The sequence below is a fragment of the Engystomops pustulosus genome, chromosome 9, assembly GCF_040894005.1.
Source record: "Engystomops pustulosus chromosome 9, aEngPut4.maternal, whole genome shotgun sequence".
NCBI classification, from domain to species: domain Eukaryota; kingdom Metazoa; phylum Chordata; class Amphibia; order Anura; family Leptodactylidae; genus Engystomops; species Engystomops pustulosus.
The window spans coordinates 31,800,976-31,943,259 of record NC_092419.1 but is presented as its reverse complement, the minus strand read 5'-3'; the positions used below and the strand labels follow the sequence as shown (position 1 = coordinate 31,943,259).

Sequence of the window (142,284 nt, the reverse complement as noted above, 5' to 3'; positions counted from 1 at the left end):
TAACTAGGAAGGCAGGGGAAATAAAAAAAACTGATTTTACAACTTAAATGGCCCATGAAAGAAAATTCGCAAATTTCAATCCCCTAGTGATATTTGCACAATAAAGATAATTTTGAACCCCTTACTTTACAATTTTGATGATCAGTGTAAGATTCTACAGTGTGGGCAGGGACTCTCTAAGCAGACACTTCATTATCAGGGTACAGGTTTATATACACTTTCATTTACCTTCTGTACATTGTACTAGTATCTGACACAAAGAAAGAGAGATGAGACAGATCAGAGATGAAATAATGAGATCAATGAGATGCATATTACACACAATTACATTCTCAGCTCTGCTACATCTCAGCCACATACTGTGCTTCCCTCCCCCACCCCTGGGTAAAGACCTTATCTGCCTGTAGCTTGCCTCCTCAAGTGCTGCTGCTGTTTGCCAACAGGAAGTCTGTGTGAGTGTGAACTCGTCCTGGAATGCAAGGGTGGGGGTTAGAGGCAGAGAGGAGCTCAGTGCAGAGTCAGACAGGAGAACAATATGTCCTCCCAGACCCTAAAGTCAGAAGATTAACAGCTGAAACCGGGCGCAACTCAAATTGTGTACACCAGGACTGATAGAGAGAGGTTGGAATTATATCTGCGAAATGCTGTATATTTGCTAATAACAATGAATTAGAGAATGTGTTATTCTGTTATCCTGAGTATATTTAGGAATCTTGTCCTCATGGGAATACCTCTTTAAGATCTATAAATTGATTTGCTTACCCTGTGAAGTCCCATTGAGTTTCCCACATCTTTCTGCCATATGAACAGGATGTACTGTTCTCTTACCATTTCCAGTCGAAAATAAGGTAAAACATATGTTGGACATTTTTGGATCATAGAAATCCCAGCAAGATGCCCAATCAGCGGTTACACTATTATTCTAATGATTTGTATAATTCATCCTGCCAGCAGGGTGAGAGAACATTTTATTAGGAGAGAGAAAAAGTTCATCTCTCATATATGCAACAATCTGTTCTCAGCGATGTCATGTGATTACTCAACAGCTCGATGCCAAACTTTAGACAAGAGTGCTGAAAACGAAAAATATGCGCCTGGGAGAAATCACACAACAGATTATCAGAAATTCACAATCATTACATAGAGATAGAACATGATCTTTGTGTCTAATATTTCTCAATGGGGTTATTTGGAATCATATATTTTTGGTAAATGGAAGAAGAACCCATTGTGACTTTTCTTCTCCGCTCTTGTCCAGCGTGACACCTTCCATTACTGCCAGTTGGCATACATTGGGTGGCATCAGTGATGTTAGTATCACACACCTCAGCAGTGTCATAGAGCAGTGCGTGCCCAATGTCAATGCAGTGTCACCTCTATGGACACCAAGAGTGATGGAGGGTGCCGTGGTGGAGAGCCAGAGCAGGTCCTCCACCAGTAATTAAAGGTGTTGGCCACTCTTTTACATAAATTCACTATGTGCTTTATTGCCTTAATAATAATCCCTGAATGTTCAACAATTAATTCATCACCCCTAATGCTTCCTTTAGTGCTGTCTGTAAACTCTCTGTGGATCTTTGTTTACTTGTGCACTGATAAATAGGAGGTACCTGCTGCAGGAGATTATGACTCATTCTTTTGCCCACTCCCCAATCCCTGTGTCAGTGAGACGGACTGTGAGAGAAAGAGGCACAGCGGGTGACGCCATTAGGACTGACAAAAGGAGTGAGAAACAGGAAGTTGTGTATATATGCAGAGGGCAGCATGGTGAGAACAGGGAAAGGCTGAGGCTCTCACAGGAGGCAAAAACACAGGTACATATTAATGCAGAGATATGTCTAATGGAAGAGTGGCCAACCCCTTTAAGTATGACTTCTTACATGCCATGATATTAGCCATATATGTCGTAGTATAAGGATAACCTTAATTGAGTGATCACAATTTTCCTTTACTATAAATGCATATCAGCCAACCATTGCCAATCCTGAGATTGTCCTTAATTTTTCAAAATGGCAAATGTAGCCATTACCAGTAGAGATGAGCGGACCCAAACTGAAAGTTTGAGTTCAGGGTTCGGGTGCGTCCTGCATGACCCGGACATATTGCTGGATAGGCGGCTGTGGAGCCAATCTTGCAAATTGGGACCCTAGCTACTAGCCATGGCTGTGATTGGTCAGGGGTGTTATCTACTAACATTTACTCACATACTTAAAATACATATGTACATTTGGAGTAACACAGCTATACTATGATTTAGAGGCAGTCCCCGGGTTACGTACAAGATAGATCCTATAGGTTTGTTCTTAAGTTGAATTTGTATGTAAGTTGGGATGTTTTCCCCACTTGGGGTTATTTTTGTTTGCACTGTCTTGTTTTCTAAAAAATTGTAAAAACGAATAAAGATGAAAAAAAAAAGTTTAACTGCCAACGTCACAGGGATAGATGATCCTCGTGCTTTGCTCAGCTTTGCAGGGAAACACTTGTAATCTGTCAATCCCAGGTGTTACCAGGAGGGGTGAGCATTCGGGTTCATCCAAACGTGACCTGAACAGTTTTGCTCATCCCTACTGATAATGTACCCACTGATTGGTCTTTCAGGGGACAAATCAAAAGTTCTCTTAATTGAAGTCTTCCAAAAACTAAAGTTTCGATTTTGTCTGCCTGAATTCAAGTAGGATTATTATTACAGGATTTGTTGACATATGGTCCCTACCTAAAGAGGACCATTCACCACCTTCACCAAGCCCAATTTTTTACATCCTATAACAGATCCCACTGCAATGGTGCAGTCAGAATAGTTTTTTTCTGGACCGATAATTCCTTGAGGAACCAGCACCCAATGGGGCTCATCTACTAAGGGTCCGAATCGCGCACTTTCCGATTTCCCTTGAATTGCCCCGGGATTTTGGCGCACGCGATTGGATTTTGGCGCATCAACGCCGTCTTTCACGCAACAGAAATCAAGGGGGCTTGGCCTTCGGACAACCCGACGGATTCGGAAAAAACGCGGAATTTAAAAAATAATTTGTGTCGCAAGATCAGCACTTACATGCACCGGGAAGAAGAAGGTGAACCTCGGCGCAGCAGCAACACCTGGTGGACATCGGGCACACGGACCTTAGTGAATCCCGGCAGAACCCGAATCCTCGTCGTAGAATGTGCCGCTGGATCGCGACTGGACCGGATAAGTAAATGTGCCTCAATATGTTAATTCATCTCTTTATCGTAAGTTGGGTGGTCCTAGGCTGGAGAAGACTCACTAAGCCAATTTTGAGATTTTTTGAAGCCACATTTTGGCTGATTGCAATCATCCTTTATTTTTGCTATTATTGATTTTCAACAATAAAAAAATAGGAAATGTATGTTATATATTTTTATATTATACACTTTTAATATTACATTTATACAATTCTTCTTGCATAATGTCTATTGCTATGTACTCTTAGTAGGACATGGAACAAAAATTTTAAAAATTACTGGGTTAAAACTTTAAGAATGGAGGAAGGTCAGAACTTCTAATGGTCCAGGGGCTATAACTTTACCTCTGATGACCAGTACTGGTTGAGATAAGGACATTGTTTACTAGGTTCGTCTTATATTAGTAAGTTCATAATCCTATTAGGTCTCCAGTACTTTCCTTCCTTCGTGGGAACAAGAACCGGCTAAAAAAAAAAAATACTGCAATATGAGATTTAATTAAAACCATGTTTAACTACATGACAAAATGTGTTCTGCGGGAAAATTTGTTGCCTGTGTATTTGTACAAGCTGTGCCGAAATATGTTATGCGGGGGGCATTACCCAGGCTCCCAAATAATATTTCACATGAAAACATAACTAAACAAGGAGACAGAACATATCACATAATATCAAGGGACATTTACTGCAGTGTTGTACTTCTCATTGTTCAACATTATTCATCTGAAAGTTTTTAGATTTCTAATAACAACAAGTTGGGGGGTTTATTGCTGAAATATGTCTTTTAATACCACCCACTCTTGACTCACAAGGTCCATGTCACCCTCTTGATGGTGTAAGGATCAGACTACATACACTAAGATAAAATGGGTGACATCTATGCAAAATTGGAGAAGGATAGCAATAGGGTAAATGCCCTTTAGGTCACTTTTTGTAAAGGTCGGTACAGTAGACTTGATCTAGGACATAGTGACCAAGGTGGAGATCCATAACTGAAGCAGGGACCTTAGAGTAAGCAGACTCTTCAGTGGACTGTTGCCCTTATTTCCGTGACCTTAGTTGACCATTATCCAACATTACATCAAATCCAAGCTGATATATAGTCAACTATACACGGTATAAATACCTATCTCTTCACAGATCATGTTGACCCATTTTGATCTTCTCAGACGTGTCTTTTTCTGAAAATCTGGTCCAATATCAGAAGATAACCTTATGCCATCCATACAATTCTAATGGAGTCAAAGTTCCAGTTACAGGAAACTCTGAACATTGTCAAATGGGTCTTGGTTTTCTATGGGGATATCTTATAATTCACCCTTATCTTCACACATCTTTTGTCCAGTTTACCATTAATAAGAACATAGTAATCAATGCAAATACTCAAAAGCATATAAAGAACAAGATCAGTCCATTCATCTCCGGACTCTCAAGTCTCAACTCAACTGTACAAAAGACTTACAAAGAAGGTCAAGTGTCCTAAACATAGTGGAATTGTTACAACATGTGAATGGACAGTTAATTCTGGAGCAGAACCTATGGAGGTCTCCAGACATGTTTCATCCTCATCCATGTCATCCTGGATGCAAACCATTCCATTGTGGGTGAAGACCTCTGAGGTGGTCCTGTAGGACATTGCAAAGACACAGTGCAAGCCTTGGATTGATCCTTCATAGGTCACCATCCAGTTGGCAATCCAAGCCATGTGACAGTCACAGCTCCATGGGTTATAAGATAGAAAGACACCTTTCAGTTTGGGCATACGGGAGAACAAATAAGTAGGGAGAGAGGACAAGTTGTTCTTATTCAGCTGGAGGAGCTGAAGCTGCTTTAGTCCTGAAAATGCGTTGTGAGATATGAGACTTATATGATTGTTGTTAAGATGTAATTTTTTTAGTTGAGAAAGTCCATTAAAGGAGCAGTTAATTTGATCAATCTTGTTAGCTTGGAGGTACATAATCCTTAGCTGCTCTAATCCTCCAAAAAGCCGATTAGGCAAATGGGATATTGAGTTATGTCCTAAATTTAGCACACTCAGTTTGTTCAGTTGGTTGAAAGCTTCATCATGAATGGCCCAAATCCGGTTTCTTCGTAGATTAAGATCTTCCAAGGCATGTTGATATTTAAAGGAATTTTTTCCTATTGCTGCAATGTTATTATTTTCCAGAGATAACCTGGTCACGTTGTGGAGTTTCCTCAATGCCTGTGGGACGTATTGCATCTTATTGGAGCTTAAGTCAAGAATTTCCAAAGACGACACATGTGAGAACACAAGAGGGTGGATGTCAAAGATGTTACAATGAGACAAATCCAAAGACATAAGAGTTACCAGGCCACGGAAGGTGTGGGCATGGAGGTAGGTCAACCTTGGATTCCGACTAAGATTTAATTCCTTCAGGTGGCCAAGAGCGATAAAAGCCCCAGGATAGAGGAACGTCAGGTTGTTCTTGTTCAGCAACAGGATTTGAAGGGCAGGCACTGAACGGAAAGTGTTGTACGGAAGGATCCGAATGACGTTCCCTGCCAGGTTGAGGAGCATGGAGGAAGCAGGTAGATCTGGAGGTAGATTTTTAATCCCGATTTTATAGCAAAAGACTTCATCATCAGTAGAACACTGGCAGACATTGGGGCAGGTAATGTTGCTTACATCATCGCTTGCTTTGGCCAAATTCCCGTAGAGGATGATAGAAATGATAGACATTCTAGAATAGATCATGGTAAAGACCACTGCATTGTAGGCTGGCAGCATGGTTGGCATTTGATATGTGATGTTTGTCATTGGGATGAATGGGGTTGGACCCCCACAAAACCACAGGTGACCAATCAAGTTCTTAGGTCCTCATAAGCTGATTACATGTCACAATGAGCCCACTAAAGATGTGTCATTCCAGTGCCAAGTGATGGTGACAATTAACCATTAAAGGGATGAAAATTGATCTGGATGTAGGAACATACTACAATGATGTACATTTTTAGAATAGTATGGAGACTCAATAGCCCCTCTTTATAGTCTATAGCTTGTTGGAATTAAAAGGGTTGTCCACTTTCAGCAAATAATTGATATGGTTTCTGTAATGAAAAGTTATGAAATTGTCCAATATATTTTCTATATCAATTCCCCACGGTTTTCTAGATCTCTGCTTGTTTTTATAATTTAGAATGCTTCTATATTTACTTCCAGTGGATAGCAATCTGTCCATGGTCATGTGATGTCACACAGGTGCACAAGCTGTTATCATCACACATCTCTGATTACTCCCTGTGATAATAAAGGCTTGTGCACCTGTGTGACATCACATGACCATGGACAGATTTCTATCCACTGGAAGTAAGCATAAAAATTTCTATAGCAGGACAGCAAGCAGAGATCTACAAAACCATGAGGAATTGATACAGAAAATATATTGGAAAATACTTACACAAGCCATATCAATTATTTGCTGAAAGTGGACAACCCCTTTAAGTTTATAAATTATCAATCACTGGAAATGTAATGAGGCCCTTGGAGGAAGAGGTCACAGCCCTGGGTGGTGTTATCCGCTTTGCAGTTGGAGGGCGAGAACCTATGCAGTGGATCAGTGGAAGTAAGAAAATTTACTCAGGAATGGAGCCTTCTAGTCGAGAATTATGTTGTATCCAGAGGGGTCCACGTTCTTAGTAACATGTTTCCTGTGATTCTTACTTAAGAGTAGGTGCTATGGGGCGGCCCGCAGCATAAGGGGGCACGGCATCCAGGGTATTGACTGTGTATTAGGTGTGAATATGCTGTATATGTGTGTGATGTGTATATACTGTATTTGGAATTGTATGTACGGTATGTGTGTGTATGTGCTGTTTGTGCGTGTGTATATGTGATGTCTATATGCTCCATATGTGTGTGCATATGTTGTGTATATGCTTTATGTCTGTGTATATGATGCATGGATGTATATGTGTATATACTGTGTGTTATTGTAACTCATGTGTGAGTAAACAAATATGTATATTTTTTAACCCCTTAATGACCGCCCTATCGGGTTTTTACGGCGGTCATTAAGGGTACTTCTTCTGATGCGACGCCTTTCTACAGCGGCGCATCAGAAGAAGTTTTCGGGACACCGGGTCTCGCTGGTGCCGGTGTCGGGCTGTGATATCACAGCCCAGACCCGGCACTAACACCCGGGATCGGAAAAACTCCGATCCCGGGTGTTTAACCCCTTGCACGCCGCGGTCAAGCATGACCGCGGCGTGCAAGTGTGTCCCCCGTGGATCGGACCCCCCCGGTGTGCTTACCGGGGGATCCGATCCCTCCTGCCGCTGCCCCGGGTTCCGACGAGTGACCCGGGGCTGTCGGCTCCTCTTCTCACCGGGTCCTGCCTTCCTGGCAGGACCCGGCTGTAAGTAACTGAGCATGCGCAGCATGCTCAGTTACTTTCACTATACACTGCAATACAAGTGTATTGCAGTGTAAAGGCTTGAATAAGTGATCGGATGATCGATTATTCAAGCCAAGAAGTAGAAAATGTAAAAAAGTAAAAAAAAAAAAAATTAAATCTTTTTATAATATAATTAAATAAATAAATAAATAAAATAAAAGTCCCATAATCTCCCCAGTAATACATAAAATGCAAATAAAGTATATAAAACACAAAACACGTACATATTTGGTATCACCGCGTCCGTATTAATCTGTACAATAAATCTAAATCAATATTGAACCCGCTCGGTGAACTACGTAAAAAAAAAACTCGAAAAACTTCCCATAATATACAATTTTTCATCAAACACCATCACAAAAAATGTTCTAAAAAGTGATCAAAAAAAGTTACGGTACCTAATATGATACGACTGAAAAGAACAACTGTTTTCGCAAAAAATAAGCCCTCAACCAGATCTGACAACAGAAAAATACAGAAGTTATGGCCCTAAAAAGTTGTCAATAGTAAAAACAATGCGATTTTCTCCAATATTGGTTTTGCTCAGGAAAATTGAGCAAAATAAGAAAAACTATATAAATGAGATATCACCGCAATCGTAGTGAACCAGAGAATAAAGATAAAATATTATTTTTACGTTACGGTGAGCGGGGGGGGGGGAATGCTCACAATCCAAAATAAAAATTGATGATTTTGTTTGTGTCCCCCTTGAAATAGTTAATAAAATCTCATGAATAAGCTTTAGACTCCCAAAATAAATTATTTATACATTGTATCTCATCCCATAAAAAATAAGCCCTCATATGATCGCATTACCAAAAAAAATAAAAATTTATAGGTCGTACAGTGTGACAATACAAATCTGCTGTGGACGGCGCCTCCATTCATTCTATGCTCGGCCGTGCGCCCGTACAGCAGTTTACCACCACATATGGGGTATCAGTACACTCGGGAGGAATTGGGCATCAAGCGTTGCAGTGCGTTTCATCATTTAATTTATTCTGAAAATGTCAGTTTTGGCCTAAATGAATGTATTTCCAAAAAAATTCCATAGTTTCTAAATCGCAGGTCCATATTTTTTAACCCATGTGAAACACTTAAAGGGTTAATGGACTTAATAGAAGTTGAGGGGTGAAGTTTCTATAGTGGGGTAATTTATGAGGTTTTACTATTATTTAGGCCTCTCAAAGTCACTTGGAAGCCGAGTTCTCCCTCAAAATGTGAGTTATGGCAATTTTCATGAAAATAAGAAAAATCGCACCTAAAGTTCTGCGCCTCATAACATCCTAGAAAAATGAGAGGACGCATAAATTATCATCCCAACATAAAGCAGATATTCTGTAAATGTTAATTATCAAACTTTTTGGGTAGTTTTACTTCCTGTCTGGAAACCAGAACATTTCAAACTTGGAAAATGAAGAATTTTTACAAACTTTTGCCAAATTTTCACTTTTTTTCAGAACGAAACGCAAAACTTATCACTTAAATTTTATAACTAACATGAAGTACAATGTGTCACGAGAAAACATTCTTAAAATCACCAGGATATGTTAAAGCGTTCCGAAGTTATAACCAATTATCGTGAGACATGTCAGATTTGAAAAATCGAGTCTGGTCATTGAGCTGAAAACTAGTGTCGGTGATAAGAGGTTAAGGGGCAAGGGGGGCCCCATTCTGAAGTCTGCTATGGGGCCCAGTCTCTTCTAGCTACGTCCCTGCTCTAGACGTCAGATATTGTTCACTTTAGTTGTCCATCTAGCAAGCGTAGGAGGGTCATGAGACACAGCTGTGGGATTTATGATCTGGCTGCTGCTAGTAATAGTGCTGTTAGTTTGGGTTTGTTAGGAACTTGGTCTGGCTAGTAGCACCATGTCTGATAATGACAATGATATAGCTGTGGATGTTGCAGCTCCAATGGTGTCGTCTTCTAGTTTCCAATATGTAGCTATTAGTGGGCATGACCACCAGATGTGGGTATGTGTACCTACCTGTGTTTGACATCTCAAACACAGGTTTGAATGGGTAAGATCGTGGGGCTCATTTACTTAACCGGTCCTGTTGCGATCCCGCGGCGCGTTGTCCGACGTGGATTCGGGTCTGCCGGGACTAACGTGTGCGCCCGATATCCTGCAGGTGTCGCTGCTGCGCCGAGGTCCGCCAGAGTTCACCTTCTACGTCCCGGTGCATGTAAGTGCTTCATCTTGCGATACATTTCATTTCTTTAAATTCTGCGTTTTTTCCGAATCCGTCGGTTGTCCGAAGGCCACACCCCCCGATTTCTGTTGTGTGAAAGCCGGCGCGATTGCGGCAAAATCAGATCGCTGCCGTGGAGGAACTCTGGTGTTCTATACCAGCGTCTGAGACGCTTATAGTAGATTTCCTGTAATCATACACAGATGGAGAACCCGAGCCATGTCTTCCAAATGCTTTTTTGTCTCAGAATCCGATAAAGTTATGTCTATTTCCCTTTCCCAATTATCTAAGAAGGGTGGGTAGTCCGAGGTCTTTACGTTGGGTGGACACCTTCACAACAGTTCATCTCGACCGTCATATATTATGAATAGAATCCCACATGTGCAGTGTAGACTGCCACCTAAGGCAAGACAATACAGAATGAAATGTGATTATTGAGGAACGTTGTCTGCAAATCTCTACAAGCAAAGCCATTGTCAGCGAGTCTCACACAGGCCACTAATAGCAATGGCTGCTCCAGACGCTGAGTAAATAATAGGGCGGTGATAAAGGATCAGGGGCTGTAATAAAGCCGCAGATTGATGTCTAATGACCCAGTTTATTCATTCCCATAAAACTGGAGCGGAGCCGCTGACAAGTTGGAGCACGGCTTTATTGTTATTGATGCCTTGCACTTCTGATACTGAGTTTTAGGCGTAGTTTGGCTACACCCCTGTCCTCTTCTTGTGATTGTGAAACAGGTTTATAGCTGAACTGTTCAACTCTCTGCGCTGCTCGACGAGCCAAGACGGCCGCAGACACCCTGAGGAGAGACATGTGCTCAAGAATATACCGAAAAACAGGATCTCCAAATAATAGGACATAGTGCCCTGAGTGTCCTCACGTGTGGGCCCGCTACTATAACGTCTCATAATTGGGGTTTATTGTACAGATGAAGTAGCTGTGTGTCAGTCTTCACTGCATTTCTGGCATTCTATTCATGTGCAGAGAGCCCTACAATGGAGCTTTCCTTTATAGTAACTAGTGTAAGAACGGACTGTTGTTACTGTTACAGATATACAACAAACATGTTACTCATAAAAGAGCGGAGGAGCAACAAAATACAGAGACCAAAGAGACACAGTGCTCGAAGTCCAGCTACAATCCTGGAATATAAAAGCATAATTCACATTCCTGCTGCTACTGACCACACAAAGCCAGGGGAGTAATTTGAGGGTGTGGTCGCAACCGGGCCCAAGAGGTTTAGGGGGCCCTTATGGTGTCACTTTCCCATATGAGAAGACTAGTACTATAAACCATACATTATAGTCGGGGGCCTGGCACAGACTTGGCACTGGGGCCCATCAGCTTTAAGTTACGCCACTGCACAAAGCTATGGTTACACATCTCCAGGACCAACATCTAACCCTGTCTGCAGCTTTTTTAATGGTCAAAACTGCAGGTAGACTCAGTGTAAGGCCAGGACTACCCTGCTACTTTTTGTTGCCCTACTGAATAACTTTAACCGTACCACCCAAATTTTGTGTTGAATAAAGAGGGACAACAAGTGTGCCACACTTTGCGTGGCGCAAAATATTTTCCCCCGCAAGCCCCACCCATTGACATACCCCCAAGTAGTGTTCCCACAGAATACCCAGCTTAATGGACCCTAAACTGCTCCCCCTTTCAATGTGGCTCCCTCCCTACCACCCCTCTCAATGTGCCCCTTTCTCTGCACTCCCTCTCATTGTGCCACCCCCTCTTTGTAGCCCCTTCTCAGCACCCCGTCTCATTGCTCCCACCCATACTTTATGATGCCCTTTCCCTGCTATGCATTACCCCTCTTTTTATGGACCTCACTTACTCACCTTCACTTTGTGGTTCCCCTCTCTGCTCCCTGTGAACGGTGGCCCTCCTAACATTGTGGCCCCCTTCTCTGCAATTGGCTGCTGCCAATGTACGGGGTGTTTCTCAGTGATGTCACAGTCCTAATATACATCACCAGCGTCCTCCCTCCTGCTGAGCAATGTATACGAGGAGGCAATGAAAGCCTATGGGGAGCGGGTGTACTGCGTTCCAGATACGCTAAGCAGAAGGGATCCTACCGGGGGTCTCACACAGTGACATCACTGAGGAAACACCCCATATATATCAGCAGCAGCCTATCACCAGCTGCTACCATTGTGCACTCTTTCCCTCACATTCAGGGGGAGGAAGGATCCCCGGGCGACGTATCCCACTGTATAAGCATATGTCTGAGCCATACGTTGTAAAGACACATTGGAATCCCCAAAAACATAACATGAAACCAGACTTTGTTTCTGCAGAGCTGTAATGGGTCAGATAAAACCCAGCAGCTCTGCTTAAACCCTTCACACCTGGGAATCACGTAATCGCCAGGTCAATATGGCCCTTTTGCCGCCTCTACCCGCGAGCCCTCTCCATGCACCCGGACTCGGCGCGCGCCGTACTAGTAAATAAAGTTTGGATCCATAGATGAACTAGTAGAGAGTTCTGGGAAATCATCTTTTTGCAGCACATTTTTTTGAAGCTGCAGAAGTTATTGGTGCACCGATGTCAAAACTGCAAGGGATTGGTGAGCGGGCCAAACCTATATATTTTATTCACTCAAACCATTTCACTTCCATGACCACCTGACTGAAACTTCAGTCAGGTGACCAATGATGTTCTGATACATATAGAGGGGGAGGTAGTTCCTTGTTGAAGGGTTCTCTCATATGGACTATGCATTAAATTCACAGGATATGTAATAAAAAGATGATAGATGTGGTTCCCGACGCTGGGCTGAACCAAAAGTGTACCATGCATGAGAAGCAACTCTCTATTGATGAGACTTTATAGAAGTGTTCCCATAGAGTGGAATGGAGAGTGGTCACACATGAGCAGTGCACTTGCCATTCGACCAAGGTGTGGGAGGAGGGGTCAGCAAATATTATACATTCAGATAAGGGAGATGAGAGGGGCAACACTAGGAGGATGAGATGATAGGGGCCACAATATGAGGAGGAAATGAGAGGCCACAATATGAGGAGTTGAGAGTGGTCACAATATGGGGAGGAAAGGAGAGGGACCACAATATGAGGAGGAGATGAGAGGGTCCACAATATGAGGGGGAGGCAAGAGGCCATAATATGAGAGAGTTGAGAGAAGCCACAATATGAGGAGGAGATAAGAGGGGCCACAATATGAGGAGGAGATGAGAGGGGCCACAATATGAGGAGGAGATAAGAGGGGCCACAATATGATCCTCCAAATTCATGTATTTTAAAACACCATTCAATTGTATCTTGTACACATGGTCTTAGGCTGCATTTACATTATGTGTTTGCATTGCTTTTTTAAAACATGTTGCAAACACATCGGGAAAAGGCACCTCAATATATATTTGTGTTTTTTACTATGATTAATACTGATGTGTTTGGGGATGAGTAATGCATTTTTTGTGCCTTTCAGACGCAATGAAAACACATTCTGTAAACACAGGATACAGGAAATATTTCCATGCAGCAGTTGGTGGGACCCCAGAATCTATTTCACTGGTGGGCCCTAGACCCCCCAGTCCGAACCTGAAAATAAGCATTGCTTATGGTCAGAGATACATGATGAGACTACTACAGCCGATCACTGTCTTGACTGATGTAAAGTATAAGATCTCTAAAGCCGCAGCCGCATTTCCGGTGGGTTTTCCGACGTTTTTGAGGATCGTGCCGCTGGGACGTGTATTTAGAAGGGGATTGTGCCGCACATGATCAGATTTTGGCGCATTGGCACCGGCTTTCATGCGACAGAAATCGGGGGGTGGGCCGTTGGACGATTCGGACTGAGTGCGGGATTTAACTTTAAAATTGTGTCGCAAGATCAAGCACTTAGATGCACCGGGAAGAAGAAGGTGAACTCCGTCGGACCTGAGCGGGCAAGCAAAAGATGCAGGAAATCGGGTGCACAATCTTTGTGAATCGTGCCGGAGTGCATGATCATCGAACAACGCACAGCGGGGATCCGGACAGGACCGGGTAAGTAAATGTGCCCCAATGAGTGACTGCAGCTCTCACACCTGATATACAGGTACATCACCTAAGCAGCCAACATAACTAAGATCAGCAGGGAGGTCCAGAGTGCTGGTGCTGGAGCTGTAGGGGATAAGGGAGTAAGTAATCCTGCTTTTATTCTCAGATTTTATCCACCCTCTTTCCTTCCTTACAGGTAAAATACCTTGGTTGTGACCCAACTGATGGTAGGATGGGACTGTCTACAAAAGTTCTGCCGTCCTTCGCAAGAACTGAGATCCGAACCCTGAGTGACCAGAACAGTATTACAATGAGCGGTGTGAACTCCACTACACCTTCATAGATAGAAGAATTGTGAATGACCTGTCTGTATATTCTATACATAACCTGTTTGTAAACTGATAACAATTTATTTAATACATTTATTTATTTAATTATTTATTTGCTACAATCTCAATAAATGGCTCGTGTATCATTTCTTACATCAGTCCTGCTCTCTTGTGTGTTTTTATCAGCGAGTATCTACCCTTTTTCCCCGAAAATAAGACAGTGTCTTATATTAATTTTTGCTCCTAAAGATGCGCTAGGTCTTATTTTCAGGGGATGTTTTATTTTTCCATGAACAAGAATTTACATTTATTGTTGAACAATCAACTTTTCTAACATCCTTATAACTCTCCCTATTCTCTGTATAGTGGACGGCCCCAGGAACTGCAGCTGAACCTATTAAGGTTCATATGATGTTGATTGCAGTTTCTGGGGCCGGCCACTACACAGTGCATAGCGCTGTTCTTCTGGATTCATTCTTTGGTGTTCCTGGTAAGGAGCTTCCAGACACGGCACATAATTGTGGGAACGGATACTAAAGACTTATCCTATGAATAGTTCATCAATAGTAAGAACTTGGAAAACCCCTTAAAATTTTTGAAATTCAGCACAAAATATCCCTACAATATTAAGCTATTGTAATACCACTAAGAATGGTGTCCAACGTGTTCAATGCTCAACCCACTGCAGGTCTCTACATCCTGAAGTAATATCAGTACTCTGGATTTTTATCATCTGCAGCCAATCACAGCTGGGTTTTTCTTGTTAAAAAATATTTTATGACATTCGACTCTTTACATGGTCCAATGTTACAGTCTATTTTAGATTCATGTTTTTCCGACAGTTTAATGGCACAAACAAGTGTTGAGTTTGCGTAAAACAAAATTGGGAAATTATTCTCCTTTTCAATGTACAGAATTTCTAATATTTGTCAGGAAATTAGCAAAGATTGGACCCTATTGCCATACCTCCCAACTTTTAGGCTAGAGAAACCGCGCCCATTGTCCCATCCCTTGCCCCATCCCTAAACATATTATAATTAGAGATGAGCGAACATGCTCGTCCGAGCTTGATGCTCGGTCGAGCATTAGGGTACTCGAAACTGCTCGTTACTCGGACGAATACTTCGCCCGCTCGAGAAAATGGCAGCTCCCGCCGTTTTGCTTTTTGGCGGCCAGAAACAGAGCCAATCACAAGCCAGGAGACTCTGCACTCCACCCAGCATGACGTGGTACCCTTACACGTCGATAGCAGTGGTTGGCTGGCCAGATCAGGTGACCCTGGGATAGACTAGCCGCTGGCCGCGCTGCTCGGATCATTCTGTCTCTGGATGCCGCTAGGGAGAGAGCTGCTGCTGCTCAGGGAAAGCGTTAGGGTGTTCTATTAGCTTACTGTTAGGCAGGAGTGATTCTCAAAGAACCCAACAGCCCTTCTTAGGGCTACAATAACGTTCTACTTTTTTTATTTTAATTTGCATATTTTACCATTTTGTGAGGAATTAGCAGGGGGACTTGCTACCGTTGTGTTTAGCTCTTAGTGGCACACATATCCATAGCAAAGACCGAAGTGGGAAAATTCAGTAGGGGTTGGATTTCTATTAGGCAATAACTCAGTGTCATCTCATCTGGCATAGTACTGTGCTTCCTTTGATACTTGGCTAGAAAATAGCCATAGGAGAATACAAACAGCTTCTTGAAGCCTACAGTAGCGTTCTATATATTTGATTTCTGGTTGATCTGCTGGTGGCTGTAGTTTCTGCAGTGCATGTACTTGCCAATTCTGAGCAATTTGTAGTGAGACTTGCGACCGCTGTGTTCTGCGCTTAGTGGCGCACATATCCATAGCAAAGGCTGAAGTGGCAAAATTCAGTAGGGGTTGGATTTCTATTAAGCAATAACTCAGTGTCATCTCATCTGGCATAGTACTGTGCTTCCTTTGATACTTGGCTAGAAAATAGCCATAGGAGAATACAAACAGCTTCTTGAAGCCTACAGTAGCGTTCTATATATTTGATTTCTGGTTGATCTGCTGGTGGCTGTAGTTTCTGCAGTGCATGTACTTGCCAATTCTGAGCAATTTGTAGTGAGACTTGCGACCGCTGTGTTCTGCGCTTAGTGGCGCACATATCCATAGCAAAGGCTGAAGTGGCAAAATTCAGTAGGGGTTGGATTTCTATTAGGCAATAACTCAGTGTCATCTCATCTGGCATAGTACTGTGCTTCCTTTGATACTTGGCTAGAAAATAGCCATAGGAGAATACAAACAGCTTCTTGAAGCCTACAGTAGCGTTCTATATATTTGATTTCTGGTTGATCTGCTGGTGGCTGTAGTTTCTGCAGTGCATGTACTTGCCAATTCTGAGCAATTTGTAGTGAGACTTGCGACCGCTGTGTTCTGCGCTTAGTGGCGCACATATCCATAGCAAAGGCTGAAGTGGCAAAATTCAGTAGGGGTTGGATTTCTATTAGGCAATAACTCAGTGTCATCTCATCTGGCATAGTACTGTGCTTCCTTTGATACTTGGCTAGAAAATAGCCATAGGAGAATACAAACAGCTTCTTGATCTTGAAGCCTACAGTAGCGTTCTATATATTTGATTTCTGGTTGATCTGCTGGTGGCTGTAGTTTCTGCAGTGCATGTACTTGCCAATTCTGAGCAATTTGTAGTGGGACTTGCGACCGCTGTGTTCTGCGCTTAGTGGCGCACATATCCATAGCAAAGGCCGAAGTGGCAAAATTCAGTAGGGGTTGGATTTCTATTAGGCAATAACTCAGTGTCATCTCATCCGGCATAGTACTGTGCTTCCTTTGATACTTGGCTAGAAAATAGCCATAGGAGAATACAAACAGCTTCTTGATCTTGAAGCCTACAGTAGCGTTCTATATATTTGATTTCTGGTTGATCTGCTGGTGGCTGTAGTTTCTGCAGTGCATGTACTTGCCAATTCTGAGCAATTTGTAGTGAGACTTGCGACCGCTGTGTTCTGCGCTTAGTGGCGCACATATCCATAGCAAAGGCTGAAGTGGCAAAATTCAGTAGGGGTTGGATTTCTATTAGGCAATAACTCAGTGTCATCTCATCCGGCATAGTACTGTGCTTCCTTTGATACTTGGCTAGAAAATAGCCATAGGAGAATACAAACAGCTTCTTGATCTTGAAGCCTACAGTAGCGTTCTATATATTTGATTTCTGGTTGATCTGCTGGTGGCTGTAGTTTCTGCAGTGCATGTACTTGCCAATTCTGAGCAATTTGTAGTGGGACTTGCGACCGCTGTGTTCTGCGCTTAGTGGCGCACATATCCATAGCAAAGGCCGAAGTGGCAAAATTCAGTAGGGGTTGGATTTCTATTAGGCAATAACTCAGTGTCATCTCATCTGGCATAGTACTGTGCTTCCTTTGATACTTGGCTAGAAAATAGCCATAGCAATAGGATAGCATTGTTTGGTTTTAAAAACTCAAAAAAAAACAAAAAACACAAAAAAAAAAAAAAAAACACAAAAAAAACCAAAAAAAAAGTAAAAAAAAAAATAAAGTTATAACTCTCATTTTAAAAATGTTTAACCCGAGGGCTAGGGGTAGAGGACGAGGGCGGGGACGTGGGCGTCCAACTACTGCAGGGGTCAGAGGCCGTGGTCCTGGGCGGGGTGAGACACCACCTGCTGATGAGGGAGCAGGGGAACGCCGCAGAGCTACACTCCCTAGGTTCATGTCTGAAGTTACTGGGACTCGTGGTAGAGCACTGTTGAGGCCAGAACAGTGCGAACAGGTGATGTCGTGGATTGCTGACAATGCTTCGAGCAATTTGTCCACCACCAGTCAGTCTTCCACGCAGTCCACCCATGTCACCGAAATCGCCACTCCTCCAGCTCCTGCACCTCAGCCTCCTCCCCCCCAGTCTGCCCCCTCCCAGGAAAATTTGGCATTTGAACCGGCATACTCTGAGGAACTGTTTTCTGGACCCTTCCCACAGTCACAAACCACTTGTCCGGTTGCTGCTGAGCAATTTTCCGATGCCCAGGTTTTCCACCAGTCACAGTCTGTGGGTGATGATGACCTTCTTGACGTAGTGGAAGTGTGTAAAGAGGTGTCCGACGATGAGGAGACACGGTTGTCAGACAGTGGGGAAGTTGTTGTCAGGGCAGGAAGTCCGAGGGGGGAGCAGACTGAGGGATCGGAGGATGATGAGGTGACAGACCCAAGCTGGGTTGAGAGGCCGGGTGAACACAGTGCTTCTGAGACGGAGGAGAGTCCTCGACCTGAACAGGTTGGAAGAGGCAGTGGTGGGGCCAGACGGAGAGGCAGGGCCAGAGCTGGTGCATCAGCGCCACTGTCAACTAGTGAAGCTCCCGTGGTGAGGGCTCTTGCGGCGAGGGCTAGATCTTCAGAAGTGTGGAGGTTCTTTAAGGAAACACCGGATGACCGACGGACTGTGGTGTGCAACATTTGCCAAACCAGGCTCAGCAGGGGTTCCACCACTACTAGCTTAACTACCACCAGTATGCGCAGGCATATGAATGCTAAGCACCCCACTCAGTGGCAACAAGCCCGTTCACCTCCGGCCGTGCACACCACTGCTCCTTCCCCTGTGTCAGCTGCTAGTCAGCCCCCTGCCCAGGACCCTGCCACAAAAACCCCATCGTCGCCTCCACGATCCTCCACAGCATCCACCAGCGTTCAGCTCTCCATACCCCAGACGCTGGAGCGGAAACGCAAATATAGTGCAACCCACCCGCACGCCCAAGCCCTTAATGTGCACATCTCCAGATTGCTTAGCCTGGAGATGCTGCCCTATAGGCTAGTAGAGACCGAGGCCTTTCGCAACCTCATGGCGGCGGCCGCCCCTCGGTATTCGGTCCCCAGCCGCCACTACTTTTCCCGATGTGCCGTCCCAGCCCTGCACCAGCACGTGTCAGACAACATCATCCGTGCCCTGACCAACGCCGTTTCTGACAAGGTCCACCTGACCACGGACACGTGGACGAGTGCTGCCGGGCAGGGCCACTATATATCGCTGACGGCACATTGGGTTAACTTGGTGGAGGCTGGGACCGAGTCTGACCCTGGGGCTGCTCATATACTGCCGACGCCGAGGATTGCGGGGCCTACCTCGGTCCAGGTGTTTCAGGCCTACTATGCCTCCTCCTCCTCCCACCCCTCCTCCACCTCCTCCTCCGAACTACCATCCGTGGGCACGGCGCCATCAGTCGGTAGCTCTAGGCACAGCAGCAGTGCCGTCGCTAAGCGACAGCAGGCGGTGCTCAAACTGCTGAGCCTAGGCGACAAAAGGCACACCGCCCAAGAGCTATTACAGGGCATCACGGCGCAGACTGATCTGTGGCTGGCACCGCTGAACCTCAAGCCGGGAATGGTTGTGTGTGACAACGGCCGTAACCTGGTGGCGGCTCTGCAACTCGGCAGACTGACACATGTGCCATGCCTGGCCCATGTGTTAAATCTGATAGTGCAGCGTTTCCTCAAGACATACCCCAATCTGTCTGATTTGCTCACGAAGGTGCGCCGCATCTGTGCGCATTTCAGGAAGTCCAGCACAGATGCTGCCACTCTCAGGGCAGCGCAGCGCCGCCTCCAACTGCCCGCTCACCGACTGTTGTGCGACGTGCCCACGAGGTGGAATTCAACACTGACCATGTTATCCAGAGTTTACCAGCAGCGCAGAGCGATTGTAGACTGCCAGATGTCAACTTCCACCAGAACTGGTAGTCAGGTCAGTCAGCTTCCTCAAGTCTACAATGAGGAGTGGACGTGGATGTCTGATATCTGTCAGGTGCTGAGTAACTTTGAGGAGTCAACACAGATGGTCAGTGGCGATGCCGCCATCATCAGCCTCACCATCCCGCTGCTTGGCCTGTTGAAAAACTCTCTGGTCAGCATGAAGTCGGAAGCTTTGCGCTCGTCACAAGAGACGGGGGAAGAATATTCCCTTGTTGATAGCCAAAGCACCCTGAGGTCTGTTTCTCAGCGCATATCGGAGGAGGTGGAGGTGGAGGAGGATGAGGAGGAAGAGGAGGAGAATGTTGGCGAGACACAAGAGGGGACCATTGTTGAGTCCTTCACTGTTCAGCGTGTATGGGCAGAAGAAGAGGAGTTGGAGGAGTTGGAGGAGGAGGAAATGGACAGTCAGGCCAGTGAGGGGAGTGAATTCTTACGCGTTGGTACTCTGGCGCATATGGCAGATTTCATGCTAGGCTGCCTATCCCGTGACCCTCGCGTTCAAAGAATTTATTCCAGCACCGATTACTGGGTGTTCACTCTCCTGGACCCACGGTACAAGCAAAATCTTCCCACTCTCATCCCTGGAGAGGAAAGGAGTGTGAGAATGCATGAATACCAGCAGGCCCTGGTGCACAAGCTGAAACAGTATTTCCCTTCTGACAGCGCTAGCGGCAGAGTGCGTAGTTCTGCGGGACAAGTAGCGAGGGAGAGTAGGCGAGCAGGCAGCTTGTCCAGCACTGGCAAGGGTACGCTTTACAAGGCTTTTGCCAGCTTTATGTCACCCCAGCAAGACACTGTCACCTGTCCCCAGTCTCGGCAGAGTAGGGCTGATCTTTACAGAAAGATGGTGAGGGAGTACGTAGCTGACCATACCATCGTCCTAAATGATCACACAGCTCCCTACAACTACTGGGTTTCAAAGCTGGACATGTGGCACGAACTGGCGCTGTACGCCTTGGAGGTTCTTGCCTGCCCTGCCGCTAGCGTCTTGTCCGAGCGGGTTTTCAGTGCAGCTGGTGGCATCATCACCGATAAGCGTACACGCCTGTCGACTGACAGCGCTGACAGGCTGACGCTTATTAAAATGAATAAAGGCTGGATTTCTCAGAATTTCCAATCTCCACCAGGTGAAGGAAGCTCAACCTGAATAATTGATCCACTCCTCCTCCTCCTCCTCATTTTCCTCCTTCTCCTCCTCTTTGTACAGTAAAGCAGAGGAAAATGGCTATTTTTTGACAGGGCCCACTGGCTCTTGCTATAGTACTTCATGCATTTAATTTTTCTGGAGGGCCACCTACCCGGTCCTCTGTTTGAAACAATTTTTGTGAGTGCCACATACAGGCACTCAATCTATTCCATTTTTCTGGAGGGCCACCTACCCGGTCCTCTGTTTTAAAAAATTTTTGGGACTGCCACATACAGGCACTCAATCTATTCCATTTTACTGCAGGGCCACCTACCTGCTCCTCTGGTTTGAACAATTTTTGGGACTGCCACATACAGGCACTCAATCTATTCCATTTTACTGCAGGGCCACCTACCTGCTCCTCTGGTTTGAACAATTTTTGGGACTGCCACATACAGGCACTCAATCTATTCCATTTTACTGCAGGGCCACCTACCTGCTCCTCTGGTTTGAACAATTTTTGGGACTGCCACATACAGGCACTCAATCTATTCCATTTTACTGCAGGGCCACCTACCTGCTCCTCTGGTTTGAACAATTTTTGGGACTGCCACATACAGGCACTCAATCTATTCCATTTTACTGGAGGGCCACCTACCTGCTCCTCTGGTTTGAAACATTTTTGGGACTGCCACATACAGGCACTCAATCTATTCCATTTTACTGCAGGGCCACCTACCTGCTCCTCTGGTTTGAACAATTTTTGGGACTGCCACATACAGGCACTCAATCTATTCCATTTTACTGCAGGGCCACCTACCTGCTCCTCTGGTTTGAACAATTTTTGGGACTGCCACATACAGGCACTCAATCTATTCCATTTTACTGCAGGGCCACCTACCTGCTCCTCTGGTTTGAACAATTTTTGGGACTGCCACATACAGGCACTCAATCTATTCCATTTTACTGCAGGGCCACCTACCTGCTCCTCTGGTTTGAACAATTTTTGGGACTGCCACATACAGGCACTCAATCTATTCCATTTTACTGCAGGGCCACCTACCTGCTCCTCTGGTTTGAACAATTTTTGGGACTGCCACATACAGGCACTCAATCTATTCCATTTTACTGGAGGGCCACCTACCTGCTCCTCTGGTTTGAAACATTTTTGGGACTGCCACATACAGGCACTCAATCTATCCCATTTTACTGGAGGGCCACCTACCTGCTCCTCTGGTTTGAAAAATGTTTGGGACTGCCACATACAGGCACTATCCAAATTAAATTGTCTCCATAGCAGCCTCCACACGTTGTCTCCATTGCTACCTCCAAAAGTCGTCCATATAGCTGCCTCCATACATCGTCCCTTTATCAAACGAGGTGTGTCAGGCAGAAATTTGGGTTGTTTTCATGGATTCCACATCAAAGTTGTTAACTTTGTCGCCACCCTGCTGTGTAATCCCCAAAATATACTGGCAAACTTTTACCATTTAGGGATATTATTTCAGCGCTTCTTGCGCATCTGTTTACATTCCCCTCACCCGGCATATCCTAAACTTATAAGAACGCTACTACACTTGATCTTATACAAAAGGTTCTTAGAAGTGCTGTTTGGGGAGTAGCCTAGAGACAGGGGCTTGGATTGGCGAAAGCTCGCCTGGCAGCGGAACGCCAGCTCCATGCGCATCATGCGCTTCTTGCGCATCTGTTTACATTCCCCTCACCCGCCATATCCCAAACTTATAAGAACGCTACTACACTTAACTTGGTGCAGGCTGGGACCGAGTCTGACCCTGGGGCTGGTCATATACTGCCGACGCAGAGAATTGCGGGGCCTACCTCGGTCCAGGTCTCAAAGGCCTACTATACCTCCTCCCACCCCTCCTCCACCTCCTCCTCCTCCGAATTACCATCCGTGGGCATGGCGCCATCAGTCGGTAGCTCTAGGCACAGCAGCAGTGCCGTCGCTAAGCGACAGCAGGCGGTGCTGAAACTGCTGAGCCTAGGCGATAAAAGGCACACCGCCCAAGAGCTATTACAGGGCATTCCACATCAAAGTTGTTAACTTTGTCGCCACCCTGCTGTGTAATCCCCAAAATATACTGGCAAACTTTTACCATTTAGGGATATTATTTCAGCGCTTCTTGCGCATCTGTTTACATTCCCCTCACCCGGCATATCCTAAACTTATAAGAACGCTACTACACTTGATCTTATACAAAAGGTTCTTAGAAGTGCTGTTTGGGGAGTAGCCTAGAGACAGGGGCTTGGATTGGCGAAAGCTCGCCTGGCAGCGGAGCGCCAGCTCCATGCCAAGATCCAACTAACATAGTTTTAACTGCAGCACCTTTAATCTACTACTAGTTCACTGCCTCCATACATGGTCCCCTTATCAAACGAGCTGTGTCAGGCAGAATTTTGGGTTGTTTTCATGGCTTCCATGTTAACTTTGTCGCCACCCTGCTGTGTAATCCACAAAATATACTGGCAAACTTTTATCATGTACCGATATTATTTGAGCGCTTCTTGCTCACCTCCTTTGGTTCCTCTCTGCCACCCATTGGTTTGAAGCCTGAGTCCATTTAGGGTATGTCGCCATGCCACTCTCTAGCCTGCCGCTGCTGCCGCTGCCTCTGCATGAAGTCCCCTATAGTGTCAGGGTCAATTATTGGATGTTTTAGATGCTATCTAGCTTCATTCTGTCACTCTGTCATGGCCATGCTGTTGCCCATAATTTTGGCATAATGGTGCGATTATGCAGCCTCAGAGGCATCCATGCATGCTGCCCCTGCTGTTTCCTGTCCATTTCCGTGGTGTTTCCATCCTTTTCTGAGGTTCCCAGGTGTTTGGCCAAGCTTCCCTGTGCAGAGCCTTGGTCCCCTTGAAAAATGCTCGAGTCTCCCATTGACTTCAATGGGGTTCGTTATTCGAGACGAGCACTCGAGCATCGGGAAAAGTTCGTCTCGAATAACGAGTACCCGAGCATTTTAGTGTTCGCTCATCTCTAATTATAATATCATCCTTAAAGGCCCCCACCTAGAATAATGCCCCTTCCTGTGGTCAACTCCCCTATGGATCCATATAATACCCCCTAATGAAGCTCAGCATTATATAATACCCCCTCTTTATCCTCCCTTTACATTTGTTCCCCACTTTAATTTATCTCCTCTTCACACATATATATATATAAAACTATCTGTACTCCTCATTACTCCTCTATTACTCCCCTTCAGATTGTGATCCCCTGCCCTCCATCACCCTCATATTGTGGCTACCTGTCCTCCATCCCCTTTATATTGTGGCTTCTCTCCTCTGAATATTGTTTCTGCTCTTCTCCTCCCTCCTCTAATTATTGTGGCTCCTGTCCTCCATCCTTACTTATTTGGTGGCCCCTCCAGGTTAATAAACTAAAAGAAACCTTTCTGTTGTTCCCCCGCAGTTATGCTTCCTCCTTTTCCCGGGCTCCGAAATGACAAGGAGTAGTAGGCAGGGCCCCGCCGCCTATTCCTTATCATTTCGGAGCCCCGGGGAGAGTAGGAAGAGGGACTGCGGGGAATGATGGAAAGGTAAGTAAAGTGTTTTGCTTTAAACAAAGTGGAGGCAGCAGGAGCTGTTCTGGCCTCCTGGTCCCGGCTCTGCACCTCTATTATTTTGAGGTGGAGACCAGGATGCGGGACCATAAATGGAGGGGTAGCACACATGTGTGACCAGCTGCTTCATTCTTGTAACAGGGGTACAACATACCCCTTTAAAGAATGGTGAAAAATTGGTCTTCTCCAATCTAATATCCACCATCTTTATATTGGACAGAATAGTTTGATACGTTCTTCATAGACCCAACATTGTGATAACATTGTATAACTTCCATCTATCACTGACCACATTTATACGGTGAGGTTCTTAGCGCACAGTTATAGAAATTGTGCGAGCCCATCTGCCACGTCACGGCGACCTCATTCAGATGGGTCCCTACACTAAGACTTTACCTGTATAATAAATGCTGCCCCTCCCCCTATAGAACAAGATCTTAGGAAAATCACTGTAACAACATGTATATAATACAGTTCTCTCCTGACCTATAAGTAAAGTGTTAGTGTAGGGACTAGAGATGAGCGAACATGCTCGTCCGAGCTTGATGCTCGGTCGAGCATTAGGGTACTCGAAACTGCTCGTTGCTCGGACGAATACTTCGCCCGCTCGAGAAAATGGCAGCTCCCGCCGTTTTGCTTTTTGGCGGCCAGAAACAGAGCCAATCACAAGCCAGGAGACTCTGCACTCCACCCAGCATGACGTGGTACCCTTACACGTCGATAGCAGTGGTTGGCTGGCCAGATCAGGTGACCCTGGGATAGACTAGCAGCTGCCCGCGCTGCTCGGATCATTCTGTCTCTGGATGCCGCTAGGGAGAGAGCTGCTGCTGGTCAGGGAAAGCGTTAGGGTGTTCTATTAGCTTACTGTTAGGCAGGAGTGATTCTCAAAGAACCCAACAGCCCTTCTTAGGGCTACAATAACGTTCTACTTTTTTTATTTTAATTTGCATCTAGTACCATTTTGTGAGGAATTAGCAGGGGGACTTGCTACCGTTGTGTTTAGCTCTTAGTGGCACACATATCCATAGCAAAGACCGAAGTGGGAAAATTTAGTAGGGGTTGGATTTCAATTAGGCACTAACTCAGTGTCATCTCATCTGGCATAGTAGTGTGCTTTGATACTTGGCTAGAAAATAGCCATAGGAGAATACAAAGAGCTTACTTACGCATACAGTAGCGTTCTATATATTTGATTTCTGGTTGATCTGCTGGTGGCTGTACTTTCTGCAGTGCATGTACTAGCCAATTCTGAGCAATTTGTAGTGAGACTTGCGACCGCTGTGTTCTGCGCTTAGTGAAGCACATATCCATAGCAAAGACCGAAGTGGGAAAATTTAGTAGGGGTTGGATTTCAATTAGGCACTAACTCAGTGTCATCTCATCTGGCATAGTAGTGTGCTTTGATACTTGGCTAGAAAATAGCCATAGGAGAATACAAAGAGCTTACTTACGCATACAGTAGCGTTCTATATATTTGATTTCTGGTTGATCTGCTGGTGGCTGTACTTTCTGCAGTGCATGTACTAGCCAATTCTGAGCAATTTGTAGTGAGACTTGCGACCGCTGTGTTCTGCGCTTAGTGACGCACATATCCATAGCAAAGACCGAAGTGGGAAAATTTAGTAGGGGTTGGATTTCAATTAGGCACTAACTCAGTGTCATCTCATCTGGCATAGTAGTGTGCTTTGATACTTGGCTAGAAAATAGCCATAGGAGAATACAAAGAGCTTACTTACGCATACAGTAGCGTTCTATATATTTGATTTCTGGTTGATCTGCTGGTGGCTGTACTTTCTGCAGTGCATGTACTAGCCAATTCTGAGCAATTTGTAGTGAGACTTGCGACCGCTGTGTTCTGCGCTTAGTGACGCACATATCCATAGCAAAGACCGAAGTGGGAAAATTTAGTAGGGGTTGGATTTCAATTAGGCACTAACTCAGTGTCATCTCATCTGGCATAGTAGTGTGCTTTGATACTTGGCTAGAAAATAGCCATAGGAGAATACAAAGAGCTTACTTACGCATACAGTAGCGTTCTATATATTTGATTTCTGGTTGATCTGCTGGTGGCTGTACTTTCTGCAGTGCATGTACTAGCCAATTCTGAGCAATTTGTAGTGAGACTTGCGACCGCTGTGTTCTGCGCTTAGTGACGCACATATCCATAGCAAAGACCGAAGTGGGAAAATTTAGTAGGGGTTGGATTTCAATTAGGCACTAACTCAGTGTCATCTCATCTGGCATAGTAGTGTGCTTTGATACTTGGCTAGAAAATAGCCATAGGAGAATACAAAGAGCTTACTTACACATACAGTAGCGTTCTATATATTTGATTTCTGGTTGATCTGCTGGTGGCTGTACTTTCTGCAGTGCATGTACTAGCCAATTCTGAGCAATTTGTAGTGAGACTTGCGACCGCTGTGTTCTGCGCTTAGTGACGCACATATCCATAGCAAAGACCGAAGTGGGAAAATTTAGTAGGGGTTGGATTTCAATTAGGCACTAACTCAGTGTCATCTCATCTGGCATAGTAGTGTGCTTTGATACTTGGCTAGAAAATAGCCATAGGAGAATACAAAGAGCTTACTTACGCATACAGTAGCGTTCTATATATTTGATTTCTGGTTGATCTGCTGGTGGCTGTACTTTCTGCAGTGCATGTACTAGCCAATTCTGAGCAATTTGTAGTGAGACTTGCGACCGCTGTGTTCTGCGCTTAGTGACGCACATATCCATAGCAAAGACCGAAGTGGGAAAATTTAGTAGGGGTTGGATTTCAATTAGGCACTAACTCAGTGTCATCTCATCTGGCATAGTAGTGTGCTTTGATACTTGGCTAGAAAATAGCCATAGCAATAGGATAGCATTGTTTGGTTTTAAAAACTCAAAAAAAAACAAAAAACACAAAAAAAAAAAAAAAAACACAAAAAAAAAAAAAAAAAAGTAAAAAAAAAAATAAAGTTATAACTCTCATTTTAAAAATGTTTAACCCGAGGGCTAGGGGTAGAGGACGAGGGCGGGGACGTGGGCGTCCAACTACTGCAGGGGTCAGAGGCCGTGGTCCTGGGCGGGGTGAGACACCACCTGCTGATGAGGGAGCAGGGGAACGCCGCAGAGCTACACTCCCTAGGTTCATGTCTGAAGTTACTGGGACTCGTGGTAGAGCACTGTTGAGGCCAGAACAGTGCGAACAGGTGATGTCGTGGATTGCTGACAATGCTTCGAGCAATTTGTCCACCACCAGTCAGTCTTCCACGCAGTCCACCCATGTCACCGAAATCGCCACTCCTCCAGCTCCTGCACCTCAGCCTCCTCCCCCACAGTCTGCCCCCTCCCAGGAAAATTTGGCATTTGAACCGGCATACTCTGAGGAACTGTTTTCTGGACCCTTCCCACAGTCACAAACCACTTGTCCGGTTGCTGCTGAGCAATTTTCCGATGCCCAGGTTTTCCAACAGTCACAGTCTGTGGGTGATGATGACCTTCTTGACGTAGTGGAAGTGTGTAAAGAGGTGTCCGACGATGAGGAGACACGGTTGTCAGACAGTGGGGAAGTTGTTGTCAGGGCAGGAAGTCCGAGGGGGGAGCAGACTGAGGGATCGGAGGATGATGAGGTGACAGACCCAAGCTGGGTTGAGAGGCCGGGTGAACACAGTGCTTCTGAGACGGAGGAGAGTCCTCGACCAGAACAGGTTGGAAGAGGCAGTGGTGGGGCCAGACGGAGAGGCAGGGCCAGAGCTGGTGCATCAGCGCCAAATGTGTCAACTAGTGAAGCTCCCGTGGCGAGGGCTCCTGCGGCGAGGGCTAGATCTTCAGAAGTCTGGAGGTTCTTTAAGGAAACACCGGATGACCGACGGACTGTGGTGTGCAACATTTGCCAAACCAGGCTCAGCAGGGGTTCCACCACTACTAGCTTAACTACCACCAGTATGCGCAGGCATATGAATGCTAAACACCCCACTCAGTGGCAACAAGCCCGTTCACCTCCGGCCGTGCACACCACTGCTCCTTCCCCTGTGTCAGCTGCTAGTCAGCCCCCTGCCCAGGACCCTGCCACAAAAACCCCATCGTCGCCTCCACGATCCTCCACAGCATCCACCAGCGTTCAGCTCTCCATACCCCAGACGCTGGAGCGGAAACGCAAATATAGTGCAACCCACCCGCACGCCCAAGCCCTTAATGTGCACATCTCCAGATTGCTTAGCCTGGAGATGCTGCCCTATAGGCTAGTAGAGACCGAGGCCTTTCGCAACCTCATGGCGGCGGCCGCCCCTCGGTATTCGGTCCCCAGCCGCCACTACTTTTCCCGATGTGCCGTCCCAGCCCTGCACCAGCACGTGTCAGACAACATCATCCGTGCCCTGACCAACGCCGTTTCTGACAAGGTCCACCTGACCACGGACACGTGGACGAGTGCTGCCGGGCAGGGCCACTATATATCGCTGACGGCACATTGGGTTAACTTGGTGGAGGCTGGGACCGAGTCTGACACTGGGGCTGCTCATATACTGCCGACGCCGAGGATTGCGGGGCCTACCTCGGTCCAGGTGTTTCAGGCCTACTATGCCTCCTCCTCCTCCCACCCCTCCTCCACCTCCTCCTCCGAACTACCATCCGTGGGCACGGCGCCATCAGTCGGTAGCTCTAGGCACAGCAGCAGTGCCGTCGCTAAGCGACAGCAGGCGGTGCTCAAACTGCTGAGCCTAGGCGACAAAAGGCACACCGCCCAAGAGCTATTACAGGGCATCACGGCGCAGACTGATCTGTGGCTGGCACCGCTGAACCTCAAGCCGGGAATGGTTGTGTGTGACAACGGCCGTAACCTGGTGGCGGCTCTGCAACTCGGCAGACTGACACATGTGCCATGCCTGGCCCATGTGTTAAATCTGATAGTTCAGCGTTTCCTCAAGACATACCCCAATCTGTCTGATTTGCTCACGAAGGTGCGCCGCATCTGTGCGCATTTCAGGAAGTCCAGCCCAGATGCTGCCACTCTCAGGGCAGCGCAGCGCCGCCTCCAACTGCCCGCTCACCGACTGTTGTGCGACGTGCCCACGAGGTGGAATTCAACACTGACCATGTTATCCAGAGTTTACCAGCAGCGCAGAGCGATTGTAGACTGCCAGATGTCAACTTCCACCAGAACTGGTAGTCAGGTCAGTCAGCTTCCTCAAGTCTACAATGAGGAGTGGACGTGGATGTCTGATATCTGTCAGGTGCTGAGTAACTTTGAGGAGTCAACACAGATGGTCAGTGGCGATGCCGCCATCATCAGCCTCACCATCCCGCTGCTTGGCCTGTTGAAAAACTCTCTGGTCAGCATGAAGTCGGAAGCTTTGCGCTCGTCACAAGAGACAGGGGAAGAATATTCCCTTGTTGATAGCCAAAGCACCCTCAGGTCTGTTTCTCAGCGCATATCGGAGGAGGTGGAGGTGGAGGAGGATGAGGAGGAAGAGGAGGAGAATGTTGGTGAGACACAAGAGGGGACCATTGTTGAGTCCTTTACTGTTCAGCGTGTATGGGCAGAAGAAGAGGAGTTGGAGGAGTTGGAGGAGGAGGAAATGGACAGTCAGGCCAGTGAGGGGAGTGAATTCTTACGCGTTGGTACTCTGGCGCATATGGCAGATTTCATGCTAGGCTGCCTATCCCGTGACCCTCGCGTTCAAAGAATTTATTCCAGCACCGATTACTGGGTGTTCACTCTCCTGGACCCACGGTACAAGCAAAATCTTTCCACTCTCATCCCTGCAGAGGAAAGGAGTGTGAGAATGCATGAATACCAGCAGGCCCTGGTGCACAAGCTGAAACAGTATTTCCCTTCTGACAGCGCTAGCGGCAGAGTGCGTAGTTCTGCGGGACAAGTAGCGAGGGAGAGTAGGCGAGCAGGCAGCTTGTCCAGCACTGGCAAGGGTACGCTTTACAAGGCTTTTGCCAGCTTTATGTCACCCCAGCAAGACACTGTCACCTGTCCCCAGTCTCGGCAGAGTAGGGCTGATCTTTACAGAAAGATGGTGAGGGAGTACGTAGCTGACCATACCATTGTCCTAAATGATCACACAGCTCCCTACAACTACTGGGTTTCAAAGCTGGACATGTGGCACGAACTGGCGCTGTACGCCTTGGAGGTTCTTGCCTGCCCTGCCGCTAGCGTCTTGTCCGAGCGGGTTTTCAGTGCAGCTGGTGGCATCATCACCGATAAGCGTACACGCCTGTCGACTGACAGCGCTGACAGGCTGACGCTTATTAAAATGAATAAAGGCTGGATTTCTCAGAATTTCCAATCTCCACCAGGTGAAGGAAGCTCAACCTGAATAATTGATCCACTCCTCCTCCTCCTCATTTTCCTCCTTCTCCTCCTCTTTGTACAGTAAAGCAGAGGAAAATGGCTATTTTTTGACAGGGCCCACTGGCTCTTGCTATAGTACTTCATGCATTAAATTTTTCTGGAGGGCCACCTACCCGGTCCTCTGTTTGAAACAATTTTTGTGAGTGCCACATACAGGCACTCAATCTATTCCATTTTACTGCAGGGCCACCTACCTGCTCCTCTGGTTTGAAACATTTTTGGGACTGCCACATACAGGCACTCAATCTATTCCATTTTACTGGAGGGCCACCTACCTGCTCCTCTGGTTTGAAAAATTTTTGGGACTGCCACATACAGGCACTCAATCTATTCCATTTTACTGCAGGGCCACCTACCTGCTCCTCTGGTTTGAAACATTTTTGGGACTGCCACATACAGGCACTCAATCTATTCCATTTTACTGGAGGGCCACCTACCTGCTCCTCTGGTTTGAAAAATGTTTGGGACTGCCACATACAGGCACTATCCAAATTAAATTGTCTCCATAGCAGCCTCCACACGTTGTCTCCATTGCTACCTCCAAAAGTCGTCCATATAGCTGCCTCCATACATCGTCCCTTTATCAAACGAGGTGTGTCAGGCAGAAATTTGGGTTGTTTTCATGGATTCCACATCAAAGTTGTTAACTTTGTCGCCACCCTGCTGTGTTATCCACAAAATATACTGGCAAACTTTTACCATTTAGGGATAGTATTTCAGCGCTTCTTGCGCATCTGTTTACATTCCCCTCACCCGGCATATCCTAAACTTATAAGAACGCTACTACACTTGATCTTATACAAAAGGTTCTTAGAAGTGCTGTTTGGGGAGTAGCCTAGAGACAGGGGCTTGAATTGGCGAAAGCTCGCCTGGCAGCGGAGCGCCAGCTCCATGCGCATCATGCGCTTCTTGCGCATCTGTTTACATTCCCCTCACCCGGCATATCCTAAACTTATAAGAACGCTACTACACTTGATCTTATACAAAAGGTTCTTAGAAGTGCTGTTTGGGGAGTAGCCTAGAGACAGTGGCTTGAATTGGCGAAAGCTCGCCTGGCAGCGGAGCGCCAGCTCCATGCGCATCATGCGCTTCTTGCGCATCTGTTTACATTCCCCTCACCCGCCATATCCCAAACTTATAAGAACGCTACTACACTTAACTTGGTGCAGGCTGGGACCGAGTCTGACCCTGGGGCTGGTCATATACTGCCGACGCAGAGAATTGCGGGGCCTACCTCGGTCCAGGTCTCAAAGGCCTACTATACCTCCTCCCACCCCTCCTCCACCTCCTCCTCCTCCGAATTACCATCCGTGGGCATGGCGCCATCAGTCGGTAGCTCTAGGCACAGCAGCAGTGCCGTCGCTAAGCGACAGCAGGCGGTGCTGAAACTGCTGAGCCTAGGCGATAAAAGGCACACCGCCCAAGAGCTATTACAGGGCATTCCACATCAAAGTTGTTAACTTTGTCGCCACCCTGCTGTGTAATCCACAAAATATACTTGCAAACTTTTACCATTTAGGGATATTATTTCAGCGCTTCTTGCGCATCTGTTTACATTCCCCTCACCCGCCATATCCTAAACTTATAAGAACGCTACTACACTTGATCTTATACAAAAGGTTCTTAGAAGTGCTGTTTGGGGAGTAGCCTAGAGACAGGGGCTTGGATTGGCAAAAGCTCGCCTGGCTGCAGAGCGCCAGCTCCATCCCAAGATCCAACTAACATAGTTGCAGCACCTTTAATCTACTACTAGTTCACTGCCTCCATAATAATAATAATAATAATCTTTATTTATATAGCGTCATCATATTCTGTAGCGCTTTACAAATCATAGGAAACAAATACAAATGTAATGTAACAGAGCACAACATTTGTATGGAACAACAGGAGTGAGGTCCCTGCTCGCCAGAGCTTACGGTTTATGAAGATGATGGGGTAACACGAGGTAAAAGAATATTTAATGGTCAAGCCATTCTTCTTAGGGAATAGAAAAAAATATAATAAATGGAATTGCTGTCGCTTGAACCACTCAGCCGTCATCTTATATACCAGGTCCAGGGTGAATGGGACTGCAGAGAAGTCTGGTGCCTGTTGGTTGCTGGATAACAGATGGGAGGACGACACAGGACGGGTTAGTAGAAGAGTTAAAACTTCATGCAGTTAATGAGTGTTATAGGCTTGCCTAAAGAAATGGGTTTTAAGAGCACGTTTGAAACTTTGGAGGTTAGGTATTAGTCTGATAGTCCAGGGCAGAGCATTCCATAGAATTGGTGCAGCTCTAGAGAAGTCTTGGAGACGCGAGTGGGAGGTCCGCACTAGGGTAGAGGTTAATCTAAGATCACTGGCGGATCTAAGAGCACGGGTTGGGCGATAGACTGAGATAAGAGAGGAGAGGTAGGGGGGTGCAGCATTATACAGAGCTTTATGGATGAGGGTTATTATTATTTTAAACTGTATTCGAAAGGAGACTGGCAGCCAGTGCAGCGACTGGCATGAACTGTAAGCATACATGGTCCCCTTATCAAACGAGCTGTGTCAGGCAGAATTTTGGGTTGTTTTCATGGCTTCCATGTTAACTTTGTCGCCACCCTGCTGTGTAATCCACAAAATATACTGGCAAACTTTTATCATGTACCGATATTATTTGAGCGCTTCTTGCTCACCTCCTTTGGTTCCTCTCTGACACCCATTGGTTTGAAGCCTGAGTCCAATTAGGGTATGTCGCCATGCCACTCTCTAGCCTGCTGCCGCTGCCTCTGCCTCTGCATGCCGTCCCCTATAGTGTCAGGGTCAATTATTGGATGTTTTACATGCTATCTAGCTTCATTCTGTCACTCTGTCATGGCCATGCTGTTGCCCATAATTTCGGCATAATGGTGCGATTAAGCAGCCTCAGAGGCATCCATGCATGCTGCCCCTGCTGTTTCCTGTCCATTTCCGTGGTGTTTCCATCCTTTTCTGAGGTTCCCAGGTGTTTGGCCAAGCTTCCCTGTGCAGAGCCTTGGTCCCCTTGAAAAATGCTCGAGTCTCCCATTGACTTCAATGGGGTTCGTTATTCGAGACGAGCACTCGAGCATCGGGAAAAGTTCGTCTCGAATAACGAGTACCCGAGCATTTTAGTGTTCGCTCATCTCTAGTTATAATGTTTATTCATCTGAGAATGGAGTTTGAAAGGTGAAATGGTGGAAACTTGTTATCTATGTCAGACGTACTTTCAGAGCCTGATATGCAGACCATGTAAAAGCCCCAATCTTCTAGAATTTGCCACCAAACTTGGAAGGCCTACTTCTAGTGGAGCGAACAGAAAAACTTTTGTCCTCTGCTGTGTTCTAGCCCCACATAACTTGTTTTTTGATAATCTGGATTGGACTAATGCCATGGGCTCCCTTACCAGTTATGCACCACCAATTCCGGCCCTGCCCAGTGCCCCTGATAACAGCACCAGCCATACAATGTTGCTGGGATTACACAGAAAGGCTTTGAGGCTCCTGGACCACAGATAGTTCAGCTCTGTTCTACAAAATACTATACTTACAATATGATAAGCAGTTTTGCTGACATCACACCCCACGTAACTGTTTATTGTATATATACACATATAAAGTTATACATGTTTTAAAACACATACATAAATATAAAAACAGCCTTCAAAATGAGTCCACGGCCTTATGACACTTCTTTGCACCCAGGTATTTGCTTCATCTCCCGACTTGGTGAAGGTCCCATGACTGGTTGACAACCTCAGCCTCTGGATAATTCTGTTTTCCAGCGTTTTGAATCGCTTATGAAAGAGGGAAAATCCTCAAGTGTTTGGGAATGTTCCTGAACACCTTAGCGAGCAAGATGTTCCTCCGGCAGGCCAAGATGCTCTCTCTTCGGCCCGGTCCACCATGTTTGCAGTGTATTTTCTTGCTTCCTTAGGGTCTGCATGCTGGTCCTGGGGGATGGATGATAGTCTTCTCCATACAAGGCAGATGCATTTAAATGCTGGCGGCCCATGTATGTCACCATTTTCCTGAGGATTGTCACTCCGCAAATACGTCAGGGGGAGCAACAATCCTTGAATAATGACGGATGCAGCATTTGAAGAGTTAACATTTGCAATTGGTGCCAGTACCGATCACAGGTGTTATCGCCTGGCGGGCGGGATAAGCCAAATGCAAACATCTGGCTGTAGTCTGGGTTCAGCTTATCAGTTCTCTGCATTTAAAGGGTTCCATCTAATTTATCGATGCCTGATAGCAAGGAGGACTTTCCCCCATCTTGATAAGGAAAGCCTCCTGACCTCTGTTTTAGGCTGCATTCACCCTTCCGTATGGGGGACATATGTACGGCCGTCCCCGATAGACAGCAATGGCCACACGGAACGATACGGTGCCGCACACTCCTCCTCTACATGGCGACGGACGTATGACCGCCCTGCTGTACCCATCCGGGCATTTGTTCGTGTGCATGCAGCCTTAGAGATATTTCTAGATATATACTTTTCAAAAATATCACTCGAACTTTCAGTGCGTATTATGTAGACCATGAGGTAAGGCACAAAATCCCCAATTTCCACCTAAATTTTAAGGCCTACGTCTAGTGGTGAGAACAGGGCAACGTTAGTCCTCTACCATGTTCTAGCCCAACATAAAGTGCATAGAATCAGAGCTCGGGTAACTTTGGCACGCTCATACACAGACACTCCCATTCTATTGAAGGAGTGGCAGAAAAATGCTCAACCTGCCACTCCATCAATAAGTGGGAACAGGACCCCCTTTCTCCACATTGCTATTGGTCCATTCTCTTGATTGGTGGGGGTCCTATCTGTCATAAACCCCCACCAATCAGATTGCTATCCTCTATCCTGTGGATAAGGGATAACACACATATTTGCTACCACCCCTTTAAGTTTCTTAAAGGTAACCTGTCATCAGGTTCCCCTATGCCCTCATAGAGAATAGTGTACACATTGCAAAAGAGTTTTTATAGTAAAACAGTCTGAAAAAAAGATAAGTTGGATTAAAGTTTATCTTTCGGTATGCAGAGCTAGTCTCTAGTCCCATGGGAGTGGCCAGTGAGGAGAGAGGCAGATATGTATGACGCCCTGAGGGGGGAAGGGATGGAGGGAAGATATATGGGAGACATTTTTTTTTAATTTGAAATCAATGCATGACTGAGCGGTTTCCTGAGGGGGGGGGGGGTGTTGGGACACTGGCCACTCCCATGGGACTAGTGACCCAGCTCTGCATAATGAAAGGTGAACTTTCATCCAACTTTTCTTTTTTTTTTTTTGAGAAAGACATTGTAAAGACAGTTTAACTATAAAAACTCTTTGCCAATGTGTACACTATTCTCTATGGGCAACAGAAAAAGGACTCCTGATGACAGGTTTCCTTTAAAACAGAACAAATCTGGCTGCCCAGCGCCTCTGATAATAGTGTTAGCCATACACGTAGTTGCTGGGCTTACAGATACTTTGGGGCCACAGGGGGCAGTAGACACCCATCATTATACTTTGGGGGCCGCAGGGGGCAGTAAATACCCATCATTATACTTTGGGGGCCACAGGGGGCAGTAGACACCCATCATTATACTTTGGGGGCCACAGGGGGCAGTAAATGCCCATTATTATACTCTGGGGGCCACAGGGGGCAGTAGACACCCATCATTATACTTTGGGGGCCACAGGGGGTAGTAGACACCCATCATTACACATACACTAGGTAAAAGCAGAGTCTATGATGTTTCATGGCAGTTTATGGCAGTTATTAGTGGACACACTAGTAAAAGATGGAGGCTGAACATTCAGTCATTGGGGCACATTTACTATGGGTCCGAATCGCACATTTCCGCTGGGTTTTCCGAATTTTACCATTTTGCGCCGAATTGCTCCAGGTTTTTGGCTCACACGATCGGATTGTGTTGCAATCGGGGGCCGTGTCCGACAGAAATCAGAAAACCCGATGGATTCGGAAAAACTGCGGTATTTTTTAAAAAAAAAATTGTCGCTTGACACGGACTTACATGCACCAGGAAGAAGATGGTGAACTCCGGCGAACCTCAGCGCAGCAGCGACACCTGGTGGATATCGGGCACACGGCCTTAGTGAATCCCGGCAGGACGCCAATCCACGTAAGTAAATGTGCCCCATTGTCTCTGCTCGGCCCAAGAAATCAAAACCTGCCGTAGCAATGTACTGTATGGGTCTGTCTAGTGTCTGACTGCCGGCTGCACTTATATACTGTATATAAGAGCCATTCTACAGGCATCTGTCAGACCTATAGGCGTCTATAGACCATTATAGATTATATTAGGACAGGGGTCAGAGAGGTGAAAATACAAATGGCCTTAGTATTAGGATCAGATCCTGGTCTCTTACCACAGATTACCCCCGCACCGAGCAGAACCGGGCACCTGGACCTCCTCCTCTCCATCGCTGAGCAGTAACTGACAGCAGCTGATGGTTTGTTTTCAAATACTATTCCAGGAATCCTATTGGCTGCTGGTGGATACAGTTACCATGGTGATATATACAGCTGACAATTTAACACCTTAATGACCAGATGCATGTACATAACTTTGACATTATGAATAAAATGGACCACCAAAGAAATATTTCATATCAAATATGTTGTTAATATGAGTTCTTTGTATTTTGTGCACATTGATCAATAGGAGTCATAGGTCAGATCTCCCTATTGGAAAGGGGTTTTGCGGGATACCAGGGTGAGAAGAGGGCAGGTGTGGAGGATGGGAGATTTAAAGGTGTAACAACAGGTGGACACCAAGCGCAAAGTTTTCTGTTTGGGTTCTGTCTGGTGAACAGGAGCTTTCAAAATCCATCCTGATAAACCAGGGACATCACTCATAGATGCAGGCATTAGGGCTGTGGTAATCTTCTTATATTTGTTATCCATTGCCTACTTCCTTTATGATGAGTCTGAAAGGTTAGTAGGGTAGTTCCCAGAGCCCTTCCGTGCTGCAGATTCCCAGGCTGTTACACTGTCTAGGAGCATTTCTCTCCCCCCCCCCCCCCCCAACTCTGAGCTTAAAATTCCTGTTCAGTGATATTACAGCCAGCAGAGGGAGGGGGAAGTGCTGTAGAAGAAGGGGGAGACTGTGTAATAATCTGTGAAGCTACAGTACGGAGGGGCTCTGGCAACACCCCCAGAGCCCTAATTTTAAAGGTTGAATTTAGAAGGAAGGAGGTCATGGATAACAAATATAAAAAGATTACCACAGTCACAGTGCCTGGTTTATCATGATGGATTTTGATAGTAGATTTGCTATAAGGGAGGGTCCTGTGTACATTAATGCTAGGGGACACGGTAAATTATGCTATGAAAGGACAATATACATAATGTTATGGGAGATCACTGTGTTTAAAGGTGCAAATCTGCGGCTGGATATACATCCCCCATAGTGGTCTACGACGCCCGGGGTCAGTACAGTGAGCACACGTAGTGGCGTGGCTGCAGAAAACATAACCCGGTTGGCTCTGGTAGTGTAAGGTTGCGTTATTATAACCTGGGGGGCTCTGGTAGTTTAAGGTTATGGTATTATAAGCTGGGGGGCTCTGGTAGTGTAAGGTTATGGTACTATAACCCCGCCGGCTCTGGTAGTGTAAGGTTGTGTTATTATAACCTGGGGGGCTCTGGTAGTGTAAGGTTATGGTATTATAACCCCGCCGGCTCTGGTAGTGTAAGGTTGTGTTATTATAACCTGGGGGGCTCTGGTAGTGTAAGGTTATGGTATTATAAGCTGGGGGGCTCTGGTAGTGTAAGGTTATGGTATTATAACCCGGGGGCTCTGGTAGTGTAAGGTTGTGGTATTATAACCTGGGGGGCTCTGGTAGTGTAAGGTTATGGTATTATAACCCCGCCGGCTCTGGTAGTGTAAGGTTATGGTATTATAAGCTGGGGGGCTCTGGTAGTGTAAGGTTATGGTATTATAAGCTGGGGGGCTCTGGTAGTGTAAGGTTATGGTATTATAAGCTGGGGGGCTCTGGTAGTGTAAGGTTATGGTAATATAACCCCGCCAGCTCTGGTAGTGTAAGGTTATGGTATTATAAGCTGGGGGGCTCTGGTAGTGTAAGGTTGTGGTATTATAAACCGGGGGCTCTGGTAGTGTAAGGTTATGGTATTATAACCTGGGGGCTCTGGTAGTGTAAGGTTGTGTTATTATAACCTGGGGGGCTCTAGTAGTGTAAGGTTATGGTATTATAAGCTGGGGGGCTCTGGTAGTGTAAGGTTATGGTATTATAAGCTGGGGGGCTCTGGTAGTGTAAGGTTATGGTATTATAACCCGGGGGCTCTGGTAGTGTAAGGTTATGGTATTATAAGCTGGGGGGCTCTGGTAGTGTAAGGTTATGGTAATATAACCCCGCCAGCTCTGGTAGTGTAAGGTTATGGTATTATAAGCTGGGGGGCTCTGGTAGTGTAAGGTTATGGCTAATAAAACTTTCTACTAGAGAAATGCTCGTTTGCTGAGAGGTTTTCTGCTCTGCATCTTCGGGGTTAAGCAATGCTGCTAGAAATGTATTTTATTTTGGAGAAATCTCTAGAGGGTAAGACAATTGCAGTCCACTGTACAGATATGAAGAGACGGGGAACATTGTGTGCAGTAAACAACGTAAGGGGAGAATCCTAAACATAGCCGTATTACACACAGAACATCCCCAGATGGAGCAAGGCTCGGGGCCAGGGTACACGCGGGGAGCTCTGGGGTAATGGAGTTTTATACAAATCGTTATAATGCTGCAAAAGTCAATTCATTTTTTCAGTTCTTGTTCTATAACCTGCCGGTCATTCCCCCAAAGCAGCGGAAATTTTGTTTATACATTAATGTGTTCTAAGAGATGTAACTTTATGAGGACTTGTTTTTATCAGTGATAAGTAGTCATTTTTAATATCCATTAATGGACATTACTTATCCCTGATAAAAAGAAGTCCTCATAAAGTTACATCTCATAGAACACATTAATTTAGAAAATTACGATTCCATACACCCATGTTTGGGCTGTGAAATGCAGGACATGAAGTCCTATATCAGTGATGATCCCCCCCCCCCCCAATATGAGTAACTTGCAGCACATAGATGACTGTAATAATGCTCTCAGCACAGGCATCATGCCAGGACAGTTCAGGTCCGGCGCCAGCACTGGGCATACCTGGGCAAATGCTGGAGCCCACAGCTGCTAGTGGACCCCACTTAAGGCTGTACTTGAAGTGGCAGGTATAAGCGGGAACTACCGAGCACCAGCTGAGGGTGAGCTGGTGCCCGAGCTTAGTTTTGTTAGTGTTTTAAACCGCAGCATCGCGGTTTAAAACACTTTTTAAACTTTATGGCCGAAGCTGCTTCGGCGCAGGGAGGTACTATTTTTCAGACTCCCTAGGGTACTTTAACCCTAGGTTGTCTGATCAATCCTATCATATACTGCCATACTACAGTATGGCAGTATATGGGGATTTTCCTCCTCATTCATTACAATGTGCCATCAGCACACTGTAATGAAGGGGTTAAAACGAAATAGCCTCGGGTCTTCGGAAGACCCGAGGCTACAATGGAGACGGATCGCCGCCCCCGATGACGTCACGGGGAGCGGCGATCCCAGGTAAGATGGCGGCGCCCATGCGCCGCTATCTTTTTGAGGCTGCCGGCAGCCATCGCTGTGAAAACACCCGCGACCGGTGCATAAGACGACCCCAGAGAAGACAGAAGATTTTTAAGGTATTTTTATTAAATTTTATATCCATACATTTCATTAGTATTTGGGACCATTCTCCATAAACTGTATGACTTGGCTCAAACACTTTGGATCTCCTTCCACAAGCCTCTCACAATAGTTGGGCCCATTCCTCCGGACAGAACTGGTGTAGCTGAGCCGTGTTTGTAGCCGCCTTGCACTCCCCAGCAATACTACGATAAGGATTGCCTCGCCCAGATGCAATATGGCGCCACTGCCTCAGTCCTGCTCACAGCGCAATGACATGACGTGGGGGAGTGCGTATTTACTCCAATGTGGATGTTTGTAATCTTATTCACAGGTGTGTGCACATATGATGGCACTGTTGTTGGCACTGTCATGTCATAAAACTTAGCGTAACACTTCAAATGCAAGTATTAAGCGAGTTTACTCCCGATTATATGGAATATGCACAGAAAATTTGGTAATCTTTAGGCTGGATTCACATTTGTCTATGATGATCCCGGATGTGAGAAGTGCCGTGCCACAGACTGATCGCACAATATTGGGCATAATATTGATATGAGATGCAGATGGACTTCTAGTCTCCCTGATAAGTAGCACAGCTAACAGTACAATGTCGGCACTGCTAAATATCAGGGAAACAAAATCTCTGTGCATCATATACCAAATATTATACACAGACTTCAGTCCCCAGCAGAGAGATCATAGAAAAATGTGAATCCAGCCCTACTCCCATTTTGTATGCAAATTATATCCTGATGCACTGTGTGAATTACCCCGAGGGGAACACTTGTAACTCTCTGCTTGACAAAGGCGTAACGTACACAAAAACATTACCACCTGAAGTAACTTCATCCTACTTGTGTATTTGACATCGGAGTGCCGCCTGTGTTTTTCACTTCAAAATTGTTGGGGGTCCTCCCGGCATTGCATTCCTCCGTTATTGGAGCCGATTCACACAGTGCTGGACTTTGTGTGTGTGCGCAATGTTAGAGATATATTTCTAATACTCCTGAAAACCTTATATACATCCTGTACTCTACTGTAAGCAATCCCTGTACTGTGACATCACTGTGTGTATTATCCCTGTACTGTGACATCACTGTGTGTATTATCCCTGTAGTGTGACATCACTGTGTGTATTATCCCTGTACTGTGACATCACTGTGTGTATTATCCCTGTAGTGTGACATCCCTGTGTGTATTATCCCTGTACTGTGACATCCCTGTGTGTATTATCCCTGTACTGTGACATCCCTGTGTGTATTATCCCTGTACTGTGACATCACTGTGTGTATTATCCCTGTACTGTGACATCAGTGTGTATTATCTCTGTACTGTGACATCGCTGTGTGTATTATCCCCATACTGTGACATCACTGTGTGTATTATCCCTGTACTGTGACATCACTGTGTGTATTATCCCTGTACTGTGACATCACTGTGTGTATTTTCCCTGCACTGTGACATCACTGTGTGTATTATCCCTGTATTGTGTATTAGATTACACTGATATCACTGCTTTATTAACCCATCATTAATTACTACTTTCTTAGTAGTAGCAGTAGTGTCCTTATTAGGAATGCAGCCTAAGGCTTTAGTGGCTGCCGTGGAAATCACCAATGATGTAGTTAATAATTTGTAGCAATTTCGAGAATGTAATGTAATATTCTGTCTGCTATATATGGCATTATATATGATCTGCTGCCACCTGCTGGTGAAAGTGAAGAACATTCTCAACAGCCACTGGATGGATTAAGAATTAAAAAATGTGTAAAAGTAAAGCCGTCATTGCCAGCACAGATCCTGCAGAGCCGTACACCCAGGAACTCTGCCCCATGTATGAGCCCCCGGCGCCTCTCATCCCCAATTGTTGTTACTGGTTCAATTACTAAATAAAACAAAAAGCAAAATGCTGAAACAGTTTCTTTATTTGTATTCCGCTTTACCTCCGTATCATCGCCATCAACAGCATAAAACAGCAGCACGATGGTAAAAGTCTAGCAAACAGGAAGCCAAAGCGATCTCATACATGTAGGTGATGGTAATGCGGATGGTAACGCTCCGCCCTCCTGGCGCCTCATACACACAGCGCGCCATCTCTGGCACAAATGAACCCAGCATTTCCAGATAAAACAAGTTTTTCGTTTTTTCTTTCTTTTTTGTTTTTTTTATAGCAGATAGAATTTTAAATAAAAATTGTTACAAAAAAAAATAAATGTTAATGCAGGCCTTATACAAAAAAAAAAAAGAGGGGAAAAATTATTATTTATGGTAATGCTTGAAGTACGAACCAAGATGCAGACGAAAATGCATTCAATGTTAACCGGGGAAATTACGGATGAGATGAAGATCAGAAACACAGACTACAAACATAGGGGGGGGGACGCTGCCGGATATGGAATCTAATAGCAAATGGCTAGTCAGAGAATTACAGCAGGATTTCTGATGCATCACAGGTGTGACTTGTGCAGTTTAGGTATGGAATGAATTCATGCCCATTGGGCACAATATGGCCGCCATAGTGGGCGCTATACTACAGCAGACGCGCCCATTAGCGGCACACATCATCATATGTGATGTTCATTCTGGTTAGGGCTGACTATGAAGGAGGTCTGGACACTACAAGGTCACAAGTGTCCGCGTATGAATGCATTTTGGTGTGATCTGGAGCCATCGGCTTGGAAAGAGAAGCACTTGAGGTGTTCAGCGCTTCTTCCCGAGGACTGGGACTAATGTAGCAAAGCAAATCTTGGCCGCTGACAGGAAAGAAAAAAAAAAAAAAAAAAGTTCTCAACAGTGCGAAAAAAAGGGCCCCAAACTGTCAGGATTTGTAAGCCGTACACCCTCCTCCGCAGGAGACATCTACACCTTCTTCATTCCTCGCCCCATCAGGCAGGCAAACACAGTCATAACCATTTTGGGCTTCACCTCCACAAGGTCGTCTGGCAGGGCGTATACTCTCGCTCCGATCCGTCTGGCCATGGATATGGCATATCTGGAGGAGAACCAAAGAGGCGACATTAGGATCAGCAAGCGGTAAGTCGTTACATATGGTCGGAATATTCACATGAAAAGTTCCGCAGTTGTGCGACATGTGTCTGTAGGCAGCATGTTACAGAGCAGGAGAAGCTGAGCAGACCCGGTATAAAAGTTTTCCTGGGAAAAGAGTCAACATAACCTGCATTTTATACACTTACATCCCTTCTTTTCCTGTGAAGAGAGGTCAGGGAGGTCCCATCAGTAATTCATGACTCCATCTCTATGCACAGTGATCCTTAGATGTCTGTTACTGATCAGATCATCTCACTGACTTCTCAAATGTATATCAATCTGCTCAGCTTTTCCTGCTCTATGATATGCTGCCTGAAGATAGGACACTGTATAACTTGACCAGCTCCTTGTGCTCTATGGCATACCGCCCACGGATAGTACACTATATATAATCTGCTCAGCTTCTCCTGCTCTATGACATACCGCCTGCAGATAGTACGCTATAAATAAGCTGTTCAGCCCCTCCTGCTTTATCGCATGCGCTCTGCAGATAGCACACTATACAGGCAGTCCCAGGGTTACATACAAGATAGGTTCTGCAGGTTTGTTCTTAAGTTGAATTTGTATGCAAGTCGGAGCTGTATATTTTATCATTGTAATCCCAGTCAAACAATTTTTGGTCTCTGTGACAATTGGATTTTAAAAATGTTGGGTTGTCATAAAAACCAGGATTAACAATAAAGCTTCATTACAGACACCTGTGATACCTGTTATAGCTGATTATTGTAGCCTCGGACTAAAGTACAGTACATTACCAACATTCAGAGGTCCGTTTGTAACTAGGGGTCGTCTGTAAGTCGGGTGTTCTTAAGTAGGGGGACGCCTGTATATAATCTGCTCATCCCCTCCTGCTTCATAACATGCTGCCTGCAGATAGCACACTATATATATTCTGCTCAGCCCCTCCTGCTTTATAGCATGCTATACGAGTTACTACAATCTGCTCTAAATTACCCTTTCTGTAGAATCTTCAGAGCTCCAAATGCTCTATAACATTCTGCACTTTGACGCTGATAGACCATGATGTGCTGAGCAGATGGTACAAAGACAGAACTAGAACTGTTAATAGATCATAAACTTTGCCTCTACATTCTCCAGGTTCTCTCTATATAACTCTACATCAATGTGCCATTGGTGGCATGTCTGGGGATGTGGTCAGTGATGGATAACACGTACGTGGCGTTCTCTTGTTTGTCCTCCTCAGACAGTGTCCCGGTCTTCACCAGGTCATAATTAATACTCCCAGGCTGGATAGCATCAATAAGGTCCACTACAGGAAGACTAGTGCTGATCGCTTTGTCCTGGAGGGTGGAGAGAAAGTGTCAGAAGATCTACAGAAGGACACATAGTTCCATCCGGTGCCCAGTGTTGGGCAGGGAAGTCTTCTCTAGTAGCCGCCCATTATACCAATACACATAGGGATGATATAAAAGGAAGTAGCCTATAACAATCCACCGTGATAAATGAGGGGACATTACCTTAAAGCTCTGAATAGAGGAGGTCTTTCCAGAGTCTTTCAAAGTTTGGTTTACAAAATTGACAATGGTGTCATCGTTAACTTTCTGGCCATCTCCCAGGTCTTCCAACACATTGAGGGTATACCTAGAGAAAAGTCATGGAGATGATCAACCTCTTAAAACAGCGCCTCCGCTGGCGAAATCAAACATTACACAGTCCTCTCCCTTGAGGTATGGAGGACCGTCCTTCCTCACCTCCTCATGAGTTGCCAGACTACCGCTAGGGTCAGCGTTTGGTTGCCGTCGTTCAGGTCTTGTCCGCCGATACCCACCAGGGAGAACTTGGCCGTGTGCTTCCCCAAGTCCACTGCATAGTTACAGTTCTCCAGCTACAAATAAGAAATCCAGTTAAGTCAAGATTAATCATTCGGGTTCACTCATCAAAAAGTCATCTTAGATGTTGCTTTTCCTTACTTTTTTCATGTTTGCCCCAAGTTTAGGATATGGGGGCTTGTTGACTTTGCTCCAGTCCACTAGTACTTTGATCTTTTCATACAACTGTAGAATGACTAGGGAGTCTTGGAGGTCACTAAAAAAAGTACATTATAAAACATAGGAGGTTATCCTGCAACTTAGGATAGTCTTGTAACTACTTACAACATACAGAAAGATGTGGTTACACAGGTCTCCAGGGCCAATACCCGACACTGCCTGCAGCTTTGTATGGTCAAAACTGATGACAGATTCTTTTTGAGTGAATACTTATCATAACGTATTATTCCTCTGTTATTCCTACTAGTAATATTTGATTAAAGGAGATCTGCCATCAAAATCCAGGGACACTTACATTATTGATCCAAACACCGGTGACTGTGGTAATCATCTTCTATTTGATATCCATGGCCTCCTTCCTTCTAAAATCAAAATCCTTTAATATTACACTAATGAGCCTCAAAGGCTCCTGGGGGTGTTAACCAGAGACTTTCCGTGCTGCAGCTTCACAGGCTGTTACAGTGTCTCCCCCTCCCCTCTACTCCCTCAGCAATCACCACTCATTCCGTCTGCCTGATGTAATTTCACAGCAGCAGAGAAAGTTTCAGCACACAATGGAAGGGGTGGTGCCCCTCTAAAGAGTATCACGCTGTGAAACTACAGCACAGAGGGGCCCGGGTAACACCCCCCCCCTCTCTATAAGCAAGGAGGTCTGGGATAATAAACTTGGCATAAACTTACGCTCCATAATAAGATGCATCTCTACACAGAGGACCACATTATTCTGTGTACACCTTTGTCAACTTACAAATATAGTTTTAGTGAAAACTAAGCTACAGGTCAAAAAAAAGTGTAGAAAAAAGCAAAAATGGTTTAAAATGGTTACATGTCAGTCATATATAGTATGCGCCCATCCAGCAATGTACAGACATGTGAAGATGCGCACAGTAGATACATACCTGTACATATGATTGACGTGGGGATTCACACCCAGTGAGTTCATCCAGTTCCGGAATGTCCTTTCCTCTCTCGTTTCTCCTGAAATGGGGTAATAGACGCATGAGATTTAGGTTCTGTTTTTAGCTGCTTAACACTTATGTTAACACAGAAGATATATCACTTTAGAAGATAAAACCTTTAGTTTAATATATCCCATTGACATTAAATAATATTTTGTTCTAAGAATTAAGGACTTCTAAGATTTCGTACAAGTAAAGCATGTGGGTTTTTAGGTTAGTGGAAAAATTGTACCAAACTCTTCCACTAGATGGCACCATAAGGCAACATTGTTTGAAGCCTCAATCAATGATCAAAATCTTCCGATACTTTAACACAGAGATCCGGCCACCAGTTATATACCAGCTCTATAGGGCATCTACCACCAGGATGAAGGACTATATGCAAATGAGCCTGAGGGGCTCCAGGCTCCGTAGGCATTAATGATGCACGGAGCCCCTCAGGCTCATTTGCATACAGTCCTTCACCCTGGTGGGAGATGCCCTTTAAAGAGCTAGTTGTGCATTAGGACTATTAGGCCCACAGCCCATGAGTGAGTTTGGTCCAAGAAATCGTCAGCGTGCTTTTGGGATTCATTGGACCGAACCTTTAAAGGAGTTGTTCACTTTCAGTAAATAATTGATATGGTTTGTTTAATAAAAAGTTATATAATTTTCCAATATACTTTCTGTATCAATTCCTCATAGTTTTCAAGATCTCTGCTTGCTGTCCTTCTATAGAAAGCTTCTATGTTTACTTCCAGTGGATAGAAATCTGACCATGGTCACAAGGGTGCATGGCTCGTTACATCACACGGCTCTGATTACTCTGTGATACTAACGAGCCGTGCACCTGCATGTCCATCACATGACCATGGACAGATTTCTATCCACTGGGAGTAACATAGAAGCTTTTTATAGTAGGACAGCAAGCAGAGATTAGAAAACCATAAGGAATCAATACAGAAATTATATTGGAAAATTGTATAACTTTTACTTATGCAAATCATATCAATTGTTTGCTGAAAGTGGACGACCCCTTTAAATCACTGAACTGAGGAGACATACCGAGTTCAATCCAGTGATGAGGTTTGGCTTTTACTAAATTCCAAAAGGTGACGATCCAGTTTCTCAAACTCGCTCATGGGCAACAGGCTTTCCGGTCACCACATTTTACCCTATTAAACTAGCAGCCCCCTCAGGTAGGGTTTGAAATGTCCCTTCTAAAATCTCATCCATAGACCTGTAGATCTCCTTCAAAAGCATGAGCAATGAGCCGAGAAGAGTTACTTTGCCTGAGACGAGTCATGTTTAGAGGCTGCAGGGACAGTGTGACTTCAGGTGTCTCTATCTTTAGTTCTATAGATCCTAGACAAATGCTGCTGAACAGAACCTCAAGCACTGTGAGAATCTCAGAGCCAGAGATAAATGTAGTTAAATACATAGCTGGAAATGTGAGCTGCAGATCCAGATCCAGTTCCCACCCATTTCATTAATGACCTGTATCTCCGGTTCTGTAGGTCACCAAACAACAAAGCTGATGTGGCCTGAAATAGGAGAGTCTTATATTTAATATGAAACCAGCATGTATCATGGTTCTGATAGGGGTGACAGAATGCAAGATGCTAAAAAAAGTGATTGTTCTCTGATCATTGTCACATGGCTTTGAAAGGAGAGGTTTTACAGTTATGGGTGATATTGCACATAAAAGAGGGAACGGTAGAAAGGACATTTCATCCCCTACCTGAGGGGGCTAGAGTTACCCATGGTCTCCTTCCTTATAAAATCAACTTTTAAAATTATGCTAAATTATGCTCGGGGGGTTTTACCAGAGCCCTTCCATGCAGCAGATTCACAGGCTGTTTTACTGTGCCAGAGCACAGGACGTGGAGACAGTATAACAGCATAATTTTAGAAGAAATGGGTCATGGATAACAAATATAAGAAGATTACCCCAATCACAGTGGTAGATTTTCTATAAAAGGAGAGAAAAACATGGCTGCTTCCTCCCAGACACAGCAACACGCCTGTCTGGTATTATGGGTGAACAGCGCTGATTACTCACCTTCCAGGAGCGACCAGTCAATGTCCTGGTTCTCGGGCTTAGTAAGTGCTGGGTATTTATTGAACAAGTTTGCCACAAAGGCCAAGTTTAGTTTAGGATTTCCGCTCACGACGTCGGCAGGAGTCACAAACTGCCTGCAGCCCAGCCTGTCCGCCTGCTGCAGCATGTGCTCTGCCCTCTTCAGATCGTCCTTCTCCTGCAGGAACAAGCGAAACGAAGAGCGTGAGGAGAGACAGAACCCGACAGAACCATCGGGACCTACTTATTTATTATTGTACTGCCACATGTCCTATATATACACATACAACCCGCTCTATGTGGCAATCCCACATCAATTAGAAGCATGAAAAGTATCAGTGACTTATCATTCAGTACTATGAAAAAGCTGGGTAACAACCGCTATAGGAGCAGCCATCCAGCTTTCCAAAAACAGATATAAAGATATTCAACAAGTCCATATATCTTAAGAAATATGGTGTATGAGGGGGTTACTCTACCCTCTACTCTGCATTCAGAGGTGTAACTGATTGTCCTGCGCCCCAATGCAGATCACTGTAATGATGGCCTCTTTTCAGTAATAGTCCAAAATGACGGTGCAGCACATGTGCGGATGTAGCCTTAGAAATAGAACTTGCCATTTCACATTAATTCCTAATAACACACTCCCTTTAAAGGAAACCTACCATTTCAAATGGTCGGTGTAAGCTGTAAACACCGAGCACCAGCTCAGGGTGAGCTGGTGCCGGTGCTTAGTTTCGTTAGTGTTAAAACCGCGGTATCGTGGTTTTAACACTTTTTAAACTTTATAGCAGAAACTGCTTCGGCGCTGCGCGCTCCTACATAGGAGATGCCGCAGGCGTTGCGCGCGCACGGTCGCACGCAGCGCCGAAGCAGCTTCTGCTATAAAGTTTAAAAAGTGTTAAAACAACGATACCGCGGTTTTAACACTAACGAAACTAAGCACCGGCACCAGCTCAACATGAGCTGGTGCTCGGTGTTTACAGCTTACACCGACCATTTGAAATGCTAGGTTTCCTTTAAGGCTAGGGTAACACATTTAGAATTTAAAGAAGATGCCTAGAGGCCCCCAAATGCAATTTGCCTCTAAATTTCACTATGGTGGAACTCTTTGTTAAAGTGATTGTCCCAACTTATGAAGTTATACCCAATCCACAGAATAGGAGATAACTTCTCAATTATATATATCTTTTAAGAAATATGGTGTATGAGGGGGTCACTCTACCCACTACTCTGCATTCAGAGGTGTAACTGACTGTCCTGGGCCCCAATGCAGATCACTGTAATGGGGACCACTTTTCAGTAATAATCCAAAACGACTCTTATTTTCAAGATAAAATGCAGAATTAAAAAAAAAAAAAAAAAAAAAATTATATATATATACCTTTTGATTTTTGAAGAGCAATAATGGTTGTGAAACTTACATTGAATCCAGACATGTTAATATCTATCTTCTCTTCGCCTTCCTTCTGACCCTTGGGTGCGATCTGGTTGAGCAGATGGAAATAAGCTCTCGAGTCCTTGAGGAAAATAAAAAACAATTAGCATAAAAAAAACAGGTATAAAACAGTATAATAAGTTATAAGACCATATAAAATACATCCCAGTATATTTAATTATTAAATATTAAAGTAAAATATTTATTTACATTAGACTTATAAAAGTAGGTGGAGACCCTTTTTATATAATATATCATCATATATACAAGACGTGGACCATATACCTTAACGGAGTTACCAAAGTCAGTAAGCTGAAGAGAGGAGAGGAGACAGAGGCGAGAATCCATGGGAAGCATTCAGGAAGAGACAGACGGATGAATTAGACATCATCTATAAAACTGTATTCACTAGTCAGAAATCCAGGCTATCATTGGATAATGCAGGAATCTTAGGCTACATCCACACGAACGTATGGGGGACATATATATAGGGCGTATCTAAGTCCCTCATACACTTCAATGGCTTCGTGGCACTGTACGGTGCAGCACACGTGTAGATGTAGCCTTAGAGATAGAACTTGCTATTTCACATTAATTCCTAATAACACACTCCCTTTAAGGCTAGGGTAACACATTTAGAATTTAAAGGAGATGCCAAGAGGCCCCCAAATGCAATTTGCCTCTAACTTTCACTATGGTGGAACTCTTTGTTAAAGGGATTGTCCCAACTTTGGAAGTTATACCCAATCCACAGAATATGAGATAACTTCTCAATTGGTGACAATCTGACAGCCAAGATCTCCACCAATGAAGAGAACTCCAGAATGGGAATGAGGATCTCGTACAGCGGGAGGCCGAGCATTCGCTCTGCCGAATCATTATAGCAGATTGACGAGGACAAGACTCAGGCGTCTCCCATACATATGAGGTCATAGCACATGACGCTAAGTGACCGGGTAATGCTACTTCCTGCATCACATAACCCTAGAGTATAGTTCAATATATATATTGAGCAAACCTGTAAGTAGGGAGCATCCTGAACATATACATTAGTAAGTTGCTAGTAATGCAAGTTTATTTTAAGAGCCTGGATAACCCCTTTTACACATCCAATTATAGTCCTCAGCTGCTCATTTCCAACCCAGCTGGGCGCCCTTGGATCCGTAGCTACTGCGCATGCGCAGAACACCGGCTTCTCAGACGAGTGCGCTGAAGACAGGAGGGGAGGAGGGATTCAAAGAGGCTCCTGGGGTGTGGAGTAGCCATAGCTCTCACTCCACGGTGCGGCTATTCCACAGCCCAGTAGCCTCGTAAAATAATTTGCATGTTTGTATGATAAAAGATTTCTACTGATCGGGTGTACTAATGGATTTGCTAAAAAAACTAATGGGGCTGCTGTACAATAGATGAACTGGTCACCGGATCTAGCTGATTAGATAGATCCGTGAAGGTAGGTTTCCTTTAAGGAGAGATGTTGAGAACAAGCGTAAAGCTTTGCAAGCCTTCGATAGCAGGTACAGCATGAATGAAGCTTCATTAACAATTCTGCGTGGAGCCGGCTTTTCCCAGAAGACAGAAGGAGGACGCGAGATCCATTATTAAAGAGACGTCATCCATTATGTTGTGTCAGGTATCAATGCCGGCATTTGCTCTACACGAGTACCTTAATATCGGAGCTGAAGTTATTGATTTTCTGCCAGCCAGCGTTCTCCAGGTGATAGTTGGCCCATCGCAGGAGCAGCTCTTCAGGGGACAATTTCATCAGATCTTCCAGCGTTTCTCCATCGCGGAGTAATGCAGCCAAAGCTGGAAGACATCAGCCACAAGGTGGAGGTGAAAGGAGACGTCAAGGCTTATTTCTACGTTTCTTGTACAAAATACGACCATTTTAAGTTACAATGAAAGAGATCATAATACAAAACATGACAACACAAAGTCATGATCTAGGTCACTAGTAATTATAGAAAAATCCTTAAAGGGGTTGTCCACTTTTAGCAAATAACTGACATTGTGTAATGAAAGGTTATAGAATTTTCCAATCAGCTTGTTGTCAATCTATAGGAAGAGTAATCAGATCTGAGTGATAAAACGAGCCATGCACCTGTGTGACATCAAATTACCAGGAATATATACCGAGCCGTGCACCTGTGTGACATCACATGACCAGGGATATATAACGAGCCCCACACCTGTGTGACATCACATGACCAAGGATATAATGAGCCGTGCACCAGTATGACTACACATGACCATGGACATAAGAAGTCGTGCACATGTGTGACATCACATGATCATGGAGCAGTTTATATCCACAGGAAGTAAACCATGAAGCTTCCTATAGAATGACAGCAAGCAGAGATCTAGTAAACTGTGAGCGATTGATACAGAACATATATTGGAAAATTGTATAACTTTTCATTACACAAACCATATCAATTATTTACTTAAAAGGGGTTGCCCTGGGTTGGAAAACCATGTCCGCCTTCTTCCAAGAAACGCTCCTCTCTGTGTGTAGTTCATGTAGTTCTAAGCTCCATTCATCTCTACACAAATGAGCTGCAATACCAGCATAAACCATGGTCCAGGGTGGCACTGTTTTTGAAAGAAAGCAGTCACGTTTTTACCAAATTCTGGACATATTATCAGGAACACTCCATGTAAAAATATTCTTACCTTCATTCCTGCTGAGCTCAATGTCTGCAAACAAACCGATCTTTATGATCTGCCACAGGAGCCCCAACACCAGGTGAGGTTTCCCAGCCTTAAGATCTTCTGCACCAATGTTAACCACGTGGCAGCCGATGGCAGAGGAAGAGTTTAATGCCAAGTTCAGATTTTCCTATAAACGGTAAAGAGATATCTTATCTATAAAAGGTGAAGAAATTCCCCAAACAATTCCATAGCCTTAAAGGAAATCTACCATCAAATCAGGACTGATAAACCAGCAACACTGACTCATAGATCCAGATCCACTTCATGCTTCAGCTTCATTGGCTGTTATACTGTGGAGGAGCAACTACTTCTACCACTGTGCGAGATTACAGCAGGCAGAGGACCGGGTGAAGTGCTGAGGAAAGGCGGGCATTGCAACAGCCGTTGAAGCTGCAGCATGGTGGGGCTCAGGTTATATCCACAGAGCCATTCCAGTGCATAATCATAATGATTTAGTTGGTTAGATTTCCTTTTTGTTTAAATATGTATAAATCTTTATTTTAGTGAAGCTCCAGTTAATGAAAAATGATACTACGGCCATCGTTAGAGTGAACTCAATAATAAAATAGCAATTTCTAAGGCTCCCCCTAGTGGTGGCTGCTAGTCAGCAGAATTAAGTTATTTGAAAGGTTTCCCCTCCCCCCATAGAAAATATATAAATAATTTACTGATGATGTTCAGTTTCTCTGTGCTCAGCAACGCCCCCATCTGGCTGCACAAAGCACTGCAGCTAGCTCATTACTAGGATAGAGTAAGGTTTCATTTCTGCTACATAGGACACAGATATTAAGCAGCCACCAAACAGAAATACTGCTTCCAGTAGGAGGGGGTCAACATCTGTATTAGCCCTATTTAAGTAAATCCAGTGCATATTTAAGTAAATTAGTGAACGCAACTTAGCTGGAGTTATCCTAAGCTGCCGACTTAGGATAGGGAAGCTTGTGACTTAGGGGTGATCCTATATAGCATAGCATGTGCTATACACGATGATGCATCCTACCAGGAAGCTCCCACATATTACATCCTCTTTGTGACTCACCTGCACAGTGAAGGGAGTCAGCTTCTTCTTGTTTATGGCCCTTTCATCAATAGTGCCAGGTACAGACAGGTTAATCATTTTACTACAAATAAAGAACATTAATAGTATTTAGGTCACAAAGCCTTAAATCTTTTCTAAGAAATGCTGAGACGCGATCATACGCCTGGCAAAGACTTTATTATTATACGGAGTAGAAATCAGGCTGTGTAACACCAATTAGGATGTGTTACATACCCCAAGACAGGGGTGTAACTACAGGGGTAGAAGCCATAACAGCTACTATAGGGTTCGCAGTGTCACGGGGCCCCTGCATCAGCCGTAAAACACTAAATAGTAGATGATGTGAACCATCATATATTTATTATGCTGCACATAATATGTGTGAGTATACAAATCTGTATATTTTCTGATGGGACAGGGGAGTTCTATTTCGGTGTCCCGGTGGTTTGATCGTCACCTCTACTTACCATAGCACAATGCCATCTCCTAATGCACGGAATAAGTCATTGGTGTTGGGATTCATGGGCAGCACGTGCTTAGTGTCTGGGTCAGTTTCCAATGCCTTGTTTATCCAGTTGACAAAGGCATACTTCTCCTCCTCTGAAAAGAAACACATAAAGAGGCTTGGGAACAAATAAATAATTGGTCATGCATGCAAGATACTAAAATATGAAAGGGTTAAGGGATAATTAGAACAAAATAATTTTGCCTTAAGGCTATAAGCATTCACATTACAAAATAGAGGAGGCACTACTGTGCCTTTGTGTTCTTCTAGGATTTTGGGGCACGCAGCAGACGAGCAACCTTCAGGCAGACGAGCAACCCTCGGGCAGACATCTGAACTACTGTAAGGCTATATTCACACTGCCGTTGCCCGCCCGTACCGTACCGTAGCGGGCAACGGCAGTGTACGGGGAGAGGAGGAGGAGGTGAGCGCAGCTCACCCCCGCCCCTCTCCATAGCAACCTATAGCGCACGGCGCCGTATTACGGGAAAAGATAGGACAGGTCCTATCTTTTTCCCGGGTATGGAACGGTACGGTGCCGCACGTGTGCGGCACCGTACCGCTCCCGTAGGGTGCCGTGCGCCCATAGGAGTGTATGGGGGACGTATATCGGCCGTATATACGTCGGCCGTATATACGTCCCCCATACGTTCGTGTGAATATAGCCTAAAGGTGTGAAGAGATGTGCTTGTTTATGGACCATAGTCCATAGACTTATCTGTCTCGGGAAGGGCTTGCTACTTGTAACAAGTTGGTGCCTCTCCAATATTTAGCACTATGGGTTCTATAACACAGGGCTCTATAATCCATATTTTTACCTCTCTTTATTTGGTTTCCTATCATTAGATGTTGGAGGCCTATGAACTTGATACAGGGCCCGATAAGTTGATAACTCTTCTCCCTTACATAATGTGTAGCATTGCTTGGCATAGCGATAACATGGGTTCCCACACTGGAACTAAGACTATAAGCAATGATTAATTAGGAACGGCAGTGGATTTCCTACTAATCAATATTCTTTGTAACACCCCAATACATCACTCTGACTCTATGGTTACATTTTCCATTTTAGTGGCAATTCAGAGATATCTCCATTCTCTGATGAGACTCTATTACCACAATCCTACCTGAATAAGAGTGCTGGGTGCCCTCGCTAGACAGCTCAGAGGTGCCTCCGATGGCACATATTCCCTCCTTGCGGTTGATTGCTTTCCGAAAGGTTTTGGCAATGTCACTACTTTTCAACTCTTGTACAATCTGCAGGGAAAGAAATAGATGAAAGGACTGAACCTTAAGCACAAAAAGCAGTGTAGCATGTTAGTGGGGTAAATGGTCCACAAGATGACTCCAGGCTCCGCTAGTTATTCCATCCAAAACGGGAATCCTGGCCGAGTAAACCCTGATGCACAACACGAGCCCAAGGCCAAAAATCTACTGTATGACCCTTACTTGCCCCCTTATATATAAAACATTAGAAAAAACAACAACAAACAAACATACACTTCATTATAGGCGTATGTTTAGTATAAAACTCCATGACAGATGGGCATAAGCGGACCTCCACAGTAATCTCCAGGGCCCAAGAACGACCCCTAAAAGGAAATTCCTGGACTTATTTATTGATCAATTTTCATTAGAATCAAATCGTTGGCATCTACCGAACACTGATACGAGGGGAGGTCACAACGACGGCACACACATAGCCTTGTTGGCACCTTCTTCTCATTTGAGTGAATGGGGTTGAGCTGTAAAAACTACTTAGACCTATTCTAATGAAATATGATAAACAAATACATCCTGGAAGATTTGAATATTGAATATTTTTGTAAGAAAAAAAATTTGTGAAAAATAGAAGCTGGTCACAATTTTTCATGTGATCATACAATGGGATCTGCAGGTCAACCATCGGCAGACGTATCACGAGGTGCTCACTGATCTGCATATTGGATGATCATAAAGGTCCTCAAGAGCAAAGGAGGTGCTTGTTGCGGACGGTGGACCTTAACAAAGGTTATAGGGTATAAGATTACTAAACAAAAACCCCAATGCTTTTAAAAAAAAATATCAGAAAGACAGAAATTACGTATAGAACAATTATGCAAATGGAAATGAAATAGATTTTTAACAAATTTTTTAGTGGTTTGTGCTACCTCGAAAACCACGGTGAAAGTAAACAGCAATAAATTCCCTACTGAAAACCAACATGTTAAGTGTTTGCTCTCACTCCCGGCTTAGCACGAGACAAAGCTCCTCGTTCCATGGAGTATTCCACAATCATCGCAAGCAAAGACCGCGATTATACCGTCAGCAAAAGGACAATACCATCCAATTGTTCCTGGTGGCTGCGAAAGGCAACGAACCCTCCGGGACTTTTGCTGCCTATGACTAATGTATCTGATCCAAGAAGGATGATAGTGAAGGATTAGTCTACCTGCCATTTGTGCTGTAAATTTACGGGTTACATTATTAACCACCTGTAACAAAAGGGACCTGATAGTAAAGCTTCACACAAAAGCATGGTGCAGGTAGTAATGGGTGACAGCTTATATCTGGATCCCTATAAATTAGCAGGCAGTACATTTCAAGGGCAGAGAATCAATGTTTTCCTATAGCTGCATTACCAAAACTTTGGGCACAGAATTATTAAAATTAAACGGGTTGAACACTTATAGAAAATTTTAACAGGGTAAGTAGAAGACCCCATTAGGGTCACACGTATTATACTCATGATAAAGTTTCCCATTCGTACCAGGACTCAAGACTTCCTGTGACGTCCCATGTTCTGGCAGCTTACGGGAGATCGGAGGGGTCCAAGCATTCACCACTGTCTTTAGTAATGACTCGATGACCCCCTCCATGTGTATGAAGCTGGCAGGGCACTGCTTCCGCCTCTTGATGTATCGGGGCAGGCAGCTGCACACGTATGAAAAGTCGCCGGCGCAGGGACAGTAACGCCCTGCAATGGCCCACTCCCGGCTGGCTGCGCCCTACCCCCCCCCCCCCTCACTGGCGTGAAGGTGGCGGAGAGGGCAAAATAATTGCAAGTGCTTGAGGCCCTGATAAATATGCCCCATAGTGTACCCTATGGATCTAAGGGAGGGAGAACTGTGGTTTTATTTACAAACTAAGCAGAATTTGTTAATGAAATCTATTAGAAAAATGTTCACCACCTCCCCCAACACATACAATATGAATCATCTCAAATAAAGGTTACGCTTAAAGGCGTGTTCCCATTTCAGCAAATTAATGTTATTGTTTTTATTATAAAAAGTTATACAAATTTCCAATATACTTTCTGTATCCATTCCTCATGGTTTTCTAGATCTCTGCTTGTTGTCAATCTTTAGAAAGTTTCTAAGTTTACTTCCTGGGAACAGAAATATGACCATGGTCACACAGGTGCACAGCTCATTAGTATCACAGACAGTAATCGGAGCTGAGTGTTATAACGAGCCGTGCACCTGTGTGACCATGGTCAGATTTCTGTCCTCTGGAAGTAAACAATGAAGTTTTCTATAGAAGAACAGCAAGTGGAGATCTAGAAAACCGTGAGGAACGGATACAGAAAGTATATTGAAAAGTTGTATAACTTTTTATAAGACAAACAATATCATTAATTTGCTGGAATGGGAAAACCCCTTTAAAGCCACTTTGTAACTGGTCTGGTGGTATTTTTTGGTCATCATCCATTTGGAAGACTTATTTGTGTGCAAGCTTCAACTCCTTGGCTGATGCCTCGAGATGTTGCTTCAGTATAACCACATGAAGTTCTTTCCACATGACGCATCTATTTTGTGGAGCGCACCAGTCCTCCCATAACGTGATGCTGCTGGCCCCGTGTGTCGCAGCTGGGTTGATGTCCTCAGGCTTCCAAGCTTCTCCCTTTTTTCTTCCAAAACGTAACGATGGTCATTATGTCCCAACAGTTCAATTTTTGTTTCACCAGATCACAGGACATGTCTCCAAAGATCTTTGGGGACCTTTATCAGGACTTGTACGCCAGTTTATTGAACCGAAACAATCTCAACAATAACAAGTGCCATAATCTCCCCCGCCATCGCAATTTTTTTATGCCTAGTACTCATGATGGGGTGTGTAGGGAACCGGGCCAGAGTTTGCCGACACGGAGCAAAAACGCACTCTCGCCAGAACGCCAGGCAGTATCTGCAGAGGCAGGGGGTGTGGCTTCAGATGATAAATACACCCTTTTGATCCTTTGTGCATTTATAAACAGTATTTTTTATGTTTCTTTTGGAGTACTGGTAATGGTTTCTTCCCGGCAGAGTGTCCTTTCAGCCAATGTCGATACATTACTTATTTCACTGTAGATAGTGACAGACTCTTACCAGCTTAAGCCAGAATTTTGACAAGGTCTTTTGCATTTTTTTCTTGGGTTGATGAGCACAGTTCGGATCAAAGTACATTCATCTATGGGACACAGGACCAGACTCCTTTCTGAGCGGTATGTTGTCAGGACATTCCCCTCTCGTTTGTACCCGTTTATAATTATTTGTACAAATGAAAAAAGGGATCTTCAGGTTTCTGGAAATTGCACCCAAGGATGAACCAGACTTGTAGAAGTACTGATGACTTGGTTGATTTCTTGAGACTTTCCCATTATATTACACAAAGAAGCAGTGTGTTTCAGTTGTGCCTTAAAATATGTCCACAGGTGCTTCTCTCTCATTATTCTGGCATTTGGCAAATATAAATAACTTTGGTAATCCTAATTCACCTAAAATGGGAAAGGTTTATTCTGATTTTATGTGAGATCCGAATCCACTTGAATGAAACCAACATTTTCTCAGTAATACAACCTTAGGCTTTAGGCCCGTAAATTGTATAAAGCATAATGCATCCCATAGATATTGAACAGTAAATGGATATTTGATACGTAATCTAATATGCTATACATATTTGAGGTGTCTCCTATAATCAAGTTCTACTTTCTCAGATGTCTAAGTGTGCGTAATACACAGTGCAAAGAGGTGAAGAAATCCATTGTGACACAACAGTGAGGACAAAGCTGCGGAGGATCCCTCCAATCAATCACTGATTATCTGTGATGCCGCACATCACATGCAAAATCACATGCTAAGTGACACACACACACACATATGTGCTCCAGGCAATACCACAGGTGAACATTTCTTAAAGGGATACCCAGTCAAAAGCAATTTTTGGAAATCTGAGGTAAAAACTGTAGAAAAGTGCTGACCCGATAACTGCTTTTAAACAATTAAAGTTGTATTGTTTAATGGGTTTCCAAAAATTAAATACTATCCAAAAAATTTCAACTAAATATATGTGTAATGAGATTTTAACCCCTTAAAGCGAACCGGTCAACCCGAGGGTGATTTTTAGCTGATGACAGATTCCAATAGCCTATGCTGTGCTGATGTCATTAACTGGCCAGCAACATATGGTGAGTCCTGGGGAGGGAGCTGCAGCCGGTGTCAGTGTTCTCTCCTCCACAGCTCCCTCCCCACTTTGTCATGTGTATTAAAAGAGGTTGTCTGAGGGTATTAAAAAAAAAAAAACCCTTGGGTGGCCGGGATGGGGCAGGATAAAAAACAACAATATGTACTTATGATACCCTCCCGGAGTCCAGCTCCGCAATCTCTCCGATCCTTGCCCCAAGTAAACAAACAGGAAGCCGCGCTGCATTCAGCTTCCGGCCAGCAACCCACCCATCCCTATTCCGAGCACTGTATCATGCGGGACGGGTGGGCACGGCCAGCCACCTCGGCCGACCGGAGGCTTTCGCGCCCCTGTTTGTTTACATGGAGCAAGGACCGGAGAGAACACAGCGCTGCAGGCCGGGGGGTCCCGGGGGGTAAATACATGTTTATTTTTTTAACCCATCCCATCCACCCAAGAGTTTTTTTATACCCTTGACAACCCCTTTAAGCAGACAAGGGAGGGAGTGGGGTGGTATTTAAGAGAGGAAAAAATGCATGAGAAGACAAGACTAAAGGAAAAGGAACATTAGAAAATAAATTTCCCATTGTGTGACAGTCATGTTGATATGCAATAGGTACAGCCTTGGGTAAATGGGACATCTACGTCAAAGTTTTTCGTAGTTCTAGGGGACATTTCGAGTTTTTTAAAAATGTTAACATTTATTTTTTACGAGTTTTCCATTGTAACTGGAATATCTATAAGAGCCCCAGTTAAAGGGGGAAACAAAGATCTGTGGGGGCAGATGTCTTGATCAAAGCTGTACTGGAACTGATAAGACCTAGCAAATCTGGTTAACTCTTTCACACTCAGCGATCACATGACCACTGGGTCTAAAGAGACAGTAAGATCAACACAATGTATTCAAGATGATAAACTGCTTCTACCTCGTCTCTAGGCTCTCCTCCTGATGTCTCTGACCCTTCTGGAACCCCCTAGGAGCCCATCTGGCTCATTAGCATAATTATAATAGTTGATTTTAGAAGGAAGGCGGCCATGGATAACAAATTTAAGAAGATTTCCACACTAACAGTGTTTGGATCTGTGAGTAAGTGTCCCTAGGTTATCATGACGGATTTTCCTTTAATAAGTGGGAATAAAAAAATATTTTCAGTTACAACCACTGCAGGCGATATATATGCGTGTAACGGGGTGCAATATGTTTAACGTAGGGTTACTGCGGCTGAAAACCTGAATCTGAACCATGGATGATTTCACCAATCTCCAGGATGAGAATACACGTCAAGAAGTGCTCAATGTGCAAAATAACACAAACAGGTGATGGTGCGGACTACAAGGGCATCACATGCAACTTACAAGGTTTCCCAGAACTCAAAGCCAATAGGAGAGGAACAGAATAAATAATCCAAAAGGAAAAAATACAAAAAATAATGAAGCTGTAAGAGAAAAAGAAAACACGTAAAGGCAACAAATTCACCAAGTGTGAGGGTACAAATGATGAATAGGTGTTATAACAAAATACACAAACACACAAAAGCTTTAGGGTCAAATACTTACTCACTTGACCCGGGCACTGTAACTGTAGTAATCATCTTATATTTGTTGACCATGGCCTCCTTCCTTCTATATCAACTTTAAAATTATGCTAATGAACCAGAAGGGCTCCTAGGAGTGTTACCAGAGCTTCAGAGGCTGCAACACTGTCTACCCCTAGCCTGTGCAGCTACAGTACGGAGGGGCTTTGGGACCGTCCCTAGAGCCCATCTGGTTCATTAGCATAATTTTAAAAGTTGACTTTAGAAGGAAGGAGGCCATGGATAACAAATAAAAGAATATTACCACAGTCACAGCGCCTGGATCTATGAGTTTGTATCCTTGGTTTATCATGATTTTGATGGAAGGTTTCCTTTAATGAATTTTCAAACGTTCTTGGTTTTTATTTATAGAAGGGGTTTTTACTTTAATTACTGGTAACCCCCCCCCTAACCACAGGAGGAGTTATAAATGTAAGATAATAGGATGGGGAAAGTCCTACTTCTAGTACCATAACTCTCCCCACCCCCCAAAGAGCAGGGGACCGAAAGTCCCCCTTAGTCTTTATATATAGTCTCAGTCTTCATCCTATAAGTCGTCGATGAAGTCCTTTGGCTAACAAAGTCCAAAAAGTTGACATACAGCTTCTTGTGAATTTACGCTATGGATGAATTATTACAATTTGTTTTCGACCATCAACAACCTGGTATCAGCCCTGAAGGTAAAGAGTTACAGCTTTCTAAGACTGAAAACTTGGCCGCGCTACAGATCTCCTGCAAGGTTTACTAACCCAGAAAATAAATGTCCTGTAAGATTATGGACACATCCCATCAGGCGTCAAGAGTAACCACAACACAGAAGAGGACAGGACCTTGTGTATCGGATATGTTTTCAGTAGGTAGAGATTGCATCAGTTTAAAGGGGCGGTCCAGGCATCCATTGGGTAGGGAGACGCCTGCACCCTGGGTAGGACACTGACCTATGCACTTATAGGTGACCATGTATGGTCTTCCACCATACTCTCTATGTACCCAGAATACAAATCCTAATAACAGCCGGGTCAGACTTCCTGTAACCAGACAAACAGGAGGGAGATGCTGAGTAAAGCACAATGATCTGTTTTCTGGCAATTCTTAAAGCCACAGCGGGTGACAATGACAGCACAATGTATGGGACGTGTCATACTCACAAAAACAAACTCTTCAAAGCCGATCTTTCCATCTTTGTTCTTATCGCCGTCAGTCATCAGCTTCTGGATGATCTCTCGCACTTTGTATCCGGGAAGAGGAAGGTTGGCTTCCTTAAATAGATCATGGAGCTCATAATCTGATATGTATCCATTGCTGTCCAGATCTACAACCGGAACAAACACAAAAGATGAGAAGAGAATGAATTATACAGTCCCTATCGCTGCCTTACACACACATTACTACAGTCCCTATCGCTGCCTTACACACACATTACTACAGTCCCTATCCCTGCAGTACATTCATTACTACAGTCCCTATCCCTGCAGTACATTCATTACTACAGTCCCTATCCCTGCCTTACACACACATTACTACAGTCCCTATCCCTGCAGTACATACATTACTACAGTCCCTGTCCCTGCAGTACATATCTCTTACTACAGTCCCTATCCCTGCAGTACACATATGCCAATATAGTTTCTAAAGTACATATATGCTCATACAGTCACCATTCATGTAGTTAAAGCAGGCAATTTAAAAGCAACAAAATTTAATGCAAACTACATAATACTGTATACATCAGTAATAAATTATATCAGTAAACAGATTTCTAGCTATTCCATTAATTACATATCATATCATGTAACTATGTGAAATGGATACCAGTATTATAGCCACTTATGATACATCTCTATAATCTCCAAGCTCACAGCTGCAGCCGTCAGGAGGAGCGCCCTCTGTTCATCTTCGAGTCACAACACAACCATGTGACACAGCTGTCATCCTTATCTCTCTGCCATGCATATCACTTATCCACATCAGCCAGCAGATAATACAACAAGAAACCGGCTACTGGCGTCTATTAACCCCTTCTCAAATCAAAATCAGCTAAGCATCCGTAATTAAGTTTTATAGTGATAAAAATGGTCAAAAAAAAAAAATTTGTGCCGACTTCAAATTTGTATCTATTTTTAGTCAATGCAATAAAAGTTAAAGCTAATTTGTACTATAAATAGGCTTTTACACTCCAATACCAAATACATGTAGTAGATTGTTCTATGGTCATGTGATGGTCACACAGGTGCACACGGTGGTGTCACCCGTCTCCGATTACTCTCTGTGATAATATCAGCTCCTGGACCTGGGTGTCCATCACATCACTATGGACAGATTTATATCCACAGGAAATATAGAGGCGTCCTATAGAACGACAGCAAGCAGAGATCTAGAAAACCATGAAATATTGACAAAAAGTTGAAAATTGTATAAATTTTAATTACACAAACAATATCAATTATTTGCTGAAAGTGGACAACCCCTTTAAGTATACATTCTAGCGATACAATGCATCAATAAGATGGTGGCTGTACCTCAGTGCAATGTGTGAATGGTTTGCCATGATGAAGATGGTTTACTATAGCTCCACTTACACAGCAATTGTGTTAGTGCCAGAAAAGCAAAGGAGCATGCACAATATAACTCAGCCGACACAAGGGACTGTGAGAACCTTGTTATCACCACCAACCCCCACCAGTCACTATCTGAGATGAGCCCCTTTAAAGACAAAGTAGGGTGGCATGGTGGCTGAGTGGGTAGCACTTCTGCCTTGGAGTGCTGGGGTCCTGGGTTCGAATCCCACCCAGTTCAACATCTGCAAAGAGTTTGTATGTTCTCTCCGTGTTTGCGTGGGTTTCCTCCGGGTCCTCTGGTTTCCTCCCACACTCCAAAACATACTGTTAGGTTGTTTAGATTGTGAGCCCCATGGGGACAGGGAATAATTTGTCATGCTTTGTGCAGCGCTGCAGCTCTGTAGGCGCTATATAAATAATGAATTATTATTATTAAGTCATCAGTTTGGGGCCACTAAAATATTGCACCTGGAGGCTTCTAAGTGGTTCAGACACATAGCATAAACATAAGATGAAGTCAGTAGACTAGAGTCAATCCGAAGTCCGTGAACGGCTCAGAGAAAGTTTGTTTATTCTACATTACTCCGTAACTAGACCCCTCAACGCTATAGGAGGAAAGAAGTTTTACACCGGGTCACCCATGTGCCTTCCTGAATGCAAACACATGTTCCTTGTCTGGAAAAATATTTTGCCTCCTCTTTTCATTCCCCAAAAATCTAAACACCCAAAGCAGAGTCACACGTTGGGTGCCGTGCTAAAATCATTACATGTACAGACAGGGTTAAGTGTCAAACTAGCCTGAAGGGGGCTGATACAGGTGGTGTAAGGGTCATGGCTTGGCTTCCTCTTCCTACTTACTAGAAATAGCCAGAAACAACAGGATGTGAGGAAAACTTCCATAAAAAGATGTTCCTCCCGTGCCTGATTCAGCAATGTGCGGAATACATTATGTAAATAAATATTAGGACAAAACGCTGGTAATGATTTTTCCAGGGAAAAAGTTGTCGTCCTACAAAATGTCTCCACTAAATTGTTATTTGGCTACGGCAATGTTCTCATTAGAGATCTGGATGTTCATCCTGCCGTGAACGCTCGCATTAAACATTAATGGGCTCCGATGCTAAATAATGACATATGGTTTTAGACGGCGCTATTCTTGTGTCTGCAAATATTACATATATAATGCATAAGGTATAATCCCCTGCAGAACATGTGCCCTTCCATTATAGAAGGATTGGATGACTAGGACATGGGAAGACTTGTACATCCATCACTGCCGACCGCTCTTCCCGATGCAGAGTAATAGGCTCACCATGTGATCTACCAACATGTCGCTCATGCATGGATCACTAGAACCAACGACTACTCCTTAAATGTCATTTGTATAGGTATATCAAACCAGTACAACCTCCACGTGTCGCTATAAATGTACCCTATGAGGCACATTTACTTACCTGGTCCTGCGGAGTTCAAGAAAGTGCGTTGTCGACTGATAATGCATTTTTCTGCGATTCTCTATGATCGTGCGCCCGATATCCTGCATGTGTCGCTTCCCCGCTCATATCCGCCGGAGTTCACCTTCTTCTCCCTGGTGCATGTAAGTGCTTGATCTTGCAACACAATTTGAAAGTTAAATCCCGCGCTCAGTCCGACTCTGTCGGATCGTCCAACGGTCCGCCCCCAGATTTGTCGCATGAAAGCTGGTGCCGCTGCGCCACAATCCGATCGCGTGTGACACAATCCCCAGTTAAATATCTGTCACAGCGGTGCAAATCGAGAAAACATCGGATAAACCGACGAAAGTGCGGACCCTTAGTAAATAAGCCCCTGTATATGCTGCATGGTTTATATATGGAGCTACTCTGCTCCAGACACAATTGGGGTTGTAAAATAAATTGAAAAAAATCTTCCAACACTATGGTAAAATCTTTATTGCGATACAATAAAAGTCCATACAAATACTACAGAAAATGGCTCAGGCGTTTCAAGCAAACAGAAACGAGACCTTACTCTTGGCAGTAAAGATAAAGGCTTGTTTCTGTGGGCCCGAAACGCGTCAGCCATTAATGTATTCATTGTAGGACATGTTAATGTATTAAAATAAAGATTTGAAAAGATTTTACCACAGAAAACTAAAAGAAATTTTCTCAACATTTCCATAGAATTGAACTTTCCTGCAACCCAAGAGGGTCCAGTTCCGCTGTATAGTAGAGGCCATTACTATTTTGCCATGTTACATGTCGGCATGCGGTGCAATACATATATGTAATGTGAGATTTATTGGATCTTATACATAAAAAGTATTTTATGGATGACTTCCATCACTGTCTATACAATATAGGACTCCAATGAAAGGCGCACATGGGGCCTTCACCAAAGCTAAGCAATATTTTAATTTACATATAACATATTACCAATGAGTATCAATACAGTATGAGTATATATATATTATTACTCGTATACATGCACACACAAATATATCTAAAAAAAAAAATCCACAAAATGCCACATAGATGTAGGGCAGGAAAATATCATTTCTGCAGCTGCTAAAGAATTGTTGCTTCCTTCAGTCATTGTTGGAACATTACTGGTAGGCGCGGTGCCATCATGCGGATTACTAACAGACTCCTGAGCGCTGATCCAGATGGCAGGGACTGAACAGAAGAACTTGGACATTCACCGACATTCCTCATCGTTCAGGTAGCAAACACTTGCACATCCAAATACTAGGTGTTACTCTGCTTAACCTGCTGATCACATAGAAATTATAATACAGAACACTCGACTTACATACGACCCCTAGTTACAAAGGGACCTCTGGATGTTGGTAGTTTACTGTACTTTAGTCCTAGGCGACTATAAACAGATATAACAGTTATCAGAGGTGTCTGCAATTAAGCTTTTTTTTTGTTAATTCTGGTTCTGATGACAATTCTACATTTTTTAAATCCAAGACCAAAAAAAATTTGATTGGGATTACAATTATAAACTATACAAATTCAACTTAAGAACAAACCTACAGAACCTCTCTTGTACGTAACCCGGGACTGCCTGTAGCCTGTAGTAGAACCCAAAATACTCTAATAAATTAATCAGGACTGCTTCTTTCACCGCTTAGCAGGCTCTCGGTCTCTTCCTCTTCCACTTTCTAAACTGACTTTTATGCTGCTGAACTGGACTGACTGTAAGTAGCATGGTGGCTCAGTGGTTAGCATTACAGCTTTTCAGCGCTGGGGACCTGGGTTCAAGTCCTAGTGTCAACATCTGCAAAGAGTTTGTATGTTCTCTCCGTGTTTGTGTGGGGTTTCCTCCGGGTCCTCCGGTTTCCTCCCACACTCCAAAACATACTGGTAGGTTGATTAGATTGTGAGCCGCATGGGGACAGGGACTGATATGGCAAGCTCTGTGCAGCGCTGTGTAATCTGTGTGCGCTATATATAAAATAAATATATCAATACTGATCACTACTTCTCTATAATATCTCTTTTGAGTAACATAATTACAGCAGATTACCCTCTGCTTTCGGTGTGCAGTGTATGGGAGACATCCTAGAAGCTCGTCTCCACCAACCGTTATGGATCAGTGCCACATAGTGTCCTAATTCTTTATACAAAATTGATTAAAATGCCAGCATTTTTTTTACCATAGCCCCTCCCCTGTACTCTGAGTAAGAGCAGTCGCCTACTTCTGTTTAGATATTAAAGCAAAGGGGAAGGCTGGGCTGCAGTACAGAAATCAAAAACGCAGCAGACTCCCCCAGGGCTCCATTTACAGCTTGCGCGCGTAAGAGTACGCATGCTTTTCACAGTGGTCCTGCTGCTACTAACACCACACACAAAGGTATGGTTATAAAGATCTCCAGGGACAATACCCAACAATGTCTACCCTACAGTGTCTAGCTGAATATCAGACCTCATTACAGAGGGCATCCAGTAAGGGATAAACATGGAATTAGTACAAATTAGTACATTTTTTAGATCTCTTCTGGATATACATTTTTGGCAGTATAGGTATGTATTTCTATATAATAGAACATTCTTGATGGAGCCCAATAAACAAAAGCCCAAATTCTTTTAGAACTATTGAATAAACATTCCAGCGAGTAAACTCTGAGCGTGTCCTGGTGCCTTGATATGACAGATTCCTGCCACAGACCAAGTAACTGTGTGCATGTGTTTTCGGTTATGTTGTGTTGGTCTCGCGTTACACCCGCACTGTGTGTGAGGACAATGGAGGCCGCCTGAATACTGTTTGTGCTGTGAATGAATTTCCTATGCACAAGCAGCACCATAATGATCCGTTCATTGACTTTATACAGGAAATCACTGAATTGTTACTCAGTGACTCACCCAAACGCTGCCAAAACTTGCTAAAAACAGTCATATAAAGCACCACAGGTAATGGAGTCACCAATTGTGATTTTCAGAAGGGAAAATGTCCATACATGGTAAAGAGGTTTGGGTATTCGTTCACCTATATGTATGGGTTCCTATGAGATCTTATGGTCTACACAAGTTCTTAGTAAGTTCTTGCAAAGACCACAACAACTCAAAATTATTTTAAAGCCGGGTATAAAATATTTATCAGTCCGAGGGCTGCATTGTTATACTGCACAACTTCAAGGGACCATGCCAGAAACCAGGACCCTAGAAGAGGCAAACAACACAGCACTGCACAAAATGACACCCCAGGAACCCAATACTGTATTTGTACAATAACTAATACAAAACCCCAAAACAGACTACAAATACTGCCTTCCCCCTTCCCATAGCAGATGTATAAAAGTAGAAACCCCAAAAGCAGGCGTATAACAGTGGAGGCTCCCCCAGGGTACAAGTATAGTACTGGAGAACCCAAGAGCAGACCTAAAATAGTGGAGACCCCCAGGGTAGACCTTTAATAGTGGAGCACGCCAAGGAGTAGACCATTAATAGTGGAGCTGGCACATGCCATCATACGGTGTGGAATCTTTGGGAGTTCATGTCTTTACCATTAAAGCACTAATTGCTGAAGTTGAACTAAGAGGTAGGAAAGCTCATAGCCAGGGCTTAACCAGATTGCAGCAATAGAAACAGAAAGGGACAAAAGTTGGCATCACCGGTCAACAGTCAGGACGTGACACAGGAACCAATTTATGGTAAGATCTTTAAACAACTAGAAAATATCATGGCACAAGGTAAGCACCAAGACACTTAGCTTTAAACTTGTTGAAGTGACCAATGACTGCCAGTTCCCACAACACCCCGATCCAGTGCCACCAACAAATCTGTGCAAACCATTGGCGAGAGCAAAGGCAAAGATAACAGTAGCTTCATCTACCTAAAAACATATTCTACTAGTCTGGACAATACTCTATCGACCAAAGAAGTTCAACAGCATGTAAGGCATTATGGTCATCATAGCTGGTGCCTCTGTAGCGCCCGGTACCCACGCTGTTGGGAATCCCTCAAAAATGGCTACTGACTTGTCTACGTCACAGACATCCCTCTTTGCACAAGTACATTAATTGGACCGTTATCAGATAAACAACGGGGAGATGAATTAAGCAACAGAGGCATCCGGAGCAGAACAAGGGGCACCAAGTATGTTGACCATTTGTGCCTAATGTATAGTCAAATTGGTGGAGGGTTAAATGTTACTTATTAACTTTCACTTGCCCTATCATGTCAGGAAGGAAAGTATAGCTCATCGCATGCATTCAACCTGAGAATCTACAGTGTACATGTTTACACGTACAATATCATTACTGGTTAAACTAGTGAAGAACCACTACCAGCCAGTGAAATGAGCAGCGAGGAAGCTCTCCCATTACATAACACGGACATCAAGTCCCTCGTTTAAAACTTAGGATCAACTTTCTTGTGTCTAAATCTGTAGCTGTGCCAGCGTCCACTCATCCAGAGCAGGTTGCTGGAGGGACTTGTCAAAAGGCCCTTCTCCTGAAGCTACTGATGCAATGTGGCATCTATAAAAGAGCATGGACAAAGCAGCTGGAGTCGGACACGTTCAGACACAGCCACCCTTTCTTCTCGCTGAGGGCCTCGGTGTCACACAACGTTCCGCTTTGGAATGTTATCAGACGTGAAGCGCTACTGAAGCCGCTCTCCAATTTGCACAAGGAGAGGTCTATAGAAAAAAACAGGACACTCCGATAACAATAGGAGGCAAAGATAAAAACTGGAACACATAACTACTCACCAACTTTACAGAAAGCTTCCCTTAACTCTTCCAGCTCATCTTTGGAGATCTGAGTCGTTGCCATTGTTGGCGGCTGCAGTTACCTGCAAGACAAACATCTTTCAGAATCTTTCAGAATCTGCTGGATACTAGATATTTAAAGGGGTATAAGAGAGTACAAATGTGCAGTCATTTAACCTGGAACTGTGCTATTGGACATGAGCAGCACATGCTATCAGCACAACTTAGAGGGACACTCCAGCCGATCCTAAATATTTGTATCTGTTACATTATTTTTCCTTTATTTTGTGACTTAGTCTCTCCCCTATTATTGTTCTTGCCGTTTCCATCTCTACATATTACATTAGGGCAAACAAGACTATACAACCTACTTCTCATAAATAACCACTATTCCATCTCTGGATGGGAAATATAAAGTTGTGCCGAGGCTTTGTGGCATTGACAGCAAATCCAAAAAAAGAAAGTAGAACAGTAAAAGTGCAGTGTAAAAAAAGAGCAGAGTGTAATATACAGCCAGTCCCTGAACTCCCTACATGAAAGTTTTACCTCAAAGATTTAGTCAGACTTTAAAGGGGTTGTCCACTATCAGTAAATAATTATCGTTTGTATAATGAGAAGTTATACAAGTTTACCAGATACTTTCTATATCGATTCCTTGCAGTTTCCTAGATCTCTGCTTGCTGTCATTCTATAGGAAGTTTCACAGTTAAATTCCTGTGGAAAGAAATCTTTCCCTGGTCATGTTGCATGGCTCATTACATCCCTAGTCATGTGATGTCACACAGTTGCACGGCTCGTTACATCCCTGGTCATGTGATGTCACACAGTTGCACGGCTCGTTACATCCCTGCTCATGTGATGTCACACAGTTGCACGGCTCGTTACATCCCTGGTCATGTGGTGTCACACAGGTGCATGGCTCGTTACATCCCTGGTCATGTGGTGTCACACAGGCGCATGGCTCGTTACATCCCTGGTCATGTGGTGTCACACAGGTGCATGGCTCGTTACATCCCTGGTCATGTGGTGTCACACAGGTGCACGGCTCATTACATCGCAAACCTCCGATTATTCTGTGATATTACGAGTCATGTACCTGCGTGACATCACATGACAAGGGATCAATTTCCACTTTTTATCCACAGGAAGTAAACAACGAAACTTCCTGTTGAATGACAGAAAGCAGAGATCTAGAATACTGCGAGTAAGGCTATATTCACATTAACGTTTGCCTGCCGTAGCATAGTACGGTGGGTACACGTCGACGCCGAGGAGAGTGCCGCTCACCCCAGCCCCTCTCCATAGAGAAACATGGGGCACGGTGCCGTATTCCAGGGAAAGATAGGACATGTCCCATCTTTCTCTTTTAGTTCTTATACTATCTTTTTGGCCAGCTCTCCACTATTTCACCTCTTACTAAAGAAGTCATGCCAAATTAATCAAATTGATATAAAGGATTACTATGCAATCCTTAAAGGGATTCTTCACACTGAACTTTAAAATAAGTGTCAAGCTTGGGGTTCAATCATTGGGACATCCACCATTGAGGAGAATGGGGGATCAAGGGTCCTGGCAGAAGGACAAGTTTTTGTTATCAGGCTATCGTCAATGGACTCTCCACATCTAATCTCCTTATCATATGGACTGTCCAATGCACACAAAACTCTTGATAAAAACAGTAATAGATGAAATACACAGAGATCTACCAATCAATATCAGACCAATATATTGTCCACACAAGTACAACATACTGTGACCCATCATAACATACTTACCCTGTGCAAAATCTTCTTATAAAAACGTTCCCTTACGATTAGCTTAATACCTAGAAGAAAATAGAGAAGATATGAAAAACTCAATAATGAACAATTATTTCAATTAAAAATATTATAAAAACAAAATCATATAGCTCTACATTTCACATACATGTACAAAAAAACATCATGGAAATGACACCGTTAAGGGGATAGTCTCCATCTGGAACCATTGCTTACATGGGCCAGATATCAGACCTCGCATTAGCCAAGAAGCCATCAAGCAGCACAACTCTTTTAGTTTAGTTTTTTTGTGGACTATCGGGAAGGCCATCAATCCAGCACCCAGTGGTTTCCTTCTCTCGATAAAACTCAACGTCTTTAAGGAGTTCTGCCAGTCATCTATCTAAAAGTAGGGGTTTTCCACATGGATATTGATGATCTAGTCATCATTCAGGCCATCAAAATAAGATTGGCAGGGCCTAACATGGGCAGCCCCCGATCAGCCGCGTGTAGCTGCCTCTGGGGGTCGACTCCTTTCAGTGGGAACCAAACTGCAGTTACCTTTGGCCACTACAGTTTGCAGTCAGACCCCCTCCCATGTCATATATAAGTTTAATAATTAGGTCATCAACCCTCATTTGCACTAGACATCTACAATGTCCCATGAATACATCCAAATACAATTCACTTATACATGTTAATCATTCTTCTCAAACTGAAGCAGTAGGATTTATGCACAAACAAGGGTGGGGAGAAAAGTCCTGCATATGAAAATAGCAATCCCCACCCACACGAAAACGGTCACCAAAAAGAGGATAAAATGGTCTACCTGCTAAACCATAAGAAGCAACCAAGAAAATACTTACATTTCAGGCCGAGAACAATATTTACCCAATATATAACATTTCAATCCCATTTTACCTTGTCCATCCACACCGTAACTAACAACAGGAACGACCACAGATCTCTGCAACATTACGCAACAGTCTCAAATAACAATTGGGCTCTTCCTACCTCTCGAAACATGTATCTTCACGTACAGACTTACATAACCCACATTCCACACATATAGAGAAAGGACTGCACATAATATTCACACGCCTTACAATCAATGACTTGTACGATGTAACATGTGATTGTGAGCCAAATCATACAACCTTGAAGAAAAGATGGAAATTAAAAAGGTGAAACCTCCCCTGCCTGTCTGACAGACACAACGTGTAACAATTTTCTATATTGGAGGTTTTAGTGTCTAGTAGTAATGATTATAAATAACATGGGCGGTTTGAGAGGCCCATGTCCCAAGGCTCAAATCACCAACTAAGTTTTAAATTGCCGCTAGCAGTGACGGTGAACCTTTTAGAATTCAAGTTTCCTAACTACTGCCAAAAACCCACTAACTTACTGACACAGCAATTTAAAATCAGCAACTTTTTGCTCGTTCCTCTGCCGTAGCTTTCCATCGTATTGGTGTCTTGAGGACATCAATACGGTTGAACAAAGAAGGGGAATTTCGGATTCCCTTGAACAGGAAGAATTGTGGTGCAGGAGCTCCAATTATAATCCAGCCCTGTCCTCCCCTCCTTGCTCCTTGTGTAAGAAGAGTTATTTTAAAATATCACTGAGCACAGCACATCCTGGCCTATCCAGGACTAGAGGAGGAGGCCTTAAATCACTCAACTTGTATAGCAAACTCTGTGCTAGGGTGATGGCCTGGGTGCCCACAGAGATGGCTCGATTGTTTCCTCTGGCACCCTAGCCATAGGTTTGTTTCCATTGGCTTATACCGTAGAGATGAGAGATCTCCGGCCCTGCAATCCTCATAGAAGTGGTGGATCACAAAACCTGATAACATGATTGTGGGGTCTCAACTTCCATGACAGAGTTGTAGCCTTCAATTAGTTTGCCTTTTGCAGGACCTTTGAAGCCCATTATTATATTAGTGCCTGGGCCCACCAGAAGATCTTTTGGCCTGCAAAACCCAGGACACACCTGTATACAAGAGCCCTTCCAGGACCTTAGAAGGACATATATTCTAGAGCCATGACAGCAGATCACTCAAGGGCCTATTTACACTATACCTCCAACATATACAACTGTGCATGGATGAAATGGAACATGCCCCCTATAGGTTCCCAATGAAACAAGGGTCTATACCCCAACATCGGTCAGAAAATTGTGCGGTCCAAAACATGTGGGACCTGAGGTACCATCACAGTGCAGTATAAAAGCAGACTATGTTACATGGTATAACTATAAAAAAGGTAGTTCCAATATATATTCACACTGACGGAGGCCCAAAAGTTTTTAACTGGGAAAACAGCAACTTTGCCCACACTATACTGCAACCATGACCGTCATATTGCGGGTATAATTATACCGTAATTGCACGGCAATTACTGGAAAAATTTAGCAACTTCTCGTAGAGATCACAGGGGAGGACAACAGGGGACCAGAAATATAACGGTGGAAGAGAAAGCATTAACTCTATCAATTCTAGATCATCACAAAAACAATACGATCAAGCTTCTCCATTTACACAGGTATCATGGTTTCCCCTTTATCATTTTTAACATTTCAGCCCAATTTATCTTCAATTTACCCTTTTAATAAAAGTAAAACACAGCAATAAAAACTAAAAGCAGCTACAAAGAAAAAAAAATGCAACTACATCTTGTCCTACAAGAAAAGCGAATAAAAGAGAAATATGCCATTTAAACCCGTTCTATGCCGACCGTGTGATAACAAGATTACCTGAATGTCAGACAGAGCGACTGCTTCCCCACCTTCAGTAAGGAATGAGACCAATGACATATTTAGCCAAAATGCACATGGTTAACCCGGGGTGTGTCCGAGGTGAAATCACTGTCCTGAACAAACTAGACCGGAATGATTGAAAATCGTGTGAAGCTAAAGCTCTGGAGGCGACAAGTTACAATATAAAGTACGGTCATAGGAAGTAACGTAGAGTATACACCAACCTCTAAGTTGTGTCAGAGGGCTTGGAGCTCACAGATCCCAGGATAGACGTCACTGGTTGTCAGATAAAGGTGAACCTTCCCTTAAAACACATACAAAAAGGTGTGTCTGCTTAGTAATGCAATGTGCCAAGTATCCGGAGGGGAGAACCAGAGCCCCAGATGAACAAGCTTCATGACTTGGGAGTTCTGCTTTGAGCAGCTTTGATGCAGTTTCCACTTACTCAGCAATTACTTTCATCCAAAAACAAGCATCCAGCACCCTACTACTGGCAGCACCCTACAGATGTTACCCTGTATTGGAAAGGGGCCTAAAGACCGTTCGACTATAAACTTGACTAAAGATCCATAACCTTTGCAATTGTTTAGGAACATTTCTTTGAGCAGTAGAAGACACTCCGTGTAGAGCAAGCGATGAAGGTTGAATATATACATAGACACAGGTCCAATGTATAGCGTATGGAAAGCACAGGGAACCCATCATTAGAAATTGACCTAATAAACCCCTATCAGATTGTTAAGCAACTTAAAAAGCCCTCTTGGACAACCCCTTTAAGAAAACAAATGTGTACTCACCTTGTCCTCTGCTCCCGGTATCCTGCGCCGTGGTCCATCGGAGCAGTGCCCAAAAGCTCAGCTCGGACTACTTCCAGGCACCAGAACTGGTCCCCTGTTCCAGAACTGGGACATGGTGAGGGATGGGAGTGCCCAGAAGTAGTTTGAGCAGAGCTTCCGTGGACTGTAAACATACAGGGGCACGGCTCCGATGGACCAATGCGCGGGCCCCTGGGAGCACCAGACAAGGAGAGTACCCTTAAAAAAAAAAAAAAAAAAAAAAAAGCCCTCCCAGCCCAAACTAGAAATGTCATTGTGATTCCACCTCCTGGACTCTTAGCATAAGGGTCTCTCCATTCCTACTCCATGTGGATGAGACTACGCTTTTCTTTGTGTGTTGTCGCTCTGTATACACTCTTACGCAGCATTCACACCCTATGTAGAATTGCTGGAGGATTGATGAATAAATTAAGTCACCGAATTTGCAAGTCCCATGAGGTGTCACACCTCAGCCTTTTAAATCTGACTTACAAATGTGGCGGCAGAGTCGTCAGCTGCACAATTTACATGATGACACGGATTATTCCCAGTCTCTAATACGAAGCAATGTAACCAGCGCAGAACATGGAGAAATCACAGCTCCCGCGACCAGCTGAGGGATTATCAAATGTCTACAAATGAACATCGGATCATTCCAGAATGTAGTCACTGGAAAGTGGTGTGCCATGTCCTCTAAAAGGGGCTCATTATATACGTTGTGTCCACTTATACAGATCAGGAGATAACGTTCAAAGGCGAATAGGATTCTGCATGACTTCACTGTGGAGACGGGGTTAAAATATCCAATAAAAATTGGCAGACAATTGAAGAAAAACTTTATTTTCTTACAAATAAATTATCCTCTACTGATCGCAAACAATGTACTTGCACCACCCTGTATTTATGTATCCAGCACACAATGGGGCACATTTACTAACCCACCCCTTGCGCGATCCCCATTGTGAGTTGTCCGAAGATCATGGACTCCAGTGAGATTTACCAAGATCATGCGCCCGATTTCCTGCATGTGTCGCTTTCCCGCTCAGGTCCGTCCCCCGATTTGTGTTGCATGAAAGCCGGCGCGTGCCACAATCCCCTTTAAAATGCGACACAAAAACGTTAATTGTCAGAATGTCCGACGTTTGTGCTGCCCGTGGACCCTTAGTAAATGAGCCCCACTGTCCATACATTCTGTGTGTTCCGGCCGCTGTGCGTTCCCAGAAAGTGCATTGTCCGTCTGATCGTATGCCTGATATCCCTCATGTGTCGCTTCCCCGCTCAGGTCTGACAGAGTTCACCATCCTTTTAGTAATGCGCCTTTAACATAGGGCATGCGAGACAATTTAAAAGTTAAACCCCACACTCAGTCCGACAGCACACCCCTAATTTGTGTCACATGGAAGCCAGCGCAGCTGCGCCACATAAAAGTCCCACTTGCGCCACAATCACACCTCACACACTTCTTAAAAACCAGTGCAAGTCTGATAAAAGTGTGCATCACGACCCTTGGTAAATAAGCCCCATTACCTACGAACAAGATCAGGTTCAGGTATCAAATTTAATTTTAATTAGTCTATTTTGCACATAGCAACCAGTTTTTAAGTGTACCCATCACTAGTTGTCACAAACCCATAAAACAGTGCTGACCAAATTAAATGGAACCTAGTAATCCAATAGAACTCATCCCTTCCTTTTTCTTCCATACCCCATCCTTTCCTTACCCCTCTGTCCTGTGGGTCCCAGTCCCAAGGTTTGTATTGCTGACCCCATGTTGGGCTCTTGTTCGCTTATAAAATTGAAAAACTCTCAATAAATACAGTTTAACAAAAAAAAGTGCTCACCCTTCTTGACCCATTTGTGATCAAAGTGCAACCCCAATCAACCCCCACCAATCAAAACACAGAGCTACTTTAGGGAAAAAAGCCATCCCTTCCGGCTCTGCTATGAACATGCAACACTTGGTCAAAGAGGTTTGCTTTCCAAGGGTAACAAGACGCAGAGGATTACACGTGAGCAAGGTGAAATCTGTCACTGGAGGTCTGTCAAAAAGATAAAAAGTTGTAGTACTTCCATACATGTTCTGTAATTAGCATATTCTGCCAAAAGTAACTAAGTAACAAAGATTTTTTTTAAAAAACTTTTTTACTGCATAAATGAATAGAGCAGTTCATTAATTAGAGCACCTTCTCAGTGCCTTTTTTCTGCTATTTCTCTAGCAGTGAGCAGTGTGCCCGAAAGCCTTCGGAGCTCTGTCCACTTCAGGCAGATAAGGAGGCCAATGATTAACCCTATCCATGTGAACATTTACCTTGATTTATCAGTTCTCTGGCGGAGTACGGGACAGAAAGCAGATTTACAGAAACAAGGAAGGAAGGCCGGAAAAAAAGAAAGGTGGACTCAGCACTTCCCCCTCCCTCTACCTGCTGTAATCTCAAGAGGGGGTGCTTCTTTCACAGTGTAACAGCTTGTGAATCTGCAGTTACACTCCCAAGAGCACTTCATGTTCATTAGCATAATTTTAAAAGTTGATATTAGAAGGAAGGAGGCCATGGATAACAAATATAAGAAGATTACCACAGTTACCATGCCTAAATCTATGATAAAAAGTGTGCCTGGTTTATCATGTTTGACTTTGATGTTAGATTTCTTTGAATTGTATGGGAAAGCGGACACCGGTTCTGATGTACTCATGAGAGGGTAGAAACTACATTAGTATAGTTAATCTGCACTATATAAAGTTACAATGTGGCCACATATAGATGGGCTTTTGGGAAGCAAGCTTTTTCAGTGCAGTAGCTGGATACATGTGTTGTTACTGATAATCCTCCCTACACTGTATATTACAGAGGAGAGGAAGACGTCATTAAAAATAGATCAGGAAACACAAGGCGTTCACCATCTCTGCTGCGAACCAGACAGACCAGACATTGTCCAGCAGAACGAAGGCCGGCCATTTCTGCAGCGTTGTAGATCACAACTTCAGGATGCGGCCCCATCATTTGTCGCTCAAGGGATTTCCGGGGATTTTTCATCTGTACAATTTACACATTGAATATACTACATCTGGTAAATCGCAATAAATAATGTATCAATTGGATTTAAAGGTAATCTGCTATGATGAACCAGGGACATTACTCATAGATCCAGGCACCGTGACTGTGGTAATCTGCTTATATTTGTTATCCATGGCCGTCTTCCTTCTAAAATCAACTTTTAAAAATATTTTAATGAGCCCGAAGGCCTCCTGTGGGGTGTTACCAGAGGCCCTCCATGGTGTAGCTTCACAGGCTGTTACAGTGTGCAAGAGCACTGTCCCCCTCCCACTTCTTGTGCTGCAGTGAGGTTACATCAGGAAAGGGGGGTGCTGGAGCAGTAGGGTCTCTGGTAACACCCCCAGGAGCTCATCAGCCTCAATAGCATAATCGTAAAAGCTCATTTTAGAAGGGAGGAGGCCGAAGGTTACCACAGTCTCCTGGATCTATGAGTAAGTGTCTTTAGATTTTCTTAAGGCATTCAAATCGTCTAGAGTCCATTAAAGAGTTGGCTAAAGAACAATTTGCGAAAAAAAAATCTTTAAGTACCACATATAATTCAATGGCGCCATCTTATTAATGTGCCACGGTTAACAGGTGTATTACAATTAAAAGGGGTATTCCCATCTCAGCAAATAAAGGTTATTGTTTCTATCATGAAAAGTTATGCAATTTTCAGATATACTTGCTGTATCAATTCCTAACAGTTTTCTAGATCTCTGCTTGCTGTCATTCTAAAAAAAACTTCATTGATTGCTTCCAGTGGACAGAAAACTGACCACAGATGCATGACTCGTTATATCACACAGCTCCGATTACTGCACAGGAACAAACACCACCGATAGTGATGAGTGGTCCATTCCGCAGATCTGCGTAACCCGGACGTGTTGCATGATGGGCCGCAGAACAGCCAAATCGGGCAGCTTCACTCTCCTAGCAACTAGGCATGGCTGCGATTGGCCAGGTGTATCCACCAAGCTATCCTCCTGGCCAATCACAGCCATGCCTAGTTGCTAGGGGCGTAAAGCTGCCGAACAGAAGACGCCTGATCCAAAGTTCGGGTCCAGTCAACTCTAAACACTGGTTTTGCCTGCAAAACACGTATAGCTTATTCCCGAGGGCAAGTGTTAAATGCTAAATGCATGAGCTTGGGGAGACCATCCTTACCGTTTCTAAATGCAATTTGAACGCAGTGTGTGAACGCAACCTTAAGGCCGTTAATCGGGCCTAGTAGACTCCACGGTTCAGTTGTACCAAGGAATTCAACAACACTATCTCCCCCATCACCAGAATTTTTTATTTTAAAAAGTATTCAGTATTTTGTTCACAATATTCCGGTTTAAAAAATGGATTTCACGGATGTACCGCCAGATATGTCTGCAAAGAGGGAAATTCGAGAAGAAAAAAGAAAATAGTCGCAAAATGTTGGATGATGGCCTGTCATGCAAAGATTTTCAGGTCTGTCTGAGACACAGGTTATATATATACGGCATGACATTTTCTAGGCTCTTTAGGTTGCTTTACATAGGCTTTGCATTACAGACAGGGCGAGGCGGTGCACCTGGGAGCATCCAGTAGCGCAGGCCTGTGGCGTCATCGGGAGTGCACTGGACCAATGGAGGAGACTCTCCTCACTAAGGCATGTGCTAAGCAAACACCAGCCTGAAAGCCACGATAACAATGACCCTCAACCCTGCAGGGAAAAACCTTGGCAGGCGTCCCCGCTGCCCTCCGACTCTCATTCTAGAAAAGCAACAGATGATTCAGTGCAAGCTCCAACCGTGCAGCTGTCATCGACTCCTAATATCGCTGTAATAACACTCAAGTCTAGACGGAGATTATTGCTCTGTATATTGAGCCAGTGCTTTCACATACGTTTCTAGGAATTTCAGGTTTTACTAAAAAAGTCAAATGAAACCATATAGGGGGAGATTTATCAGAAGTGTCTGAGGTAAAACTGTTCTAGATGCCCATGGCAACCAATCAGAGCTCAGCTTTAGTTTTATAAACAGCTGTGGGGAAATGAAAGTTGAGCTCTGATTGGATGGCATGGGCAACTAGGACAGTTCTGTTTTTGGACACTTTTGATAAATGTCCCTTATATCTAATGTGAAGTCTATGTGAGCGGAAAAATAGAACGGTTTCGGTGGCCACTTTCACAAGCTTCAGATACACATACTGAAGGAACTGGGTGATCATCTTGGAAGTATGGAAAAAACTTGACTGGAGGAGTGTGAAGGAGGTGTACCTGGCGGTGGTGCGGTCTGGACAGGTACAAGTTATTCTGCAAGTGTACCCCAGAGTAGCCGACCCCCGAGGATAACAGAAGACCAAAGCCTCCTGACATTTACAGCATTGCGGAGGGGCGTGGATTTCATCGTAGGCCGGGGAGCGTTGCATTGTTATTTGATAAATCCCCCTGATGGGTCTAGGAGATTTACTCGACAGAACATAGAACTAATGAACTTAACTCAGCATCTCAGTCCAGTAGTTCTGCGTTTCAGCAAGCAAATCCTGCAAAGTAATTAAGTGAGAACAAACTTTCTCAAGCACAACCAGCCAAAACAGTTGGTTAAAGGAAACCTACCACCAGGATAAAGTATTGTAAACCAAGCACACTGACATACTGGTGTGTGCCCCCTCTCGCAGGATCTGCTCTTGTTTAAGCTTCCTATGCTCGTTTTTTTTTTTTTTGTTTTTTTTTTAAAGGCTTTAAAATTGTGTGCAAATCAGCCTCAGGGGCTCAAGGTTCCATTAATGCACATGGAGTAGATGCCCTTTAAAGGGAACCTGTCATCAGCAATCGGCCTAATAAACTAATAACAGAATACTGTCAAGCTGTGTAACACCTTCTAGTTTTTGTTTCTTTCATGGCCCTGGTTGGTGGCATCATCCAGAAAATCAACACTGAAGTGAGATGTAAATTGGTTGTTTATAGTCAAGGAGGAGGAGAGGTGGGGAGCTCTGAACCCTCCTCCTCTGGTATTGAAATCATGCATTGGACATCAGGAGATCTGGTTAGTGATGTCTCTGGATGCAAGACCCTTAATTACAGTGTAGGGAGCCTTTTTAGGGAGAGAACTTGACTTCAGTGTTAAAATCTCCGCCTCCCTGACTTTATACAAATGTAGATTTTCTGGATAATGCCACCACACTGGGTTATAAAATAAACATGATCTGCAAGCTGCTGTCAGGTTCCCTTTAAAGGCTCAATTGTCTACTTTAACCAACTTCATTCTTATTTGTATGGTCACCTTTACCATATAAGTAGATAATTATAAAGCAGGTCCTATTCCAGCCACGTTAGTGACTCGCATGCCAATGACAAAACGGGCCACAAACAATGGACTACCTGTGAAGATGACATAAGATAACAGATAGGGGCGTCTTGTTTCTCAGTTTAGATGCTACATTAAGTAAAAAACTAGGAAACCAGAACAGGAGCAGGGTCCTCACCTCTATTGTTCCATATGACTGTCTGTTCTCCGTAATGTAATATTATATCTGTATATGTCCCTTATGATTTGTAAAGAGCTGCAGAATTTGAAGACGTTAGTACTATGTGTAACGCAAGACAAGTAAGAACACAAATGCTCAAAGTGTCTCAAGATGTCCCAATAATACAAGCTGCCGCATGAGAGAACATTATGTCAACAGTCAAGTTGTTCGCAGAGTTCCTGCCGAAATGAGGTACAAATGACTCCATTACTATACTCATATCACACAAATACACAGACGCCAGCAATGACTTGGTCTCTATGCAAACAAAATGCTTCCTACCCTTATACCATGAAATACAAACTTGAGTGCCTTGTACATGAAGTTTGCACATACAATGCACCACTATAGCTTTATGTGCAGGTTGTATATTTCCACACTTGCCATGATAGGGATGTACGTGGGAGAGGGACAATAATGACACATACACATTGTGTAATCAAACCTGTCTGACTGTCCTACCACCGGCCGCACCCGTGGTCTGTGGGAGGCAGATTTAAGAAGAAAAAAAAAATATCACATTTTGTTGGATTAACCTGTGTTAAGTAAGCATGGCCGATCCATAAGAATAACGCTCAAGGTTAATGGACTAGATGGAAGCAGATGCTTCTCCTTGTTCTGCTTCCCGTCCGCAGAACATATTTCTCGTTTCCATGATAAATCTTTTTTTTTTTTTTTTTTTTTTACGGTCAATGAGAGAGAAGTTCGGTGGCTAATACACGACTATTCATACGAGAATAGATTTGATGGTGCGGCCTATAAATGGCCATTCCACCGGTAAGAACAAGATCAACCAATCAGGTAAGGGGGGGGGGGGAAATATTACCCAGTCGGCCATGAAAGAAGGAAACCGAAAAGCTATCGCTCCTTCCAAGGAGTTGTGGTTGTTGTTACTGCAGCCATTCTCCAGTGACCCTACACGGAAGCTCGGAGCGGCGGACGACCAAGTCGATGTTTGTGCAGGAGTTGAGTTTGTTTTTTTTATACAGCAGGAAAACAAAAATACTTGATCCTTCTGAAGACTTTTTATAATAATAATTCCTTTATTTATATAGCGCATACAGATTGCACAGTGCTGCGCAGAGTTTGCCAAATCGGTCCCCGTCCCCAATGGGGCTCACACAATCTAATCAACCTACCAGTATGTTTTCGAGCGAGGGAGGAAACCCGCAACACGGAGAGACCATACAAGCTCTTTGCAGATGATGACCCAGGTGCCCAGTGCTGCAAGGCTGTAATGCTAACCACTAAGCCACCATGCTTTTATAGAAATGATCTTTGGCTGATCCCACAGGCAGGGCCCTCAGACTCATCGAATGACCACACTTCAGCCACTCATTAGAATTTAAAATTTTCTTCTATAACTAAACCATAGCGGATCTGCTATTCCGACATGGTCTAATCAAACCTCTGCAACAATCCAGAGATGTCCCCAAACAATCCGACGTCAGACTAAACAAGCTGGAGCCAAATATACCAGCAGACTGAAACGGAAGGGCCAAGAATACACCTTGTTATTTCTACCATGGTATTTCTCTTCATTCAGCATGTAACATTCAGCTATTTAAGGGCATTGTATTCAGGGAGAGGCGCATATAATTCCACACTAGACTTCGCCCTTACGGAAGAACCTTTTATGGAAATTTTTATTGCTAAAATAGCAAGACATCATTAAAAAGTTGAAGGCCAAAGTTAGACATTGTTCAGCTCCTGGTTATAAATGTTGTCTACGTCTCTATTTTGACTATTCTTTTTAGCTCAGATGGGCCACAATATTTAATTTGTGCTCTAGACAATGAGTCCCCAAATTAGACTAGGGCAACGTGGTGACTTGTAATAAGATCATGGTACTGTGCGGATACATTGCACCCAATGAATGTAGTCATGCTGCAACGTGTCATGACCAGGACCCAACCGTCCACATAAACTCTAAACCGGACACATTTTCGTGTAGCCATATTGGCTATTATCCATAGAAATTTACAATTTACAACTCAGACTAGAATGGTCAACGAGCAGTCATAAACCTTTTGCCGACACACAATTCTCCTTTGCGTGGAAAAAACGGAAGCCATGTTTTAATTTTTTGTAGAATAATCAGGCCGACAGCTTTCCTTTTCAAGCTACTGTATCATGGATCAGAACCAACGATAGACCCGACAAGTCCATTCACTTGATTTTGTAGAAGTTGATTCCGTAGGCTTTTGCCGATACAAAATCATCCTCGGGAACAAAGTACCTGGGAAATTTATGGTCTACATCGAAGACCTCCCCCCCCCCCCCCCCGGCACCCCCACCAAAAAAAAAAAAAAAATTATAACTGGGTTGATGACCAGGGTTGTACAAGTCAGACACGTAGGTTTTTAAATTATGCAAAAGACTCTCCAGGCTCCACTGACAACTATAGGACTCTGAGCCCCTCAGGTTCATTTGCATATTTTTTAAAACCTTTTTTTTCCCCAAGAAGCTTAAGAAGCTTTAAAAAAAAAGACAATCTTCACCAGCATGCCAGGGTGCTTGGTTTACAATCCTTCATCCTGGTGGTAGATTTCCCTTAAAGACCTCCACACCCATGATGGGTGGATGAGTAATCCTGTGTGGCACATTTGCAGACATTGCCAAAAATAATAATCCTCTCATAGTGTAAGCATAGTGTATTTATCATAGTGCAATGTACGTTAATGATTAGCAGCCAGCCACCTACATTCTACACTAATCCATCACATTGCTATCTCTTAAACCATTCCCTGATGAGATCATGGCACGTTCATGTAGAGAAGAAGTCAGCGGACATGGCAACAGGTGCGCAAATCTACTCTACAGCGCCAATGACAAGTAGTTGTATAAACAATTAGTCAGCAATATATATGGACAAAACCGCCTAGGACACCAAATGTGAACACCTAATGTATTATCTGTTGCCATCACAAACATCTTGTAGAAGAGCCGTTGCCTCTTCCCATGTCAGTTTTAGCATAGAATGGTCTTCTTCATAGTGTAACAATGCTGGAGCCTCCCAATATATGACTCTATTTAGCCATGGGTGTTACTAGGGCCAACACCGGAGATTTTGCCCCATTATAACGTCAATGGAGATTTTTTACTAAAACAGCCATGGTACCGCCTCCTCCGGCCCCAACTTTTTCTCTACATCTTCGGTCCGTGAATGTCGAAAATGTATGGGGCCATGCATCACAGACTGAATACTCTGCCAACGATGAGATTTCAAGTATCATCAAAATCTCCAATTCGGCACGGTTGTCTGAAGGTCCATGAATCTCAATGGTAAACAGAAAAAAAAACGGATGCATTTTAAAAACGCATGCTTTAAAACAGTCCAATGACTGGACGTGTGGCATCACCCTTATGGAGCTCGATAAAACATACAAATTCTCAAAATCGGTGAAGACAAAATGTTGGAGGTTAAAGTTCCTCTTTAGACCTTTCATAGTTTTGCTATTCGGAAAGATGCGCCAATAGACTGTAAGCTCTGGCGAGCAGGGCCTCATTTCTTTTGTTTCATCTGATGATGTTATCACTCTGTGATATCTTATTTTATTTGCCTAGGTTCCCCATAATGATGGCGCCATATAAAAGATTTTTATTATATTATTATACTCTAATTTTTATTACATCCTTTCTTGTACCAAATCATACAAGACCACGTGGCACCCAAAATTTATATAGGTGCATGAGGCTTACAATTATTTCCTTTATTGCAGCAGAAGCTTGTGCTCAAGAGCCGATCTTCATAAGAGTTCCTGTATAATTTGGAGTCTTACACAGAGACAAATGTTACTATCAGATCTTACTACAGTATACGCCATTGACCACCTGTTGTATTGTAACACGTGAGGAGGGAACAGTGGCGCTTTGTAACGCGAGCGCCGCACGTGCCAGTACATCTGTCCGATATGTTACAAGGTTTATATAATGCTTCATGTACATTATACATGCCTCCATGGCAAGTGTGGCATCATCTCTAAGCAGTTACAATATGCGTTGGCCGAAACTTGAAAAATCCTACATGAATAAGAATGAATCCTGCAGTTTTTACCATAATCCACCCAAAATTTAGCATGGAAGTTTGCCATATGCAAACCCTGCAATTGCCTACGTACGGAAAAAGTTACAAAATAGATTGCAAAGTGACTGGACTGTAATATGGGATGGCAACAATGTCTGCCAGCCACTTATATCTACCCCACACTTACATCAGAATACAAACTAAGGCTATATTCACACTAAGACCTGTCTGCTGCACCATTGTACGGCGGGCATAAACCGGCACCATAGCGATATATGGCGCACAGCACCGTAGTTCGGGGTAAGGACATGTCCTATCTTTCTCCTGGCTAGGGAACAGTACAGTGCCGCACATGTGCTGAACCGTACTTCAGACGTACGGCGCCATGCGTCCATTGCCATCTATGGGGGACATACGGCGTATATATATGTCCCCCACACGGCAAAGTGAATGAGGCTTAAGTCAGTATTCGCGGAGAGGATGTTTTAATCCTTTTGGGTTCCTCCAAAAATGGAAAACAACAGGTGGTCCCCTACTTAAGTACACTCGACTTACAGACGACCCATAGTTAAAGACGGACCCCTCTGCTCACTGTGACCTCTGGTGACCTCTCTGGATGCTTTACTATAGTCCCAGACTGCGATGATCAGCTGTAAGGTGTCTGTAATGAAGATTTATTGATAATCCTCGTCTCATCACAGCAAAAAATGTTGAAACTTTCATTGTCACTGGGGCAAAACTTTTATTTGTCTGGATCTACAATTATAAAATATACAGTTTCGACTTGCATACAAATTCAACTTAAGAACAAACCTATGGACCCTATTTTGTATGTAACCCGGGGACTGTCTGTACATTACAAAAATACTCCATGTATTTTTTTAGGCAGTTTTTTATTTTAACAGCAAAAATAATGGCAGTATCAGACTTGCCAAAGGCATTCAACAGACCATACAGGCTTATACCATAAAAACTTATGATTTGTGAGAATCTGACCACTATGATGAGAATTAAAGGGGTTGTCCAACCAATCAAGTTAGACAGGATAGGGCCCAAGTTCTTTATCGGTGGGAGTCACAAGTGACGAGTCCCCGAAAGATCATGTGAACATCGGACCCCTCGTCGCTCCCGGAGATGAATGGAGTAGACCGCCGCACATGGCCTTTATAATCCTACAAAATAACATAGTGTATGGCTTTACTTTCAACCATCCTTTACCTACAGGAAACGGTTGAAATCCACGAGGGACACAAGGGTCTCTGATCTGAGTAATAGTTAGCGAGAAAGGAATGACAAAAATGCAGCCCCATCAGTAACGGACACCGTCCTGTAACCTGATCGTGTACAGGCCGTGAAGGTAGCACATAGTTAGGAGCCGAAAACCACCCCAGGCACATGCAAGAGGAATTATGTGACCGTTGAAAATTGTTAAAATGCTCCAACACCTCCAGATTACGGTACTCCTCCCTTATACTACACACATCACCTGGATGTTTTATCACACGAGTATATACTGTAAAGTCTACAGCTCTAATGCTGCACAAGGTCAGATATTTGGAGATTTTTAGAAACCAGGAGTCCTAGGATGGAACCATACGTCACTCAATCCAGTGCAATTCCGCAGCCCAATAACGTCTAGTGTCCTCCTAGGGTCAGGGAGTGATTTCATACTACCTACTCTGTATTGGATACATAGATTGAGAAAATTTACAGTATTACAGTATACATCCATCATTGCTCCAACCGATGCTTTGTGCAGAATTAAAGAAAATCTACCATCATAATCCATCATGATAAACCAGGGACACTTACTCATAGATCCAGGCACCGTGACTGTGGTAATCTACCGTAATTATGTTTGTTATCCATGGGTCCTGTGGGGCATTACCAGAGCCCCTCTGAGCTGCAGCATCACAGGCTACTATGTTGTCTGTCCCCTTTTCCTCTGCCTGCTGTAATGTCACACAGTAGGGGGGTGGTCATGCACAGTGTAACAGCCTGTGAAGCTGCAGTACAGAGAGGTTCTTGGAACAACCCAGAGCCCTAACGGCTCATAATATAAAAGTAGATTTTAGAAGGAAGGAGGCCATAGAACAAATATAAGAAGATTACCACAGTCACGGTGCCTGGATCTATGAGTAAGTGTCCCTGGTTTATCATGATGGGATGTTGATGGTAGGGGGGGGGGGGGGCACTATAACTAGAATCACACTGGTCAAAAAGTAGCTGATCTAGTTATGGGCAGTATATGAAGTAGTAGTTTTAAAACCCTATAATCTGACTATGATGATAATGGGAAGCAATGGGGTACCTGACCCTTATATGAAAACAAGAGGAAGGGCAACAGTCTCCTTTTTGGAAAAGAGGGGGTGGTGGTAAAAAAAAAAAAAAAACCTATATAAAAGGGGGACATCATATCGCTATATGTATACTAGTGGGTCAGCAAACCCCTACATGGACATCAGTGGGGAATCTGCCCCCTTTATCAGACTTAGACGCAGCTGAGCACTTCCAGCCTGCAGCCGCCCGCTCGCACCTTCGTTCTCCTTACACTATGTACCAGACAGACAACTTTTTCTGCCTTTCTCAAGCAGCAAACAGGAAGCCCGGATACATTCCAGTGGGATTATGTAACGCCCCATACAGTACAGCATTAGCAGACAAGCATTATTGTTTGCCGGTATGAGTGACGGTAGCAGAGCAGCGGGTACGAGGATCAAATCATAGACAATGACATACATTTAAGATCTCTAAACCTCACTTTGCTATGTGTACCATCTCAGATCAGTACAAGAGTCTTATATCTGCTTTCTGTATACGCTTGGCTAGTGTGGTGGGTAAGCTTTCCAGTGCTTGACCTATCCATAAGTCTTCATGCACCCATTTATTTTATCCCTATATAGGAAAGCATTTTCGACACACAATATACTACAAATTACTACCAAGTATAGTACCCAAACATCGATGGGTGATGTCACATATTCCAGCGCAAGACAGAGTTGAGTAGAAGGTCTCATCTTACTAATGGGGAAGAGGAAGGTAATCAGAGGATGAAGTGTGCATGGTGGTTTAGAGATCGGCTGCACTGCGGACCACTAACTGCATAGAGTTTGTGTTGTGTTATCTCCCCAATTTTGTACAGGTTTGCTCCAGATACTCTGGTTCCTCCATAACTCCAGAAACATACCGACGTTCTGATTTTAAGCACCAATGGAAAACAGAAAAGAGACTGAAGGGTACATCTGCCCTTTAACCAGAGGAGGCAGAGACTGAAGGGTGTCCCCACCATTTAACCAGGCGAGGCAAAGACTGAAGGGTGTCCCCACCATTTAAGCAGGTGAGGCAGAGACTGAAGGGTGCCCCCACCATTTAACCAGGCGAGGCAGAGACGGATGGGTGCCCCCACCATTTAACCAGGGGAGGCAGAGACTGAAGGGTGTCCCCACCATTTAACCAGGCGAGGCAGAGACTGGTTAAATTAACCAGGGGAGGCAGAGACTGAAGGGTGCCGTCTTTTTACCTTTGAGAGGCAGTCAACTTGGAAGCATCCAAGGACTATGTTTGCAGTTGAGCGAGTCATATTCCAGCTTGGCCATCTAGTAACTATTTAGTTTTAAAAAAAATAAAAAAAAATTGATCTTTGAAGTCTTTTTTTTAATCTTATGCATATTTTATTACCGTTTCCTACTAAGAAGTGGAGTAAACAACAAGAAAGCAAGTGCTCATCCTCCAAAATGTCCATAAAAAAAAAAAAAATGCCAATGGACAATGGCGGAATTAGACATTGTAAGAATTGTCAAATGTTCAGCTCTTTTGCTACATTTTGGATGCTTGGGACATCTCCTTGCGGGCGTAGCCCAGAACTCTTCATCTTTACATTCTTCATTATTTGTCCTCATTTCCACTTCCATACGACATGTTCATGCACGCACTGTACATACAAAGTAGATTCCATCCCCTACAGTTACATAGAAACATTTCAGGAGAAAAAGAGAAATATTTATGTTTACAGTTCATATATTGGCTAAAAATTTGGGAGAAATTTGTACCAAGATCAATTTTAATTGGGTCATCCCAAGCTCTTTTTCATCCAGGAGGTTCCCCATCACAAAAAGGACAATAATAGGATTGTCTAAGGCTTTGTGCACACTGGGCTCCAGCGTTCCATGGCCGGCTCCAAAGTCCATAATCCATAATGAGGCAACACCAGTTTAATAAGGACCGTAGAGGTGACATATGTGACTTCACCACAAGACTAACAGAAACTAGGCATCATATCGTCCCATCTACATACAAGAATTATGTGCTGGAAGCTGGAAATTTTCTTCCATAAAAAAAGTGCACAATCCACTAAGCATACAGAGCAATGTTCATGTGTTTCTCTCAGGTTCAATGAACCCTGTAGTTGGATTTGGGTCAACGGCGGTCATCATGCGTTAAACACATAGACAGGATAAGTAAATCTGCCGCTAAGATTCTGACAAAAACCAAGAATTAGATGTATCAGAATTATCACAGCAATAGATGCCAGATGATAAGTCATCTCCATCTTTACAAGTTTATGCCACAATTCTGGCTTTTACAACGTCAAATCCTAAGTCAAGCCAACTTTTGACAAACCGCACCACTTTCTGGCCGAACCAGACACCCTTGCAGAATAGGTGTAAAACCAGTACCGGTGTTTTAGTAAGGCCAGTTGCCCACCAGCGAGTTGGGTCTGAGAAACTCCATGCGTGCGCTTGCAGGATTTCCTAGACCTTTAAGTCCAGAGATCAGAAGTTTGGTCCAGGAAATCCTACAAGCAAGCAGAGTGAGCTTCTCGAGCCAAACTAGATCAAGGGCAACCGGCCTTAAAGTCAAGTTGCCCATAGACAAATCGGGTACAAGAAAATAAGCTTCTATTAGACACCTCAGGGGCAATTAAGCTTCTGTGTGGAAGGATTGGGCATGCTCAAATAGAGTCTCATCCTAATTAGAGATGAGCTGACCTGAAGTTCGAGTTCAGGGTTAGGGTTGGGCCGAGTGACCCTGGCCAACCGAAGTCATGGCTAGTTGCCAGGGGCATCAGTTGGCTGTATTAGCTGTTCGACTGGCAATCCAGCAATATGTCCAGGTCACACGGCCAAACCCAAACAACTGGTCCACTCATCTCTACTCCTTATATTATGCATTGCTACCTTATGACACATAATATACTGTATATAGTTGGCACTGCCAAAATTGAGCAGTTTAGCCAACTTTGCTTTTGGTGCCCAAGGCCATCAGTGGAGGTGGCAGGTGTGATCCCCACAAGTCATTTTGGTCCAAAAATCTCGCTCTATGCACTTGTGGGAATTCGCAGACCGAATATAGAATCTGAACTCAACATGCATGCGATACAAATCCAAGTCTGGAAAAATCTTGACCAACTTCAATCATGGGCAATGGGCTTCATACGTATGACAAATGACTTTATGACGCCCTGCAGGTCTCATTGAAAAGACTTGTCCTACAAGATGTCATTTATGAGACAAACCTTATTACATCAGAGAACCGAAGCTACAACTGTGGTTATAGATTAACAAACCAAAGCAATGCAGAAAAAATCTTTTTAAAAGTAAAGTATTAACCCTGTCAGTGATAAGACAGGAATTTTGACATGACTTCACCTTTAGCTGACTTGAAGCCACCACAATGTCACTCCACGGGCGGGCATAGGGTTGTATACGCCATGGGTAAAGAAATTCTAAGATAACACGCAATCGGCTCTGGCTGTCTTGACTTTCTAATAATAGGAGGTTGAAGAAGGTCGACGAAGAAGATGACGTTTACGATTGGGAAGGGATGACATTACTACGCAGGGATCGGCTTTCTATTAATCTCGTGAAATCCTCACGTGATAAAGGAGACATAAAAGAACAAACATTTGTACACAAAAGCTTCCAATACCTACCCTCAGAGATTAGCCCTCGGAAAGGCCACGCTCACTTTATTTTCTAATGGCTAGGCTTTATTTTTGGAGGTCATATAGTCAATTGTAGAAATTGGAGGCGTCAGGCCCAACATTGTATATGGCTAGTAATTGGCAGCAGTGACCATTCTTGGAGCCCCAATACATCTTAGCCACTAACCGGTATGAAAGAATTCCTACCGGCACATGTTTTACTGAAAACCGTTTTGGCAAGTAAACCTGTTGTACACACCAAACCCAAAAGCTATTTAAGATGAAGGAAATAGAGAAATGCAGAAACCACCATTATCATGGAATGACTTCCAATGGTTCAGCACGTAAAGACTGACTGTAATAAAGGAACATTTGGAATGACCCTAAAAGTACAATTAGTGATTAGACAGGAACATGATGGAAACAAGAAGGAACAGGTTCTCCTACAGTCAATTTAAAAAGCATTTACTGTTGATTCCAAAACTGCCCCCGAGGGATCTAGGTACATAACCAAACCAAGGAATAGGGAAGATGTAAACAAGCAATAGCGCCACCTACAGCAGCAAAGTGTTCAATCTCTAGATTAACCAAAGTCAAGACCTACAAGTCCTTTACCCTACGCTGAAAGTCCTATGGACCTCCTCTATCAGTTGAGGAGTCACCACCTGTTATGAGCAAACCCTTGCTACCAGCCGTAGGTGTCCCCCTGGCCGATCATAGCCATGGCAAGTAGAAAAGGGTGTCAATTTGCCGCATTGGCTATTCATAGAGCAATACAACCGGCTGAACCTGAACTTAAACTACAGGTCTACTCATCTCTAGTCACCACACAATCAATTTCTTAAAAGGGTTGTCCAAAGGTTGAAAATCATGGCTACTTTCTTCCAAAAACAGCTCCTCTCCCGACCATGGGTGGTGGCTGGTATTGCAATTGAATTCCATTCATCTCCATAAAGCTGAGCTGTAATACCATGGTCAGGGGTGGTGCTGTTTTTGGAAGAAAGTAGCCATGTTTTTCACCCAATCCCAAAAAAAAGGAGTCACCAACTAAACAACGTAAACACAAAGGCTCAAAACACTTTAATAAATGGCTACAAAAGACTTCATGCACAATCTAGAAGTGAGAGAGAATGAAACTAGAGGCGTGATCCCTTTAATCATTGATCTCCCTCCAGGTTAATCATTTGCACACAGAGCGCATACACTATCTAGAGGAGTCTATTCACACCTTGACGTCCACATCCCTCGTAAATTCCATACATTATTGTCTACGTTATCACACTCCACGACGGCTATAAAGTCATTCAGACATGGCAAGGGTTGCCAGAACAAGTGGGTCACTACGTGCAACACTGCCACTCTTACATCGATGGAGGGTTGAGGTACTGCACCGTGACTCTTCAGCGATAACAATTCCAATTGGTGATGAAACTAGAACACAGGCCTCATCCCCTGTATATTCATCATCACTCAGCACTAGGAGAAATGCTGATCCATCCACATCCCAACCCTGTGTGTTCCAGCCGCGTTCCAGCTACCGGAGCTAATGAGACATTTGGGATTTATTAATCTCCTACCCGCTATCCAGCCACATCTCACAAGTTTGCCAGAGAACATGAAACGCAGAGTCATGTGCGCTCCAGATCAGACAAAGGGATCCTTCACTTTAAAAAGTTTCCTATATTATTTCGGGAGCGTAGAACCTATTGCACAATATATGTAACAATGGGACGGATGGAAATCTTTAGTCCATAACTGATTATAAAAACTATAAAATGCACTAAAAACGTAACAGAGTCATAGACCGACACTATGTGCACTGGTATAATATATATATCATGCAATGCGAGGATGGGAAATAAATGACATATACGTATATGTTCTTAGTTTTATCGCCCAATATACAAAAGCGTACAGTAAATATCAGGACCCTGGCTGATCCCCGCTCCATGGGATGGTAGCGCCCCCCTCCCTGCAGTGGTATAGTCCAGGTTACTTACTCAGCAGAACTTAGAATTGTCAATTTTTGGGGGGAAATCACATGACTGTTCACCTTAGCAACTGATGCAATGCACTGATAGGTATCTGCAGATGTGAGGACTCCATGCAGACTCCTCCAGGATTCCATAGGGATTCCCATAGGGAATGTACAGCCATACACCCAGCCTCCCCCCTGCTAGTGATACATAGAAGCGCAGACTTACAGAAAGTGTGTGTGCAGCTCCTGCTCCCGGGCTCCTCTCCCCACAGCTCAGTGCACACAGCCCCAGCACAGCCCCAGCCCGGCTCCAGCACTGCCAGCCCCGCCCCCTCACTGCACGCACTGGCTGCCGCCTCACTCATCCATCACCTCTGATTGGCCGCCGCAGCCGTCACTCCTTCATTCTGCGGACGATGATTGGATGCTTTCTGCAGAACTCCCAGGGTGGAGGCCGCTTATACTTTGTATTGTTTGTGAGTGACACATTGTAACTTGTACAGTGTGCGGCGTCTGGTCACCTCACCTGACTGATACATACATGTCTGATATATACATTACATTGATACCCACAGTACAGCTCAGTAATGCCAATATATAGTTAGTGACTAATTATAGTGGGCTAACTGAAATTAGGAGAGCACCCCCTCTAAATTAACCCTTCCAGCTTGCAGGTTTTGTTGCTATAAATAAAAAAAGATATAAAATTGGGGAAACGTTGCCTGAGGGTGATGCCGCACGTGGCGTTTTGAACCCGTTTTTGGTCCGTTTTTAAGCAGTCCGTTTTTTGAAAATGCATCCTTTTTTGACAGGTTTTACCAATTATCTTAATTAAAACTGGTCAAAAACAGATGCGTTTTTTGTAAATTGAAAAATTAACAGTAATGTAATTAGGTAAATCACCTCTCCTAAGCTGTTGTAATACGTTTCAAATGCAATGAAAGACGTTACATTCTTCATCTTTCCATCCTGCAGCCTCCGGCTGAGTAATGTATGCGCACAGGCAAGTGCCGGATATGGGGTGCGCATGCGGCGCATGACGAGTGATGTATTGGGGGACACGTGGATGTCACTGTCCATATTAGGACAGTGACATCACTGGTAGAACAGTCAATTGGCGGCTGCTGCCGATGTACACTCCCCCCCACCCCAGGGATACATCTGTGCCATACATCTGTGGTTGAATACCATATTTTCCTTGAGTAATGCCCTCCTCTTGTTTAACATGTCAGAAAAATGTACCACTAAAGATGAAGGGACCCGATGGGTTTGGGTTTGGCCATCTGACCCGGACATATTTGCAGATTGCAGGCAATAATTATTATTAGTGCTTTACATTCGGAGTCCCCCTGGCTAATCATAGCAATGGCTAGTTGCTAGGGGCATCAATTTGCCAGATTGGATGTTCGACCACCAATACAGTCATTTATCAGGACCAAACTGGAACGGTGAACCAGACCATTGGGTCAACTCATCTCTATTGACCACATGAAATTATTCTCTGATTTTGGTAAAATGATGGAAAATATGGGCATGTCCAGCATTGTTCACGTCTGCTCTGTGACTTCTAGTAATAAAGGCACAGTGATGGATCCTCTGCACGGTGAAAAAAGCTGCCACTGGTGGAACCAAATGACCTATAATGGGCTCCATTGGGTCCTGGCAAAGTGTACTGCATTCGGACAATAAAGAGGATGATCAATGTAGAATTTCCAAAACCAAAATGTGAACAGAGTGAAACCAAAGTGTGACTTACCTGATTAACACAGGGGTAATCCGCCACACCCACCCACCCACATGATGGATAGGAGATACAGTATGTGTCTGATACTAGGACCCCCATAGACAATACGTTCCCAAGCCACAGTGTGAATTGAGCAGTATTACACAGGGGCTTGGGGTCTGTATTCTCATAATCACTGGGGGTCCCAGTGGTCAGCCCCTTAGCAATCAGACTCTTATACCCTAGTGATAGGGAATAACTATTGCTCATGCTTACATTTGGCATATTTCGCTGTTTTGGAGAAATAAGTATAAGCTTTTTATCATATAAATAGATTCAAGGTCACTTTACACATTGTGCTTCAGTATATGAGTCAAGTCATTGTAATCCTCACATGTAGGTATCACGTATGCTCTGCATCTTCTCATGTGCCCAAAACTACTTATGTATAAAGACATACACTCACCGGCCACTTTATTAGGTACACCATGCTAGTAACGGGTTGGACCCCCTTTTGCCTTCAGAACTGCCTCAATTCTTCGTGGCATAGATTCAACAAGGTGCTGGAAGCATTCCTCAGAGATTTTGGTCCATATTGACATGATGGCATCACACAGTTGCCGCAGATTTGTCGGCTGCACATCCATGATGCGAATCTCCCGTTCCACCACATCCCAAAGATGCTCTATTGGATTGAGATCTGGTGACTGTGGAGGCCATTTGAGTACAGTGAACTCATTGTCATGTTCAAGAAACCAGTCTGAGATGATTCCAGCTTTATGACATGGCGCATTATCCTGCTGAAAGCAGCCATCAGATGTTGGGTACATTGTGGTCATAAAGGGATGGACATGGTCAGCAACAATACTCAGGTAGGCTGTGGCGTTGCAACGATGCTCAATTGGTACCAAGGGGCCCAAAGAGTGCCAAGAAAATATTCCCTACACCATGACACCACCACCACCAGCCTGAACCGTTGATACAAGGCAGGATGGATCCATGCTTTCATGTTGTTGACGCCAAATTCTGACCCTACCATCTGAATGTCGCAGCAGAAATCGAGACTCATCAGACCAGGCAACGTTTTTCCAATTTTCTACTGTCCAATTTCGATGAGCTTGTGCAAATTGTAGCCTCAGTTTCCTGTTCTTAGCTGAAAGGAGTGGCACCCCGTGTGGTCTTCTGCTGCTGTAGCCCATCTGCCTCAAAGTTCGACATACTGTGCGTTCAGAGATGCTCTTCTGCCTACCTTGGTTGTAACGGGTGGCGATTTGAGTCACTGTTGCCTTTCTATCAGCTCGAACCAGTCTGCCCATTCTCCTCTGACCTCTGGCATCAACAAGGCATTTCCGCTCACAGAACTGCCGCTCACTGGATGTTTTTTCTTTTTCGGACCATTCTCTGTAAACCCTAGAGATGGTTGTGCGTGAAAATCCCAGTAGATCAGCAGTTTCTGAAATACTCAGACCAGCCCTTCTGGCACCAACAACCATGCCACGTTCAAAGGCATCAAATCACCTTTCTTCCCCATACTGATGCTCGGTTTGAACTGCAGGAGATTGTCTTGACCATGTCTACATGCCTAAATGCACTGAGTTGCCGCCATGTGATTGGCTGATTAGAAATTAAGTGTTAACGAGCAGTTGGACAGGTGTACCTAATAAAGTGGCCGGTGAGTGTACATACAATGGTCTGGGAACCAGGTTTTTTCACATTTTCTAATTCCCTTGTATTCGATTTTCTCACTTATACACTTGCCATTGAAATTGCAACTTGATAAACTACAACAATCAAAAAATACATTCAAACTGTTATTTTCCTATTAAAACCTGAGGACAGGTAGTGTCCTCCTGTTCTAGAATCTGATATTTAAAGAAAATCTACCATCTGATTTCATGCATTATGAAGCAAACATACCTTGAGAATGCTGTAGCTACACTGATGCAGAAACATATCTTGTTTAATCCCTGTGCTGAGTGGTTTTGCTGAAAAAACAATTACAAAATTATGATAATGAGGCTCTGTCGCTTCTGTGCCTGACCCCAGCGCTTCTCCTCTCACAATAAGCATGCACTTAATGTTGAGAATAATGTAATCACTGTGTTGTGCCTGACAGACAGAAGTAGACAATCGCTGCACCTTCCCCCGGCTGCTGTGTATGAGTGATCAATCTCACGTTGATTAGTCCTGTCTGGACAGTTCAGGAAGCTCCATGTAATGTGCAGGCTGAATGCAATCCGCCTTTCCCAAGGTCCTGAATGTTATAAATGTTTTTTCAGCAAAACCACTCAACTCAGGAATTAAACAAGATATGTTTCTGCATCAGTGTAGCTATAGCATTCTCAAGGTATGTTTGGTTCATAATAACTGAAATCAAATGGCAGATTTCCTTTAAGGCACAAAATTACAATTGCCTACTTTATTTTCAGTGTTTGTAGACTTATGGGCAGTATTTACAATATTGATTTTACCTCTCCACCTCTTTAAAAAAAAATTTTTTATAAATCTGGATAGCTTTGTGCACGCTGCCCAACTGAAACCTTGAACATATTGAAAACCATTGCACTACCCAGGCTACAATTGTACCTAGGATTAGGCTGTATAGAGAAGTGTCACCGTGTAGCAGTGTGACCACACTAGTGTCTGAGGAGGATACTGGCCAGAATTACAGGGGGGCAGCAAAAGATGAGCACAGGAGGATCCCCTCAAGAACAAGATGCTAAAGTGGAACTAGTGTCCCACAACTATGATACATCTGGCCCTATATGTAGATAGCAAGATAGATGATAAGAGATATAGATACATTAGAAGAGAGATAGACGATTAATTGATAGATAGAAAGCTAGGTAGATAGAAGTTTTATAGATAAATAGACAAAAAGCTAGATAGATAAATGGTTAGCTAGACAGATATATAGATAGGAAATAGACAAATTATAGGAGATAGATAACTAGACAGATAGAGGATAGATATATAGACAGGAGATGCATGATAAGCATCTCCACCTGTGCATTTAACCAAGGGGCATTAAAGGAGTAATACATCATCTGCTCCCAGTTTGCCCCCCCCCCCTTAATGGCCCTGCACCCAGGTGCTCTAAAGGCAACAACTCATCCAAGGTAACCAACCCCCTGGAAAAGGTATGATCATTTTACATAGCCAGACTTCTTTCATAGGGGAGGTCCAGACTACAAAGACTGTTGTCAAAGGGGGTGTTCAAGATTACAAGACAGAAGTCACAGGTAGCGGGACAGACTACAGAGATTTCTGTCAGAGGGGCTTCTACTGACTACTAATGGGGAGAAACAGCCAACAAAACCTTTGTTCAAACCCAAATATTTAGGTCTAAACGCATCTGCGTTTGTAAGCTACTCCTTGATGCGCTTGAACTGAACTTGAAAATACAGTACAAGTGCACTGTATGAAAGATGGGATTATAGAAGACTCAGACTCTTGCTGAAGGGGTGCTCCAAAGTAATCAACGCCTGATGATTGGGATGTTCACACACCCAGACTCCTTTCATTGGGGGGCGGTCCAGACTACAGAGATTGCTGTCATAAGGGGTTCAAGACTACACAGACTGTTGCTGTATGTTGTCCTCAAAGGAAACAAAAGCAACACATATAAAGGGAGTGCGGACTACACAGATTGCTGTCATACAGGTGCAGACAATTTTTGGAGGGTGCGCTCACGATAACAAAGCAATCGCTGGGGGAACACCAGACTACACATATTGCTGTCATAGTGGTTTCTCCTGACATCTCAGATTGCTAGCGTAGGGTACTCAAGACCTGTACAAGTACAAGTGACAGATCCTGGGGATCCGGCACAGTAAATCCTGTTAACTTACTTGAATTCTCTTTTAGGGTGCGGTCACACGTCGCGTTTAATGCATGCGTTTAAAAAATGCAAAAGCTGTAGAGAGATTGGCCTAATTAACCCGTTAACGCTCAGCGTCCGATATATCGGACGCTGAGCTCAATGACTTAGCGCTCAGCGTCCGATATATCGGACGCTGAGCCCATGCCGGTTCAGCTCAAGATCTGAGCCGAACCGGCATCGGGAAACACGAGGTGCCGGCTGTGACTGATAGCCGGCACCCCAGTGTAACACCCGCGATCGGAGTTGACTCCGATCGCGGGTGCTTAACCCGTTAAATGCCGCGGTCAGCGCGACCGCGGCATCTAACATGCCTCTGGGGGGTCTTTCCCCCACGATCGGCCCCCCCGAACCGTTTTCGGGGGGCTCCGATCGTTGCTATAGCAACTCTGGGGTCCGATCTGGACCCCAGAGTTACCTGCAAGAATTGCCGGTAAGATGGCGTCTGTGACGTCATCTTACTGGCACAGTGCCAGCCTATGCATGTGCATAGGCTGACACTGATAATACTCTGCAATACATGAGTATTGCAGAATATTATCATGAACAAGCAATCAGAGGATTTCTTGTTCATGTCCCATGGTATAAAAGTGAAAAAGTAAAAAAAAAAATGTTATTCAATAAAAAAATAAAGTAATAATTCACTAAAAATGCCCAAAACCCCCAAAACATATAAAGAGACATATAACTAAAAAAAAAGTCTAAATCATAACACAAACCCCACATATATAGCATCACCGCGTCCGTAACAACCCGTAGAATAAAAGTAAATCATTATTGAACCCCCACGATAAACGCCGTAAAAAAAAACTGCTATAAACCTTCCAAAAATTATGATTTTTAGCTATTCAATCCCACAAAAAATGCTATAAAATGCGATCAAAAAACCATGTGTACTCCGACATGATACTGGTGCAAAGCACAACATGTCCCACAAAAAATAAGCCATCAACCAGCTCCGTAGCCAAAAAAGTAACAATGTTATGCCACTTGGAAGACGGCAATACATAAATGATAGATTTTTCCCCACATTAGGGTTTTGTTTGACAAATTTAGTAAAACGTAAGAAAATATATTCAAGTCTGGTATCCCCGTAATCGTATCGACCCATAGAATAAAGATAATATGATTATTAGTCTATACGGTGAACACCAAAAAAAAAAAAAGAGTAAAAAATCCAGTACAGAATTGATGCTTTTCTACTCCTGCCCTCAAAAAAAGTTGATACCACCCCAAAATGGTAACAATGGAAAAAGCATCTCATCGCGCAAAAAAAATGGCATCACATGGCCCCAATAACGCAAAAGCGAAAATTTTATAGCCTTCAAAAGGGGCCAATGAGGAAACTAAAATCCTGGCAGCTGCAGGGTGCTCCTTCCCTTCTGCGTCTCGCTGTGCGCCCATAAAACAAGTAACGGCCACATGTGGGGGGTCTTTGTACTCAGGAGAAATTGCAGAACAAATTGTATGGTGGGTTTTCTCTTTTTATATTTTGGAAATTTGTAAATTTTAGTGCTAAATGAACGTATAAGGGAACAATTTGACCATTCTAAATTTCACCTCCATTTTGATTCAATTACTATGAAGATCTCAAGGGGTTAACAATCTTCGTAAAAGCTGTTTCTGATAGCTTGAGGGGTGCAGATTTGAAAATGGGTTGGTTATATAGGGGGGTTTTGATGCTAAATATGTAAAATTTCATTCAAAACTGTATTTACCCCAAAATAGTCAATTCTGAAAATCCGGAAAAGCAATATTCTTTTTGTAGGCCGCGTGACATCAAAATAAATTATCCAGACATATCAAAAATTATGAAAATGTAAAGTAGACATATGGGAAATGTTATTCAGCAACTTATTTAGGTGGTAAATCTATCTGCCTGGAAACGCAATGATTTTGAATTTCGAAAATGGCAAATTTTTCAAAAAATTTATCATATTTTCTTTTTTTTTGTAAATAAACGCAAAACTTATCAGCCAAAATTTACCACTAAAATGAAGTACAACATGTGGGGAAAAAACAATCTCAGAATCGTTTTGATAAGTAACAGTGTTCAAAAGTTATAACCATATAAAGCGATGCAGGTCAGAATCCAAAAAATCGGGCTGAGCCTTAACCTGCAAAATGGCTGCGTCCTTAAGGGGTTAAACAGCTGTTAAAACTTGTGTTTACAAAACGCAACTGTTAACATTTTTCATTTTCTAAACACAACAGCTGTTTAATTTGGCAAATCTCTCTCCAGCTTTTGCAATCCGGTTTTTAAACGCATGCATTAAACGCGACGTGTGACCGCACCCTTAATGCAGCAGAAGAGAAGTGCATTTACCTAATTGGCGACACAAGGACACCATTTATAGCCATACACAATAGTAAACCTGCTCATCCAAGGCTCCATTAAGCTTCTCTATTGATCCATAACAGAGTTAAGCCGAGAGACGTCTTAATTATTTTCTTATCCACACGTAGATTTCTTTATTCCATGTTACAGAGAGAATAATACAATAGTCAGGAAGTGAGTCAAGAAAAGCATCATTCCTGCATTGTTAATCAATGGGGCTTCTGTTCTGACGTCCTATTACTATTATAGGGTCATTAGTTTATAAATAGATATCAGCCCGGGAAGGAAATTGATTTAGCACCATCTAATTGGGAGCACATTACAGGCTAAATACATATAGAAATGCAAAAGCTTTTATTGGACTGTTGTAGTCTGTGGAGAAAATGGAAGCATCAGTAACTTACAAGCAGTGAGATTAGTAATGGGGCAAAATTACTAGTGAATTACAATTCCCATTGGGAAAAATCTGATGAATGATGAGAGCATTAGGGCTCATTCACATTGCCGTCTGCGGGGGCCGTACATGCGTCCCCATAGACAGCAATAGCGGCACGGCGGGGATACGGTGCCACACATGCCGATCCGGGCCGCACACTGCCAAAAGATAGAGCATGCTCTATCTTTCTGCAAGTGTGCGGCTGTGCGCCGCTGTTTTCTATGGAGGGAGGAGGGGTCACCTCCTCCTCACCTCCAGCACACAGCGGGCATACCGCGTGTGAATTTACCCTTAAAGTGTGGGCCCCCCCTGATCATGAGAACGGGAATAACATAGCACTCATTCAGAGCAGAGGGGATCAGCTATGGAGCAGCTCACTATAGAGATCTCACAGTACAGAAGTGTTCCAAGTCCAGCCACAATCCTGGAATAATAAAAATTAACACTGTATTTTAAAATGTAGCACAAACACTCCATGTGAACGCAGCCTTATTATCCATCCAGGTCAATGGCATAGATATCCAGTGATCCATACGGCTGTCCTTGTCTGTAAAATACAGTCTTTGAATAGTAGCATGCTACAGAAGCTGACAGCTGGATAGGGGCATATACTTTTCCATATCACTGCATGTCTGATTTTAACCAAAACCAATAGAAAAGTTTATAGCATCTAATTAGTTGCGCTAATTGACAGTCAGTCAAGTCACAGCCCCGTGCTCAGGCTTAAAGGGATAACAGAATAGATGGAGGATGAAGCCTGTGGCTTCTGTGCATCATCCAGTTACAGAGAAGCATCAAAATGCAATAAAAATATTGAGGGTCTGGTTTCTTTTGTGCGAGTACTTATTCTATAAAATCAACCGGTATAATACATTTTTAAAAATAATAATTTATTGATATAACCAAATAATTAATTAGACGATGAAAATAATAATATTAATAACAATAAAATATTTGTTATTTTTATCATTATCATTTATATTGTAGTGACAAGAAACCACCTATTGTAACCTGAATGTTACCCAGTGCTCTTTGTTCTAATAAAATTATTTCCCCCCTAGGCTTAGTAATATACCCCATAGACAAGCATCTGGGTCTCAGACCTGTATTATTTGATGCATAACCACCTCATGTCCATGCATTCTGCTGTAAGACTAAGGATCAGGGTATTTATTCAGGATATTGATTTATGTCATGGCCGTATTTTATCCTTCCAGGAAACATCAGTGACCACAGCTGGTATATATCTGAATTGCCGACTTCCAGGATATACCCAGGAGGAAAGCCGGTCAATAAGGATCATGCATTATCCAAGTAGGGCCACTGGTTATGTAGATAGCTCATCATTCGACATTCAGTCTGTTTTATGTGTTTATGGGGCTATTTTATGTCTTTTTATTCTTTACTATTAGTCTGAGTTAACGCCTGCGTTCGGCAGGCTCCTACTCCCCATTGTCAGCAGCCATTGTCCTTTTTCCGATATTATTATGAAAGTTTAGCAGAAGGAAACCTTTCATACATTGAAGTCAATTCAGAAGTCACCTTCTGTTCGTAGTTATACTCTCAGAAAAGGCCAAGGCAGGTGTGAACTGAGCCCTGTTAGGTATCAAAAGCCATTGCTATGTGGGATTTTGTGGTATATGGTTTAGTGTTAGACTGTTCTCTCATTTAATTACTAGTGCAAAGCTTACAGAGATGGTCGAAATAGTGAATTTTTTTTTAATGGCATCCATTTGAAGAATTGTTTGTATATGGCAGATGAATTAAATTAAATGTGCATGTCCAGATGAGAACACCCCTTTTAGGCCCGTTCCACATCACACTCGCAACGCATGCTGCCGGAAACGCGCGGCCCGAACGCTGCACCGCGGGGGTGAACTCAGCATGTCAGTTCACTCCCGCGGTGCAGCGTTCGGGCCGTGCGTTTCCGGCAGCATGCGTTGCGAGTGTGATGCGAGTTCATCGCAAGTGTGGAACGGGCCAGTTCCCTAACATATCCGGGAGGGTTAACAGTGTTAAATGTGTAATATATTACTTTTGTAATTTAACCTTTTGGCGCTGAGCGTCTGATATATCATAACACAAACCCCACATATATAGTATCAACGCGTCTGTAACAACCCTTAGAATAAAAGTAAATAATTATTGAACCCGCACGATGAATGATTTTTACCTATTGAATCCCACAAAAAATGCAATGAAAAGTGATCAAAAAAACGTATGTACTCCAGAATGATACTGTTGAAAAGTACAACATCTCCCACAAAAAAACAAGCCACCAACCAGCTCTGTAGCAAAACAAGTTAAAATGTTATGCCAATTGGAAGACGGCAATGCAAAAATGATAGATTTTTCCCCACATTAGGTTTTATTTGGCAAATTTAGTAAAATGCAAGAAAAAATATTCATGTCTAGTATCCCAGTAATCGTATTGACCCATAGAATAAAGATAAATTTCAACAATAGGAGATACCAACTCCACTTGGTAACTCCAACTGGAAAAAGCATCTCATCCCGCAAACAAAATGCTGTCACATGGCCCAATAATGAAAAACCGAAAATTTTATAGCCTACAAAAGGGGTCAATGAGGAAACTAAAATACTGGCAGCTGCAGGTCCCTCCTTCCCTCATGCGCCTCTCCGTGGATATGTGAAAATTTTAGGGCTAAATGAACGTATAACCAGCACAATTTGATCATTCTAAATTTCACCTCCATTTTGATTCAATTACTATGAAGAACTCAAGGGGTTAACAATCTTCTTAAAAGCTGTTTCAGATAGTTTGAGGGGTTGGTTATATAGGGGGGTTTTGATGCTAAATATGTAAAATTTCATTCAAAACAGTATTTATCCCCAAAATGGTCAATTCTGAAAATATGGAAAACCGATATTTGATTTGTAAGCCGCGTAACATCAAAATAAATTATCCAGACATTTCAAAAATGATGAAAATGTAAAGTAGACAAATGGGAAATGTTATTCAGCAATTTATTTAGGTGGTCAATCGATCTGCCTGTAAACACAATGATTTAGAATTTCGAAAAATGGAAAATTTTTTAAAAAATTCATCATTTTTAATTTTATTTTTTGTAAATAAATAAAACTTGTCAGCCAAAATTTACACTAAAATGAAGTACAACACGTGGGGAAAAAAAAACAATCTCAGAATCACTTTGATAAGTAACAGTTTTCAAAAGTTATAACCATATAAAGCGGCGTAAGTCAGAATCCAAAAAATAGGACTGAGCCTAAGGCTACATTCACACGAACGTATGGAGGACGTATATACGGCCGACGTATATACGGCCGATATACGTCCTCCATACACTCCTATGGGCGCACGGCACCCTACGGGAGCGGTACGGTGCAGCACACGTGCGGCACCGTACCGTTCCGTACCCGGGAAAAAGATAGGACCTGTCCTATCTTTTCCCGTAATACGGGGCCGTGCGCCATAGGTTGCTATGGAGAGGGGCGGGGGTGAGCTGCGCTCACCTCCTCCTCCTCTCCCCGTACACTGCCGTTGCCCGCTACGGTACGGTACGGGCGGGCAACGGCAGTGTGAATATAGCCTTAAACTGTAAAATGGCTGCGTCCTTAAGGAGTTAAAGTACTTTTAATTGTTTTTACTGGTTCCCTTTTCTATTGGGAAGTAACTGATATCATCTATAAATCAACCCTGTTCTAAAGGGAAAGTATTCATTGGAATGGGTTCTTCTGCTTTTTCTTCATAATATTGGTAGTGGAAAATACCAGACTAAACAGTTAAAGGGTTCGTCAGGAACTGACAACTATTGTCTGACATCTGGGCCCTGCATCGATCAGCCTAGTATATAGGACCAGAAGCAGAAGTCTGCATATCCTGCGCACTGCAGTAGCACCACCTGGCCACAATGCAATGTATGAAGCCATAAGCTTTTAGCTGCTTTGTGCTGATTACTGATAATCATTGCAAGGCGCCATCTAAACGAATGACCCATCCTAAGAGTAACAGTCCAGGACAACAAATCATCCTCCATAAGAAGCATGATGCTACCATCAATGGTTGGTTATACATCATAAATCTATATAGATAGATTACAGGGAGGGACCACAATACTGGGAGGCTTATAGGCACTGTGCAGAATTAAACTTTGACAGTATAACAATATCCTTTTCAAGTCATAATTGCAGAGTATTATTGCCAAATAATATTAAAGGGATATTCCCATGAAGACAAGATTCTTAAATATACTCACAATAACAAAATAACACATTCTCTAATTGACTTTTATTAACAAAAAATACAGCATTTCACAGATATAATTCCAAGCTGTCACTATCAGTCCTGCTGTTTACAATTTTGGTTGCCCCGGGATCCGACTGTAAATCTTCCGACGATGGTCGGGCAAGGGAGATTCTTCTCATGAATAGCTTCTCTTGTCTGCTCTCTGCCTCCTGACCATCCCCTTGCAAAACAATTCCAGTTCAGATACAGGCACTTCCTGCCTGCAAGCAGCAGTGAGCAGAGACTTTCTATACTATCTACAGGCAAGATAAGGTCTTTATCTGGGAGGGCGGCATATAGCAGAGCTGACTCTGTGTGTGTTAAAAATGAGTTAGCAGTGCTGAGAGCGTTATTGTGTGTTGTATGCATCTCATGGATCTCATCATGTCATCTCGGATCTGTCTCATCTCTCGTTTTGTATGTGTCATGTGATACTAGTACAATGTTCAGAAGCTAAATAAAAGTGTATATAAACCTGTACCCTGATAATCTAAGTACATTGTCAGCACATAGCATCTCACAGTACTAGAGGGATCATGAAGTGTCTGTTTAGACACTTCCACACTCTGGAATGTTACACTGACCAGCCTTGGTTCTAAACCTCGTAATTTTGGAGTTGGATACTCCCATAATATAGTTAATTTACCCGGAATATTTCTATCCATGATAAAAAAACATTATGTACCTACAAGTACAAGTGACGTTCATGCGCCTCCAGCAGGCACAGGGTGCCACATTAGAGATCCATACCAAAATAAATTTGCACTATAACTGCGTCCATAAAGGTTCATAACGCTAGAAAAAGTATTAAAGAGATCTAACACACCCAACAATCCTAGAGTAGAGTTGTGAATGTTCTCGATCATACGGGTTTGTTTCCATCATTTATTCCATTCAAATCTATTTTTATCAAAATCACAATTTTATGACCTCAAAGACTGAACATGACTGGAGTGCTCCCAGGCCTCCCTGCTCGGGGCTATGAGTATGACAGCACTTCTGCAATATGTAAGCCATTAATCTGATGCAGTGCTTGGATTTTCTCTACATACGATTTTAATGGATTTACAAAAAGGAAGTAAGAAGATTTTCTCCCCATCAGTGCCGGCTTTTTCCCCTCTTGGTCCTCAGTGCACTGAAGCTTCCTTCTTGAGCTACAAGCAATGGTCAGCAAATATATCCGGTATGCAATCCTCTAATACATATAAAGCTGGATGTATGTAAGTGTATATGTCCGCCGCACTTTCCAAAATACATTTATTACCCACCATATACAGGAGCCATTGTCTGCTGCTGCTGCTGCTGTGGCAGTTGGAAGCTGAGCCGTGATCTGTTGCTGATCTGCCACAGGTGATTAATATGAGCTCTTAGCTGTGATTGGTTACTATAGGCAATGATTATAAGACGCTTGTGTGAGAAGTAAGATGGATAGAGACATAGATAGGGGGAGATTTATCAGAAATATCTGAGGTAAAACTGTTCCAGTTGCCCAATCTGAGATCAGTTGTAATTTTATAAACAGCTGTGGGAAAATGAAACTTGAGCTCTGATTGGTTGCCATGGGACACTAGAACAGGCCTGATCTCAGACACTTCTAATAAATCTCTCCATAGACAAAGTGACAGTCAGAGACAGAGACAGTCGCTGGAATGAGAGTGTCAGAGACCAACAGTCACTGGAATGAGAGTGCCTGAGACTGACAGTCACTGGAATAAGCGTGCCCGAGACCAACAGTCACTGGAATTAGAATTCCTGAGACAGACAGTCACTGGAATGAGAGTGCCTGAGACCGAAAGTCACTGGAATGAGAGTGCCTAAGACCAACAGTCACTGGAATGAGAGTGCCTGAGACTGACAGTCACTGGAATGAGAGTGCCCGAGACTGACAGTCACTGGAATAAGAGTGCCCGAGATGGAGACAGTCACTGGAATAAGAGTGTCAGAGACACTAAGGCCTAAGGCCCCATTTACACTTCCATTAGGGGAGGTATATTGGAAATACGTCCCCATAGCCATCGTACCATACCGTGCACAGGAAAAATATAGAGCATGCTCCATCTTTTCCTGTATTTATGGCTGGGTGCCAAGTGGAGAGGGGAGGGGTGAGCAGTGTATATACCTCCTCCTCTCCAGCTGCTGTATCCTCGCAGTGTGAACAGTGATATTTTGCCAGTAGTGCAGAGTTACATGTACATGATCTATGTGGTTCTGCTGTGTATGTGGTTGAAGATGTCTTGCTTACTTTTTATATCCTGTTCCTTCCTATTCTTACGCTTATCAGCTCAGGTCGATCTATATTGTTTATTCAGCTATGAGAGGCCGGTCAGACAGTCGCTTCACTTCTGCTGCTCTCCCTTTTCAGTTGTAATGAAGCAGCTGCCTAGTGAGACCTGCACAACACATGTCTCTTACCACGGGCTACCCCCTAGAGATAAACTTCCCGGCACACTTTGATGCTTGTCATAGACAAGTATTGACTTGTTATGTGCCATATCGGTTCTTATTAACCATGAAATCACCATAGAAAAGAAAAACATTGGATGGCACAATCATATAATAAAGCTTCCTTAGTCCATGGCTCCACATTGTGTGTGTATTTGTACAAGGAGTTTCTCAGATGCCAAATGTTGAGTAAGGGTCTTCTGACTACAAACTAGGGAAGCAACGCAGTGATAACCATCTTTTACGAACACGCAAATCAGCCCGCAAGTACATTAGTGACGGGCCTGACTTACCTGAGGATGTCTGTAGACAATTCTACATTCACATTGATGTAGCCCTCTGTTGTATGGATACATCGGTACAAGGGCCAGTACACATCGTACTGTATGGACATATAGTGGGATGCATCCTAGCCTTCGTACTGACGTATCCATACAGCAGAGATGTGAATGTAGAATGGTCTACAGCTAGCCGCAGCTTCTCATCTTGATGTTCCACCCCTTCTCCCATGAAAGTGGGTTTGGTTGCTTCTAGAGATGAGCGAGCTCTAAAATGCTCGAGTGCTCGTTACTCGGGTCGAACTTTTCCTGATGCTCGAGTGCTTGTATCGAATAACGAAGTCAATGGGAGACTCGAGCATTTTTCACTGAAAGAACACATTGAAAGAACACTAAAGAAGAACACATTGCAGATGTTTGCAGATGTTTTCACAGAAAGAACACATTGAAAGAACACAGTGAAGAACACATTGCAGATGTTCCGTACATCTGCTAACTTATCCGCAGACACGCATGCCGAACAGTGTTCTTCACAATAGTATGTGAAGAACAATATGTGTGAAGAACACATTGCAGATGTTTCCATACATCTGCAATGTGTTCTTCACACATATTGTTCTTCACATACTATTGTGAAGAACACCATTCGGCGCGTATGTCTTCTGATAAGTTAGCAGATGTTCGGGAACATCTGCAATGTGTTCTTCACTGTGTTCTTTCTGTGCTGTTGGTCCAGCTCACGCTCCTCTCCTCCATGCCAGCTCCGTTTCGCTCCAGCCCCCTCTCCGCTCCACCATGCCCGCTCCAGCCTCCCTCCAGCCCCACTCCACTCCTCCATTCTCCATTCCCGCTCCAGCCCCCGCTCCTCCATGCCCGCTCCAGCCCCCGCTCTGCTCCTCCATGCCCGCTCCAGCCCCCGCTCCGCTCCTCCATGCCCGCTCCAGCCCCGCTCCAGCCCCGCTCCTCCATACCCGCTCCAGCCCCACTCCGGCTAAAACAAAGATAAGATCCAATACAGGCACCCGACTTACAGACGACCCCTAGTTAAAGATGGACCCCTCTGCCACTGTGATCATCTGTAAGGTGTCTGTAATGAAGCTTTATTGATAATCCTTGGTCCTATTATGGCAAAAAATTTTGAAACTCCAATTGTCACTGGGGCAAAAAAATTTTCTTGTCTGGATCTACAATTATAAAATATACAATTTCGACTTACATACAAATTCAACTTAAGCACAAAACCTATGGAACCTATCTTTTATGTAACCCAGGGACTGTCTGTATAGGGGCATTTGTATGGCCAGTAAAGTTACATTTAAGAAATTATCAATGATGAAGCAAAGACACAAGCTTTATTATCAGATTTCCAGACTTTTCCATGGAGGTTTTTAATTTATATCAAAATATTCAAAAAATAGACAAACATGATATCCAATTATAAAATAGGAAACTGAAGAGAAGGGCGAAAACTAGTAATATAGGTAATTTTACTGTTATACATTAGTTGTACCTTAGAATGGCCTTACTGTCACTAATACGTGTATGTGCTACAGTATGTTTGCTTTGAAACCATATCCTGCTCCCCGTAGTGTTTGGACAGCTGCTGATGGGGTAGAAAGTGGTCAATGCTGATAGACAAAGCAGCGTCATGTAAGGAGTCATTAGGATGTCTTGAAAGCATGAATGTAAGGAATTCATACAACCCATGTGCCTGTATTGGTCCTTATGTTATATTACATATATGAAAGCAGGACCTGGGACATGATCCATACCTGAGCCCATAACAAAACAGCATATAATTTCATGTGCACCATATATGCTTTCCTCCCACACTCCAAAACATACTGGTAGGTTATTAGATTGTGAGCCCCATTGGGGACAGGGACTGATTTGGCAAGTTCTGTGCAGCGCTGCGTAATCTGTGTGCACTATATAAATAAATATATATGATAAGTGCCAAAATTGGAATTTGGAAGGAATTGGAAGGATATTTCTAATTTATGCAGAACTAGGTTTCTTCTACTAACCCATTCCTTCCTCTGGAATTACTTGGGTTTGAGTATTCAGTTCTTAAAGGAGTTGTCCCATTTAAGCACATTCCAGCAAATAATTAATATGGTTTACGTAATGAAAAGTTATACATGCACTTTCTGTATCAATTTTTCCCGGTTTCCAAGATCTCTGTTTGCTGTCATGCAACAGGAAACTTCATCGCTTACTTCCTGTGGATAAACACGAGGAGGTGATACATAAAGTATATTGGAAAATGTAATAACTTTTCATTACACAAACAATATTATTTGCTGTAATGTGCTTAAATTGGACAACCCCTTTAAATTTGATGGACCACTGCTCTGTCTACTTATAGCCATATTGTTGTTTGTGGAGTCAGCTCATTACAACCCGGCAATGTGTAGAGATGAAGGTCTTCAGCAGCGTACCAAAGAAATACCCAGCTTACCAATACAGTCATAAGGTCCAAAGACTTGTTAAACCATTGATAAATCAACCTGTACCCCCAACAGGGTGAATACAGGTCTACACTTTGTGTTTGGACACTCCTTTGAATACAGATTGTTGTGGCTTTATAGATCTAGTTTAAAGATAGTACTTTTCTCATTACTGCTATTTCTGAGTTCTCAGATGTCTTCTGGTACAAAAGATGATGTCAAGCTTATTTATAGAGATATGTTCCTCCCCTGGTTTGCTGGCAGATTGCAGTTTATTCCCTTAACTGGCGTAGATTTCCTGTGGTACTGTCTACGGTCTCGGTTGATCTTGACCTTGATATTATTGCTGCCGAACCCCTGAGAATTATTTGCCTGGTATCTGCTGTTGCGTTCTGGGCTCTGAACCTTGACCTTTCATCGCTTCATAGTAGATAAGATTGAAAAAAGATTTAGATCCATCAAGTCTAAACTATGAATCATCCAAACCCCTCTTGAACGTATCGTATTTATAAGCCGTTATAGCATCCTATGGCAAGGAGTTCTACAGTTTCATTGCTTTTACAGTAAAGAATCCTTGTCTATGGTGATGGTAGAACCTCCTCTCCTCTAGGTGTAGTGGATGCCCCCCTGTCTATGGTGATGGTAGAACCTCCTCTCCTCTAGGTGTAGAGGATGTCCCCTGTCTATGGTGATGGTAGAACCTCCTCTCCTCTAGGTGTAGAGGATGCCTCCTGTCTATGGTGATGGTAGAATCACCACTCCTCTAGGTGTAGAGGATGCCCTTGTCTATGTTGATGATAGAATCACCTCTCCTCTAGGTGTAGGGGATGCCCCCTGTCTATGGTGATGATAGAATCCCCTCTCCTCTAGGCGTAGAAGATGCCCCTGTCTATGGTGATGGTAGAACCTCCTCTCCTCTAGGTGTAGTGGATGCCCCCTGTCTATGGTGATGGTAGAACCACCTCTCCTCTAGGTGTAGAGGATGCCCCCTGTCTTTGGTGATGGTAGAGCCGCCTCTCCTCTAGGTGTAGAGGATGCCCCTGTCTATGGTGATGGAAGAACCACCTGTCCTCTAGGTGTAGAGGATGCCCCCTGTCTATGGTGATGGTAGAACTGTCTCTCCTCTAGGTGTAGAAGATGCCACCTATCTATGGTGATGGTAAAACCACCTCTCCTCTAGGTGTAGAGAATTCCCCCTGTCTGTGGTGATTGTAGATACTCCTCTCCTCTAGGTGTAGAGGATGCCCCCTGTCTATGGTGATGGTAGATACTCCTCTCCTCTAGGTGTAGAGGATGCCCCCTGTCTATGGTGATGGTAGAGCCTCCTCTCCTCTAGGTGTAGAGGATGCCCCCTGTCTATGGTGATGGTAGAGCCTCCTCTCCTCTAGGTATAGAGGATGTCCCCTGTCTATAGCGATGATAGAACTCCGTCTCCTATAGGTGTAGAGGATGCCCCCTGTCTATGGTGATGATAGAACCTCCTCTCCTCTAGGTGTAGAGGATGCCCCCTGTCTATGGTGATGATAGAACTCCCTCTCCTCTAGGTGTAGAGGATGTCCCCTGTCTATCGCGATGATAGAACTCCCTCTCCTCTAGGTGTAGAGGATCCCCCTGTCTATGGTGATGGTAGAACCTCCTCTCCTTTAGCAGTAGAGGATGCCCCCTGTCTATGGTGATAGTAGAACTGTCTACCCTCTAGGCATAGTGGATGCCCCCTATCTATGGTGAAGGTACAACTCCCTAAACGTAGAGGATGCTCCCTGTCTCTGGTAAAGGTAGAACCACCTCTCCTTTAGGTGTAGAGGATGCCCGCTGTCTATGGCAATGATAGAAGTGTTTCTCCTCTTGATGTAGAGGATGCCCCCTGTCCATGGCGATGGTGAACTGTCTCTCTTCTTGGTGTAGAGGATGTCCCCTGTTTATAGCGATGGTAGAGTCACCTCTCCTCTACACATAGAGGATGCCCCTTGTCTATGGTCATGGTAGAGCTGTCTGTCCTCTAGGCTCAGTGGATGCCTCCTGTCTATGGTGATGGTAGAATGGTCTCTCCTCTAGGCATAGAGGATGACACTTGTCTATGGTGATAGTAGAACTGTCTTCTCTCTAGGCATAGGGGGATGCCCCCTATCTATGGTGAAGGTACAAATGCCTTTTGCCTAAACGTAGAGGATGCTCCGGTCTGTGGTGATGGTAGAACCGCCGGTCTTCTAGGCATGGAGAATTCTCCTTGTCTATGGTGATAGTAGAACTCCCTCTCCTCTAGGTGTACAGGTGCCCTCTGTCTATGGCAATGATAGAAGTGTTTCTCCTCTTGATGTAGAGGATGCCCCATATCCATGGTGATGGTAGAACTGCCTCTCCTCTAGGTGTAGCGGATGCTCCCTGTCTAAGGTGATGGTAGAACTCCCTCTACTCTAGCCCTAGAGAATGTGCCAGTCTATGGCAATGGTAGAACTGCCTCTCCTCTAGGTGTAGAGGATGTCCCCTGTCTATAAGTGAGGGTGGAACCGTCTTTCCTCTAGGTGTAGAAGATGCCCTCTTGCTTGGCCATAGACTTTTCTTTTTCTGTCTATGCCAATGAAACTAATCTCTCTGATCACCAATGACTCTTCTGGGGACCACAACCTGGGAAATCCATACCACATTACAGGGGATAGGGGTGAAGAATTATTACACTCTTTAGACTTCAGATTCTGGTGTAGCCATACTGACTGACATTTAGAGAATCCATATTTCTGGTAAGAGATGTTACAGTAAGCATTAGTGCTTGGAAATCATAGACAACTTGACTGGGAAACATATACAGCACATATGGAAAATCTTGACACAAAGCTTTGCTTTGAAACTATTGACATGTTTAATAAAAGTTCCATTTCTGAAGAAGCCAAGATGGCTATTGCTTCATGGGGAATAACATTGTAATTAGAAACAGATTCTACATCAAATTCACGATTCATCCCCTTATTAGGTTAAAAAGGCTTTCAAAACACATTAGACAACTATGGCAGCTATATACTATATAGCTATATACCATATGCCTGGGTAAGTATCCACAGTAGTAGTGGCACTTGTTTATCACATTCTTTTCCTCTTTACTATGGGATGAATGAATCAGTGCCGATATATACTGTAAGTAAAAACATTGTTCCACTATATAATAAGATGAAAGTCACATCAAACATACTGGATTTTACAATCTCATGATTAGAGATGAGATAGTCATTCAAGATTTGCTCTGCTGAAGCTTTGACAAATTCTTTGTAAGATTCAATTCAGGTCCAGATCTTTTCGGTCCTTACCGTGTTTCTTTAATTGCCCTGGAATTTGGTATATAACTACATACACTTCTATAAAACACAGGTTAATTTTTAATAAGGATACATTGGGGCACATTTACTTACCTGTCCAACAAAGTTCCCCAAAATGTCATTGTCCAACGATAATGCACTCTGCCGCGATTCACTAAGAACATGCGCCCAATATCCTGCATGTGTCGCTTCCCCGCTCAGGTCCGATGGAGTTCACCTTCTTCTTCCTGGTGTATGTAAGTGCTTGGGCTTGGGACACAATTTGAAAGTTAAATCCCACGCTCAGTCCAAATCAGTCGGATCGTCCCCAGAATCCTGACGCATGGAAGACAGCGCAGCTGCGCCACAATACGATCGCACGCAACACAAACACCTGTTAAATACCTGTCACTGCTGTGCAAAACCTGAAAACGTCAGAAAGACAAAAGTGCACGTGTGGACCCTTTAGTAAATAAGCCTCATTGTACCAAATCCTCTACTTTTGACAACTGGGCATAACTATTCTCTTTACCAAAGGGTTGTGTCTCTAAATAAACAGTGGGGACACACCTCTAACCTCTAATAGTGGTCAATTTAATCATTATTCATATTAAGGCACAGTGTAGAATACATGGGGTTACATGGAAGTGATCACAAATTAAGTTCCTAATCTGCACCTAGGAGATAATGGGGCTCATTTACTATGCGTCACGCTGTTCGCTTTGGTCGGACTGTGCACCTTTTTCGGGTATTACACGGCTTGCACAGGTATTTAAGAAGTGTCTGTGCTGGGATTGTGGCGCACACAATCCTTTTTTGGCGCAGCTGCACTGGCTTTTATGCAACACATTTTAGGGGGGTGTGCTGATCCGACTGATTCGGACTGAGCGCAGGATTTAACATTCAAATTGTGTCGCAAGCCCAAGCACTTACATGCACCACTTAAAAGACGGTGAACTCCGACGGACCTGAGCGGGGAAGCGACACATGCAGGATATCGGGCGCACAATCTTAGTGAATAGCGGCACATTGCATAATTGTTGGACAATGCACTTTCGGTGAACTTCAGGTAAGTAAATGAGCCCCAGTATAATATTGTTCAGTCATAAGAAGCATAAAGTAAAAGCTGTCAATTCATTGCTGATCTCCTCTCTCTTGTGTATATACTGAGCAGGTGCCTTCATATACTGTTTACTCTCTCCAGTGACATACAGCAGCTGTAACTGCAGGCTGGTAACCCAAGAGCCCAGATGTCATTGCACTTCTGTCTCCAGCCAAGGGCAGCTGTTAACCCTTTTATTTCACTGACCATTTATCACCATGAACTTACCCTCCAGCTCTCACACTCCAGCCCTACAATCCTTTAAGCAGTTTTTACTGACTTTTTAAAACATGTTGAAAAATTGACCTTAAAATAAAATAAACTGTGAGACACTCTGTCTACATATTTGGAATTTCTAAGATTTTTTTTTAATATATATCATTTACATCATTTGCGTTTGCATTTATCAGCAATCTACAGGTTTTTTTTAAACATCTGATAGTAAAGATACTGATTTGAGGATAAAAGACGGATGGAAAGTGATGTTTATGAAGAGACTCGTTATGTTTTTAGTGTTGTTACCTTAGGAAAACCAGATAGAGGGAATCCTCAAAAAATAAACAACACTTCCTCCCTGAAACTCCCCCTTTATTTACATAAATTTTGATTTGGAACATAAAACTAATCAGTTGGGAGGTCAGTTATTGGTCCACATTGATGGCTGATACATTGGATAGGTCATTAATATTAATTGAGTGTCAGACTTCTGGAGGAGTGAACTCCCTGGACCACTACGGACGATGACAACAGCCAACATCTGGGAACGGAATCTAAGTGGCACCTGGTTTTCACCAGAGCCCTTCACAAAGTGGGTTGGACTTGCTGCGATGTGGTGCCAACAGGTCATTCCACAGGTGCGAAGACAAGTTCGTGGTCGGGGAGAGGCTGGAGGTCGAGACAGGCGGCAAAGGTTCAGGGACAGAGACGGAGAAAAAGGTCAGGGCTGGCAGCAGAGGAGCCTAAACGGGAACAGGTTCGGGGTCACAACGGGAAATCCAATCATAGACACAAGGCGCAAGACAAAGCTTTCTCAGCGGCATAGAGCACGAAGATCAGGCGGGGGATGCTGGGAGAAGAATCAGCAGTGCGCTGGTCCTTTAAATTTATGAGTGCCAGCATGCGTGCGCCCTAGGGGACGGGGACGCGCGCGCTGGGAAGCCGGAGCGGGAGCATGAGCATGCAGAGGTGAGTGACGTCGGGGAGAGCGGGCGCCGTGGAGAGGGGATTGGGATTGGGAATTGGGATCCTGTTCTCACTAGTGGGTGGAGTGGCAAAATAAGCATGTGCCCCGTTGCTCCATTCAATTGTATGTGGCCCCACCCATTAGTCATTATGGGATCCCCATGTTTAGGAGATCCCCAGTTCACTTGATCATGGGGGTCACCGTTCAGCTAGTTATCATCTAACCTGTGCATAGGGGATAACTTAAACGAAATCGGAGGTGAGCATTTCAATTTTTTTTAAATGTTTTTTTTCTGTGGTTGATTTAAATACTGATTTTTTTTTCTGTGGTCCTTTAAATACTATGGACAAACCCTTTAAGCATCTCATATTCCTTGGCTGTACCAATAGTAATTTTTACAGATTTTCCCTGTAAAAGATGCTTGGCAAAGCAGATATGTTATCTCAGCCAGTATATAGTGCTAGGCTTGTGTTGGGTATTATATTAGGCTGCTGTATAATGTAGAAACCACATGGTTCACATGGTGCAGTACAGTTTTGACTACAAAGAGGACAAATACTCTGGCTTATTTTATGAGCTTCTGTATATGAACTTTACATCTGGTATAATAAAGTACACCCAGAATCTTTATAAGCTCAGTCACCTCTCTATGACTGTAACCCTGCAATAAAGCCAAGATATATAGATGGTTCGGGTGCAGGTGTTTTCGAAAAAATGGGGCACAATAAAACATGATATCTGTTTTTTTTTTATTTGTTCATAATGCCCAGAAATAGTGCAACTATTTCACAGATACATATACATACAGAGGCATGTCTAATAATGAGATTTATTGAAAAGTCGCCAACCCCTTTGGACATGGTACAGTACTATCCAAATTTGGAACATAGTATGCATCCATATTACATTGTCAGATACCATATGAATAACTCACATATTCGGCAGAACTTTTAATAAACATATCCCTAATGGTCATTTTGCCCTTGTCATCCTTTAGAAGTAGAGAGGAGTTAGCTCTATATGAACATGAAGGGCACAGACTTGTTCACTTTTCATTATTGGAGTTAATAATATACCATATTTTTTGGACTATAAGGCGCACAAAAAATCCTTTGATTTTCTCAGAAATCAAAGGTGCGCCTTATATATGAACCGCCCTTACAGACAACATCTGCCTTGAACTGTGCACAGGTCTGCCACCTGCTGGTCATTCATCCTTATAATCAGGTGCGCCTTATAATACGATGCGCCTTATATATTAACCAAGACGTTTTAGCAGGCATTTATTGATGGTGTGCCTTAGAATCTGAAAAATACGGTATAGGAACTCTGATTACAAGCCGAACAGCTTTCTGTTCTATATGAAAGCTTTGACTGTCTGGAGAGGAGATCTAATATTTTATTTTTAGTAAGTAAGTAATTTCAGGTCATTGAAGAATTGATAAATTATACAGTTTCCGGACATTTCATCTTTCACGTAATGGTTCCTTAATCCTGTATGTTATATACAATCCTTGGGTTTACCACGTTCACTCCTGTTTTAATCATATTATAAAAGACTCTGAGCTTAACTAAACTTCTTCTCAGAAGTCAAAATTGGAGCAAATGTAGCATAAAATTACATTTTCCAGGCTGATAATACTTCTACTGTCACCGCTTTAGTTAGAACCAGACAGATCAAATAGAAACTTTCTTTTAATGATACTTTTATTCCATGAAACTTTGAATGCAAGTAATTATACAGTTCTAGAACCTGTTACAGGAGTTTAGCTTGGATCCTCTGCACAACTTATTCTCATCCTTCACGCCCACTGATAGAGGGGACCCGATCCTGCAATGTACAGCTAGAAGTTCAGGTTTGACTTTCAGGCTAACCCCTGCCAGTAACACCCGCGATTGGTGCTTTGACGGCGGTATATAACCCTTTCACTCTCACTGATGGATATATCCATCTGCGAGTTATGACGGGTGTATGAAGAGAGCTCACAGGCTGAGCCCTCTGCATACAGAGATGGGGTCTGCTGCATATTGCAGCAAACACCCATCACTTGCACTCTCAGTCAGTGCTTTCCCCCGATGCTGGGTTGTTAACCAGGGATCGGTGCTCCACCTGATGTCATGGGGGGGGGGGGGGCGGAAATCAGTTGCAATCATAGCCTTGGGTCTTTGTCAGACCCGAGGCTGCATGGTTTCAGTAGATTCGTTATAATGAGCCAGTGGCTCATTATAATGAATGCTATGTAAAAACGCCATATACTACAATACAGTAGTTCTGCTGTATATGGTAGGAACGGTCAGACCATCTAGGGTTAAAGTACCTCAGAGGGTCTAAGAAATAGTGAAAAAAAAAGGATAAAAATAATAAAATATTAAGTTCAAATCACCCCCCTTTCCCTAGAATTGATATAAAGCTAAAACTGTAAAAATCATAAACACATTAGGTATCGCAGCATCCCAAAATGCCGATCAAAATAAAAATATATAAACGGTTATTAACGGGGGTGAACCGCATAACAGAAAATAGGGCCCAAATGTCCGAAACGCAACTTTTACACCATTTTACATCACATAAAAAAATGTAATAAAAAGTGATCAAAAGGTTACATAGTCCTCCAAATGGTAGCAATGAAAATGTAAGCTCGTTTGGCAAAAAAATGACTCCTCGTACAGCTCCATAAACCGAAGTATGAAAAAGTTATTTCGGTCAGAAGATGGCGAAACTATTTTTTTTTTCCGTACACATTGGGGCTTATTAACTAAGGGTCCGATGGCGATCGCGCTGGGGATTGTGTTGCATGTGATCGGCTTTCATGGGACACAAATCGGAGGGCGGGCAATCCGGCAATCTGACGGATTCGGACTAAGTGCAGGATTTAACATTAGAATTTGTGTCGCAAGCCATGCACTTACATGCACCGGGAAGAAAAAGGTGAACTCCGGCAGACCTGAGTTGGGAGCGACACATGCAGGATGTCGGGCGCTGGATCTAGGTGGCACAGTGCACACCTCAGGGATCGCGACCCCGATAGTTAAGTAAATGTGCCCCATTGTTTTAATTTTGTAAAAATGTATAAAAATACAATGGGGGTCATTTACTAAGGGCCCGATTCACGTTTTCCCGGCGTGTTACCCGAATATTTCCGATTTGCACCGATTTACCCTGAATTGCCCCGGGATTTTGGCGCACGCGATCGGATTGTGGCGCATCGGCGCTGGCATGCACGCAACGGAAATCAGGGGGGCGTGGCCGAACGAAAACCCGACGGATTCGGAAAAACCGCTGCATTTAAAAAAAAAAAAGGGTCGCGAGACTCGCCCTTACCTTCACTAGGAATAGGCCGGTGAACTTGAGTGCATTTCGGCGGGCCTCGGGGAACTTCAGCGCAGCAGCGCCACCTGGTGGACGTCGGAGGAACTACCTTAGTGAATCCCGTCCGGACCCGAATCCACCGCAGAGAACGCGCCGCTGGATCGCGAATGGACCGGGTAAGTAAATCTGCCCCAATGTAGCCTATATAAATTTGGTATCACTGTGATCGTACCAAACTAAAGAATAAAGGAGACATATTATTTGAAGGGCACAGTGAAAGTCGTAAACTGCGTTTATTTTAACCAATTTCACCACATTTGGAATTTTTTTCTAGCTTCCCAGTACATGACATGGGATAATAAATAATGTGAAAAATGAAAGAAAAATGCGTCCTTAAGGGGTTAAGGGGTATCATGGGTATTTTGAGTGTTACCGGTGCGGGTGGCCATTCGGGTTTGGGTACCCCAAACTCTAAGTTTAGGCTCAACTGAACAGATCTGAACCTGAATGAGTGGTCTTATCCCTAACCACTGATCCATCTGAACCCCCAGTGGGTCACAGTTTTAATTGTGGTTTCACAATTTGACCCAGCCTTTATATAGGGAAAGGACTTTTGGAAAAAAATGACTTTCCCGTTTGGGGGAAAAGGGAGCAGAGGGTCAATTGTCATAACCAAATTCCAGAATAAAGGGAGTTGAATGGGTGTAAATGACAATGTACAGGCTTTTCCTATATATCTGGACCAAGGTCAAAGCAGTAGTAAAAGATGTTGCTGTGTAAATCCTGTGTGACTCATATTGACTCATTTGTCCTTGTCTGTCTCCTCCAGGTCTTGCAGCAAGATGCTACATTCGACCACAGGAATGCAATTAAGTGGATGTGCGTTACTTGTTATACCAGTCTTGGTAAGGCTTCTTTTACCTAGGAAATGCCATAAAATTTTCATCAGTGATTGTTCAATCTTTGGAATCCCTAATAATCCAGAAAAAAAGAAAACACAGGTTCCTTTAGCAATGTTGCACTCCTGCAGGGTGATACTGATCTATTCATGGAAATGGGACTTTAACATTTCGACACACGTTGTTTAAAACAATCAAACAAAGGTATAATAAAATTATTAAAATGACTCTCCCTTTACTTGCCCCACCTCCTGCTACATTACTTGACTTGCAGAATACAGGGGAGTCTAGAGCAAAGGTACCTATTTTTAAGTCTTAGGCCTCATGAGATTTCCGTATGTTTCACTCGGGCTGGTACCTTCACCCAGGGCCAGCGCCAGCACCCGGCTAACCTGGGCAAGTTCCGGGGCCCAAGGGTGCTGGAGGGGCCCACTCCTCAGGCCCTCGGATCAATTGTACCAGTTTCTGTTTAAGACACTGATACAAATGATGACCATCCAGTTTGTGTACCTTTCTACCTCTATGCTGCGCTTGTCGGGATTACAGCATAGAGGCAGAATCCAAAACTCACCAATCCTTGTTCTCCCAAAGGGGCGCACCGCACTGGATGGAGGCCCACGAAGGGCCCCACTAAGGCTCTGTCGCCCAGGGGCCTACTAAAACCTGGAACCAGCCCTGCCTTCACCCCTTCATCTCCATAATGAAACAGGAGATTGTACTACAATACGGGCAGGAATAGGATCTCTTGCTGCGCAGCGGCCCAGCTTGGTCACGGTAAGGTGAGACACTGTGGGGGAGAATCATTATGCCTTTTCCGCTAGTTTTCTGGCAGAGAAGACACATGAATCTCTCCCCCAGTTTTCTGGCTTCTCTGGAGCGGGGCAGGTAGAATGCGGGCCGGGACGTGAACACTGTGCCACCCAGATTTAATATGGAAAACCAGCTGAGAATATACCGAAAAATTCTGTCATTTCAGACCTGGTCTTAGGTCCGAACTGGCGAGGTTTGTGCCTGTATTTATTAAGAGGCCGGAGTCTCTTAATAGATCTTAATGGACCTTGATCTGGATGCAGTTTGTGCGACCAGATCACGACCCCCAATACAGTCGTGTGCATGGGGACTTTATTTGAGGCAGGTTGGGTGGTGGTCCTTAGATGGTATTTAGTGCACTACCTGCACACTCACCTTGGACATACATTTGGCACTGGTACTTTAAGTCCTTGGCTTTGGTCATAGTTTGGCTATTAAAATTTGATATATCATTGGTTTAGCTGTATTTAAAAGTATCATATTGTATGCAAAAATTTGAAGTATATGTAAGTGTATGCAAGTCTATGACATGTATGTTTTACATACAGGATTAAGGACAAACATATGTGGCTGTAAAGGTGTAGAGTTGTATAGGTCATGGTAAATATAATATAATACCCAATACATAGTATACACTTAGCCCGTATGTGTTACTTGGGCCTTTTGGCACAAAAACAATGTGATTATTGTATGGCATTCAGCAATTTTTGTGAGTAAATGATCTCTGGTATGTCATAACATGTGTTTATGATTTACATTTACTTTTTGGGCGCAGTCTTATGTTGCAGTTTTAATGACATTTCTACAATTCATGAAAAGTTAAGATATAGAAATTCTACAACTTGAAACGTGATAAGTGTCACATCTTGTTACTGTCAAGACTCTTTATCTCAAACCTTTTGGTTTCAATTGTCCTTATCATTGAGATAGATTTTGGGCAAGTCTAGACATTCCTACAAATAAATTCATGGAAACGGTCCATCACATTTCTTTTCACAAAGTTGGCTAAACTCCTTTTCAAGTAGGCGTGCCAGATAATATTAATGTTAGATATCTGCTAAGTAGTAGGAAGTAAAAGCCAAGTTTGGTTGCCAGTTGGCCACACATATGATGATCAATTAATATAGTAATGAAATATTCAAACATTGAGTGTCATCCCTTATCTTCATTGCTGGGAGAGGGTTAAAACCATGATTGGCTTGCTCAGCTGCCCTTCAATCAGCTCATTAGCCAGCTATAAATCTTTCTTGGAGCTGGAATTTCCTGCCAGTGATTTTTTTTTACCTAACCGTGGCTATATTGTACCTGACCAGTCCTGAAGTTTCATACCTTCTGTTTTGTTTTCTGACCACCCCATTTTCTCCTGATTTAGTCCTTTGTTACCCTCTAGTAGTGACATCAATTTATACTTATACCTCTGACAACTATTCCATTGGTTTTACTCAGCTTTCTGATGTTGTAATTAGTGTTCCTGTTTTATTTTCCCTCTCATTATTCAGTGTAGGGAGTGTCACCCAGTTGGGGCTGTCATCTAGGGTGATTGTCAATTAGGCAGGGACAGCCGGAGAAGTGGGGAGACATTGGGGCACATTTACTTACCTTTCCGAGTCGCAATCCCCGAGGTGCGTTCCCTGACGGTGATGCACTGTGTGGCGATCCACATAGATCGCCAGAGTTGACCTTCTTCTTTGCGGTCCCCGCCACCTGATTTGTGTCGCGTGAAATCCATCGCAATTGCAACCCAATCCGATCACGTGCGGCACAATCCCCGGCGCGATCCCTGAAAAGCCGAGAAATCTGACGAAAATGCGGCCGCAGGACCCCTATTAAATAAGCCCCATTCTATCAGCATTCCCTCTTGGCTTGACTGTAGGTGTGTGAATTATTTTCACCCATTGATCATCCACTACATTTTTGACAATTATGGCATATTTCAAACCTGCCTACACATGTATTCACTACCTAAAAATGTTCTGTGCATAGAAAAGATTCTGTATGTATAAATTAGTTTTTAGTCCGGGCCCCTGCTTGTTTTACATTAATTAACAAGTTAATCTGCTAACAGGTTATAACAGAGGTATTTACTAATCCGCCAATTAATTGTCTTAAGTAATAATGTAGTAGATTCTACTAAAGCAAATTACTTTCCTTCTATAATATACCTGTAAATGCCAACAGGTTATGAGATCGAGAGAATAAAACAAAGACAAAACTACACACAATAAAGAGCACCACAACGTTCCACCCACTAAACACCAAACTGCTACATATTAGCTGCCACAAATTTATAAACAGTTTACAATTGCAGCAAAGAGTTAATTTTAACTTTTCTTCAGCCTTTCAATCTTTAAAATGGAAAGGTTAAATACTGCATAGATATCTGCAAATGTGCTGCATCAAAACCAATGTGATTTCTGGCAGTCTTTGCCATAATGGTTTGATCCTATCAGCAGGCAGCATGTTATAGAGCAGGAGGAGCTGAGCAGATTGTATATAGGGGCTCATTTACTAAGAGCTACGCTGCTGCACTTTCATCGGGTTTCCGACGATTTCCGATTTGCGCCGAATTGCCCCGGAATTTTGGTGCACGCGATCGGATTTTGGCAAATCAGCACTGGCTTTCACACAACGGAAATCGGTGGGCGTGGCTGTCGTCGGATTCGGAAAAACCGCGGTATTTAAAAAAATATTTGTGTCGCTTGACACGCACTTACAAGCACCGGGAAGAAGATGGTGAACTCTGGCGGACCTCGGCGCAGCAGCTACACCTGCTGGATATCCGGCAGACGACCTTAGTGAATCCCAGCAGGACGCGAATCCACATCGGAGAACGCACCACGCGATCGCGAATGGACCGGGTAAGTAAATGTGCCCGTAGTGTCGTATCTACAGACAGCATATTATAGAGAAGTAAGAGTTGAACAAATTGTACATTGTGCCCTATCTGCAGGTAGAATATTATAGAGCAGGAGGAACTGAGCAGATGTACATAATGATCTATCTGCAGGCCACATATTATAGTTCAGTAGAAGCTGAGAATGGTGCTCTATCTACAGGCAGCATGTTATAGAGCAGGGACAGCGGTGTAGATTGAACATAGTGTCCTATAAGCAGGCAGATTTAATACAGTGGTCTTTCTGTTTGCAGCATGTTATAGAGCAGGAAGAGCTGAGCAGATAATCTCTGTGTGTTGTCCATTCTAAAGTTCAGCTTTTCAGTGAACTCTACATTGATTTTACAATGAAGCAATGAAAGGTTAACCCTCCTGGATTATTCATAATTGATAATCCATGAAATACTAATAGGCTCATTGATGCTACTAGCAGTATTTGCTGTGGTTGGGTTGATCTCATGATTTTGGGCCCATAGTTGACCTTTCTGGTTCAGCCAGCACACATCATTACATGAGAGGAGATTAGTTTTGATGACTCGCTGTTTCTTTTTGCATGAAGATTCTAGTCTGATGTCTAGACTAAATGCTGGGGGGACTAGGAGTGACACAAGGGACTGCTGCTGTACTAGCATGAAGGTTTGGAATATGGAATATTGTCAGACATTGTTGTCACTCGGAGGCGTTTTTCATTCTCAAATTAGTATAGAACACTGAAGATAGAAGATGCAAGGTCCGAATAATTCAAAGAAAATGAAATGTATGCAGTATTATGATGTTTTCATAATGTGCGAAATACAATTTAAAGGGGTCGTCCAACTCCCAACTCATCTTTTAGGTTTTTATAGTGAAAAAAAAAAAAGTTTAAAGGGAACCACCGGTAGATCTAATGTAAGCAAGGATAGCCCTTTTTAGGGCTAATCTTTTACTCCTCAATATCTTTTATTATCTTCAAACAGGGAATATGCTAATTTTCTAAAGAGGCTACTGGGGCTCGGAGCTGAGGCTACATGGCATGGCTACTCCACACCCCAGTAGCCTCTTTGATCCTCCAAAACCGAAGTTCTGCACATGTGCAGTAGCTTAGGCTTCGAAACCAAGATTGTGCAGCCACCGGTAGAGTGCACCCAGATCCAATTAGCTGCGCCCTGAAACTATCTGAAAATTTGCATATTCCCTGATTACAGATAACAAAAGATATAGTGGAGTAAAGGATAATCCCTAAAAAGGGCTACCCTTACATACATCAGATGCACCTACCACCGTATCTACCTTAATAGGTTGGTCCGTGGTGGTAGGTTTCCTTTAAACTCCCCTCCGATTCCGGTGCTTTTCCATCCTTCTGTTTTGTTGCCAGTTCTTTTCTGACATCAGAGGATAATAATGTAATAATTTACCTGTTGTGTCTGGTGACCCCAGGAGCCAATCATAGGCCTCAGGAAGGTAGGTGCCATTGTGAGGTCTATGATTGGCTGTCAAAGCGATAATGCCAATAACAGCAGAACTAGTTAATGTGTTGGGAACAGGAAAATGGGCAAGCGTAAGGATGTGATTGACTTGATGGCCAAATTAACCTGGTCAAGAGCATTTACAAAATGACAGGTCTTGTTGAGTGTTGTAGTGTTCAAGGGGTCTTCACGATCAGCAAGATACCACTATACTCCTTTAATTTAAGTAAAGAAGAACACTCTGATTTAAAAAGGGGTGACAAAAACTAAAAGTTAATTCCTCCGGCTCCAACTCCTGAATTCCCTCATTACATAATTGCAATTGCATTTAATTTCCTCTTATGACAATCTGTGGTTTCAGGACCTTTGGGAGATCTTTAAAGGTCCTGAAATGACTCTTGTGTACCTGTGTATTGAGAGCAGGAACAGATGTATGAGGATTTCATGGGTCAAGGTGGTTTGGGTGACCATGGGCCCCCAAGAAAGTTTGGGCCCCGATCTACTGCCCAACTAGCCTATATTATAATCCACTATTGCGAGATGCTAGATGTCCTTTGATTGGCTGAAGTGGACCCCTGACCTCCAGTACTTGTGAATGCCCACTGCTACCAAAGCCAGGAATATTGACGTGAAGTGCGAACCAGGAACCAGGGCAGAGCATATTCACTTTCTTTTCCTTTTCGACAGCTCTGTCTGGACCCAGTCTGGCTTTTCCTTATTTGGGCTCAGAATACAATAGAAATTGTGACAACATTTTGATACATAAAGACACAATGGGCTCATTTACTAAGGGTCGGCGGAGCGCATTTTCGTCAGCTTTCCCGGCGATTTCCGTGTTGCACGGCATTTAACATGGGTTTTTGTCGCACACGATTGGATTTTGGTGCATCGGCGTCCGCTTTCACGCGACACAAATCCAAGGGCGGTCTGTCGGACGATCCGACGGATCCAGACAATGCATGGGCTTTAACATTGCCAATTGTGTTGCAAGACATGCACTTACAAGCATCAGGAAGAAGAAGGTGAACCCCGGCGGACCTCTGCAGGGAAGCGACACATTCAGGATATCGGGCGCACAAAATTGGTGATTTGCCCCGGACTTCATCTTCGTCCGACCATCCAGATCAGGGATCGCGACAGGACCGGGTAAGTAAATGTGCCCCAATGTTGCATCTTAATGCAGTTAAATTTTTTATTTAGCCCCTCTAGGCCATATGTATAAAACAAAAATAAACTCCTGGACAACCCCTAAAAGTCTATAAAGAAACAATCTTTAGAGGAAATGACCTCTCAGCATTTATGCGATGGGGTGTCTGGCACGAGACGGTCACATGACCAATGAATCACACAGAAGAACGTTACTCTTGTCTGTCACATGCAGATTTAGATTATTTTGTGTTGTGAAATAGCCATATCTAATGATTTTTCCCAAAATAATCATCTTACTTCACTTCCATCATCTGCTCTGTCTGATAAAGTTCTATTGCAATGTCTCGGGGCAAGGTCATTCCTCCTTCCTTCTTCTGAATCGTACTGGAGTCATATGACTGATACGCTATTTAATAGAGAATAATTGCCATTTTCTCTCTCTGATTTAAGCATTTTAGAAGTTTTGGCAAATGCATTAGGAGGGCGGTTCCTATTTCCTTTTTAATAACTATAAAAGGAACCTGTCATCAGCAATTGGTCTAATAAACCACTACCAGTATGTTCCTTTCATGGTCCTGTGTGATGGCATCATCCAGAAAATCAACTTTGAAGTGAGATGTAAATTGGTTGTATAAAGTCAAGGAGGTGGAGATTTAACACTGAAGCTGGATAGGGATACACAGATAGGGGGAGATTTATCAGAAATGTCTGAGGTATAACTGTTCCAGTTGCCCATGGAAACCAATCAGAGATCAGCTGTAATTTTATAAACAGCTGTGGGAAAATAAAGCTTGAGCTCTGATTAGTTGCCATGGGAAGCTAGAGCAGTTTTGCTCTCAGACACTTCTGATAAATCACTCCATAAACAAAGTGCCCGGGACAGACAGTCACTGGAATGAGAGTGCCCAAGGCCCACAGTCACTGGAATGACAGTGCCCGAGACTGAGTGTCACTGGAATGAGAGTGCCCGAGACTGAGAGTCACTGGAATGAGAATGCCCGAGACTGAGTGTCACTGGAATGAGACTGCCCAAGACTGAGAGTCACTGGAATGAGAATGCCCGAGACCGACAGTTACTGGAATGAGAATGCCCAAGACAGACCGTCGCTGGAATGAGAGTGCCTGACACAGAGAGTCACTGAAAGACTTTGCCAGAGACAGACAGTTACTGAAAGAGACTGCCAGAGACAGTCTGAGACAGTCTATAGATACATATAAAATATTTTTTCTTAACCCATTCTATTTTGTTATAGGTCAGAGCAGTTATTTACCATCCCAGGCATGTCAAGACCTACAGCTAGTTGATTACAATACTGATGGTTTGTGCGGTAGCCCGGGGCCCAAGCCTTTTAGTGGGCTTGTGGTCACTGAAACCCCCCACCAAATTTTTTACTGTGGGCCTTCATCCATTAAATCTTTATACATCTGTTCCTGCTCTCAATTCACATGTACACAAGTGCCATTTCAGGATCTTTAAAGGTACTCCAAAGGTCCTGAAACCACAGATTGAAAGCTAAAAAATTGCAAAAAGAAACACAGTGGGGCACATTTACTTACCTGTCCGAGTCGCGATCCCCGAGGTGCGTTCCCCGACGATGATGCACTGTGCCGTGATACACGTAGATCCTGCGCCCGATATCCTGCATGTGTTGCTCCCACATCAGGTACCCTGGAGTTCACCTTCTTCTTCCCGATGCATGTAAGTGCTTGGCTTTTGACAAATTTGAATGTTAAATCACGCGTTTAGTCCAAATCCGTCGGATTGCCCAATGGGCCGCCCCCGATTTGTGTCGCATGAAAACAGGCGCGATTGTGAAACAATCAGATCGCGTATGACACAATCCCCAGCACAATCCCCGAAAAGTCGGGAATCCCAACGAAAATGCGGCCGTGGGACCCTTAGTAAATAAACCCCATTGCGATTTTTATATCTCCAGGTCACTGCATGTGGCTAGGTACTGGTGGAATGACCCAATTTTAGTCCGGGTAACTGGGTCCAGTCTCAACTAAGCTCAAGTGCAACGTAATGACATGCTGGATGCAGTTCAGCCCAGCCACATATATGTCTGTCCACCAAAAACTGTAATTTCTATGTTTATAGGGAAGAGCATGTTAGTGTTCTTAAAAGGGTCTTCCCACCAAACATGCTGATCGGTTGGCGTCTCAGTGATGAGACCTCCACAGATCACAAAAACGGGGATCCGCGCTTGGAAATCTCTCTCCTTAGAAATGAAAGGAGCAGAACAGTCATCTCAGGGAAAACCCTTTTTAAGGGGTTTTCCCACTAAACAATTTAGGCCCTACCCACAGCAGAGGACCTAACTTGCTGATTGGTTGGGATCTAAGTAATCATGAGAATGGGGGTCCGATAGGGTCTGAGATACCTCTATCCTACCCCATCACCGAGACCCCCACCAATCAGCAAGTTAGGTCCTATACTGTGTATAGGACATAGCTTGTTTTGTGGGAAAACCCATTTAATGTTCTCCTTCATTAGGGATTTCCTTGGAAATACAAATATTGACTATTTCCTGTAACATATAGCAATGTTAGTAACTAGATAGAAAGAAAAGTATGATATCCCCCATAAAGTCCACACTAGGCTATTCCTGTAAACCTACATTAAACCTACATGGAGATCTGAGTTCTCCTTTTGATCCGTGTAGTTATAGGGCACATCTGTATATGGAATCCCATGGTGTAAAAGAAAACATCAAAGAGTGGAAATTGCTAACTCTTAAAACAGTTCCTAGAACTAAAACAAAAGAAGTGTTGGACCTATCATTACTATTTCTATAAGTTTTCAGCACCAAAAACATCTTGCTCAATTTGTATCCTGGTATCCACCAAGCCCAGAAATACAGTATGATATAAATGCACAGGGATACATGATCTATGGCCATTGTTTCCCAAGTTGAGCGAATGATGGTCACATGGAGACGTCAGCTGCTCTTCTTTGAAGCCCCGACACAGACAAAACTTAATGACAATCCTCCAAAGCGTTCATAATTGCTGCCTTCTAGATTTCCATATATAGAATGGCCTTTTTGAGGCTCACAGCTGAGACTTACAACAACTGGTCTATGCGGCTCTCACAATGCTTTGTCTATTATTATTATTGGCATCTAAGCCAGGACTGATTAGATCTTTTGTTTAAGGAAAATAACAGAAATAATTGCATGGAAATGACCCAGTTATCCAGAATGTGCTCATTGTAAGGGGAAAGGAATACAAAGTCCCCGGGTAGGAAATAGGTATTATAAGAATTATTATTATTCTAAATGGTTCTGTTACTTAGAATGTGTAGCATAATATTACATTTTATAGCAGTAATACAGAACACACAGTACATGGTCACTAAGTTTTCCACAAACTTTGGATACATCAATAGTAAAATTACAATTTAAAAAAATCTCTCCCATTTTGCTTCTTACATTGAAATTACTTCTAAATTCTGTTTTTCTAGTAAAGTGGACTCAAGCTCATTGAAATATCAGATTATATTATATTGGGGCAGATTTATTTACCCGGTCCTGTCGCGATCCCCATGGTGCGTTGTCCGACGAGGATTTGGGTCTGCCGCGATTCACTAAGATCGTGCGTCCAATTTCCTGCATGTTCCTGATCCACCGGAGTTCACCTTCTTCTTCCTGGTGCATGTAAGTGCTTGATCTTGTGACACAATTTTGTTTTTAATTTGCGCGGTTTGTCCAAATCCTTCGGGTTGTCCGACGCCACGACCCCGATTTCTATCACATGCAAGCCGGTGCTGATGCGCCACAACTGGCGGACCCTTAATAGATGAGCCCCATTATATTACACTAAAGTTCTATGGAGAGAGGAGGGTTGGGCAGTGATTCAAGTATTCAAGTATATTTCTAGGCCTATAGTTACACTGCTGATTGTACTTACCATAGTGGTGTATGGAACATTACTTACAAGCAGTGCTCTGTGGGAAAATGTATGCAAATCGGCTCTCCAATAGGAAGGGAGAACATCTTATATTATACTCAGAAAACACTTTTAAGAAACAGTTCCTAGATTGTTGCCACTCATCAGTAGCATCTCTTCCTAACCAATTCCCATCCTGCCCACTAATGATGAGACACAAAAGACAGAAGGAGCCTTTTTACAAATAGGCCACAAAGGAAAAGTCTCATTTTAAGTTTTAAAATATTATACTTAATATTTTCTCCCCTTTACCTTTTGCATATTGATAGTGTGGTAAAACATTTCTTATGCTTGTCGTCACATGTTTTAGCTGTTACACCATTAGGTTCTGTGGTAGCTCAGCAACGGGTATACGGTTTCACCTCATATGACAACATGTGTTAATGCAACAGATGCAACACAAAGAGTTTTTGTTGCCATGAGTGTAGACACCTCAGACCCTGCACCCAACATTATAGTGAACATCCACAGCATTGGAAGGAGGGGAGAAGCCACAGGGTTAACAGCTGCAGATTCACATTATAAAGAAGTGACTCAACCCATGAATAGTCCATATCAAAAATATTGTGATGCAGAAATTTGATACAATCCTCTAGATATTTCTCCTTACTCATGTTTATAACTATCCTCGGAATAGAGAAAGTTTTCCTTATTTAGTTTATAAGTGTAGTATTCACCTCTACAAAGAAAACTGATCAAAAGATAGAGCTGGACTATATTTGGTCCCTAGCCGATGCATACTGAGGCGCACGCTCACCCTCAATCCTACTGGGTCTTTTATCAGTCTCCTCGCACTCTTGTTGTATTATGAATATCAGTCAGTAACCAAAAATCTGCTGAAAATTCATAAGGCTTTGGTAGCACTGAGGATTAAATTGGGGTTTTATGTTTTATATGTTGCAGATTTCCATTAGGGGGTTTTTTACTGATCAATAAGGGGGTTGGCCACAGTAAAGGGGTGTTATACTATTTGGGGGCCATTAAAGGAAACCTATCATTTAGAATGGTAGGTGTAAGCTGTAAGTACCGGCACCAGCTCAGGGTGAGCTGGTGCCGGTACTTACTTTCGTTAGTGTTATAAACCGCGGTATTGCGGTTTTAACACTTTTTAAACTTTAGAGCAGAAGGGGCTTCCTTTAAGGTCAATATTATAGCATGCTTGCAGGTGGGGCAATGGGCGTGGTTTAGAAAAAAGAGGAGGGGCTTTTTGACCTTCTTCCTCCTGCCCAAAAGTTGGGAGGTATGGAATGGCGCACACCCACACATTTCTATTCATGTTGTGCTATTTGTTGTGCTATTCTTTGCTGCACAGTACGCAGTGTTACGGAGGATACAAGTACAGCCCCTGATTATGGCCTTTGTACTGAAAAAGGTTGTGCCCCCTGCTTTAGCCCCAGTATACGAGCATGTCACTTCCTTTGTATTAAGAAAGATCAGGAAGCTACAGGAAGAACACACGGTTTAGGCATCCGTGATCTATTGAAACAGGCGTGGCAGGAGATAGATGACTCCAGTAACATTTGTTGGATTATTTTTAAAAAGTTTACAGCCACTTAAAATAAGAACATGAACACTTACAACTTTTTTTTTTGCAATAGCAGCAAATTGATGTTGAAAATTTCATGAACTACAACAACAGCACACCTTACACTTTTAGCAGTAGGGTTTGGTCTGGGTGCTACATCTGGAATATGGAAGGTTAGGCACAATGGGGAGGATTTATCAGAGCTTGTACCCTACTTTTTGGCATACTGGCCTTGAAATAGTCAATTCCTTGATGTGTGTTGTATTGCCCCCCTTACGCTACTTCCTCATCACGTGGTTGTGGGGGGGCATGAAGGAGACTTTCCCTGGCCACAGAGTCCTTCTCAGTCTGAGCACTAGCTATAGCCTGTGCCAGTAACTGTGGTACAATTATACCCCAGGCAAAATTGCTGGATGCTCTAGATTTATACAGTGCGTGGTAGATCCCCTAGTATGCCTTAGGGTGCATTCACACACCCGCATATGGGGATTTATATGCATTTATATGTGGGCGCATATACGTCCCCACAGACGGCATGGCGTGGCACACACATGTGTGGCACCGATCCAGACCGTACACCGGGTAAAGATAGACTGCACAGCTCGTTATAACACACAGCTCTGATTACTGTCTGTGATACTAACGAGCCATGCACCTGTGTGACCATGGTCAGATTTCTGTCCTCTGGAAACAAACAAAGAAACTTAGTGACAGCAAGCAGAGATCTAGAAATCCATGATGAATTGATGCAGTAAGTATGCTAGAAAATTGTATAACTTTATATCACAACAATAATTTGCTTAAATTAGAAAACTACTTTAAGAATCCATATAGAGCAGTGGTGGCGAACCTATGGCACAGGTGCCACAGGTGGCACTCAGAGCCCTTTCTGTGGGCACCCAGGCCATCACCAGAGATTACTCCAGGTATCTTCCTGCAGTCCCAGACAGCCCGGGACTTGCTGTGCACAAAGCTATTTTAAATTGACAGTGCTACCTGGGACTACTGGAGGGGTGGGAAGGTGTGGACAGATCTGGATTATCATTGTAGCTCCTGCCCTGACAATTCTTCCTGTTTATGGGACCCTGGAGGAAAACTACAATGATCATCCACATTTCTCCTATTTTCTGCTTTATTGGTGTCCTCAGGGTGCTGGAATGAAAGCTGTGACAGAGCACTGGGTCACTGGGTCTCTAAAAGGTTCGCCATCACTGATATAGAGGGATGATGGACCCGATTAGAGGAAATGTTATTTCCATAGAATCCATATATAATAGTTCGGATTGTCTTACAATTGATAACATTATTTTCTGCAAAGCTTCTAGACATATTTAATTCCTCTGCATTATGGGATTGCATTTCATCCAGTAACTTGATCACTGAGGGGAGAGATTGTTTTCTTCACTTCATCTCAATTATCGCTGTGTATGATGGCGTAAAGCTTGTCCTATTCCAGAGGATCCACCAAGCCGGACATCAAATTGTATGATATAAAGAGATGGCAATTAGGAAGTTTCCCTCCGCTGCCAAATTTCTATCTGTAAATGTCATCCTGCAGAATTATTCAGGAAATAGAAGCGGGATATTGTGGTGGGGGCTCTGCTCCCTTTTCAGAGCTGTCTTTGTGCTTCCTATAAACTCTGATGATCTGACTTTGAAGTCTTTGGGCTCTTTAATGACCCTCAGCGTGGGCTTTCAGCAAATGTTACTGCATGTATTTTACAATTTTACTTTCTGACCTGACCTCATATCCCCCAGCAGACTCACAGTCACAATTAGACTCAGCAAAAGACAAAATTCTCTTCATCATGTCTATCTGTGCTGCGCATATTTTACAGTGGCTCCGAGCCAGAGCAACAATTACACAAATTGCGAGGTTGTGAAAGGCGGTGGACGGCCAGCAAATCTAGTGATTTCATGCCTGAAAAGAGGACTTTTAAATTTGTTTTTCGCTAAAGGGTTATCCCACCGGTTTATAAGGTCTGGTGGGTGGTTTGATGCCCTGAATTGCCCTGCAGTTACCTTTAAAGAACTTTTTTTCAGGATAGCATAGATATATTTATTTAAAGTGCAAGTCAAACATATATTTTTATAACAAATCAATAGGTTTTGGGAGTTCGTTGACTAGGAGTGTTTCCTCCATGACCTGATTAAAATACAATTTTGGTATTCTGCTTTAAATTTATCGTTGTTGCTTTGTCTACCTCAAAATGCTTTATTGATTTTTTTTTTTTTTATGGAACACATGGAGCTTTCTAATAATGTAAACCTAGAGGGAATATTAGTCAGTTACTAAGATTTGTTTTATGGTAAGAAAAAATAAATAAATGGTTGTATCTCCCTTCTTTAGTCTACAGACTTTTTTAGTAAAAAGCCAAAATTAGGGGGAAGAAGACGGCACTACAAATGATGAGTGTTTTTTTTTTTACATTTTATTTTTCTTATGTTAAAATAATCAAAACATATTAAATATATCTACATTTTTTATCTTATATTTATTACAAGGACATATGGGATAGTTTATTTGTTCCCTACTGTCCCTATACATACTCTAAAGATCACAGTTGGAGGACAATGCATGATCACTTGATCATATCATTCTTTTTGGAAATAATCTAATCTTCATATCTGCAAAGAGTTTGTATGTTCTCTCCGTGTTAACGTGAGTCCTCCGGTTTCCTCCCACACTCCAAAACATACCGGTAGGTTGATTAGATTGTGAGCCCCTTTGGAGACAGGGACTGATTTGGCATGTTCTGTGCAGCGCTGCGTAATCTGTGTGCGCTATATAAATAGCGGAATTATTATTATTATTATTATGTAGAACAACTTTGCCCATTATCTCGATTATCTATATGCAGCAGGTTCTTTGCTATCCTCCTCGGTTTAGCCTGGCTCTGTACTAGCATTGTCTCCTGGCTGTGCTGATTTCTCTTATGATCCATAGAGTTGTTTAAAAAATACGGATTGAAAAAGGGGAGGGGCTAATGCCCCCTGCTCACATAGGAGAGAGGAGGAAGGGGTCATGTGACAGTGCTCTCTGTGTGTAGCTGAGATGTGTGTAGCAAAGCTTAGTGTGTTTTGCTCTGTAGATGAAGAAGTCTACTACACAGAATAGCACAAGATCTTCCGTGTTCCCTATCAGTCCCACCATTCCAGTTTTTGATCTTACTCTTACTTGTGAACTTTCTCTCTTTCTGCACCTCATGCTGTGCCATAGACTCCCTTGCATCCCCTCCCCACCTTTTATATATCCCTTTAATTCCAACTTTAAAAAAACATATTTTACCTACTATATAAGGAATAGCCATATATTTTTTCCTGGAAAGCTGGGAAGGAGACATATCCAAATACCAAAGCTGCCATATGTCCCATTGTACAAGAGAAGATACAGCTCTGTGCTTCACTGCACCTCCTGCCTAGAGAAATACAATGTACAACTATATCCGAGAAGTACTCACTGCGGCCACACAATACATACGTCTTGTAATAGATAAGATATTACAGCTGTCCTCATTGTACCAAGCACACTCCTCCATGGTCATATCCCAGCACATGTTCTACAGGAGCTAATACATCTCCAGGGCCTGACAGGGGGAAACTAGACATATAGAGAGATTATAATGTGTATTGCAGCTGATATGACCCTGGTTGTGCTTCTGCTGGTATCTTCCATATTGTAACATTGATAATGTTTGCCTTTTGTTACTGCATTCTATATCGGATATGGCCCTAAGCACCGTCTTACCTGAGGGCCTCAGAAGCCCAAAGCTTGGCACAGAAGACCAGAACAATAGATGACAGAGTGTAAATCATGTGGATTGATATCTTGCATCTCTCTGTTTCCCAAATTTGGCTATATCTAACAACAGATCTAAATTAAAATGTGGGGTGCCCCATAACACTGTATGGGGCTTCCCCGATCACCAGGGCTCCGTGTGCTTATTTACTAAGGGTCATGGATCGCACTTTTCGACGGACTGTTCGCCGTTTTCGGAATTTGCGCAGCTTTGGGATTGTGTTGTGCACAATTGGATTGTGCTGCAGCTACGCTGGCTTGAATTTAACAGAAATCGGGGGAAGTGCTGTCAGACGATCCAACTGATTCGGACTCAGTGCGGGATTTGTGGCCACCGATTTGACTTCATCTTAATCTTCCCTGGAAAAGGAAGTAATACAATCACCAAGTTTATGTAAGTGGATTACACCAGATGTTTATAATGTGACATCAAAGTGTGAAAGTCTTGTCATCTTTTACAGATGTTTCTCAGCTAAATATAATTTCAGTATAAGGATGTCTGGATTCTCTCTAGGCCGGTGTAATAGACAGACAGCATGAAGATCTGTTATTAATACAGGTCATGGAGATGACTGCTGTTTCCTCTATTGTAATATATCAAATACTTTCTACAGACACTATATATAGCATGTCACATGACCTGGGAATGTCATCGGATTTTAAGGGATTTTAGGTTGTTATGACATAGGTTAAATAGGTTTCCCTAGCAAAAGCATTGATATATTGCAGGTCATTCATAGGGGGTGCAAGATCCGATAGCCGAAACAATCAGTTGATGTACATAGGGAAAGCCCTTTCTATCTACTATGTCTGCTTCAGGCTCTGTTCATAATGTAGTGGAAAAAATGATAAACGGCTACTGCTTGAAATATCCCTTTAAGAGTTACAGCCTGATTCTTCACTGGTATTAAAAAGATCCTTCAAGATTTAAAGGAAAGCTACCATTTGATTTGATGCATTATGAAGCAAACATACCTTGATACTGCTGTAGCTAAACTGATGCAGGATCATATCTTGGTTAATCCCTGAGCTGAGTGGTTTTGCCGAAAAAACAATTATAACATTCAGGACCTTAGGAAAGACACACTACACACGGGAGCTGGGAATTACAAATGGAGGTTAGTCAAGCATGACTAATCAACCTGAGCTGGATCACTCATACACAGCAGCTGGGGGATGGTGCAGCAATTGATTATTCTGTCTGGCAGGGAGAAAAGAGATTGCATCATCCTCTCCTGCAGAGAAAAACTCACCTGCTAGGAGAAGCGCTGAACCAAGTGCTGAGCCATAGAAGCGACAGAGCTTCTTTATCATAATGTTACATCTGTGTTTTCAGCAAAACCACTCAGCACAGGGATTGAACAAGATATAATCCTGCATCAGTGTAGCTACAGCATTCTCAAGGTATGTTTGCTTCATAATGCATGAAATCAAATGGTAGGTTTTATCAATCATCTGAAGAAATGAAAATTTCCTTAATTAGTGATAATTGCCACTTAACTTAAGTAAATAATTCCTGACACACAAATAATTATTTTAAATATTAACTTTATTTATTTTGGCCATAAAAGAAGGTTTGTTAAGAGTCATCTATGAACATTAGTACAGTAGGTTAAAAATTGTTGTAAAGTTCCTTGAGGCGGCAATAGCTGAGGGAAGAATATCTGCCTGCATTCCACGGAGGGGCGGTGAGAGGTGCACAATTGTATGTTGGGATACATCCCTTCACTATAAACTCTCAGCAAACCTGACTCTTTCAATCCTAACATTTGATGGATTGCCAGGCAAAGTCTATTCCTTTTACGTCTCTTGTATTGGAATTTATAGGTACTCTAAAGTTACAATAACATAAAAAAAACATAAAAAAATTCCAGTTCTACCCAACCTCTCTGCTGCCTGAGCCCCCCTCCCCCTCCATGGACAGAGAATTATATACTGTGCTTAGTGGTAATGATCAATGGGGTACCCACAAATCATGAAATTGATAGAGAAGCCGGTCACACATGCTCCTTGCCATATTGAGTGCTATTTCCAGCAGCCCCCTGTCTAAAATTCCCCCTTTCATGCAGCTTCTCCCTTTCCTGTGGCCCCTCCTGATATTGCTGCTTTTTCTGTTTTCTGTCTTTATTAGAAGTGGCTACAGAAACGAGGACACTATAGTAACCCTTTTTATATAGCCCCCAAACACCTATAATGCCCCTTGTCTTTGGCCTGAAGAACCCCCTGTCTCCAGCAGAGTGCTACTTTAAAGAAATGGCCACTGCAGAGCATCTCTTTGATTAAATGGCCTCTGCAGAGCCCCCCCCCCCCTGATACTCGGGTATAAGTCTAGGGTGGAAAATGCAGCAACTACTCTTTAATAAAATTTCCAGCAGCCCAAAATATCCACAGCAGAGCCCCTATTTAATGAAATGGCCATAGTAGAGCCCCCCCCCCCTTTAGTGGAATATCCACTGCATAGTCCCTCTTTGATGAAATATCCACAGCAGAGCCCCCTTTAATAAAATGGCCACTGCAGAGCCCCCTTTAACTGAGTATCTACAGCAGAGCCCTCCTTTAATAAAATGGCCACTGCAGAGCTCCCCTTTAATGAAATATCCACTCCTGAGCGTCCCTTTAATGAAATTTCCACAGCATTGTCCCCCTTTAATAAAATGGCCACTGCAGAGGCCCCTTTGATGATATAGACATTGCAGAGCTCCCCTTTCAAGGAAACCTACCACTTTAAAATTACACTTATAACCAACAATACCTTGCAGGGTGAGCTGATGCCAGACCATATCCTGACTAGTAGCAGAAACCGCTGTATTCCAGGAAAAAGTGTTTTAGTGGTATATTTAAATCCCCCTTCGGCGCACCACAATATGGCTGTGCGCAGCCTGCGCCCGACCATCCGAAGCCGTGGTTGTTTGCGCAGCTGCACTGGTAGCCGGCCGCACTGGAAGCCGCACCATGTTGGTGCGCATGCGCGAGTGTGCCTGAGAGCTCGGTGACGTCACCGGCTCTCCGACACCTCATAATAATGCGCACAAATGGTCGCGCACATTTGAATATACCGCTTTCTGCTACTAGTCAAGATATAGTCCGGCATCAGCTCATCCTGGGCTGTTGCAAGGTATTTGTGGGTTATAAGTCTGATTTTAAAGTGGTAGGTTTCCTTTAATTACATTATCACAGCAGAGTCCCCCTTTAATGAAATTTCCACAGCAGAGCCCCTCTTTGATGAAATGACCACCTTTTAATGGATGGTTAGATGCATTAGTTTTCCAGTGCAAAGGTTAGGCTAAATTCATACTGCCGTGAGCCCGCCGCACCGTAGTACGGCGGGCACACGGCAGTGCGGGGAGAGGAGGAGGAGGTGAGCGCAGCTCACCCCGCCCCTCTCCATAGAAACTAATGGCGCACGGCGCCGTAATACGGGGAAAGATAGGACATGTCCTATCTTTCCCCGGGCTACGGAGCGGTACGGTGCCGCACGTGTGCTGCACCATACTGCTCCCGTACAGGGCCGTGAGCCCATAGGAGTGTATGGGGGACGTATATCGGCCGTATATATGTCGGCCGTATATACGTCCCCCATACTGTAGTGTGAATGTAGCCTTATAGTAAATCTGGTGGCCGGAAGCTCCTCTGCTCCCCGAATGGCTCCTAAAAGACAAACTGTAGAAAAATGATAGTATCATACACCGCACATAACTACATTCTTACTTATACATATATTTTTTAATAATAATGAGATTATGTTTTTTTGCTGTCACTTTCCAGAACGAGACTAGAACAAGAATCTAACTAGATTTAGCTAGAACCCAACTAGAACATATATATATATATATATATATATATATATATATATATATATATATATATATATGTATATGTTACTGTGACTTTTATTGTCATGCGGATGCTGTTGTTGTGACACAATTCATTTCCCCTATGGGGATAATAAAGTATTCTATTCTATTTAAGGGACATTTTTGTACTGTTCTTGCACAGTCTACACAATGAAAACATTTTTAGGGCCAAGCCCAATTTTTTCTTTAATTGCTCTTGCATTTTGAAGTCCTACTCCTAATTTTTCTTGGACTGCCCATTGTGCAGTCCACAAAATACTCTATACAAAAATATTTGGAGAGCCTAGCACTAACATTGCTTGTACTACCCTTACGTAGTCTACCCAATAATCTAGAGATGTCTTGGCCTGGGGCACTGACCCACTGATGTACTACCGTATCTGCTGTTGAGTATAAATAAAGCTACAATGTTTCAAAATCTATTATATGTTGTCTTATGTCTGTCTCCATCCAATCCATTTGGTACTAGTTAAATATTCTTAAAAATGCTGGAGTATGTGGCCAGATCCTAATTATCTGTGGGCTACACACAATGCAACAACTTTTATTCCCCTTTCTGAAATTATATTCTGAAATTAAGGGGACCAACTAACCAAATTCCACTGTGGACTGAACAATGGAGAGGTAATATTGGGTGAATTTTTTGAAAAAACCTATGAAAAACCACTAGTGTCAGAATATACTTCTTTAGACAAGTAGATGTACAAATCATCAGTGATGCTGATCCTGCCTTCCGCCATTCTGGCAGATCATGTGCCCTCCCCTATCCCAGCACATATATCACAGTTTACTATTGTAAACCACAGCATGCATAATAATACTGTATCTCATAGGTTATACGGTTAGTCAGTGATTAAAGTACTGATCAGACATCATCAAAGTTGACATCTAGTAAGTTGCAGGTGACAATCTGCTCCCTCAGATACATAACTGCATGGTAATTTATCCCTCCCAGTCATGACTTATCAATACTGACTTCACTTCTAGATGTCTTCTGATCCATCGCACACTTCTCCACACTCTAAAAATCCTAAAAATACAACAGTCACATAAAGTTTAATGTCACTTGGATAACAGGTATTTCCCACACTGTGATCCCAAACAATATATACAATAAAACTGACCATCCTATACCTCCTGCATATTTTTGATGTACCGCTCACACCAGAAAGACAAATAGGTCATAGGTCAACCAGAACTCATCCACCTTTTATAATGTAGTACAGGCGCAAATAATACTTTGTATACTTTGTTGGTAATCACCATGCAGGGTAGATAATGTCACGGATGCTCCTGCGACCCATGTTCTGGGTTGCAGGC

General features: G+C 43.5%; 1 protein-coding gene across 2 annotated transcripts; it reads right to left on the bottom strand.

Annotated features, from left to right (window-relative positions):
- Positions 1-42,543: 42,543 nt before the first annotated feature.
- Positions 42,544-94,277, bottom strand: PLS3 (plastin 3). 2 transcript variants are annotated; one of them, XM_072125946.1, is made up of 18 exons: positions 94,170-94,277; positions 71,932-71,981; positions 70,157-70,239; positions 62,549-62,712; positions 55,533-55,662; positions 54,368-54,500; positions 53,901-53,982; positions 52,823-52,988; positions 51,813-51,955; positions 50,435-50,461; positions 50,136-50,231; positions 48,694-48,889; positions 46,593-46,671; positions 45,616-45,730; positions 45,397-45,530; positions 45,163-45,286; positions 44,861-44,985; positions 42,544-43,628 (listed from the first exon to the last, which is right to left on the bottom strand). In XM_072125946.1, the coding sequence occupies exons 3-18, from the start codon at positions 70,218-70,220 to the stop codon at positions 43,496-43,498; spliced, it is 1,911 nt and encodes a 636-aa protein (XP_071982047.1). In that variant the 5' UTR covers positions 70,221-70,239; positions 71,932-71,981; positions 94,170-94,277; the 3' UTR covers positions 42,544-43,495. The 2 variants fall into 2 exon arrangements, with proteins under 2 accessions (XP_071982047.1, XP_071982048.1); XM_072125947.1 differs by lacking the exon at positions 50,435-50,461.
- Between the last annotated feature and the right edge of the window lie 48,007 nt (positions 94,278-142,284).

Excerpts from the sequence above, each read along its gene's own strand:
- PLS3 (XM_072125946.1), bottom strand. The coding sequence starts at position 70,220 with ATGGCAACGACTCAGATCTCCAAAGATGAGCTGGAAGAGTTAAGGGAA. Across the intron at positions 53,983-54,367 it reads GGAGATGGCATTGTGCTATG|TAAAATGATTAACCTGTCTG; the intron begins GTAAGTAGAGGT and ends CTTTATTTGTAG. Across the intron at positions 43,629-44,860 it reads GACAAACAAGAGAACGCCAC|ATATGCCATATCCATGGCCA; the intron begins GTACGTGTTATC and ends GTTCTCCTCCAG.